The sequence below is a fragment of the Lupinus angustifolius genome, chromosome LG08 (assembly GCF_001865875.1).
Source record: "Lupinus angustifolius cultivar Tanjil chromosome LG08, LupAngTanjil_v1.0, whole genome shotgun sequence".
NCBI lineage: Eukaryota > Viridiplantae > Streptophyta > Magnoliopsida > Fabales > Fabaceae > Lupinus > Lupinus angustifolius.
The window spans coordinates 5,684,879-5,827,164 of record NC_032016.1 but is presented as its reverse complement, the minus strand read 5'-3'; the positions used below and the strand labels follow the sequence as shown (position 1 = coordinate 5,827,164).

The following is a 142,286-nucleotide window of genomic DNA, read 5'->3' as shown; positions in this document are numbered from 1 at the left end:
TAGTAATAATTCTCAATAGATTTGTAAAACTTTGAAACAATTACTTCAAGTAACTCAGAAAAATTCTCTTTTGAAAGTTTAAGAACTTAGTGCAAAAATGCAGAAAAATAGTGAGAGAATTTTTCAGAATAGTATGAGAGTTATATGAAAGTTGTGTCTTTGTGTTGTGAGAGTTAAAGTCTTTATATATTTTTCAAAACACTTATGGTGTCTTTCTGAAAGTGTAGGAGTTGTTTGAAGTGAAGAGATTTCATTTGGAGTGAAAACATTTCGTTTTGAAATCTGAAATCTCATGCAACAGTCTTCAGTGATCGATTACTGATAGTGAGTAATCAATTACCCAAACTCATTGTCCACTATTTATTTAAAAACGAATTAGAGTAATCGATTACACCATTTGGGTAATCGGTTACTCAACTTTTGTAAAACTGGTAATTTGTTACTCAAAGGCAGTAATGGATTACTCTGTACAGTTTTAAGTTTGGATAACTCTTTTTCTCTATCATGTAACTTGTTACTTGAATGAAGTAATCCGTTACACATCATTTCAAAAAATGTTTTAAGTATTTTTAAAGTTTTTCATTATTATTTAAAAATGGTTTGAGCATTACTACTTTGTATAACAAGGAGTTTTAGGATAGAAGTACCTATAGAGACTTAATCTAATTATCTTGAAGCTTTAATCTTCTTTGTCTTCATAAGTATTCTTCATTTTCTTCTTTTTGGTGATGTTGGTGTCTTCATCAAAACTGTGTCAAGGTTAGGAGCAAAGATCTTCGTCACAATTTGAGTATAAAGAAGAAGTAGATGCAATTAAGCAATTTCATAACTCATTTGACTATATTGTTAAAAAGTCTAGGCCAGATAGATGTGTTTGCCATTGCGAATATTTTGGTGCAAGATATGAATGGCGAGTTCATGTATCTTTAAATGTAAAACGTGGTTTTTGGGAAATAATAAAAATAATGGAATAAAATATAAATAAATGTTTTTTGGGAAATAAATATTTTTTCATGACATTCTTTTTTATCTAATTAATATTAATCATATTAGTAGTAATGAAATAAAAATAAAATATGAATAACAAAGGCTAAGTTAATAAACTCATGTAACCCTAAAAACCAATCCAAAATCCCTATCAACACGGACTAAACCCAACTGGACTAGGACAAAAATGTGGAATCGTGGACCAGGAACACAAATTTAGGAGAGAGAAAAAATAATGGCTGAAAATCGTAGACCTCATCCACTATTTTAGGGGAGAGAAGATTGAAAAAATGAAGTTGTGGTTACCATCCACAACTTTAGGGGAGAGAAAATTGAAAAAGTGAAGTTGTGGATACCATCCACAACTTTAGGAGAGAAAAAAAGTGAAATTGTGGATGGTGTCCACAATTTTAAGAGGTGAAAAGTGCACTATGGTAATATTTTAAAAAATTATACCAGAACCGTAATAAAGAAGTCAAAATACACTAGTTGTGTAAATTTTTCGGTAGTAACATGATTTATTTATCGGTCAAAAAAAGTTTTTGCCAGCCAACTAACCTTCCTAAATAATCGGTTTAACTTGTAATTCTATTTAAAGACATTCTTTACCAATTACCAGCTAACCTTTGTAAATAATTGGGTGTTGGTTCAAGTCGTATATGTTTGATTCCCCTTAAACAAGATATCGGGTTCGACTATTATGAGTGGAAAAAATGGCCAAAGTTAACCCCACATACCTGTGGATATTTCCGGCTTGAATATGATTGTTTCCGATATGATGAATATTTGTGGAAACCAAATAAAATTACCATAAAACTTTTAAATAAGTAAACAAACCTATATTTGAATAGAGTTATAGGCTTAGACCTGTAAATATATTAGTATGCCAAGATGTGGAATGGAAGTTTAGTAATGATTTAAAGGTATAAGCCTACTAGTCCTTGGGATGAAGAGGATCCAAGCCCTGGAGCAATATCCATTTTTTAGCTCAAAGGAAGTAAGGTAAGGGGATTGTTGTGTTGTTTAAGTTTATCGGTGTTAGTGAAACTTGGAGATCTCTGTTGTTTGTGGTTTATAAGTGTTGTTTATGCAAGGAAAACTAATAAACCTCAAGATTGGTCAGTTGAAATGAGAAAGAGCTAAAATTATAAACCTTAACTCTAGAGATTAGAAATACCCGAATTTGAGGTGAAATGCCGATAGATTGACATATTTTGGTAATAGCATAGAACATAACAAGCTGCATGAGAATTGGAAGCACCCAACCTCACAGTTAACTTGCCATATTATCACTTCCATCCCATAAACTCAAACATAGCATGATGACATTTTCTTTACTGATAAATTGATCTTATATGGATCATAGACTTTAATGTTTCAATGACTAATATTGCAGACAACGAATGTTTAGGGCCACTTTGGGTGCATTAGTCTTTGAAAATTTAACAAAATGCAGAAAGTACGTAGTGTTAATTTATATATGCTAAATTGTGCTTGTAATAGTCTTCTCAATTATTTATGAGAAAAAAGATGTATACATTCAAAATATAAGAGTTTTTTATATTGTCAATATATAAATATCACACTCATTATTTATTACTTTAAGGAAGTTTTCTCAATTAATTAGATTTTAATGAAATTTGACAAAACATTCATAAATTGAATACTGATATGAAAAAGGTCTACTACGTAAAAAGAAAAAAACCCCACACTAAAAAATATCTTTTATTTTGAGAAATTTTCTTTTTAATTAGGTATATAACTATTTCATTAGACTAAGACAGATGATTAATGTCATTCTTGAATGAATAGGGATCTTGGGTCCTAAAATAATTATGCCATCGTTTTTATAACTAATCAACTTCTTCAAGTAATATAAAAATGTTATTTTTTATTTTTGGAATTTTTGTTTTTAATTAAATAGAACTTTTTCATTAAACCGAGACAGAAAATTGAGACAAGAATGGCGACATTTAATATGTGACTATGTCCCTTTTAAATGAATAGGGATCCAGTTTCCGAAAAATGATTATATAAAAAATGTTGGTTTATGTTTTTAGAATTTTCTTAATTAGTTGGAAGTTTCTCACTAGACCATACATGAAATTGGGGTAAGAATGAGAACATGTGATCCTTATCCTTTTTGAATACATGCTTCTACATGTTGGTTAACAAACAATGATTATATGTCTGAAAAATTTATGTCTACATGTCTCCAGTTAATCACATTCTACCAATTAGTAAAAAAATTATTTCATGTTTTTATGATTTTTATTTTTAATTAGAAGACACTCTTTATTTGGATTGAGACACTATTAGGACACATGAAATGTGGCAGGTGATCTTAGTTCACCCACTTGTAATCAGAGGTAGAACTTAATTGTGGCAGGTGTTAGGTATCAGTGGCCTAGGAACACCTAGAAGGGGTTGAATAGGTGTAGCGGTTAACAATCACCACTTCTCGCACTAAAACCCAGATCTGGAAACAGCCCAGTTAATCGATTAACAGCTTGTCTTAATTGATTAACACACATAACAGAATGATCAGAGTAGCAAATTGTACAGTTATTTATAATCAAATGAGCAGAGATAAAGCATATATTATTAGACAATATTAACAAGTATATGGCAGGGTACAATCATGCAAAATATCAGCAATTAACTTGTATTAAAACAACAAGAAATGTAAAGAAGATTTAAGGAGAGAATATTGTGCAAAAATGGATTTTTATCCTGGTTCATTTGTGGTCCATTGCAAACTACATCCAGGCCTCCCCTTCTGATCTTGGGAGATTTTCTTTTTCACTATATTGAATACAAGTATAATCACATACATCAACTCAATTACAAAACATAGGACGTTTCTTTCTTGAAATCTAGAACATCTAACCCTTGGTTTGACTCTACCTATCGCCTGAGAAAGCCTTTCTCGCGAAACAGCCCTAGCCAAGATTCTTGTTTTCAAATCAAGACCTCCTAGTCTTGGTGAAGAATCCCTATCTCTGTGGTGGTAAGACACCAAGAGATCAATCTAATACACACAAACACAGATTACAAAAGCAAGATATTATAAGCACAATAATGCTTGAAATATTACAATGAAAGACCTTAAGACTATCATATACATGTGAGTTAGTCAAAAATAGTAATCAAGATATCTCTCTAAGAATCTTTACTAATAATGCATGAACATGTGAGCAAGATAAGGATGAGACTGAGCATAAAAAACGATATGCAAATCAAAGAATCAATAAGGCATGTTAATCTCTCTTCCTCACACATGCAATACTCTCTTACAAAAAACGGAATGTAAACACGAAATATGCTCTCTAAATTAATCATATACAATGGAATGCAATGCTAGATTTTTCTGGAAATTGCCTTAACTAATACCAGGCAGTTTTGACAGTTGAAACCGTTGCAATCAGTTAAGCAGTTAAAACATAAATCAGTTATAACCAGTGTTGCCCAATTGCGGCCATGGTGGCGCCACGGCGGATGGTGGTGGCGTTTTTTGGGCTACAGCCATTAGCCATTTGGAAATTCCCGCCATATGGCCATATCCGCCTTTTGTTAAAAAAAGCCGCCATGGCGGTATGGCGGGGATGGTGGAATTTTTCGTTTCTGGAAAATATAAAAAAAAAAAACTAGGCTCGGTTTGTTAACTCATTTTCATTGCTTTTTCTTTTTTCTTATTTTTATTTATCTTTTTTTCTAGTTTTATCATCTCTTTATCTATTTTTTAATTTTGTTTTCTTTTATCTTTATAATACTTTTTTTTTCATTTTTTTTCTTTCTAATTTACATTTTTTTCAGATTACTTTTTTTTGTCTAGATTAGTTTTTTTTTTCAGAATTTTTTTTGCATAATTTTTTTTCGCAGCTTTTTTTTTTTTAATTTTGCTTTATCATATATTCATATTGCAATTCGTCACTTAAATATGTTACTTGCACTTTTGCAGTAACTCTTCACAATGTCTAGCCAAGGTCAATCATCTCCAACTACTACTGGAAAGTTGAGATATGTTGGTTGGAAATATTGCACACCACTAACGGAAAAAGACACAAACGATGTGATATGTAATTTTTGTTCTAATACTTATAGAGGAGGAATTACTAGATTGAAGAATCATTTGATGGGAAGGTCGGGCAATGTTAAGACATGTAATGAGTGTCCCAAGGAAGTTCGAGAAGAGCTTTGGGAAATTTTTCAATGAAAAACAACATAAGGGTGCTGCAACATATCAAAGGGTTGTGCAAGATGCTAAGGATATATTGGGTGATAGTGATGAAGAACACGCACTCAATGAAGGCTTTGAAGAAACAACATAAACAACTAGCAGTGTTGTTGGGAGGAAGAAGAAATGTCATATAGATCTTTTTTATAGAAAGCCAGAGACTGCAAGTAAGAAAGAGAAGTTGCGCCAAGCAAATATAAAAGAGGCTATAAACAAAAAAGTTGTGCGACGAGTTCACCAATTCATAGCTCGATTTTGGTATCAAGCTGGTCTCCCTTTCCATTTGGTAAGATTGGACAGCTTCCGTGAAATGCTTGAAGCTATCAGAAAGTTTGGACCACATTTGCCACCTCCAACCTACTATGCTATGAGAGTCTCACTCCTACAAATTGAGGTAAATTACACAGAAGACTTGATGAATGATCATAAAGTGCAGTGAGAAAGACTTGTTTTGGAGGAGGTTGGAGAAGAAAATATTATGCAAGTTATAATAGACAATGGGAGCAACTATGTTCTAGCTGGTAAGATGTTGGAAATGAAAAGACCAAAAATTTAGTGGACCCCATGTGCAGCATATTGCATAGATTTGATGTTGGAAGATATCGGAAAGCTTCCTATGATCAAAATGACAATCAAAATGGCTATCTCTCTTGTTGGCTTCATTTACAACCATTCAAGTACTTTGAGTTTGATGGGACACTTCACAAAGAAGAGGGAGTTGGTGAAACATGCAGTGACCGCTTTGCAACATCTTTTCTATCTTTGAAAGGCTTTATGAGGATAATTCAAATTTGAGAAAGATGTTTGTCTCAGATGAGTGGACAACAAACAAATTATCCAAAGAAACTAAAGGAAAGGAAGCAACAAAAATTGTGCTCATGCCAAGCTTTTGGAAGAATATAGCATATACAATGAAGGTTATGTGACCTCTTGTGAAAGTGCTTCGGCTCGTGGATAGTGAGAAGATGGCAGCAACGGGTTATGTTTATGAAGCTATGGATAAGGCTAAGGATACCATTATAAAGACATTCAATGAGAAGGAGAATAAATACAAGGGTGTCTTTAAGATCATTGATGAAATATGGAATTGTCAGCTTCATCGCCCATTACATGCGGTTGGTCACATGCTAAATCCGGAATATTATTATGCGAATCGTAGTATGGAATTTGACCCTGAAATTATAGGTGGGTTGCATGCTTGCCTTCATAAGTTTGCACCGAATACACAAACAGAATTCATGATCTTGAAAGAGATGCAAACATATAAAGGTAGTAGTGGAATGTTTGGATCACCCACAGCTATAACCATGAGGACAGAAATGGCACGAGGTAAGAAATGAAATATTTTTGGCCTTACAAAATATGTTGTTATATTTAAGTCAATTGCTTAACAAATTAATTCACCTTTGTAGCTGTATGGTAGAGAACGTTTGGTGCATCATCCCTAAATTTGCAATAATTAGTTATACGAATCTTATCTTTGTGTTGTAGTGCATCAAGATGTGAACGCAATTGGAGTATTTTTGAACAAGTAATTATTTACTTACTTTCCTTTTGGGTTTACCTTAAAAAAATTATAAGTGTCTCATCTTAGTTATTTATTGGAATGTTGCAGATTCATACCAAGAAAAGGAATAAGCTTCATATTAAAAGAATGCATGATTTGGTCTATGTTAAATACAATCAAGCATTGAAGCGGAGATACAATATCAAGGATGAAGTTTATCCAATCTCCCTTAATGACATTGATGAATGTAATGAATGGCTTGTTGGGGAGATGGATAGTGATGATGATGAAGGTGGAAATGAGAGGGTTTTTGAAGATGATGATGATCTACAATGGGATGTTGTTTATAGGGCTTCAGGGATTGGAGAGCCTAGAATGAGTACAAGGCGTCAAAAAATAAAGAACCCTATACTTATACGTTCAAGAGGAAAAGCTAAGAAAGCTAAGGGTGGTTCTTCATCATCTAAAAAAGGTAAAGAGAAAATACTTAGAAGAAGTAGTTGAAGAAGTAGATGAAGAAATGGATGATTGACAAAGTGAATAAGAAGCTATAACTTTTGAATGTAATAACTCAGATGAAGAAGAAATTGAAGGATATGTTGCTGAGTTTGCAGCTGTGGAAGATGATGTTGGGGAGGAGGAGGATATTTAGAAAATTATATCTTTTGACAAGACTTATTAGTATTGTTTATGTTACTTTTTAGTGATCTTTATGAGACATTAATATTTAATGGTTTTAATTAAACTTTATGTTATTGTTTGATTTTTGTATTATTGTATTTATTATTTTATTTTTCCTATTATGTTATATTATATTATTTATTTATTTTTTTCAACCACCATGATGACATCCGTCATTTGCTCGCAACGCCATCCGCAACGACTTCATGGCTGAATTTTGGCAGCCGCCATGGGCAACACTGGTTATAACACAAAACAGACCTGTTAATCGATTAAGGTAACATATTAATCGATTAACCAGTGCAACAATATCTAAACAGAAACCAGTTGTAACAAAAACACTGATATAACAGAAAAACAGTTGAGTTAATCGATTAAGTCATCACGTTAATCGATTAACTAGCATATTAAAATACGTGGTTCAAAAGATAAACTTCTCATATGTTATGCTTAACTCCTGTACATGTTTTAACAATTATATTATGTCTAATATGCACATATAACATGTATGATTAATGCATGAACATACAATTAACTAGATGATATGTCTCATGGATGTGATATGACAATTAAAATGGATTGAGAGACTTGCATCTAGGGTCACCTCACCTATACTCACTTACTAAGGCATACATTCCAGACTATGTAGAACAATGACTCTATTTATATATCATAGTCTATATATGACCAATGAGCTCTATGCATGTTGATTGTTGAGTCATCTTCAAGCTTTAATAAAACATTGTCTTCATTAAAACATAGGCAAAGCATTGCTAGTGTTATCCTTGACACTTTTCACTTTCAGCAGGTGATTGCCCCCTTGAATTTTTTTTTTCAATTTTTTTTAAAATATTCTTTTATCTATTTGAAATATATATTTTTATTTTAAAAATTGTGTAATCCTTCTAAAAATATAGATGATAGACAAAATTCTTTACATGTGTAGATATTGATATTGCTTATAATATACTTTTACTTCATTTGGATTCATAATAATTTTACACTTATGAAATATATTATAGGAGATATTGCATTTGCCAAATTTTGCAGCAAAAATACTAGAATTTTATGAATTTTATATATCATTTAATATTGATAATATATGTATTATTGTGCAAACCTTATACCTTGTGGATTTCAATGCGAGTTTAACAAAAGATTTACTGAAAATGTTAATTTCAATGTTTTATTGTTGATGTCGTTAACTATTCATATTTGAAAAACTTTAAATCATCTATGAATTAAGTGCAACTTTGATGATATGCAAAAAAATGAATGTATATTATTTGTTTGATCAAGTTATTCCTCTTATTTTAACTATTTTGGTTTAGCTACTAGAGGAAAATCATTTTCAACAATGAAGACAATCAAATAAAATTATGTAGTAAAATAAAAGATTAATTTCTATTAGATCACATGGTAATTTATATTGAAAAATAAGTAGCTGGAAATTTTATTCTTAATTCAATCATCAATGAATTGAAACCTTTAACAAAGAGCGACACTTAAATGCATGTATATTTTTCTTTAACGTTTTTAATTGTTAATTATTGTTGTTTAGAATTCATGTTATTTTAAAACTTTAAAATAATTATTTATATTTTTTGTTACTTAATCAAGTTTAATTAAAAATTATAATTAATATTATTACCTATTCTAAACTTTATGTCAAGATCCACCACTGCTTATAATGCTTCTGCATATTGATCCCGTAATGCTTCTAAAAAATCTCAATTTTCGCATATGGAAGTTTTGTGGGAGAACTACAACTGAACCAACTGTAGTTTTGTTTAAATTATTGTATGGTTCAACCAATAAGTAATTAATCTAACCAATAACTTAATTGGCTCCATTTAAAATCCCAGATTACGATTTAAAGATGTTGCCATAATTGGGATCAGGTTGCCTTAAAGATGAGTCGTCACACCAAAAAAGGCAATAGTTTAAAACTAATAAAATAAACAAAAAATGAAACATTAAATTGTAATACCACAATATTGTCATTTTGATAAGGATATGTATCAGTATTTTTATTTAAATGATTCCATTCAAATTGTACTTTAACGTGCATATAATATTCTTAAAGCAATTATGTTGTTGACATATTAGTACAAAAAAAACCATAAATATAACATTAAAGTTATAGAAGCCAGGTCATCCTACTTCCACTATGCGCAAACTCTTCAAAATAGTCATAGTGTTGGTCTGTCTACGTGGAACACATAATCACACATTGTTTTTGGGAGGGGACCCCATCCATTTACTATAGTAAGGGTAAAAAACTTATTCCATGTCTTATCAATAATTGTAGTAAATTTTAATTGTTTGAATTAGTCAATAAATTTAAATTATTAAATTTCCTTAAAATTGACGTCTAAAATAATAAATTTTTTAAAATAACTTATTCTTCTTCGTAATTATGAGTCACATGTTGTATATGACTTTGTATTCTAAATAGCCATGATTGTGTAGTTTTCTTATTTTAGGGATTCTAATTAGCCCTTTGATAACAATAAATAATAATGAAGTTTTGATTTTCTCTTTTATCAACATATGTTTATTTTAGATACACTTATCTTGTTCTTATTGCATGTGATTATGTTGTATCCACTATTGCATGATCATAGATGTGATGTTGGGGGAAATAATTAGAAGATAATTGTAAATTGTAATGTCTAACCTAAATTGAACTTAATTGTAATGTCTAACCTACATAATTGAACTTAAGGTTTTAAATATCTAAGAGTTTGCTTAATTCTTGAGAGAGCTCATTAAATATCATAGATGTTAACAAGTTTAGTATTTTGTAATTATTACTAGAGAGAAATGATACTTTCTTTTGAGATTAGGAATAACATTGAGATAGATTGTGACGGTTTCTTTGATACTCAACCTCGAACTCAAATTCACTTAGAGATGAAAAAAAGGATTAATATCCCATTTTGTTAGGTTTCAGTTATTTACAAACCTGATCAACCTTAACCCAAAACATGTCTTCTTATTATTTAAATAGATCTTTTTACCATTTAGTAATGTACATTTGTCATTTACACATATATGTGTGTGCACACATGTGTATGATAATATTATAATTACACATTTAATATATAAATCAGATTTAGATAGGATTTGAGTATCACTTATATCAAATATGATTCTGAACCCGCCATTTGAAATTATTGAGGAAACTTTATGTCCGATACAAACTCAATCAAAATGTATTTTCCTCATTATTCAAATTGAATTCAAGCAAATATCTACAAATTGGGGTTAGATTTACATCCATATTTGAAATAAAATAATAATTATCTTACGATGTTTCATATCCAATTAAATTTAAGCATTATATTTTTATGAATTTATAATAGTTATTTTTTTGATACATAATGAAAACAAGAAAACAAAGATAAAAACAAAACAAACTACAAGCCTCTACAAACGCCCAAATTGATATTTGAAATAATCTCCCTCTTGAATTAAGTGAATATTATCTTTTATTATCTTATCCTTTTCATTTTCTACTTTATTTATATTTTAAATTCTATGTGATTAACTGTTTATAATTTTAATTCAAAATGATTCTAATTGTGTAAAATAATTAAATAAAGTTATTAAAAATTATTTTCACTACCTCTCAATTCAATATTATTTTGTTACTTAACGATAAAATCACACAGACAAGATATTGCACACATAAATATTGTTTAGAAAATAAATGCTAAATTATTTTTTAGTAGTAGTCTCTATTTCTCTTATAATTAATGGGTACTTGTAAACTTTGTCAAGAAATCATAAATTAGATATTGGTATAAAAGGTCTACATTTGGTCTATATAAGTTGAATATGCTAATTGTCTTTAAATATTTTGATGGTGATAAATTATTTAAAAATACTCATATTTTCCTTCATAGCAGATGTTCACAAGCACATTCAAAAGTACAGTATATATATATATACAGTATATATATATATATACAGTATATATATATATATATATATATATATTTTGTTTATCCCCAACTTAAGTTATACTTATTATATTCAATATGAGTAATTTATTTTCTTAGATCCAATGAATCAAATGGGTGAAACTTTAAAGTTATTTAAGATTTTTTTTATCACTTATTGCACTCACCCATTTGGTCCGTTGGATATAAGAAAATGAATGACTTAGATTGAGTGTAACTAATATAATTTAAATTATGTGTAAATGATCTCTCCTTTTATATTTTTATATATATATATATAAATATATAAACAAAAAGAAAATTACATTAAAAAATCTCATAGTAAAAATTACTTTCTGTAATGTGGATCAAATTACCTCCACCAGTCACCCACACAAAAGGTAACAAGCTTAAAATAACAAAAAAAAATATACGTGGAACAGTTTTTTATATTGTCATTACATAATTTATAATTCATTTCTAATCATTATTACTCTTAAATAAAAGGAATAAAAATGAACATGGATAAAACTCTTTACACTAACCATGTATAGATATTAAACTCTAAGATAAAATAAATAAATTATAATAACAAAACTACCGTATTTCATAAGGATAAGCGCAACACTATATTTTCATTAAATCTTTCCATCCCATTGAATTCATGCACTGCATTATATAATAAAATTAAAATATATTCATTTAATTCTCACACAAAAATATATAATAATATTTTTTAAATATAATAATATTTTTTTAAATATTGAAATTTGTTTTAATGTGCATATATTATTTTATAGGAATTATTTTTTTGACTTATTATTAAAATACCAAAAATAACATTAAAAGAATATACATAATATAGTAATAAAATTAAAGTAGTAAAAGGGAATTATCCTATGCAAAATTGGATAATAAGTTTCTTTGAATGTGCACTCGACATTTTGAATATTATTACATTTTTGAGTTTTGACAGTGAGATAGTGAAAAACTTCATTAAAAAAAGGATAAGATACCAAAAATATTTTACAACAAACGATGTTAATCTTTTAATTTTTGAGTAATGAATAAATCATGTTTAGTATCCAACTACTAATACCAATAATATTATTCATGAGAATCTAACTTTTATTATTGTTCTTATACAATACCTAAGATTTAGCGAAATTTTACATGACTCAATTCCTAAGTAACCCCATAAAATTGTTTAGTATAAAAAATTAAATAAAATTATTAACTAATATTCAACTCCTTCATCTATTATAAGTCAATAAATATTATTTCCATTAACTTCATACCTAATCTCCTATTGTTTACTATATACTCTTTTCTTTTCAAAAATTATGATGGTTAAGATTTTATATACAATTTAAGATGTCAATAAAAGATACTTAAAATAAATATAATTTTATCCAAATATCTCTATTAAATTTTAATATATTTTCGATAAATAATTCACCACCATAAATTTGATTTTAATTTCAATAGAATAATTACTATGAGAAATAGAGTATACATTGGAAAAATAGAGAAAAATGGAGAGGAGTTCTATCCCAATTAGACACGTGTATTAAAAAATATTATTAAGAGAAAGAACATTACATTGATGAGTGGAGAAACATTTGGAAGATAAATTAAGATAGACTATAAAATTAGGTGGAAAAGTGATTAAATAAAATAAGGTTGGGAAAATGTATATAATTTATTTTGAGTTTATAAAAATCAAAAATACGAAATAAGATAAAAAAATAAAAAATAAAAACTTTCGAAATACATACAAATACGTTTTTCATTATTTTTATTACATTTATCTAATAAGTATTTTCTAGAAATTCTAATAAGTATTATATATTATTTCTGGTACAACATAGTGAACATACCATATTAACTAATATTTATTCAGAGCAATTAATTAATATCAAATGTAATGATTATTCTATATTAGAGACAAATTAATATTTAAATATTGTATTTATTTTTTATAAAACTTATCTCGAGATTAATAAAAAATAAAAAAAGTAATTTCGTCAATAAAATATTAGGCTAGTTTAGGAATGGTGAAGGGTACTGGACATACAAATACCTTCTGATAATACTCGTAATGATTGAATATGGGTTCATGTTTTTCGACTTGTGCTTTGTTGATACCAAAGAAATAAAACTCATTGTCATAATTGTGATACCTGACCCACAATTTACAGATATATATATATATTATAATGTTATGTTGATAGAAGGATCTAAGTTTTTAATATGCTATACTCAATTATTTTAAATTATATTTTTAGTAAAAATGTTTATATTTAAGTGACAATTTAAAATTGTGTACTTGCACTTGAGTTATGTTCTGTAAATGTTATTTATCATTTCTTGTCTTTTTTTTGATAATCTAAAATAACACATAATTATAAGAAATATGTGCACAAATCTATAAGTTGTTTATAATTTTTTAAATATTTTTTGAATTTCTAATTACTTGCTGATCTGTTGGGTACCCAATGAGGAGCGGGTACCTACCTGGTTTCAAGTAAAAAAAAAAGAGTGAATCTAATAGTGTACTATCAAGTCTCATCTATACCCATTGTCACCCCTTTGTTGATATACCAATAAAATTATAATGTTGATCATTAACTTTTTGGTATTAACAATTACTTGCATTTATTAAAATTTGTAAGAGTGTTATTGAACTTATTGATTAAATAAAAATAAAAAATATTAACAACAGATAATTATCACATTATCCAGAGTCAAGTTTTGATATTATAGAAATTTTTTTAAATAATAATTATGATGACATTATCATCATAGCATTAAGGAAACTCCATGATTGATTTTAGTTTTAAATGTTAATAATTTATACTAGTAATATTGGTGCAATTTTTTCACGCTATTTATCGCCTACGAATACATTTTCAAGTTGCATCCTATAACTTAATTACAAATTAAATAAAGTAAACAGGTAAAAATAGGACGAAAACAAATTACGTAAACTAATTATTACCCCTTTATTTGTGGATAGGACTCCTAATTTTTTAATTTCTCAAAAATTTATTACCCCTTTATTTATATCAGCCTTTTGAGAGATATTGTCGTGCGTCAATCTGAATTTTTTTTCCAATAAATATAATATTATAAACTAATCATTTCATACATAAAAGTTATGCATAGCTGAAATTTAAAAATGAATTATCTAAAATTATTATAGATTATGCTAATAAATTGAACTTTAGAGTTTAGAGAAGCAGTGGAACATGAGATATATAAATAAAATAGTGATGATAAAATTTGAATATTTAAAATTTGGAGTAAGTGTCTATTTTTGTTCAAAATTTTTATGTGTACTAATTTGGTCTTTCAAAATTGAAAATCCGTAAATGATTTTCAAAAGATATAATATAACTCAAATTAGTTATTTTTAGCATGTTTTATAACATTACACTGCTTTGACTTATATTTACAAACCTTAAATACTAATTTGAATTATTATTTTTTGGGATCAATTAGGTTGACTCTAAAATTTATGCTAGTACAATTACTTTTATTCCACTTAATATTTTCTTTAAGTAGTTAAAATCGGTAGAAAAAAATATCTTTATATAATGTTATAGTCTTATAGAAATGGTATATAAATAAATTTAGGTAGGATATCAATTTAAATAATAGCTCTTAAAAAATATAATTATATAACAAATATAGAAGTTATAATAATTTGCCAAACCTAAAATTTTTATAAGTGGATGATTAATCTATAATTTTTATTTCACAAAAAATTGTTTAAACCTTAGTATTCATGAATTGAATAATTAAAACATATAACATGTTATATATGCATACTATATTAGATTAATTAAATAAAATTCAAATACGACTTTAATATAAAAATATTTATAAAATTCTTTACACAAGTTATGACACCCATATATGAATTTTTTATCTTTTTATATAATATACAATTTAAAACATGGTAAAATATTCAAAACATCTTTGTACCATAAGAGTGTTTATCAATATGCATAAATAAAGATTCAATATAAACCTACAATATCCACTCTCTCGGTAATAAAAGTTATCCATTATGGGTACATCTTGTCTTTGTCGTTTAGTATATTGCTCTTAAAAGTTAAATATTAGTTTTTAATCTTATATGATATACACCATTACACCAACTTGTGGTTAGTGAGTCTATATGGTTTAATTGGTGGTAGGTGAGATTGTTCATTATAAATTTTGCACCTTATAAGACAAATAATGCATACAAATATTCTTATTTCACATTCTCTGTGATTTCAACCATGACTAGGAAAAAGGTGAAGCTTGCCTATATCATCGATGACAATGCAAGGAAAGCAACATTCAAGAAAAGGAAGAAAGGTATTGTGAAGAAGGTTAGTGAACTCACTATTCTTTGTGGGATTGATGCATGTGCCATAATTTCCAACCCTTATGATTCTCAAGCAGAGGTTTGGCCAAACCCAAAAGGAGCAAAGCATATAATTAAGAGGTACTTGAAGACTCCAGTGATTGATGAAACCAAGAACATGAATCAGGAGAGATTCATCATGCAAAAAATCTCTAAGGCCTTGGAAAAGCTTGATAAGCAGCTCAATGAAAATCGTGAGAAGCAAATTGCCCTAGCCATGTTTGAATGTATGGAAAAAAGAAGGCACTTGGAAAACTTGACCATTGGGGATCTAAAAGATATGGACAAGTTGATTGTGAACTATATGAAGGACATCAAAAGTAAGATCCATGAACTTGTTTGATCAGATTTTAATTACATAGTTTATTCTAGTATTGATGTCTTTAAAATATTCTTACTCAATTTGGATATCAAATCTTCGATATTGTCTTTTTCATTTATCTTGATTATCTTTTTCATATGTATTTTTTTCTGAATATATTGTAAACCTCATCTAAAATTAATAAAATTCTTCTTTTTCTTATCAAAAAAAGAATCCAATCTCTATATTTAATAAATAAAATTGAATGTGTTTTAAAATTTTCGCAAGATATATCGTGCTTAAATTCTGCTACTTCTAGAAAAAATGGGAATTTATTATGAGATTAGAATATAATCCTAGTTGGAATAATTCTTACCACAAATTCCAATTCTGCAAGAATTTGATTTGGACTAAAATTACAATTATGATATTTAGATGACATTATAATAATATAATATGGCGGATAATCAAAAGGTTTAACCCATTTTTTTAATGTAAATTCTTCAATATATTCCTTATAAATCACTAATAATCATTCGATAACATTATGTTGACGATGAGAACCATGATGAACTCTCAGAAACCCAATTTCACTCATGGAAAAGTATGTTTAATTTATTTTTATTTTTGGTGAATAGTGGTTGAAGCCCAAGAAAGAAAATTTGCATAAAAATAGTTCTAGATGTAGAGACTTTCTTTACATCAGCTGTATCATTTATGTAAAAGGAAAGAATGTTAAGTTCCTCAAATGTCGAATGCCAACAGCTAATTCCAGACTTTGGAAAGTTGGTATTGAAGGTTTACTATTATATTAATAGTGATTGTCATTCTTAAACCAGAGTTATTTTAGGCCTCATACTCTACTAAATGGAATATTGCTTAATTACTAAATAATATTTAGATGATAAAATCAAATATTTATCATATACATTTTAAATTGTTGAATTACTAACTACGTGTTTAAAAAGGTAATTATGGAATTTTATATATGTGACACGTGTTAATTTTTAATAAATAAAACATTTTTATTGAATTGTTATCATCAAAATATTTACTATTTTAATCGTTTAGAGAAACATCCCAGAATGAAGTAAAAAAGTACACAATATTCTATAACAAAATATTTATTGATTTGTTATCATCAAATTATTTTTTTGATCAACTTTATTTAATCAAGAGATAAAAATATTATTAGAACAAGTGGTACTCCTATCTAATAAATCTCTGTAATTAACATAAAAAGAAAGACAAGTCGATGGATGTCTCACCCAATCAATATAAGAGTAAGAGAATAAAAGAAAACGATCAATAATAAAGTTCAAGGAATACAGAAAAATAAGCTTCATCATCTCCTCTATTTGGAACCTCAAATTCTCAAAGATAATTGTGTTCCTAATGTGCCAAATAATTCAAATTATGAGCCTCTCATAACTATTTTTTCTTGTTCTCCAACCATATCATGTTTTCATGAAATGCAAAAAGTGATTATCATCAAATTATTTACTAATTACAATTAAACTAAAGTACAAAATAACTTAAGTTTAATTAAAGTTGTACTTATATTTTGATAATTTATTATGTCCTCATAAAACATGTGCAATGCACGGGTATTGACTAGTTTCTTTATATATTTATGTAATATTACAATGTAATTATGTTTTTGCCATAAATAAAAAATAAGTAAAATAATAGGAAGGAGGTCATCACATGCGAAATCGAATACATTTCGTCGTATTTTTTTTTTAATTAAATTCACTTAATGGCCACATAAAAAATATGTACAAACATTTTAACAAATTAAATAATAAAATTTCTCTTATCTTATTTTCATACGATGTTTATAATATAATTATTCTTTTTTTACATATAAATTTGATGCCAAAAGAGTAATATATTTTATATTATCAAGTTTTGCATCCTTAATATACAAGTATAATATTTTTATAATCTCTAATATTTACACTGTATTAAGAAATACACTACACATTTTATGGTACACAAATTAAAGTTTTTATTAATATAAAGAGTGAATTACACTGACAACCTCTGAGTTGTTTTAGTGAAATTACATTAACCATCCAGACATTTTTAAAACTTACACAAACCATCCATATTTATACATATATATTACACTGACTACACTTGTAAGAGATATAAGTGTAATTTCTTAAACAAAAATAGTAACGAGTGTCATTAAGTTAAAAAATATATGTTATAGTGTGAAGACAAGTTCAAATAGTATAAGAGTCAGTGTTTATTCTTTATTTTGGTTAGTGACAATGTCAACGTATGATATTTCTAACATATGATTATATGTTTTCTTATTTTATATTATGCATGTTACGTATCTTCTCTCTTCCACTAAAAAGCCCTCCAACTATTTGGTAAGTAGAAAGCCACCACTAAACCCTCTCCTACACGAGATTTAAAAGGTAAAGGATTCTTTAAGGTTTAAAATTCTTCTGTATTTACCTTCGTGATATTCCAATTACAAATATTATTGATCCTATTCTAGTGCAATCCTCTATTGAAGGTTCTAAAAAATATTAGGAGGCAAAAAATTCTTGTCCTAACGATATCCTTGTGGGGGAATTAGAAGAAGTGGATACAAGTGATGGTTATCCGAGAGTTTTAAAAACAACACAAGATTTCATGTGCATTCAAGAAACCAAAATTCAGAATATTGGCAGGAAGTTGTGCTCATCACTGTGGGGGTTGATAATTTTGATTGGGCTTTCAAGACGTCATAAGATAGCTTTGGAGGTATTTTGAGTATTTGGAATAAGGATTCTTTCGTTGCAGATGACATCAGTGTTGGAACAAATTTCGTACTGGTTAGAGGAAAATGGGCAATGCATCATGAGCTTGCTCATATCAAGAATGTTTATTGTCCCTGTGAATTGGATGGAAAGCGTAAGTTTTAGGAGGAAGCTAAGGCAACAAAGTTGGGCCTTTCTAGTAATCTATGGTGTGTAGTAGGTGATTTTAATTCAATACTTCAGCAGGAAGAGAGAAAAGGAATTGGCCTACGACATAATAAAAGAGAATGTGAGGAATTTAATCAATTCGTTCTTTATATGGAATTGTTTGATTTGCCTCTCTCGGGGAAGATATTTACTTGGTTTCTTCCCAATGGAATGGCTATGAGTAGGATCTACAGATTTCTTGTGAATGGTGGTTGGTTGGTCTCATGGGGTAAGTTGGTCCAATTGGGGCTTCTTAGGACTTTTTCAGACCACTGCCCAATTTTACTCAAAATTGATAACTCAGATTGGGGCCCAACCCTTTTCAGCACTAATAATTGTTGGTTTTCAGACCATCATTTCAACCAATTTGTGGTTGAAGAATGGAAGAAATTAGAAATTAATGGAAGAGGTTCTTTCGTGTTGAAGGAGAAGCTAAAGAAACTTAAAGTGGTCTTAAAAAGATGGAATAAAGATCATCTTGGTATGTTGGATAGAAAAATTGAAGATAAGGTGGAAGTTATAAATTATGTTGATGCAAAAGGTAGCTCCAGTTTTATCTCAAAGGAAGATGTTAATTCGAGACGTGAGGCTACTACTAAACTTTGGCGCCTATAGAGACAAGAGGATAACCTTCTATTACAGAAATCTAGACAAAGATGGATTTATGACGGTGACTCTAATTTAAAATTCTTTCATTTGTCGATAAATAAGAATTGGAAATTCAAGAAACTCACTGGTTTATCAATTGATGGGGAGTGGATTGAAGACCCAACAAGACTTAAAAATTACATTAGCTCCTTTTTGAGGCAAAATTTGAAGAGTGCACCGGGTGTAGACCTTTTCGTGATGGTATTGATTTCAATCGATTGTCTGTAGAGGAAAATGCCTTTCTCACGGCTAAATTTGAGGTAGAAGAGATCAATGAAGCAATTTGGAGTTATAATGATGATAAAAGCCCTAGTCTTGATGGTTTCAACTTTTCTTTTCCAAAGAAGTTTTGGGAGTATCTTAAGGATGATTTTATCAGGACGGTGAAAGATTTCTATACTTTTAGGAATTTACATAGAAGGTGTAATGCTTTGTTTATTGTTCTAATCCCAAAAAATAATAGTCTGTAGAGTCTCAGTGAATACAAGCCTATCTCTCTCATTGGGTGCATTCAGAAGATCATCTCCAAGCTTCTTGCTGCTAGACTTAAAAATGTGATTCATTTGGTTATTTGTGATTGTCAGACTGCCTTTATCAAAGGCAGATTCATCATGGACAGGGTGGTAATAGCTAATGAGGTTATTGCCCAAGCTAGAAAGAAGAAAAAAGGAGATTGTTTGATCTTCAAGGTGGATTTTGAAAAAGCCTACAACTCGCTAAACTGAGATTTCCTTCTTTATATGTTGGATAGATTGAGTTTATGTCTTAAGTGGAGGATGTGGATTAAAAATTTACTTCATTCAAACTCAATTTCCATTTTGGTTAATGTAAGTTCAACTAAAGAGTTTTCTATGGCTAGAGGTTTGAAGCAAGAGGACCCAATTGCACCTTTTTTATTTCTAATTGTTGTTGAAGGTCTTAGTGGCATAATGAGAGCATCAATTTCGAAGAACATATTCACTGGGTATACACTATGCCAGATATCGTAATAAATAGCGGTCATTCAACAACGCAATTTTTAACGACGCTGATAAAAATGAGGTGGAAGAACATCAACAACGCATAATAAAGCAAGTGTTGTCAATTTGTGTAACTTCAACAATGCATTCTTGACAATGTGCTGTTGAACATCAGTAACGTTAACGCTGACTTGAATGATTTATTTTTAACAGCGCATTTGATAGTAAGCGATGTTGATGTGAATATATGCAACAATGCATATTTAAGGAAGCGATATTGAAGATGACATAGTAACTGCACTTGCTTAATTATGCGTTGTTGATGTTTTACGACTTTTTAAGCGTCCGAGAAATTAATGGTGGAGTAGTTATGCGTCTCTTTGTTTGTTGAAATATTAATGGTTAAGTGGTTATGCGTTTCTTGGTTGTTGAAATATTAATGGTTGAGTGGTTATACGTCTCTTCGTTTGTTGAAATATTAATGGTTGTTCATCTATAAATATTGTGGTTCACTCAATGTTCTATTTTATCAGTAAGCTAAGAGCCTAAGAGTATGTGTTTCTATAAGAGTATGTTCATGAAGATAGGAGGAAGAAAACACAAAGTAGTAAAAAAAGAGCAATACTACAAAGAGTGAAAAAGAGAAAAAGCACCCATATTTGTATAGAGGAGTCGAGGAAAAAATTGTGTTTCTGTTTCAGAATCATGTCAAGGATGTCTTTAACAATTTTTGATTTTGTAAAAGAACCTAGATTTCAGAAGGAAAGTGGCTGTCATACAAGATTTGTGTGAGATGAATATTTAGTTGATTGATCTCTTTCATTTGCAATCGAAAGCAAATAAAAGGAAAAAGGGGATCAATGAATTATTTTTCTCCATCTTCAATTGATTTAATTTGCAATTGTGGACAAGATTAATTTGTAAAGTAATGAGTTTAGTTCATTGAGCTCTTTCAATTTTCAAAACGGCCCCAAATTTCAGAAGGAAAGTGGTTATTATACAAGATTTGCATGAGATGAAGATTTAGTTCATTGATCTCTTTCAATTGAACCGAAATAAAAGGAAAAAAGGGATCAATGAATTATTTTTCTTCATCATCTGCAACAATTTCTTAAGTTCATTGATTTCCTTCATGGCAAAAGGACCCAAATTTTAAAAGGAAATCAATTAACTATTATACAAGATTTGTATAGAAGAAAAAAGGACCCAGATCAATAAATTATTTAATTCATTTAGCTCTTTCATTTTTCAAAACAGTCTCAGATGAATGAAGTTTTGTATAGAGGAGTTGAGGAAAAAATTATTTCCTTCATTGAAATCATTTTCATTGTATTCTTCATTTGCCAAATCATCTAGTTCATTATATTCACATGTACCAAATCATTTAGTTCATTATAATGTGTTTTGCCTCTCTGAATGAATAATAAAACAATTATTTTGGATGTTAATTTATGTTTTTTGTTAATTATTTAGATGGTTATTCTCTTTAATACTTTTGCACTGTTCCTTATTAATAAACACAATAAACAAATTATCAATACTTAATAAATACAAAAACAAATTCACAAAAGATAATGTTTAATATTTTATTCAGTTTCGTATTAATAAACACAGTTATATAGTAATAATCTACTTCATGACAACTTCATTTTAATTTACGTAAATTCATGTTGTATAAATATTTTCGAGTTATGTAAAATGTTAATTTAACAACACATAACTACGAATACACTGTTAATTTGGAAAATGAGTTTAGTTTAACAGCACATAATTACGACTGTGATGTCAATTAGATTCTATTCAACTATGCATAATTCAGATAGCACTGTCAATTAGATTCTATTCAACAGCGCTACATCTCGGTAGCGTTGTTGATGTGTTAATGAAAATAAGTAGTAAACAACTGGATACGCAACAACAACACAATCCTTAATATGCGCTGTTGAAAATGTTGATACAACAACGCTACATTAAATATGTGCTATGGAAGAGGTCGTGTTCATAAAATGAGTAGTGTACAGTTGAATACACAACAACAGTGCAATCGTTAATATGCATTGTTGAAGATATCAGTACAACAACGCTACCGTTTATATGCAATGTTGAAGAGGTCAATACAACAACGCTATCGTTAATATGCGTTGTTAAATGGTTACTACAGTTTAAATATCAAAAAAATGAATAGTTTCCTCTACACTTTCAAACTTACTCGAAAAGAAATCCTCACACTCTCAGCAAACCTTCATACTCTCATAAACTCTAATACTCTCATAAACTGAAAAACCTTCATCAATGGCTTCCCAAAGGGACAATCATGTATCTCACAGTGGTGACGAAGCTTCACCGACTCCACAAGATAAGCAAATCATTGCTCAAAAACGACTTCCATGTGAAATGACTTCCATGAAGAATGTCATTCGGTCAATAAGTAAGGATGTGAATATAGAAGTTCAATGGAACTCTAAAAGCCAACCATTAAACTCGAAGGATGGCAACGCATTGGTAAGCTACATTGGTGTTGTTGTTGGGCAGAATGTGAAGCTAACCTTCAACAGATGGAGTAATGTAGGGAATGCCATGAAAGAGTGTATTTGGAATGAATAATAGTAAATTTATTTTTTCAGTTTTTGTGTTTTTGTGTTTTCATGCAATGTACGTATATGTGTTACGTTTTCATGCAATGTACGTATATGCATGTGTTTGCATGCAATATATAATGTATATGTGTTTTTATTTCAAACAACTTTTGAGGTTGGTGAAGAGCATAAGGATTATATCCTTAAATCGGCTGGCAAGACTCTCCAACAATTCTAAACTGATGCCGGAAAATTACTAAGAGATGTTGATGGCAATGTCAACCTAAAACCTCCAACTAAATATGCAAATGTCGTTGATGAAGAAGATTGGAAGACTTTTGTCACCCTACGCACACAAGACGAGTCTTTCTTGGTAAAATCATATTATTTGTATTGACTTTTGTATATATACTTTTGTATATGATTGTTGATATTAATGTTGTTTATTGTTTCAGAAATTAAGTAATGAAAACCGCAAGATGACATCCAAACCTTTATATCCATACCGAGCTTCTCGAGCGGGGTATAGAGGAATCGAGGAAAGAATTGTAGGTATTGTTAATTTGTACAGTATTGGTTATGTTTTGTATGCATATATATCTAATTACATTATTATTGGTTATGTTTTGTTAGTTGGAGAGCAAAAGCGATACACCTATGACTCCACATGGAGTAGAACTCGATGTTCTATGGGTGGGTTCTCGTAAGAACAAGGATGGTGTCGTCGACAATGAGGAAGTTCAAGAAGCGGCAAGACGTGTTGTAAGTGCTCATATTTTTTAATCATACATAATTTTCATACTTTATTTATCAAAATGTGATTAATTAACATTATGTTTTTTCTTGATTTGTCAGGTTGCCCTAAAAGAAAAGGAGGCAAACCCGGATAGTCGCATAATACTTGACAATACACTAGGACTACCTATCTACCCTGACCTTATCTGAGGTGCGTGATTTGAGTTAGCCAACGAACATTTGTACCCCATCCAAAGCGTGCAACCAAAGCCCAAATGAGCCAGGTTCAAAATCAACTAGATGGCCTCATGCAACAGTTCAACGAATTTGAGCAATCAATAAAGGCGAAGGAAGCTAAGTGACAACAACTAGCTAGTAATGCTGACACTGTTCCTTCAACCGTCAATGAGAGTTGCACTACACCTGTATCTTACAACATTCCCATTCCGATTCCCATTCCTGAGGTAATTTAGTTAACTTATTTTAATTTAGTCGTTAACTAATTATATGTTTTAACTTACGTACAAGGAATCAGTTCTTGAAAACTTTTCCTATATACCCCAAGCTGAGTAGTGGGTGTTGGGAAAATGCACAAGTTGAACGATGCTATGCTGCATAATGCACGTATCTCACTCCATCATGTGAAGGTCTCGATTGACATTGAAATCGATGATAATGTGTTGCTGCCAATTCCTCTTGATGAGGATATCTTCATAGTTGGAGGGGCTATAGGCACTTTTGTGGCTTGGTCACTAGACCTTCTTCAAGTAATTCCTCTTAAGTATGATTTTTCACCTTATGCCCACTCATATTATATATATATATATTGATCTATAATTTATATGTTTTTATTGAATATTTCAGGAAAATGTACATTCCACCTCCAGTAGCATCCAAAAGTCTAAGCCATCTTCTGGGGATGTGAGCTCAAACCCATCTACTAAGGATGTAAGCTCCAAGAAGACTACCAACTATTGTACTCAGTTGACGGAACATGTAAAGAAGATGGGAGATGATATGATAATTATATCAATTCCTAAGGAAGTCTACGGGGATAATGTTGATGAATATGTTGGCCTGAGTGAAGTCTGAGATGTATATAAACGTAATTGTATAGGTGCAAGTGTTGTATGTATATACATGAGGTAAATTATGTTTTCTTAATTTCTCACTTTTGCATGGCGGTGTGTTATAATTAACTAACATTTGTGTTATGTATTAGGTACTTGTATGCAAATTTTATTAAGGCAAATAAGAAAAGGTGATGTTCATATCCCCACACCTTACCGCTTTGATATCACACGAAAAAATGAGATTGGGGAAAAACAGAATGAATTATAGATAATCTCCTCCATCATAAAGAAGATGCAGATTTATTTCTTGCACCTTTTAATATCGGGTGAACATTTTGTAATTGTCTTTTATATTTCTTTATTTAGTATGTTTGCTATGCTTAACATTTCCTAACCATGTACATATGTTTTATTAGGCAACAATGAGTTTTGGTTGCCATCAACCCCGTCAATGAAGAAATATACTACTTTGACTCATTGACACGTGGTGATATGAACAACTATGCCGCTATGAAAGAGATGTTTTCTAAGTAAGTGAACTACTCATTTAAACTTTTAGTTACACTTTCACTTTCCTAGTTGTTTATTAATTAAGTACATTTTCTATTGTTTAGTATGACGAAAGTTTACAAATTGAATAATCGTGGTAGAAACATGTTACCAAATCCCAACAAAATCAAGTGGACTCATATACATGTGTTGGCACAAATCATCTCAAACAATTATATGTGTAATGACCAACTAATGTTATACTTATATGTTTACTTCATTTTAATTGTAGACCCCTTGCTAAACAAACGAGATAGATTGCGGCTATTACATGCTAAAATTCATGAAGTAGATCATTCAACAGTGACCAACTAATGAAATCAAGTTTGTTGGCAAATCATATACAGATGACCAAGTCAACCAGATTGGAGAACAATGATCAAATTTTGTACGTAGTTTAGTTCGCAAATGATAGGTAATGTTCAATGTAATGTATATGATTTTGTCTATGTAATATATGTTTATGTAAATAGTGTAATTAATGTTCAATATACAATTCAGTTGAAATTCAGTTGTGTTCATATAGTTGTCATTTGGTGTTTCTTTATGCATTCATTTTGTTGTTATGTTTTGTTTCTGTATGCATCACGATATTGTGTGTGGGTTGATAACAACAATGACTTCTGAGTTAGAGTTCATGCAAGTGGATCCTAATAGGTCAGGATATAAAGATGAGTCATTTATTCTAGCATCACAAGTTCAACAAGTATTCTACGTTAGTGACCTAACTGATATGAAATGGTTCATTATTCTTTTAACTAACAAAATAATCGTCAATAATATTGATGACAAAAAATATGAAGATATTGATGAAGATTATCTTTTTTTGGGACATATCAGTTGCATGAGAGCGGACCAACTATGGATGATGATTTATATACAAGAGATGATCACGAAGAATGACTTTGGGTAAATCAATATGCTCCTCCAGACAAGGATGACCCTAAAAGACAAAAACAATCAAAGAAAAGGAAAAAATAGATGTCAGTAGTCTTTGTAATATAATTTTGATTGTTTGTAATTTGTATAATATTATTTCTTTGTAATTTGTGTAATTTTTTTATTTGTAATTATGTACTCTGTCAAAACATAATTGACATAGTATTCATTGTTTGTATTTTGTATTGTACTGATGTTTAATAGAACAAACTTCTGGCCTGTATTAATGTGCTTGTGTTGTTCAGAATGTATAAATATCTGTGTTGTTGAGAATGTCTGTTCTGCTAATAAATATATATATGCAGGTATTAATTAATACAAATCAACAACGAATTCTAGGGGAAGCCCTGACATGCGATGTAGTTACAGGATAACTACAACGATGCTTTTTATAGAAAGCGATGTGGTACATTATCAATACAACAACGCTATGCCTATGATGTGCTGTTGTATTAAGGTGTTGTTTGAGAAAATTTATGAATAATACAACAACGTGTTTATGTTATTGTGCTGTTAAATATATGAACTTCAACAACGCAACAACAAGCAGTGTTATTAAGACATATAAAATGCGCTGTTTATTTAAGACTATATGACAGCGCTTTGTGGACGATGCGTTGTTCTATTGATCCACTATATGATAGCGCTTTGTGGGCGAGGCGTTGTTGTATTGATGTACTATATGACAACGTTTTTTATGTGTTGTGTTGTGGTATATAATCAATACAATAGCGTTTGTGAAACGATGTTAATGATGACCATATACTATTGTGGTCAAACAGAAAGCGCATGAAAGTGTCGTTATACATCTAAAATAAGTGTTGTTGAACGACAACTCTGGCGTAGTGATAAGGTTGACAAAGATGATGTGATTCTTTCTCATTTGCAATATATATGCGGACGACACCCTTCTAATTGGTGTTGAAAATTATTTTGAAATGTTTTGAATTGGCTTCTGAGTTGAAAATTAATTTCCACAAGAGTAACTTCATGGGTCTTAAGTCAAATCAAGACTTTGTTATGAAGGCGGTTGAAATGTTAAATTGTGATGTTGACTCTGTACCTTTCAAATTTCTAGGGATTCCTGTTGGTGTTATTCCTAAAAAGCTCTCCACTTGGTCTCCTATAATTGATATTTTCAAAAAGAAATTATCTCTCTGGAAGTAAAAGCTCATATCCTTCGGTGGTCGGGTAACTATCCTTAAATCGATATTATGCTCCTTACCTATATACTATTTTTCTTTTTTTAAAGCTCCAATTTCTGTTATTAATATGATAGACAAAATACAAAGACATTTTCTTTGGGGAGAGAGGAAGAGAGAAGAGGCATTCATTGAGTAAAGTGGAAGAATGTTTATAGGCCAAAAGAGACTTTTTGTGTGAAAGTCTTAAGATCTATATTTGGGGGTGAATTTTTAAGTAGTAGAGTAGGCGGTGTTTTTGAGTATTTCTGGAGAGGATCTTCTTGGTGTAAGGTGATAATGAGCATCTTGTACTTGTAAGTACTATCCAAAAAGAAAGTTAAAGTTAAAATAAATGTGCTATGTAGAAACTTCAATGGATAACAATTTTCATCCCAAAGTAGTATATTATCACACTCATCATGAAGAAGTGTGTGTGGTCTAAATGAATGTGACATTCATTAATTGATTTTGACATTTTGTTGATTAGTGAAGAAAGTAATTGAAAAATATATGAGTGTAATATTTATACACTATTAGTGTAAAGATTTTACGGTCAATATATTATTCATTATTTATTAGTATTACTTTTTGAAGAGTCAGTGATGATTAAACATGAATGGTGGGTGATAGAATGATATTGTATAAAACTCATACACAATCATTACATACACTTTTTTCAAAATATATTTCCTTCATTTCATATCTTTTTTATGTTTAAGGTTATGCAAATAATTTAAGAAATTATTAAATGATATAAAAATTTAATATCATTTTATTAAAATAATCAAATTTAATGTTGAATTAAGAAGAAATGAAAGAAGAAAAAGACATGGAAAAAGAGGAGAAATAAATATGGATATAATTGAAAAATAAAGTATAAATATGTATTGAGTTTTCAAGACATCAAAATTCTTGTAATAATGTGAAAAAGTTAAAACATCAAAAATATAAAACGAATAAAATAACAAAAGTGTTAAAATTTTCAAAAAATATCATTGTCTCATTATTGAAAATATTAGAAATGATATTTTTTTCATTTTCATAATTTCCATAAATGAAACACATGTTTCCTGAAATATGAAATGAAAACAACAATACAAACATGTTTTCACCATAATTTTCCGACTTCATTGAAAATGAAAATAGATAACAGACAAAGCAAATATACGCTTAAGTTGTTGAAAAATGTAAACAAATATAAAATAATCAGTGAGAATCATTTAAAATGAAAAATGTGTTGCAATATTGTGGATGCTCTAAGTGAAAAGACAATGCTACACTACAGAACGTATATGGGTGAAGAATGGAGGAAATGGAAAAGAGAGTAACATGAACATAATACAATATATTTATGTTGTTTCTTTGAAAAATCGAGGTCTTTACTGGCAGGCTTGAACTCAAGGCAAAAGTTTATTCCCAGGATAACATTCCACATGATTCCTATATAGTAAAAGGGTAAGATCAAAATTCATTTTCTTCTTGGTCACCGTCAAAAGTCATTATATTTGAAAAGATCAAAAGCAATGTTCCTTATTGACCACAAATATTAATTAGAGAAAAAACATATAACATTATACCTTATTATCCATAATTCATATTTACATTTACAGTAACACGAATATGTACCACATATATTTATACTAACCGTGAATAACTATTATATTGTTCCAGTATGTTATACTCAACAACCAAAGATATGCTATGTTATAACCAAAAAAAAGATATGTTATGTTAGAAAAATAGTTTAGTAAGTCTTTTGTTTACTCAAAGTCACGTTCCCAAAAAAAAAAGAAGTCACGTTCCCAATAAAATGTATCTAGTTCCTTAAACCTATTAGCCCAAAAAATTTAGAACAACAAAGCACTTAATTGCTGATATTCTTGCATCAATCCCCTTTACATTTTTGCACTTATACGTTAGTGCTTGTAAAATACGGTCACGTCCTTGCCTTCTACTTGATTAGTTTATTCTTCTTCAGCATTGACTGCCTGCAGTTCTGGCATTACCTCTAGATATGAATGGAATATACGAAAAGATATCAAAATAGATGTATACAATCTTATCTCGTAATCAGTATTTCCAAGCATCATACAAAAGGTTAGTTAAGATAACATAATCTGAAAAGGAAGGCTTAGCCTTTGAACAATTATGACTTTTACAAATGTTAACAGCAGCTAGCAATCTCAGATTTCCAGTGATCTTCTAACTTTTAAGATGATTTTTTTTTAGATTACATTAATTTTGCAATTCTAAATAACATTTTCACTGACTGTTTTATATGTAAGCATTAAGCATAGCTTCAAACTCCTTGTTCAAATATTCCTTGTTCAAATCCCCTCATCTTAATTTGGCTGCAGCTTATTTCTTGATTAAAATGAATGGAATTTAGAAAAACAGAAGCTAGGTCTAAAATAGTGTTTTAATATGCAAAGCAAATAAATTTTCTACCAATTAATGTTTACAGAGAAGTTCTAAAGAATTTAAATAAATTCATGCATAATATATTTTTAAAGCATGACTGCACCAAAAATATCTCTCAAATGATTTTATTTTGTCATTGTTATGACACTTTGTGAATATTTAATACAATCAATTCTCTTTTTTAGGACAAAAAGCAACAGTAACAGAAGTTCTAATTAAAACACAGTGACAAGGTTTGATGCAACTTAACCAATATTTGAAGGAAGAATTTTGTCATTTATTATGGTTTTATCCTACTCAAGCAAGATAGTGTTCATGAAAGATAACTTGGTTAATTTCGAATAAAAAATAATGCACAGTGAAGTGGAAAAGGTGCATTGGAGGGTCTAAAAAGTAAAATCCATATGCATGGGCAACTCAAGATAACCATCGAAAGAAACTCCTATGGTATCTTAGAAAAGTAGAACCTTCACAAATATAGATGGCTACCATTCCATCTTCTAAACATGTAACTAAAAGGGTGCTCAACAATCCATGTATTAGGAACTTTTAGCCTGGCATCATTACCAACTTGTTTAGCATCACTATCATAAAAAGAAAGAACCAAAGAAAAAGAAGACAAGACAAGGGAATTAAGAATCTCCCAAAACTATTGGTTGGTTAGTACATGGGATTATATTCTTTAATTTATGCTTTGTAATTCTTTGATGTTTACTTCACTTTGCTTACTTAGGAGGGTACATGGAACATGAAATGCCGTGAAGGTTGATGTGTGATGATTGAGGAAGCAATGGAAGGTAGCCAAAGTGAGAGGTTAAACACCTCATATGTAAAGGGGGGTTATTAGTGCATGCAGAATGTTTATGCTAAAGCCACTATTTCTCATTCATTCAACAATGTTCCTTGTCAATCGCTATAGTACTAATCTTCATTGGTTGATGTTGAACTCCCTGTTGAAGAATTTTCAATGTAAAAAAGTTTATACTAATTATACATTTAGTCCTTATCTTATGTATGTGATGGTTAGATTTTACTCCTTCCATTTTTCGTAATGATTTTTTAGTCCTTCCATTTTTTGTTATGATTTTTTAGTCCTCCAACTTGTGCATTATTAGTCCCCTCATTCATCTTCTCTCTTAGGTATGTGGCCAACCAATGGCCAATTTAACATTATTGAATGAGTAAAAAATTGAGTGGCTTTAGCATAATCTAATGCGAAAAGTATATGACTTATTTTTTGTTTTTAGTTTAGTCCTGATATTGTTATGTTTTATTTTGGTTATGTATACACCCAAAAGTAGTGAGAAAAACTGGTAGATCATATAAGAAGGAATAAAGAGGGGCTAAAAGATTAAGGGCTTTTTTTGGAAGTCTAACTCGGAAAAGGGTGTGAAAGAGAACCATGTACGACGGACAATATTTTTACCTGAGAAAACAAAACCCCCTCCCCATGGACACATGAATGATTCCACCAGAGCTACCGTGAGAATGTTTCCGGTAAGGCTTATCTCTTACTCGATTCTAAATGTTGTTAGAGTCATTTTTTTTAATTTGAATCTAGACCTGAAGTTAACTCGACCCAAAATATCAACTGGGGCAACCTTTGAATCCGACCATAAACTTGATTAAATATAATGCATACATATTTTACGTAAAGTCTTCTCAATATTTTACTAATTAGTATGAATATGTAATTTGACATATGAAATGATATATATATATATATATAGTATATATTGTTACTCATGTATATATGATAAAAATTTAGAAAATCAATGATACTTTTGACCAAATAGATATCATTATTCTATACACAATTAAATAGAAACACATACAAACATAATAATTGAATGACCATAATACAGGTCGGGTTCAATCGGGGAATATTTGTCCCATACCTGACTCTAAATATTGTATGAGTCATTTTTTAACCCGAACTTAAACCCAATAAAGCCTAATCATATTTGGGTCCGATCATGGTCGAGACACATTGAGTGAGCAGGTAGGATCGTATCCTACTCACTCATGCCTCCATCTAGGAATGGCAATGGGGCGGCTCGGGTTTGCACATACCCAAACCCGAACCCGAAATTTAAAACTCGAACACAAACTCAAACTCAACGGGGTTGAAAATAAAAATATCATCCCCGAACCCGTCGGGTTTTGGGTAACCCGAACCCAAGAAAACCCAAAAATGATAAAGTATTAAGGAAAATATGATATTATTTTCGTGTAATTTTACTCTAACATTTCTATTTTCTCTTGTATTATTTCATTTTTTTTATGTTTGAAGATCCAATAATATATAAAGTAAAATTAGAAATTGAAAATAATTGATAGAAATTTCAATTTAAAATTGAATTACCTTACTTCGGGACGGGTTCGGGTTAAGGTCTTTGCTATACCAAACCCGAACCCAAAATTTAAACTTGGGTAAAATCCAAACCCGAATCCAATTACATCGAATTTTCCTCGTTAAATTCGGGTTCGGTTCGGGTGGGTACCCACGAGTTCGGTTTTTATTGTCATCCCTACCTCCAGCTAATACTCAGTTAACTCTTCCCTAATTATCTCTTATAAAGTTTTCCTTTTAACGATCCTTTTGCCATTTATTTTGGAAACGAATGTTTGAAATCCATAAATATAGTTGTGAGATGAATTTGTAATACATTTCTCTTTAAAACTTAGTTCACAAACAAATTATAAAAGAAACTATAAAACAAATTGGGATTCTTTTTAGGCCAAGAAGAGATAGCTACATGTGACATAATAACTAAACCTATTACAATTTAGGTTTGAAATTATTTTTTAAAATAATAATTTAAAATTACCAGATCTTTCATTTTTTCTGGTATTAAATTCTAAAAATGATGTAAACTCCTATCAAACTTTTACATTTCTACATCACTTATAACATACATGTCTCATGTAGTACTAGTTGCTTCGGATTGAATAGGTTGTTGATGAATTGTTCATGTAGTGAACTACTATCTCCATTTTATGAAAATGGTAAGATTTTTAAAAGTAAAACAAAACAAAAAATCAATATCAAGATAATAATTTAATATATTTATCATTAATTATTCAATCATACATAATTATCATAAATTTAATTTGTGACAATATTTTATTAGAAATTTATAATTTCTAATTAAGGTGGACATCATATATTTAATACAATGATATCAGCTATTTATTTTTGGGTTACATTGTAAGTGATCTAATTACTGGCTCCCCTAAGATTTCTAGAAGCTGATAACAAATATGGGCTTAATGGATGGATACCTATCAGGTTAACTCATAGGGGATAATGAGAACCCTATAAGTTAACGCATAAGGAAGGTTATGGTCCCCAACACACCAAATCAAATTCAATTTTCTAGAGTGAAAAAGCAAGTCCCAAGAGAAATCAGAGATTTGGTTGAGAAAAGTCATCATACCACAAAATCTCTTTCAGAAACGTAGATCAAAGGAGCACATCCAGGAACATGCATTCAAGTATGACACTGCACCATTTGTTTCATATATGTGTGTGAGAATCATGGGATTCAAGATGTTATGATTGATATTTTACCAATCATAAGGAATTCTCATAAAGTGGTATCAAAGTATAGGTTCTGAATTTTATGATTCTCCATAAAGAGTGTTTTTTCAGAATTTCTATGAACCCTAATTTTTAATTTGGGGATTTTATGTTTCTGTTACCATGGTATCAAGATTGAAAATTTTGAATTGTGCTTTATTTTTCTTCCGCTGCAATGTTTTATTTGTGTATGTCACTATTCTCCACACTTAATGTAATCATGTCGGTTAGATTGCATATTTATTATAGACTCATGTTTCTTCTTTGATAGGAACTCTTGGTTGTGCAACACAATTTTTTGGATGATTAAACAATCATATTTGTTCTATGATATGCCTTCTTTCTCATAATGTAAAATAGGTGGTGAATTGTTGTTCATTGTTTTATTTATTAACATTTGTTTATTCAAACATATGATTGTGCTAAGAATTTTGCATATATGTTGTTCACTGTTTTACTACATTATGCATATATGATGTTCAAGAATTTTGGAACTGCATTATGAACATATGATGTTAAAGAATTTTGGACGAGTCATTTCATATTAACCTTTTTGTGGGATTAGATTTGGTAATCATAAAAGATGTAAAATCTGAAAGTTTTAATTTCAATATTATATGTAATTATTTTGAATTTATTGATGCAATATGTTGCCAAAGTAACCTCTATTATGGAAATTAATTGAAATTACACAGATGAATATGAGATTATTTATGCAAATTGTGTTCGGCCCAAAGGAATACACAATTTGGCTAAATAATAACATATATGTGATGATAAATATGTAACAATTATAAAGTTTTTTTCCATGTGAATAATAGTCGCTCCAAAGAAAGGCTATTGTTTGATAGAACTAATTGTTAATATTTGATTATTATATTGAGAGTATCACTTACAAATTAATTTCTCTGTCCAAAGACTAGAAATTGATGTTGTGCTACGTATATTGTGATGAGTCTATTATGTGAACACGTCTTGTTTTTTTATATATATTATATGATTAGTTTGTTTAGATTTGAACATGTTATTAATTCTTTGTTATGTGGATTCAGTGTCTTTTACCAATGCTACAAATTTTTCTACTCAAATCATTAACATCCTATTGCTGAATGGGACAAACTTTAAAGTCTAGAAGGAAGCCGTAGAAATTATTCTCGGCTGTATGGATTTGGATCTGGCACTTTGTGTGGAGAAACCCATTTCCACTCCGGAAAACCTCGATGAGACTAAAATTGAGAAATGAGAACGCTCTAACCGAATGTGTGTGATGATAATGAAACGCTTTATTCCATATGCGCTTCAGGGCTCTATATCTGAGGGTAAAAGTGCAAGGAAGTTCCTTGAAGAAATAGAATAATTCTTTGCCAAGAATGAAAAGGCAGAGACGAGTAGCCTTTTGGCTAACCTCATCTCCATGAGGTATAAAGGCAAAGGAAACATAAGGGAGTACACTATGGAGATGTCTAATCTCGTATCAAAACTCAAGTCACTTAAGTTAGATCTTGGTGATGACCTGCTCGTGCACTTGGTTTTGATCTCTCTTCCTGCACATTTTGGACAATTCAAAGTGAGTTATAACACTCAGAAAGACAAATGGTCCCTTAATGAGCTTACATCTCACTGTGTGCAAGAGGAAGAGAGGTTGTAGAAAGACAAGGCTGAAAGTACTCACTTGGCTATGACCCCTCAAAATAAGAAAAGAAAGAGCAATAAGGGTACTCACTTGCATAGATGAAGAGTAATGAGGAATTTATCTGTTACTTCTGTAAGAAGAAAGGACACATGAAGAAAAAGTGTCTTAAATATGCCTCATGGCATGTAAATAAGGGTAAATTTCTAACTCTTGTTTGTTTTGAAATTAATTTGGTTTTTGTACCCAATGATACTTGGTGGGTAGATTCTGGTGCTACTACTTACATCAGTATCACTATGTAGGGTTGCATGTGGAGTCGACAACCAAGTGGTGATGAAAGATTCATCTTTGTGGGCAATGACAAAAGGGTTGCAGTTGAGGCTATTGGAACATTTATATTATGTTTAAGAACTGGTTTTCATTTGGATTTATTTGAGACATTTGTTGTACCGTCTTTTAGGCGAAATTTAATTAGTGTTTCCACCTTGGATAAATTTGGTTTTTCTTGTTCTTTTGTAAATAATAAAGTTAGTCTCTATAAAAATTCAAATGTTTTTGGTTCTAGTTCTTTAATTGATAGTCTGTATATGCTTGATGTTTCCAGTTCCACTAATGAAATACTGCAAACAAATTCACGTGGCACAAAATGAAAATTAAAAGAGAATTCAACCACCTTATGGTACAAGCGTTTAGGTCATATATCTAAACAAAGAATTCAAAGACTTGTGTCAGGTGAAATTCTTGACCCTTTAGATTTATCAGACTTTAAGGTCCGTGTTGAGTGCATAAAGGGAAAACAAACAAACAAAAGGAAGTTAGGTGTCGAAAGATTAGAACTAATACATACGATTATATGTGTTCATTTCCCTATGGCTTCCTGGAATGGACAACATTATTTTATTACGTTCATAGACGATTACTCTAGGTGGCTACCTATATCTTATACATGAGAAGACCCAATCCTTGGATGTTTTCAAGTCTTTCAATGCTGAAGTTGAACTTCAACTTGGAAATAAAATTAAGGCTATCAAATCTGACCGTGGTGGTGAATACTATGGCAGATATGATGGATCAGAAGAAAACGTCCAGGGCCATTTGCGCTTTTCCTCAAAGAGTGTGGAATTGTTCTGCAATACACTATGCTAGGTAAACCTAGCATGAATGGTGTTGCTGAGCGACGAAACCGAACTCTTAAGGATATGGTGAGAAGTATGATTAGTCATTCTTCCTTATCAGAGTCTCTTTGGGGGAAAACTTTAAAGACCGCAGTTTACATCCCTAATAGGGTGCCAAGTAAAGCAGTTAACAAAACCCCATATGAGCTTTGGACTAATAAAAGACCAAGCTTGAAACACTTGCACATTTGGGGTTGTCCAGCTAAGGTGCGGCCTTATAGATCGTATGAAAGAAAACTGGACTCTAGAACTATTAGTTTTTATTTTGTTGGCTATGCTAAACGCTCTCGGGACTATAAATTTTATGATCCCACTTCAAGACTCTTTTTTGAGACAGGAAATGCAAGATTTCTTGAGAAAGTTGATTTTGAGAAGGAAGAGAACATAAAGAATGTTGTCTTTGAGGAAGATCCTGTCACTGATAGTGAACAAGTTCTTGTGCCTATTACCATTTAAGGAATAAAGATAATATTCAGAACATTGTCCCAGACAATATTTCAGAACAAGACAACAATGAGGTTCTCCCTCAAGTACATATAGAACAAATTCAACAACCTCAAGAAGTAGAAGTGTCATTAAGGAGATCCACTAGAGAGGGGAGAAGTGGAATTCCTGATGATTATATCGTATTTCTTCCAGAACATGAGGATGGCATTGGGTTAACAGAAGATGGTCCATTGAACTTCTGTGAAGCCATGAAAAGTTCTAACTCTCAAAAGTGGATTGATGCAATGAAGGATGAGATGAAGTCTATGCATGATATTGGTGCGAAACATATTAGTTGCAAATGGATATTTAAAACTAAGAGGGATTCGAAGGATAATATTGACAGATATAAAGCTCGTCTAGTAGCTAAAAACTTCACTCAGAAAGAAGACATTGATTATAAAGAAACCTTCTCTCTAGTATCTTCAAAGGATTCTTTTAGAATAATATTTGCACAAGTTGCTCAGTTTGATTTAGAGCTGCATCAGATGGATGTTAAGACTGTGTTTCTTAATGGTGACATTAAGGAAACGATCCATATGGTGCAACCAGAAAACTTTGTGTCAGATGGCTCAAAGTCTATGGTATGCAAATTAAAGAAATCCATCTATGGACTTAAACAAGCTTCTCGTCACTGGAATCACAAGTTTTATCAAGTTATTACCTCGTATGGTTTTGAGGCAAATAAAGTTGAAGATTGTGTATACCATAAGTTCAGTGGGATTAAATTTATCTTCTTGGTATTATATGTCGATGATATATTGCTTGCTAGCAGTGCTATGAGACTATTGCATGAAACCAATAGATTTCTAACGAAGAATTTTGAAATGAAAGATCTTGGGGAAACTTCTTTTGTATTAGGTATTCGGATACTAAGAGATCCTCTCAAGGTATCCTAAGGTTATCACAAGAAAGTTATATAGATAAAATCCTAGATAAATTTGGCATGAAAAATAGTAAATCAGGGGATACCCCTATAGCTAAGGGAGACAAGTTTAGTCTCGAACAATGCCCCAACAGTGACCTTGAAAGATACGTGATGCAAAAGATTCCTTATGCATCTGTAGTATGAAGTCTAATGTATGCTCAAGTTTGCACACATCCCGACATAGCATTTGTTGTGAGAGTTTTGGGCAGATATTTGAGTAATCTTGGAATGCATCATTGGAAGGCAGTCAAACATGTTATGCGTTACTTGAAGAGAACAAAAGAGTACATGCTCATTTATCGGAGGTCTGAGAATTTAGAGATTATTGGGTACTCTGACTCCGATTTTTCTGGATGTCTAGACAGTAGATACTCCACCTCTGGATATGTGTTTGTATTGACTGGAGGTGCTATCTCTTGGAAGTCTAAGAAACAGACGTTTATAGCTCCTTCAACCATGGCTGTGGAGTTCATGGCTTATTTTGAAACATCAGACCATGGCATATGGTTGTGGAATTTTGTCACTGGCTTACGTGTGGTCGATGGTATTGAAAGACCATTGAGGATTTATTGTGACAACAAGTCTATGATTCTTTACTCCAACAACAATAAGAGTTCTACAAAGTCAAAATTCATTGACATAAAGTTTCTGGTTGTTAAAGAAAGTGTTCAAAATGGACAAGTTTCCAAAGAACATATAGGAACAAATTTTATGCTAGTTGATCCAGTGACTAAGGATTTGGTGTTAGGTATTAGTGGCGGAATACACCTGGAAGGGGGGTTGAATAGGTGTGGCGGAGCTCAAGTTCCACTTTTCTGGTTTTAACACACTTGCTGAAAAATGCCCAGTTAATCGATTAACAACTAGTCTTAATCGATTAACCAGTAACAGAAATAGAATGATACGTTCAACAACTTGCATATTTATTAACCAACACACAAATAGATATACAACAGATACTTTTATGCAAGATTAACAAGAACATAGCAAGGAGCAAGTATGCAAAATATTAGTTCCAGATTCGCATTAAAACAACTTGAAACATAAAAGAGAAAATGATAGAAAAGATTGCACAGAGATTTTATCCTGATTCGTTTTGTTGTCCACTGCAAAACTACATCCAGTCATCCCCTCTAATTTAGGAGATTTTTCTTCTTCACTATGAAACGCAATGTGTGTTGCATACACGCTTCCAAATACAAAACTTGAACGATCCCTTCTTGGAACCCAAAGAACTTCGTTACCCTTGGTTTGACCTTTCCCAAACCACCTCCCAAGAAAACCTTTCTTACGCGATTCGGCCCCAGCCAAGGTATCGCTCTTTATCCCAAGACCTCCAAGTCTTTGTGTGAAGAACACCTTACCTAACCGCAGCTAGGATTTTCCCAATCCTTTTACAACAATTCTTTGAGTTATGAATGAGTACTTAATACTCGGATATTACAATCAGAAACAAAACCTAAAACCTAAGCAAGAACTTCACCAGACGTCCTAGTCTAATATTAATGTTCATGAATGAGGTTTCTGAAAATATGCAATCAAAAAGATCTATATCTTTTTCTTTCAAGAAAACACAAGAATATGCAAGAAAGCTTTTCAAAGAAACATGCAATATGAATATGAAATCTAAAGCCTTGGCATGATCCAAACTTTCTCCTAATTCAACACTTTCTTAATAGATTCTAACAATGATGATCTATATCTTTTTCTCTAAGTTTTTCTCTCTCTTTCTACATAGCCGTTTTTGCAATTAAGCCAGTATTTATACAAAAAAGAATTTGGCTCTCAAAAATGGTTTTTCAATTATGCTATTGAAACAGCAGAAATACATACATGTTAATCGATTAAGCCATGAGGTTAATTGATTAACCAGTATATTTTTAATACATGATTAAATGGTAAACTTCTTATATGATATATGCTCATGCAATACATGATTTCCAAAATATAATACCTTTAATGCATAAAATCAATGTATAAAATGCATGAACCTAATTATCATATGCTTCTATATGATGTCTCATTTTAGTGGATTAATTACTTTATTAAGTCTTCTGAGACTCACATCTAGGTTTACCTAACTTAGACTCAATATCTATGGCAAGCATTTTAGACTTCTAAAAAGATAAGAATTATAACATAAGTCTAATAAGCCTTGAGCCTTCGACATATTGATTGTTGAGTCATTTTCAAGCTTTAGCTAATTCCTTGGCTTCATCAAAACATAGGCAAACGTTGCTAATGCAACCCTTGACGTTTTGCACTCTCATTTGGTACCTAAAGTCTGTCATGAGCATGTTGCTCATATGGGTGTTGTTCCTTAGGGTACCTTAGTTCAGTGAGAGTCTATATATTTTATGTTTTGCTTTGCATATTATATACAGTTTTTATGCATAATAAAGTTGATGGTTTATTGTTTCATTTTGAAATTGTGCATTAGAATTATTATGTTGCAATTAAAGACTTTGGATTGATCTCACTAAGGAATAAAGAAGGATCAGTTGGAAATAGACATGTTTGATATCACATTGCATGAAATTTCCATGTCACTCATCCATATTTGATCTATGTCATTGAGTATATTAATATGGTGATCATCGTGGTCGTGTCACACTTAAATGTGATGAAAGTTGTGGTAGTTCCATAGTTGATATATGACATGGACTATATTGTATTAAAGAGAAGTCTAAATGTAAATAGCATACGGATGCGTGCCTAAAGAACTTGTGATATAATTATTCAGGAAGATATGAAGCCCAAGTGGGAGATTGTTAGAAATTTATAATTTCTAATTAAGGTGAGTCTCATATATTTAATACAATGATATCAGCTATTTATTTCTGAGGTTACATTATAAGTGATCTAATTACTGGCTCCCCTTAGATTTCTAAAAGCTGATAACGGATATGAGCTTAATGAGTGGATACCCATCAGGTTAACCCATAGGAGATAGTGAGAAACCTATACATTAACGCATAAGGAAGGTTATGGTCCTCAACACACCAAATCAAATTCAGTTTTCTCTTCTCCCCCTCGGAGTGAAAACGCAAGTCCAAAGAGGAATCAGGGATTTGGTTGAGGAAGACCATTATACCACAAAACCTCTTTCAGAAACATAGATCAAAGAAGCACATCCAGGAACATGGATTCAGGTAGGACACTGTACTCTTTATTTCATATATGTGTATAAATCATAAGATTCAAGATCCTAGGGTTGATATTTCACCAAGGAATTCTCATCATATTTTTCTTTACAAAATTTTAATTATTCTATATGGGCTGATGAACATAGCACGAGAAGAAATTATAGCATGCTAGACCAATAATACAAAACACATTCAAATTTTCAAATAGTTGAATTTGAATATTTTCTCTTACAACAGACTCACAAATCAATATTTAACATAAAAAATTTCAAAACCATACTATCAGTACTTAATTTTACAGTCATATTTTTAGGAACTAAACAATATAATGGGCAGACTTTCCTTATAATAACGAAGTGTGCCTTAATGCTAGAGAAATGGATGTAACATTTCTTACCAGTTCTAATGTTCAAACCATAAGTGTTTCTGATAAATCAATATCTATCTATTTACTCAATTGAAATCATAGAGAAATAAACCCAGAATTTTTTAATTCATCCTTAACTTTAATGTACTCTTAACTCTTCGTATTTAATTACTTTCTCCATATGCTGTTTGTTATTTTCATAAATTATACACAAAACAACCATCCCAATGCTCTCTAGAGATCTTGTACGTGTTGTTTTTTCATGCAATGAGGCCAAGCTAATGAAAATAAACTGTGTACTGGTAATAATCAAAAGCATATGTTACATAAAGTAGGATTTAAGAGTAAAATGCAAGTAAGAGAAATATATAATTGGTGATCAGTAGAAAAATAAAACAAGCACTTCAACGTAACTAATTATGAAGCTATTTATATATATTAACATTCATAAAGCTAGTACATAGTATAAGCAATATTAATATATAAATGACATACTAGAGAAGTAAAAGAAACAAATATACATAGAAATGGTTTCATATTCATATTATGCAGCAGGATCAAGTTGAAAGCGTTCAGATTCTGAGACACGTCTCTTGTAGTTAAGAATAAAAGCTTCAGCTTTCTTATCAATATCAGGTTCTGCAGCACCCCATTGATCTCTATCATAATCACTTGGCCAGACCTTGCGGCCAGAATCATAGGTATCATATTTCACTGCTCTAGACTTCTTAGATGAGAAGAAGTTGAAAATAGAGAAGAAACTAGAAGAAGATTTCCTTTGCTTATTACCTCCCATGATTGCTCAAAACACCAGATGTTTTTGTGTTTCTGGTTAACAATGACAATGAACTTAGGATTGTCTTGGTTTTCAATTGACATGGCAATATCTGAATTTATAGCTAAGTTGGCTTCAATTGTATGGTTGATGAATAGTGTAAGAATCTTTTTTGCATACTTAAATCTAGGGAACTCATCGGACATTATAAGAAAAAGTGTACTTAGTTTAGAGACTATATTCATAGAGTTACTAGTAAATCAGAAATACACATATATATTGGAGAAAATTAATAAAATTTTGTTAATATCTTAAAAAATTTATTCTAATTAAAATTTACTTATAAATGATAGTACCAAAAAATATAAATATATTTATCTCTAAATATGATATGCTATATGTGCATTGATGATACTATGTAGATTGTAGGGTGTGCAAATATGCGCATGCTGCATATTTTTTTTTTAAAATATGTATATTATTTATAGATAAAAGTGTATGTAATGACATTGTATGAGTTTTGTATATGGTTCTTATATTATCCACCAGTCATATTTAATTATTATCAACTCTTCAAAAAAGGAATCCAAATAAATTGTGGATAGTACAGTGACTGTGTATAAATCTTTACACTAACAATACATATATATTACAGTTTTATTTATAACTCCACTAGTCCAAAATTTATTTATTTTGTAAATTACATGTTTCATGAAAAATAAAATAATTATTATTGTGTTGAATATTTTATAACATTATGGATATGTAACTTAAATGAATTTGATGATCGCTTTTCTAAGACAAATATTCAGCTGATTCTTCGAATATCTTTGTTTGAGTCTAGCCGATTTATTCTCTAGTTTTGATATGACAAAACTGATTGAATTTACAAAGTTTTATCTGATCTACCTGATTTTTGTTCAACAACATTTGTGTTATTTGATAATTAACTTCAGACTTATATCATTGATATACATAGCAATATTGAATTTGCTTATTTGAAAGGAATCAACAATCTTTATGGTAAGTTGGTTGAAAGTATAAGACACGTTATTTATCTATTAGTTTATCTTATTTTGAAGTTAGCAATACAACCATAGAAAGTTTCTCTTTTCAACTATGAAAATTGTAAAAAATAGGTTGTATAATCGAATGAAATATAAGTGTATGAATGATTGTCTAGCGACTTATATTTAGTGAATATTGCTCAACAACATTGACAATGAATTGATCATTCAAAGATTTCAAAATGTCAAGTCACATAAAATTAATTATTTTAATTTTGACATATATTGCACATCTTGACCCTGGGTCCTAGATCTATCAATGTGTACATGTCTCCATGCAAGTTTTTTTCAAGACCAATTTACCTAACGCTTGGATTGGATACTTGAAATATATTATTATATGATGTCTTATATCCCCTGATATTAGAATGGATGAGAGATCATTGTTATATATTTGACTCAAATTTCTTGTTATAATGTGCATCAATTATAAACATCAATTATAAATACTTCACATGAGCATTTAGGCTTATAAGTGTACTAGAGTTTATAATTTTTATTCTCTAATAATATATTTTTAGTTGTTCAATACTCTCAAAGACGTAAGCATAATTAGTTGAACTCGTTAACAAATTTTTTATCTTCTTCTCTTTTGTTTATTTTATGCCTTCTACTTAATTACTTGTAATTAGTGTTTCATAACGATCGTACCAACAATAAACACACATTCTCATAAAACATAAATCAAAATTCTTGCCAACTACACCAACTTTCTCTAGATTGAATAGTGCAAGAATATGAAAAGAAGGGTAAGACTAACATAAATGGTTCAAATATTGGTGACTTGGCAGGGCAATAAGCAACACTTTGTATGTACCTACTTTGGTCTAGGCACATTTGTTGTGGTCCGCTAGTTTCCTACTTGACTTAAACATACTTTGAAAGGAAGGAAATTCTTTCAAAATACTCAATAACCCACGATTGTTGGCTCTGCTTTTGTACTTTCTTCTCTTCAGGAGATTCACGTTATTATTTTTATTGGCACTTTCCCACTTGTAATCTGAACACCTAGCTTGCTGTGCGATTATACTTTAATTTCCATTAATCTACTTGATCTGTTCTAATATAACAGATACAATTATGCAAGCAATTTCCCCAATGCTAATCTAATCATACCCTTCAAATAATGTCCAAAGTTAGTCTAAACGTATACTGCATTTCTTAAAGTTAATGTTACCGATACTTTTATGAAGAGAAAAATAAGTATGCATTGTATCATCTGCACTTCATATTTAATTATTATTAATTCTTCAAAAAATTAAGTTGAATAAATGGTGAATGATATAATAACTTTGTATAAATGTTTACACTGAAATTAGGTAGAAAATTCACTCTTATATTAAATTAAAGTACTAAACGTATGTGTTGTTTTATTGGTCTTTTGTGGTGTTGTAACTAATGATAATACAACATGTATCACACTTTACAAATAAAAATATACATGTTTAACAAGTATGAAATGAATTGTTTTAATTTCATTGGAAAACATCACGAGTATATATATGGAGAAAAAAATACCAAAGTTTTATCTTAAATTAAATTAGACTCTGCACTCTTCACCTAAGTTTTTGTATTAATCTATGTTAACCATTTGTAATATATTTTTAAAGCATAATTTGTGATTGACATGCACCCCGAATTATACTAATAGTGTTAAACTCTGCATTAACAGTGTAATGATGTATATACTGTTAATGTATCATGTTTGAATTACTTTTTATTTTTGAAAAATCAATAATAATTAAAAATAAATAATAGATGATGCAATAACAATATAAAAAACTCTAACATCATCAATGTATACATCTTCTTCTCTTATACTAATTCTTTATTCATGGGTGAAAAAATACCTTATGCCAAAAAAATAAAGTAAAAGATTAACCAAAAAACATACATCAATTGGATTAAATATTAAACTATATAATTTATTATATTTATTTGAAGTTAGACTTTTTTTTTTCCAATAAGTATTCTCGCACTAGAGGCAATCTTGTCCGAGCCGGGAACATCCACAAGTACGTGGGCTAACTCTCCTAGTGGACATTTTCTCTATCTACAAAACTTAAACTCCAGACATTGCTTAAGGAGAATCAAACATGTATCACTTGAATCAACACACATTGGTTCGAAGTTAGACTATAAATAATAGTTTTGGATATATTGTTAAATTATATTTAAATTGACTGTTTATATAACAATTGTAAATCACATATATGAACTAGCAGCAATCTTATAAAAACTTACTCATAGGTTGGTCCGACTAATTCAATCATAAATCTGACATCTAACCAATTTGAATATATCGTCTAACCGATTTTGGATCAAAATCATGATTATTCACTTCAACTTGGTCACTTTAATCTTAAAATTAGTGACTCAGATGATTGGATTGGTTGTGTTAATTACAAAATATTTATAGTCAAATGATTTCAACATATTTGTAGTCATTTTTCTCATTTGTTAGCTTATATTCTAGTAAAAGTTTAATTTTTTAATTAAATTTTAAATTTGTTTGCGTGCTTTTGTTGCAATTAATGTATTAAACATTTACTGTTTGATAATATTTTCAACTTATTGGTCACATATTATGGTAGTGGTTGATTGATTAATTAGATAGAATTGTTTTTAGATTTAAAGTATAAAGTTATTAAATAAAGTTAGTTAATATTATGAATTTTTTATAATTTTTAAAAATGTAAACTGAGTTGATTAGTTAAATAGTCAATAGTGTATAACCAGTGATTTATTAACCAAACAACTTAGCTGAATAATTGATTGGTCTGCATTTAATAACACTAACGCTAGGACTTCTCAGATTAGAACCATTATTACGAGAAACTTATTTTTATCCTTTCAATTTATAATTTATTATATTATTAGATAATTTTTTAGTCACGGTTGAATCTATTAAGTGTTAAGTTATTAACCAGACAACCAAAAGAAAAAAATAAAATTAAAATCAATTTTAAATATTTACTAATGATGTCCTTGGCTATGAGCCTATGAGGTGGTACAATTGTGATGTGGAGTGCAGTTATTAGTCATATCCCGTGTATATATCATACCATATTTGTGTCGGGTTATGTCCATGCTTCCTTGCTCCCTAATCAACCTGAGAAGTTTTTCTATTTGAAACTAGGAGCAGCTCTTAACCTTCACAAATTATTGAGAAAAATCATGTAATGTTTAACCAAACTCTATAACTTCCAAAAGCTCTTATGTTGTTGGAAGGAGAAAAAAACAAGCAGAGTAAACTTGAAAGACTTTACTAGTTAATCTGTTCCACTTCAACAACAAAGACAAAAACTTTGAACTCACAAAGGTGAAAGGTTATTCATATTACCATTACTTACTAAGGTTCACATGTATTGATAACCAATAACTAATTACAATACAGGCACAAGCAAATTAAAGACCCATAATACAAAAAAAGTTCTCTATTGCTGAGGTTGAGGTTGAGCTTGGCAGTGAATTTCAGACTCTGAAACCCTTTTCTTGTATTGAGCAATGAAAGCAGTAGCTTTCATATCAATGACAGGATCAGCAACCCCCCATCGACCTTTGTCTTCATCACTAGGCCACACTTTGGTCCATGCCTTTGATCCTTCATCATAAGCATCATTATACCCTCTTCCTCTATGCTTATTGTTAGATTTGAAAATGTTGAAAATAGACCTGAAAGATGATTTCTTTCCCATGGTGAGTAAAGAGTAGTGAGTAGAGAGTGGTGAGTTTATTACTAAGAAAGGGATTGATTGAATTGTCTTGTGTTATAAAAGAATGCTAGGGGCTCTATTTATATAGTGCTGCCCTTTGTTATTAAAATGAGACAAAAGGAATCTGATTCAGACTAAGGGTAAGTGCATTATTCATGGTCCAAATAAGCTTACACAGAACAGTAAACAATTATTCAACTTTAGAGCAGGGCACATTTTCTATGGTCCGATTATTTCATGCTTGACTTGATTACTCATAACTCATGTGGTTGGTTTTGGTTTATTTATGTTTTTAGGTTCTAATTATTCGAATGAGTGCCCTCATTGTCCTGTACAGGTTAGAAATGTTGACATGTGACACTAAAATTATATTAAGGTTTAGATTTTTAATTACTTTTTAAATTAAATAATTTTATAACTTTTAAAATTATCTCATCCTCGGATTTAAGAATTGGAGAGTATCTCATTTCTATTGGAAGGAGCATTTTGATTTTGTGTACAGATTGAACTAGACATATACCAACAGATTTGGTTTGTAGCAAATAGGGGCAAACAACTTTTGTTTTGTTTTGTTTTTTCTTTTTCTTTCTGTCCAGTCCTTTACCAATTGAGTATTGGTATCTGTTGAAAGTGTTAATTTTTTACTTGGATTTACAAAAGTAATCATACCTGTGGTCATTTTAACTTTAACTAGCCCACAAATTGTAGAACTAAAATATGTGGTAAGATCTAGAATTCTAGACCAATCTTGCAAAGCATAGCACTATACTAGTGTAGATTAGGATTAATTATAATCTCAGAAGAACATTCTGACAGCTAGGTGTGAAAGCATATTATATATATAATTTTTATACCAATAAAATAAGATCATAGGAACCTGCTTATGTTACATATGGCATTCTACATATGTCAGTGCCAGGATAAAATGAACAGCAACACTGAAAGACATTTATTTAAGTGAATTATCTGTTTCAATAATATACACATGCCAGAACAGAAATATTAATTTAGTGGGAAAAATAAGAAAGAATAAGATTAATGGGCTATTAACTGAAAGGTGATCAAAAAGCTTTATGGATTTGGTTCATGCATATCACAGGAGAGTGGTTTATGAGTTTTTAAAAGAAAAAAAGCAAGGTTTAGATACTTAGAATTTTTTGTAAAAACAGAAGTTGATTCTCATTTTCTTATAAGTTATTCTCTTCCTCTGGAAAGTCCTTAGTGGCTATAAATCAGTGGCATATTTATAATTTTATATGCATAATGAATTAACAAATACCCACGGGGAGAGTTAGCCTCATATAATTGCAGATGTTCGCTGCTCGGACATGATTGTCTTTAGTGCAAGGATACCTATTGGAAACAAACAAAAAAACCCACCATTACAAGTTCACTTAAAAGGAGTATTAATGTGATTAATAGTAAACGAGGGTATTGTTCTGCATGGGAATGAACTTTCCCTATTCTTCTATCATTGCAAGTTTGGGGAATCTGGAAAATATCTTCACTTAGATTTTTCTAAAGACCAGAGTTTGGCATACCCAACTTGCAGTCTTAGACAGGAACCTTGATTAACTATTATATTATTTCTTTGAATTAGAAATTATATTTGATACGTTTAAAGGGAAAAGAATATTTTTTGAGTGAAAAAAAAAAGATTAAGAAAATCTACACTTTAGATCATTTAGTGTATATTTTGCAACAATGTGTTGGTTTTATAAATCAAGTAGTCTTATTTGATAAAGCTGCAATATATAAAATATATATGTGCATACGAATTCAAATTCACCATTACTATGCTCTTCCCTTTTGAAAAAATGTCTATAAAAATTGAGTAACTTATAACTCATAAATACCTTTTAGCTGGTTATCTTTTACTAAACACTTTCAACTTAGTCAACTAGCTTATCAAGCATCACCTTTCAGTTCCATATTTTTTTCCAACTTTCAACTTATTTTCTAGCTACTTATGTATATTAGATAGAAATTTGTATACATTTTGTAAATAAAGAAAGAATACATCCTTACTTATTATATTAAAAGAAAACTCATTTTAGAGAAATTGTGGGTATGCTTCTTTGCTGTATTCACATTTCAGCATTAAAGTAGTATGTTGAAATGAAGAATACATGTGAATTTTGAGTTGGATACTTAAATTACTGCTTTGCATAATTCTAGAACAATAATATCATAGTCTCCATAAATGGTTACAAGGCAATATAAGTTTAGAAAATATGTGTCACCTAATTCGGGTTGGGTGGAATATAACTACATATATCTATATACTGAAAATTTCTGTAGTGCAACTATATATTATTGTTTACATACTAGAAGCCAATGATGAAAGCAAGATTCTGTGAAAGCAGTGTGTTATAAGTTAGGCTCTTTCTTTTATATGATGGTTACATGTTGTACTATATTCTCTGCTCTTTAACCTTCCACCATCGACACAAAAAAAACACTCATTCTACCATATTTGTACTAGCTTTCAGCTTGATCAACAAGGATTTGAAACATTAGGTGTAATTAAAGGTTACTTTCAATGGTTTTGCAATATAATACCCACCTAACTAAAGAAAGGTGCAAATAGAGTGCAATTCACTTCAATCAACTGATCTAGCTAGTGTTCTAATGGTTACACTTTTTATTATAAAAAGAACAAAGGAAAAAAACTTCTAATTGAGATTGATTTCAGTGTGGTAATTTATTAGGATGGTTTTGGACAAATTTCAGGTGCCAAGAATTGTAAATTGTAGTACAACTTTATATTTTTATGGAATATTCTGTATTCTATATGTCACTTTAAGAAGACAATAACAAGTATGTAACAGAGTTAAGATAAACATATGATTTGTCAATAACAAGTTATCAACTACATAAATATAAATTGAAGTATCTGTTAATATATTTTTATGCGAAAAAATGTGTTTGATATCCTTTTCTCTAAACGGAATTTTGAACCCTTCATTGTTATCCTTTTCTGGTAAGAGATGTTTGGAAGCTGCAATAAGGCATTTTGATGTGTACATATTGTTTTGAGACTACTTTGAGGTGTGTCAGTAGAAGATGGAGGGGAACTAGGACAATTTAGTATATTATGTATTTGAGATGCTTATAAAAAAATGTAATGGAGATAAGGGTAAAACCTACACCACCTGAAGAAGATGTTGAACAGAAAGGAGCCTCTGTCAATTGTGAGTGATAAGCAAGGCAGATTCATCTTAGAATTTATTGGGAAGTAAGTCTCACACCGCCTATCTCATTGTCTTGAGAATGATTTGGAAATGGTTTAAATATTTGTTGGACTCATCTCATTGTCAAATGGTTTTAAGATAGAACTTTAACATTGTATCACAACCGAGCCCAATTTCTTTTCAGTTGTCATAGACGAAAAAATATCTTTTAATCATGGGTCAAGGGTAACTATTTGCCTAGTCCTGTAGGCTCTATCGAGGAGACATGTTAGGGAAGTAAATTTATACTAATCAAAATCATGTGTAATGTAATGATAACATTTGAAGCTTAAATTTTGAGCTACATGTTTACTCGTTATCTTGTTTTTTCTCTCATTTGTTATCCAACAATTATCAAGTTTGTTGTGCAACTTGGCTGTACAAAGTAACATCTTTCTTATAACATGATTAAGAGGGGTAAAAGTCTGTCTAACAAAAATCAGATCCTATACTCAGGAAACAGTTTAAAAACTATGTTGCCATCCTTTTAGTATAGCACATAAAAAAATAAGAATCTATATTATGGTTCAACAAAGCATGAGATAAAAAGGTCCCTTCATTTAAAAGTATTCAATACTTCAACGGTTCAACGTGCATATTTTGTTTCAATGAGTATATTTATTAATCCACAAAATGAGCCTGCACCCTAGTAGTTATAGAATTGCTTATTTACAATGCATTAACAAGCTCATTGATAAATTCCGAGCTATATGATCTCCTAGAAGTCTCATCATGCAGCCTTAGCAAAGCCAAGTCGAAGATTCCCGTAGTCAAAGACAGTGTGATATACCCTCATGAAGATATCACCAAGAATCCTGCAGGCACATATAATGTGATAGCAGTAGTAGAAAAAAGGACAAAGCTTAGAACATGTTATATAATTCATATCATATATTATATGTGCTTATCATAGGCAAGTGCATGCGTGTAGAACAAAATTGTTGATCATTGATGAATGTTATAAGAGTAAAATACCAGATAGGACCACGAGGAGGAGGAATATCGAAAGCAATGAACCCACTAAGGCAGACTTCTGCAACGCCTTCTCCAGTTTTCAAAATATACTGAAAGTACAGAGCATTTTCAGAAGCACAATGAAAAACTCAAGAGTCGCCCTTAAAATAGAGTTGTGCTATTATAACACCATTGGTCGGTTTCGCATAATTGTAGTTCAATCTCTTTCCTGTTCATTCATGTTCCCACATCTTTTGGAAAGTAAGGAAATTTACTACCATATTCACAAATTTAAGTAGTAGAAACTTCCCGACATCAATGTTCCTTTGGCAATGTAATTTAACTGATTAAAAGTTCATAACCTAACCTGCTCTGGAGTGAGGATATAAGGTTTATCTCCAATAGTAAATGTAATGTTTGGCAATGCAGAAATGCTATCACAGCTTACTACTGACTCTCCATTTGGACTTGGCAAGCTCTCACACAGCTGCAATGATCAAAAGGAAGTGTCACAACCCCATATAATACATAAATCTAAAGGCACAACTGTGGTTTTTTTATGTAGAAATTTATGATGGTAAAGATCGGTCAAACTCAAATATGATAAAATAATAAACTCAAATAATAACTAACAAAATAAACATAAATTATAGAAAAGATTCAGATAAAATGAAACTAACTTAATCCTAAATAAGATAATGCTCTATAAGCAGCGCACCTCATTAACATATTTGAATACTATTTCCTTGGTGGACTTTTGTTTAAGCTCATTCTGGATCCAAACCACAAGCATCTGACAGGAAGAGCACAAAACACTATCTTTAGCTGATAACTCTCTTCGTTCCTTTTCAGTCACCATCTCAATCCCAACGCTGCACGGTATTAGGATTCAAATTAAAATTAGGAGTCTGTTTCAGAAAAAAACCTGACAGCGTTGTAAGCTACAATAGAATCTAATGTATCCCTACGATAGAGATGAAAGTAGTAAACTAGGAATTGTAACCAACGAAGGGTATCAAGGCCTAATTGGTCGGTAATGGAGGTTCCTTGACATTTCTTTTTCTGCATAAAACTCAAGCTTCAAATTGATTTTTGAGCTCATTATCAGAGTTATCAAGCATCCATCCAATATCTTCAAATTATTAATTAATTGAAAAGAAATGAATCAAGTATGATTAAAAAGGCATACAAACATCCATATACAAAAAATGCTCATCGAACAAACAGAACGTACCTCTTATTAGATTGATCGTTCTTGAAAAAACATAAACCAACTTGTGAACACACGTCACCAGGATGTACCTGCACATTAAGATCAAACTCGTTTAGGTCCAAGTGGAGAAAATGCATATGTGAAAAGATCAGGGACTGCGAGTTTAGGTCAAAACAAAAACTTCAAAGAGTGGGCAAGGGAACTTACCCCTGATACCAAGAGATCCCATAATAACTCTCCAAATTCAGAAACAACTTGCTTACATTCTACACTTAGAACTCCTTCAGCTCCAATAGCATGGTTGATTTGAGTTACAACAGTCTGAAATTAATTACCAGTGAAGAAAAGGCATAAATGAAAAGTCGTGAGCATGAAATTTCAAGAAGACAGAAGCACGTACAGTTGGACCAGCAAGCAAAGATGTTCCCGAATCCACAATCGCAGCACATCCACCCTCACAAACACCTAAAAGTAATATTGATATATTCCACAATTAGATACACTTTATAACCAGAGGTTATGTTAACGTAGAAAAATAGGCGTGAAGACACTTTGTAGGTGGATCAGGTTTCTTATGGTTGAGCAACGGTAAACTCACCTGTTGAGATGCCTCCAATGGAAAAATCACCCATTTCAATCTGGAAAAGAAATTTTTCATGTTAACTTTTTCCAGACTAATATGTAGTTAAAAAGATTTCCTGATAGAACTAAACTTTGTTTTGCTAACCTGCCAGTAGCCTTTTTTCGTAACTGGAACATAAGAATGGTTTCCTTTGAAGTGTTTTGGATCAACACCTCCAAAAACTAATTCACCACCGTCCTTCGCGTTTGGATCCCCATTGAGCCAGAAAGAGAAGACCTGCTCCTTTACAAGATGTTGCTGCACCATATTGTACCTGTGATCTATGATGTGTCAGTAAATTGAAGGACAAAAAGGATTCACTGTACCTCCATCATTGAAATCAGAGCCAAGTGAAACATCAAATGACAGGCTTAAACATACCACACTGGCACGGCATTTTCCACCGAGATCTCTTGAAACCCAAGCCCAAACAATCCATCAAATTTTGCTAGCACAAAAGAAAGACTTCCTTCTCGGGTAGCCTCAATGAAATCCTACAGTGTAAAGGATATCATTACAGTGAAATCTGAAAGTATTGCTGCAAAACTGCACAGTCTATCACGACGAATAAGATCATGAATAAAGAAGCACTCACTTGATTCTTGACAACAACATTACCAACTTTAACATTATCCTGACTGAAAAAACCAGATATTGCTCCTGATCCATAACTTATTTTACATGAAGTTCCTGATTGACAAATAGAAAAGAAAATTAAACCCTATATTTAATAGCATATACACAGCCTACAGAATCATGCAACATGCTGCTTAGCATCTGCGACTAGCCGACTACAATGAACTTGAATAATGAATAGACAGTGTTACCATTTTTGGTATATGTTTTGGATTTCTTTGCCTTGTACCAGTGATGGATATAGCAAGCAAGCTGCAAGGGGCCATTAGATAATAAGAGAAGCTGACATGTAACAAAGTTAAGAATAGTGAAGGCACAGGAGTTAGTTGAAACTCACAGAAAAATAACACTTTGACGATGGAACCCAGAGGTTGGAACTACCAGTATCAAATATGACATTAAAGGTTTGCGGGGGTGTTCCAATTCCAATCTCTCCATAATATTGTGCATCCAAAAAGTTCTTCAAAGGTACTATACCATCATCTTGTGGCTCACCAATATACCGATCATATGCACCGATCATTGGTCTTCCTAATCTTAGCTCTTCTCGTGCTAATCTAGCAGCTCTAATACTTTGAAGATCTAGAGACCTCTTCTTCAAACCAATTCTCATAAGTCCATATGAGAAAGAAGGGAGAAGGGAGCATGTTAAAGCCCACAAACAGAAACCCATCCACAAATGCTTGTTCCCCATAGTCAGGGAAACTCTGTAAAATGAATAGATAAGAAACTAAGTTCTTGCAGTCTATTTTCCGCATTAACGGAATTACAAATAACTTAACATTTAATCAAACAAACAAAAAGATGATGTTATAGAAATGTTCTCTGCACATGTTCAATCAATAGGCAGTAATTACTTCTGGGATAACATCTTTTCAAGGAGTTCACCAAACAGTAAAATTATTTTCTACTATTAACTCTTGATTTGTCTCCTGAGATAGAAAATTGGTCTCTTTCTAACAATAAGCTTACTATACAAACATAAAAAAAATCCAGAAATGTTCTTACTAAGGTTATTTGTAGAATCTTCACTGGGAAGCACTGAAAGCTACTTTGTCTTGTCCATCTTTATTCTTTTTTATTTTCAGTAGAATTATTTCTTTCTCCCATAAATATGAAGAGAATGGAAAACAATCAAAAAAGAGAATTATCTTTTTTTCTGCCAACATGACTTTTCAATACCATACAGTTACAGATCCTTGATATCCATATGCAGAATATTCAAAATAGAGAAAATATATTAACTGAACATGATTGGCATAAAATAAAATATAGAAAATACAGAAAATCAAAACTGAACCAAAGCAAGAATATGACAGGTTAAGCCTAGTGAAAATTAGAAGAAACAAGGGAAATCAACTGGGTTTGATTCACTATGATGATTATATGATGAAAGTCTTCATTATATTTTTCTTAACATATATGAATAGAGATTAAAAAGTAGAAAAATGTAACCTTACTTAGCTTAAAGCTACTACAGATGCTGGTGCAGCTAGTAGGCTAGTAGAAAGTAGAGAGCTCAGTTGCTTGTAAGAACTAAGAGCACTTACCCATTAAAGTAGGAAGTGCCAAAAGTCAAGCTATTGGTTCATCAAATTTAATTTTGGTTTCTCTCCAACCATAATTTCAATGGAATTTAATATTTGTGGGTCAATTTAAAGTACCAAATCATTTACAACAATGTAATAATTTACTACAAGAACATGTACAATGTGACAATGTAAATGTCATAGTTACTATATTATTTATTATTCAATTTTTAATTATTATTTATTTTTAAATCTTTATATAATATAAATGAATGATAGATAATATGTTGATAATAATAAATAAATTTTTACAATGTGAGTACATAAATATAACAATCATAATTTAGTCTATACATATTAAATTTATTTAAATTAGATTAAACATCAAAACAATAATTATCAAAATAACGTTGGTCCAGTAATATAAAGTTTCATTATATCTTTAACTAAACCAAAAAGTTAATGTTTGATTTAAGTAAACAATATTTATCTAGAGAACACATTGGAAATGATTTTGAGGGATATCAGTAGTATTAAATATTTTTTATTCACGAGTTACTCTTATGACGTGAATCACGACGCATTTCTTATTGGGCCCATCAATGATAGGTTTGTTATAGGCCCAGCCCGTAAAAAAAAGAAGTTTCAGCAACATAGCCATACAACATAACATAGTTCATCCTGTTATATGTTTCTCCAGCTAGCGACATTAACAGCATCGTGGTATATTTTGTTCCTCACTTGATTCGACCCTACGGACCAACCAGGTATGAATTTGATGTTATATACTTACTATATATAATTCTTTATTTTTCCTTTAGTATCCCTTTTGCATCAACCATTTATAGTTTTAAAATTGCCATTTCTTACTGTGCCTTCCAATTGTTCGATGAAATGTCCCATTTACAATCATGCTCTTTTCGATTCCTTGCTTGCATTATAATGACTACAGTATTGATTCAAAGTGAATGTGTGACGTGCTTATTGTTATACTGACAATAATTTGACTCAGAAAGATACAAGTAGAGTCATTCAAGTCTAACAATCTTCATTTTTCTAACTGATAACTACCTTTGATTTTGACAAAAACTATGAATCTGTGTCAGGTAAACTAATACAATGTCGCTGAGGCGTTATCTAGGCTATTCCGATGGCGATCTTATGAGGTCTGATTGCAAGCCTTGTTCAAGGCTTATGCGACACACAGCTGGGATCTATACTGTTGGTGGAGCATTAGGATTTTGGATCCTTTGCAGGCTGCACTATGGTTTGTTCTATATTTTACACATGCTTTTTTCCTGTTCTATTTGCATGTATGCAAACTGCAATTTTTTTAAGTTCAGTTATATTTTATGTTTTAGGAGTTTTATCCTCTATTCTATGGTATGCATATCCTATATACCTATTGATGCTATACATGTTTTATGTTATCAATTTCTTGTTTGCATAAGATCACAACTTAACTTTTCAACCTTGGTTATTGTTTTGGCCGCTTATTCAAACCTAACATAGTCACTAAATTACTGATACATGGCCCGGCTGTGGATGATGGTTAAAGTAAATTCGGCATTTACGGATATGAAGCTTGCCTTTGTACTTAGTGAATTAACTGCAACTTAATTGAATGAGTAACTGTTGCTCATCTCTTCCTCCTAAACACTAGGTGATAGACCCCTGGAGATTAGAAGCTTCTTCAACTATTCACTCTTTCCTATTTTTTGTTTTATGAAGGATAGAGGATAGTAACAGAATTAAAGGGTAGGGAGAAAATTTTACTATCATTTCTTCTTTAGAACATAATTATGTGTTTGTCATGGGATGGGGCTTCACCCCAAAAACAGTTCAGGTTTTAAATTGCATTTAGCTGTTCCCCTATTTTGTCCCTTCTAACCTTGTCTTTGCTACATGCCAAAAATGCTGTAAGATTGTAATTTCTCCTTTTGCATGAACACTTGTAATGAGCTCATATTTACATTTTTACTTTCTTTATAATAATAAAAACTCATATTGACGCATAATTCATCAAAGGCTTTCCTTGCTGGTTATTCAGGTCCTCGAGTTACGATTCCTAGGAGTCTTCGTTGGGCAGCTTGTGGAGCTGTAACTACAAGCTCAAGTACTGCTTTGCTGGTTCGTTTATTTAGTCCTGAATGTGAGCCACAGAACATAGCTGCTTATGACAAGAAAAAGTAGCACTCATATTGCTACCCTTTTCCTGTTTATCTCCCTCACATGAAATGAGGAATGTGATTAATTATGAGATAGCAATAGTAACTTTTTTCTCCCGGGGACATAGCCCAGGGAGATTGAATCATATCACTCTAATATTGCCAAGGAATGTGCTCAAAACTACTTATTCAGCTAGCAGATATTTTGCATCTGTAATTTTTATGGTATGCATCCCAGCAAATTAGGCTATTTACTAATTATCCTCAAGCTATTGCAAACAGGCATCCTGATCTAAATTTTTGAACAATTGTATGATTAGAGATGCTCTTGCAACTAAAATATCTCAATATTTGTTTATTAATAAGCTTCATTTGTGTAATGTTCTTTCTTTTTACTCTATGCAACCCCCAAGCTATTCTCCATTTTAATTATGCAATTCTTAAATGCGCATCAAATAAGAAATATAAGTTATCCTATATTTTTTATACTTTATTAAGTTTACATTTATTTTAAATTTGAGGGTCATATAAAAACATGGAACATTAATTGACTATGTAATGGTATACACTTTAATCTCCCAAGTAGGATGGAAGTATGTGAGTTTGCCTATGTAATGGTATACACTTTAATCTCCCAAGTATGATATGTAGTAGTCTAAGCCTAACGTATTTAATTATTTAAATTAAATTAAGGTCGGAAGTACATATGATGTCCCACTTTATGTATTATTTCATGTACTATCAGCTTTGATTGATTGAAAAAATTATTCCAGTTAAAATATAATTATTAAATATTATTCTGACCAATCATATTTCCTGCCACATGGAGTGACACAAAAGAGTGAGAGAGATGTGTAGATGTGTATATTTAAAGGTGCATTATGTTATAACATATTTAAATGGATTGAGATGCCATCTTTAAATTGGTCAACACTTTGCTTTTAGATATTCATATATAACAATAACAATTAATATATTTTATATTCAAATATATTTTATATTTTATATTCAAATTTAACCTGTAATAATTTTAATCAATAATCACATGGATCAACTAACGTTTAAACTTAATCAAATGTTTCAAGTTAGAATATATGATGTGCCCAAAAAAGTTAGGATATATGAGAATTCCATTGTGTTTGGGGTACACATCTGTTGTCCCACAAGTTGTGTCATTGCATGTGCCATCAACTGTGATTGGTCTAAAAAATTATTAACTATTAATTTTTTAACTTAAATAGATTTTTTCAACCAATAACAAATTAGTGGCACAACTTGTGGGACAGCAGATGTGTTCCATTGTGTTTGGTAGGAAGAATTCAGTGTCCATAATGCTCCTGGTTCAAATATGATTGCTTGTGTTTGATGGGGATGCATGGAAATTAAATAGAAGAAAAGGAAAGGGATGGAAAAATAGGTGTGCCTTGAGGCTTGAATCTTGATGCATTGACTTGTTTCCTAATGAATTATGCTCTTGTACATTCAATGCAAGCGTGTAATGGGTTGGAGCTAATAAGCCCAATTATCAAGCCTGATACAGTTTCTTCTGACTTGGATTTTCATTTCAATAAACAGTAATAAACAAATAGAATAATAAAAATTGCAAACAAACCCAATCCAATTTTGGTTTTGGTTCCCTATCCCTATTCTGACTCTGATTTTGCACCAAAAAACAAATGTCACCGGACGTTCTCCGCCGATGATTTTCGGAACCTAACAACCGCGTTTTCGTAATTTACTACCTCTCTTCCTTTCTCTCATAATCAATCAACCAGGTAAATATCTTCACTATTTTTTTATATTGTATCTACTCTTATTTCTTAGGTTTAAGCTCTTTTCTAAACCAAAGAAAACTACTTTCTCTCCTATTTGGTCCCTAAATTTCATTTTTTTATTGTATGCTACTTTTTTTGTACATGGTCATGGTAAACTTTATTTTATGATTTTGCCCCAGTTTTATGACTTTTTGTTTATATGTTTTACCAAATAAACCTGCTTAATGAAAAGAATCGATTTTTATTGAAAAACCCCTGTGGGGATTATATGTATCAAGTGTTGGGTTTCTTTCTCACTTGATGTTTTTAAGCTTGTATGAATTTGTTGATAATTTACTGCCAAACATGTCATTGGGCATTGCCATAGAAAACTAAGGATGAAAATGGGTGTTTTAGCCTTTATGGTGTTTTAGTTTTTGAGGTATATAGAATGCAACATGAGGCTAAGTTGAACATTTGAATCATTCATGAAAGTTCTTAATGATTGAATTTTTCTTTATGTTCTTGTGCTTAGAGTTTGGAAATTTCTTAAGGTTTTATGCATTTCACCTATTTTTTGTTGTAATTTGTTTCCAGAACATTCTTTTCCTTTGGAATTTTAGTGATAAAGATTCTATTGTGCTGTGGCAGGCCATGGCTGCCGAGAAGGTAATTGCAATATGTCAATATGGAGGTGAGTTTAAAACTGAGAAAGATGGATGTTTATCATATAAAGGTGGTGATGCTCATGCTATCGACATTGATGATAATATGAAATTTAATGAGTTCAAGGCCGAAGTAGCGGAAATGTTTAGTTTAACTCTTGATAGCATGTGTATCAAATATTTCCTTCCTGGGAACAGTAAAACCCTCATTACAATTTCCAATGACAAGGATCTACAACGAATGGTTAAATTTCATATGAGTTCAAGTACTGTTGATATCTATGTCTTTATTGAAGAACTAGTTGCCCCTGAGGTGTCAAACAGGCCTGCGAGTAGGTAGTTTTCTTTGTTCCTATCGTAACATCTTATTGTTACTCATGGGTCTTCTTAGTTTAATTTTGGAATTCTTGTTCACATAGGTCAAGCAGAACAACCTTGTCTGAAACAGTGGCACCAGTGCATATCACTCAGAATCTTGATTTTGTGGATAATGTCATAGAGGACACCAAACAGTCAATAGTTCCAATTTATGCTCTGCCTGATGTTGACGATTCCAATCAAGTTGATACACATATGGAAATTCCTATTGAAGTTTCCCCCCTTTTACAAGTTGCTTCATCGAGTGATGATAAGCATGCTAAGGGGGCTCAGCAATGGGAGAATACTATCACTGGTGTGGGTCAAAGATTCAACAATGTGGATGAATTTCGGAAATCTTTGCGTAAATATGCCATTGCTCATAAGTTTGCCTTTAAATATAAGAAAAATGATAGTCACCGTGTAACTGTTAAATGCAAAGCAGAAGGCTGCCCTTGGAGAATCCATGCATCAAGGTTGTCAACTACTCAGTTGATATGCATCAAGAAAATGGATTCAACTCATACATGTGATGGGGCTTCTCGGCCGACAGGGCATCAAGCAAATAGGAATTGGGTGGCCGATATGATAAAGGAGAAATTGAAAGTTTTTCCGAATTACAAGCCCAAGGACATTGTCAATGACATCCGTGAGGAATATGGAGTTGAGATTAACTATTTTCAGGCATGGCGTGGGAAAGAGATTGCCAAGGAGCAGCTTCAGGGTTCTTATAAAGAGGCATATGGTCTGCTACCTTTCTTCTGTGAAAATTTAATGGAGGCTAATCCTGGAAGTCTAGCTATGTACACTACAAAGGAAGACTCAAGCTTCCACCGTCTCTTTGTCTCATTTCATGCTTCCTTACATGGCTTCCAACAAGGTTGCCGACCATTGATTTTCCTTGATAGCATTCCATTGAAGTCAAAATACCAAGGAACATTGTTAGCAGCAACAGCTGCTGATGCAGATGATGGTGTGTTTCCTGTTGCCTTTGCCATTGTTGATACCGAAACTGATGATAATTGGCATTGGTTCTTACTTCAACTCAAGTCAGTGTTGTCAACATCTTGTCCTATAACATTTGTAGCAGACAGAGAGAATGGATTGAAGAATTCGATCACAGAGATATTTAAAGATTCGTTTCATGGATACTGCCTACGATACTTAATTGAGCAACTTTTTAGAGATTTGAATGGACAGTTTTCTCACGAGATAAAGCGACTTATGATTGAGGATCTATATGCTGCTGCTTATGCATCCAAACCAGAAGACTTTCAAAACTGTATGGACCGAATTAAAATCATTTCTATGGATGCTTACAATTGGATTATGCAAAGTGAACCCCGGAACTGGGCGAATTCATTTTTTCAGGGTGCTAGGTATAATCATATGGCATCGAACTTTGGGGAGCTTTTCTATAGTTGGGCATCAGACGCAGATGAATTGCCAATAACGCATATGGTTGATGTAATAAGGGGTAAGATTATGGAGTTGATTGTTACCAGAAGGGCAGAATCTGATCAATGGCTGACTAGGCTGACTCCATCCATGGAGGAGAAGCTTAAAAGGGAAACCCAAAAAACTCATTCACTAGAAATTCTGTCATCGGATGGTACGACAGTTGAGGTTCGTGGTGACACAACTGAGATGGTTGATCTTGATCGATGGGAATGCAGTTGCAAAGCCTGGCAGCTGACTGGTGTGCCATGCTGTCATGCCATTGTTGTCATAGCTGGCACAGGCCGGAGTGTTTATGATTATTGCTCCAGATATTTCACAACTGAGTGCTACAGATTGACTTACTCAGAGTTTGTAAATCCCATTCCAAATGTAGATGTGTCTGCTCCTAAAGATTCTCAGCTTGTGGTAGCAGTAACACCACCTCCTACGCGGCGACCACCAGGTCGACCAACAACGAAGCGATATGCTTCTCAAGACATAATCAAGCGCCAACTCCAATGTAGCCGATGCAAGGGACTAGGGCACAACAAGTCCACTTGCAAGGACAAGGAGTTACCATTGTGTTAGACACAGTAAGTGTCATCTTTTTTCGCATTTACCTTCACACCTCACCCCTATTTTATTTTTTACAAATAAGACAATTTTGATTGCTTTTCAAAATCTTCAATTTGCCATTGAGTCTTAGAAGATTATCTAATTCGCCATCCCTAATGTAGTTCAGGAGCAGTGTTTGATTGACAACTAATTAGTTTATTTCCCTTCTGATTTCATTGACAGAGTTTCATCAAAGGGTTGGTGGCACATGGATCTGTACAATACATCTAACAGCTCTTGTGAAGGACCAGAAAATAATAAGAAGGATAATAATAATAATAAATAAATAAATAGAGCTACTATTTAGTTATGAAATAATGAGAGCTTGGTAGTTTTGTAGTATTTATTATTCTTTTGGAGTCGTTTTGCTAACATAAATTCATGCTGTAAGCACCTTTAGTTATGTTTGAAATTTATACCAGTTTGATCCCCCTTGGGGGGATCTACTTTGTTTGTTATTTAGTTTAATAAGTCGGTGTCACATATGGGATTCGGCATGAAGCATGGCAGGCTTGTGGCCATGGATACATGAAAATGGAGGGGTTGCAAGTTACTGCTGAATTGCTTATTAACACTGATGGCAGGCACAATTCATAGCTATTTGGTGAACTAGATCCATGCAGTTGCAAAATTAACTAAAGCATTTACTATGGTTTAAAATCTATAAGGGGCACAGATTCAATTTTCAATTTGATCACATGTTGAATGTGTTGATCATCCTGTAACTTATAAACTAGTTAACTAGTTTATTTGACCAAAAAATAAGCTATCCAATAGTGTTTATAAATGAGCTTATTTGACAAGTTATTTGAGGATGTCAATTTTGTTAAGAATTGTCTTGAGTTTTAGACCATATCACTTTGTAATGTTACTTATAAGGTGGTTACTGGAACTCTGGATAATAGATTCTGTCATTGATCCCCTCACCTTCCTCCCTCATCTTTCCTCTGCCCTCCATGCTCCACTCTTGAGTTTAAATTCATCAACCCCAGTAATGCCCACCATGTGCTTGATCAAAAGCATGCCATTGTGTTCCTCTGTGCCGTGAAGATCGCTTCGGCTTCGGTAACCAGGGCTCTGGCTGCTGCCAGAGTGAAAGCTGATAGGAGTGTTCGCGAGTCTGCCGCGGCCAGGAAGAGGGCCAGGGAGGCACTGGTGCGTGTCGATACGTTGCAGCGTCTCCGGGGTTCTATTGAGGTTTCTAGGTCAAGGAATTTGGGGAGTAATAATCAGAAGGTTCAGGTGAATCATAGTATTGTCTGTAAAAAAGAGAACTTGAATGGGCAAAATAATAAGATTGGGGTTTCGTTGGTGGTGTCTCTGGCGCCATTGTCCCAATGTGGATCCTCTGTGACTGTAAACAATAATGGGGGTTCTCATTTTGTTGTTAGAGGTAATGGTAATGGGAATGCTATTGTTAAAGATAACAACCATGGTAATGGTGAAGATTTGAAGTGTGTAAAGGGTGTTAATGGTAGGATAGTTGATGTTAGTTAGTGGCTGTGGAAAAATTTCAGATTTTTCGAGAGTAGGAGAGTTTTGTATCTCTTTAATTTGTTGTTTTCATGGATGGTACTAGTTTTTACTTAATTGCTGAATCATGTGGTTTAACTGCAGATATACAAAGCCAATAACTGTTTGTAGAGTTAGTGCTGGGGAAATTTGAGTAAGAACACATTTGACTTGTTTTTCTGGGTGCTCCTCAGAAAACAGTTTTCGGGTATATCTAATACATTGATTTCATGTATCCATTCAATCCCATTGTAAAGGCTCTGTACTGATGGGATTCTGATTATCAAATTCTATTGTATTTTAAGTTACCCAGCTGTAATTATTGCTACTTCTCTGTTGATGAGTTATAAGATGTTACTATATTCTTTGTCCACTTTCTTCAATATAGCATTGGTTATTTTGGAACATGGTAACTGTAATAAAGTAATTTTGCAATCGGCTTTTTATTAGTTGGTGTTAGCCTGTTAGGAATGCTTTTTCATTGGAAAGATTTTAGGCTTGTGCCTTAGCTGATCTAATATTTGAATAACCATGTGTTTCATGTTTGAAAACTTATTAATTTGGTGGATCTTCTGTATTCTGCACAGGAAATATAAACTTACTTTGCGTTGTGTAATGTGAGGTTTATGCTTGTGCTTATCCAGCAGTCTATCTATTGGGTTTATTAGTTATTACTTGTAGTTGGTCATATCCTAAATAGTGTAATATCTACTTACTATTAGTATAAAAATTTATACATATCATCCATAATTTATTTGTAATGCTTTTTTGAAGAGTCAGATATTATAGCATAAATGATGAAGATATAGTAACAGTGTATCAAACTCATATATTGTCAACCAAGGGGCGTTGGTTCAAGTGGTACATGCTTGATTCCCCTTAAGCAAGAACCCGGGTTCGAGTCTTGTGGATGGAAAAAATGCTCGTTGGGAGAGTTAGCCCCACTTACCTGTCTGTGGATGTGCCCGACTCGGATAGGATTGCCTCCAGTGCGAGGATACCTGTGGGAAACCAAAAAAATATATATTTTTCTTCTCTGTACTAAATCAACTGTTGAAAACTAGATCCTCCACTCTCTGTCTATGATGTTAACCATGGAAACACTCTTGTCTAAGACAATAAAAATTAGGATATATGTTGCAGATATGAGTTAAATTTCTTCCTAATCTTAATTATTGTTAAATCTCCGCTTACAACAAAATATAGACAAATATCAAGGCAAAAATACAACAATGCAAAAGTAAGCACTATGATAATAAGTAATTAGATTAAATATTTACTCTATAAAAGCAAATATTTACTCCTGATTTTGATTTTAATTAAAACTTTCATAAAAACGCATTTCTATACAATTATAAAAAAATCAATAATTATATTAAAACGTAATATTCAATTTGTTTAAAAAAATATTATATATTGTCAATAAATGAATTGTATTACATTTAAAAAAAAAGTTAGTAAATAAGTAATAACTAATACATTACACCAGTTAAAAACTTCACATTACAAAATTTTCTAAATCTTGCCTTGTGAAAAATACTTGTTGGGTATCTTCCTTCATTTGTGTAAAAAGTTAACAATATAAGTGATTGTATTTGCAAAATACAATTTTCAACTAAATTAAAAAATTCTATAAAATATAAATTGTGCTTAGGAGCAAGATTTGTTATATTTTTTAAATATAAAAAAATTAAAAACTAAATGAACAAGTAAATCATCTCTTCCAGCTGTAATTTCTTAGAAAGTGAATTAGTTAGGTAAAATTTGAAAAAGTTGCCCCATAAATAAATAGTCAATCTATACTAATTGCATAAATTCCACTTTAAATAACTTAGTGAAATTCTTTAAGAATTAATTTTTTTTTCATTTTTTGGCACATGGTGACAAGCATGAAAGTGAAAATGGAGATGTTATACCGTACTGGCACATCTATCCAATTATACTAGTTGGAAGGTTCCCCAACTACAATATAATAATTATTCTATACGTATATAAAAAACTATTCACAAAATGGAAAATATTGGTCGATCCATATCCTACATTATTGGTCAAAAATTATTCTTTGTTAAATTAGTAAATAATTGGTTTTACTATTATATCAATACTCTAACTCATCTACTAACCAATACAATATAATATAGTGAATTGCATAGTATAATCATAGTCTATTGGAATGTAATTAATACGAAGATATAATATCATATCAACTTATTTATTAATTGAAAATTTTATATACATTAAAATATAATTTTTTTTAAGAAGTCATAAGAATTTAAGAAAAACATATCATACATATTTTTATGGGGGAAATGGAGATATTTTTTTGGTGAGAAAAAGGGAAATATTTTAAAATTTAAATGAAGGTGCTCACACATTATGATTTATGACTCATTGGCCATTAAAGTTATCTCTTAGAAAGAATATCATATATTACTGGAGTTTCTCAATATAATAAAATAATTAGTGATTTCTTGTTGATTTTTAGATTTATAGCAAATCAAAGCCAGCTTCAGCATTAAAAAAATACACATTTTACTCTTCTTAGATTTTGGATATCTAAACAGAACTTTTTCTAACTGCATTTTACTATATTTTTACACACATATCTAAAATCTTGTCTAGAATTATATCCTTAACTAAACTAAGTTTAGTTGACTTGAATCAACACACATCAGTAAAATGAAAAATATTTAAAAAAATAAACTTTGCAATGAAAAAATAATCCCTGGCTAAGAAAATAAACCTACAATATCCTTAAAAAGGAAAAGAAAATATTCTTGGGATGATAACATCAAATTCAAATTTCAAAATCCTACTTGATACTTTGATGCTTCCAAGTACAGTTAAACTTCCCGTAGATATCCACGTGTTAGAAAACTATACGTCAAGGTCAAAAAATTTATTTGCCGCGCTCACTATTTTGGGGTCAAAAGTCAAAACCCAATGAATCCTACATCGCATGTAGCTTTGGTATATGTCATGTCGGCGAGCCCGAGGTTAGGACATTCCGAACCTATGTTTTCGGTGTTATTTAAAATTGTCTACCTCTTTTTATAAGTCACAAATTATTTTTTAAATAAAGAAGTTGTTCTATAATATTTGAACACAACTTAAATCTAATATATGGACAATGTTTATATTTTATATTTACCAGTGTGTATAGTATCTGTTGACGAATATTGTGTGTTACTACATATTCAATTTTTATATATTTCATTTTTTTGAATTAAAATGTATTTGTTGTGTTCGGTGTACTTTATATTATATTTCTGTGTGTTTATGATAATGTTTAATTTAAAGTGAGATATGTGGTTAATTGATGTATTGATGATAGTTGCTTAGGATTATATAGTTTTTTTATAAAAATTAAATAATGTTAAGGACAATATAGGAAATAAAAATTACCCCATGAAAGAAGTTATTTCAAGTTTTGGCTTTATATATTGTATAAATAAAATTTATTTACTCAGTTAATATTATACTCATAATTTATAAGTATTAATTTTTTAATGTACCTATATAAAAAATATATTAAGAATTGACATATTTGACTACTAGGGTGTTGACATGCACTCTTGTGCCTGTCAACCCACTTTCCTATCATTTGTAATGTATAGTTTGTATCTTATAAATTCAAATATAATTTTTTGCGCTAAATTTGCGGTAGAACTTATTTAATTAGTCTAATATTCAATTTTTTAAATACACTTTTAAAATAAGAAGATAATAAGGATAAAATAAGAAAATAATATTATATGATTTTTTGGTAGAAATAAAAAGATATTGAGGGCAAAATAGGAAAACACAAATTACACAATGATGACTGGTTATTTTGTGTTTTCTCTTTATTAATAGTATAGATAGTTTTTTGTATTACAATAAATATATATATATATATATATATATATATATTTTTTGATAATATAAGAATTTTTTATATTGTAGTATTTATGATTCATATTTAATTATCATTAATTTTAAAATACAAATAAATGATGAACAATATCATGACTATGTATATTTATTTACACTAATAATACATAGATTATACAGTGAAATATTTATATTTTTCTATCAAATAAACTAAGTTAGTGAAATGATAATTAAAGTAGAGAGAAATGAATAAAGTTAGTAAACTTTTAAAAGAAGATAGTTTGGGGTTCAAGATAAAAAGTTTGAAATAATTACTGTGTATTAAAAAATATATGATCTACTACTTTAAGAACAAATAGATTTAATTTTTTACAAACACTTACTTAAAGTAAACTTTGTCCTAAGGCTAATTTTAAAATGTTTTCTTATTTTTCCATATACTTCACAATAATGACTACTTTTATTTAATTTTCTTAATTAATAGATATTAGTCAAAATGACTTGTAAACAGAAATAATGGAAACGTTTGCACTTTTTTTATATTTGTTTTACGTGTGTAGTATCATATATGATTGATTGTAATAACTTTATTTTAATAGATATATAATATATCATTCCAAAAGCTTTTTGTAATAATACATATTCTATCATTTATTTTTTTATTTTTATTTTTAATATTAAAATAGTGAAAACCTTTATTCAGATTATGAGTCAACCTATATTATTTTCTATTCCTATAAGATATAGTTGTCAGAGGAAATGCCATTCCAAAAGTGAAGGATTCATTATCATTAGGATAAGAAATAAGAAAATACAATTGATTAAAAAATGCACTCATATTACTTACTAATATACTAAAATATGAAATTCTATTTTAATAAATAAAAACACTTATTTATCAAAATATAATTAATTATAGTAAAATTAATATTAATGTACATACTCATTCAACCCTGTTTATAAGTACATTGCAAATCAATTCTAAAAATTAGTAAAAATTAATTATTACATGTTTTAAAATCTTGAAAAACAATTGTTATAGAAAAATAATTAACAAATTAGTATTCTGCAAAGACCTACCGAACCTTTTTACACACAAAAAGTAGAAAATAATAACCTCAGTCAAAGCCAAAATCCGAACCTAACAACTCAGGAGTGTAAGACATGTCGCGTTGAACTCAATCACTCACACATGAGACAAGAAAAACAAATTAAATAAAGAGAAAAAAATATGTATAAGTTACATACATAATAGTTTTTTATATTATTATAATTGTCTATGTATAATCTACTATTCATTTTAATTATTATTGAATATAATAATTATGTATAAATATTTAAACGCACCATATATTACCCTCAGAGATTAAAAACAACAAAATAGCTGAAATTGCGGCATCAACATATGATTCTCATTTCTCATTACACTTGTCATTTCATTTCATTCTATTCTTCTACTACCCTTCTCTTCACATAACTTCTGATTCAACTACCGCCATCTGATTCTGTGTTACTCTACCTTCAACATCATATATATACAGAACCACAGTTTCAGTTCAATGAATATGAAGATCGAAAGAAGAGACTGGTATGTAATATGTATGCTTATGCTACCTCCATGCTTTCATGCTTTATTCTATTCCATCTGTGTTTGAAATCTCTATTTAATGTTTAATTTGATGGAGTTGTGTTTTCCAAGGAGATGGGTATCTGGGATTTTGGTTAAAGTTTGAATTTTTGGTTCAAAATAATTTGAAACTTACGAAGACAATGACCTATTAATTTAAATCACGTCTTCACTTGACCCTCTATATTAATATTTGTTGTAGTATTTATATGAGAAAAAAGATGTATGCACTGAAACGTCTAAGAGTTTTTTACACCGTTACTGTTACTGTATCTACCTTCCTTTGTTGACTCTTAAATAAAAGTAATACAGATGAATGCTGACTTCCCGACTATAAATCTTTAAGATTTTACCCTATTTTTTATTTGACAATGACAGATAGATTATAGAGCCATGATGTGTGTTCATTCTCTCTCCTCTCAATTATGGTGGAACTAGATGGCTGGTGCATTTTGTACCAGACAAAAATAGGCTAAATTTCATTGTACTGTGAATTTTTATGCAAATTGATAATATTTAGTTGAGAAAAATATGTTTGAGACATAAGTTATTATGAAACCGACTAATTTAATTTGAGTCTATCTAGTGACATCAGAGTGCAAAATTTTCAGTATCTAATTTTGAGTTCATTAAGATATTGCAAAATTTTCTGTGTGAATTCACTAGAAAAATTAGCTTGAATAGAAAATTTGTAACCTTTTTCCTGCACACAAGTTCTAGTACTTACTAAGCTATTTCTAATTTTTTTAACTAACTAATTGACTTTTTTTTCTTCCTTGAATAGAACTCTAATTATAATTATATTAAATGCACAACTGTCATGTTCACATGCAGCATTGAAGCAGAGTTTCTTTCATCACAAGGATCCTGAGCTGCTGAAACTGATCCATATTGTTCATAGGATCTGATCCAGTGTATACAACATACTTCATATTCATTACCAATAATATCGAATTCCCATGTCAAATTCTGATAAATCATCAATCAGTTCTCTGCCTTTGACACCATCAATAGCTGCTAGAGATGTTGATCCTATGTTAAAGGATTTAAATGAAAAAAAGCAGAGCTTTAGGCGCAACGTAGTTACATTAGCCTCAGAATTGAAGGAGCTTCGAACTCGCCTTGCTACACAGGAGCAGTCTTATGTTAAAGAAACATTAACAAGACAGGTACTAAATTGGTTTTCTTATGTTTTTGGGTTGATTCTGTCTCTTTTTGTAGTAATACAACATTTTTCTTGTCTTCTCCTTTTGGACTTACTAATAAAAAATACGTTTATGCATGATATTAATCATTTCTGCTTTTTGAGTCTTTGGGGTTGTGGGGTAGGGAAAAAATCATTTTTTTTGTTCAGCAAATTTTTGTATTGATATTTTTTCACAGGAAGCAGAGTCAAAAGCCAAGAGCATGGAATTGGAAATTGGAAGATTGCAAAAGAATTTGGAAGAAAGAAACGAGCAGCTTCAGGCTTCAGCCTCTTCTGCTGAGAAGGTTTGAATTATGTTTACTATTTTATAGTGTATTTTTAGAACTAATTTCTTGATCTTATATTGCTTTTTGATTAGAAGTGTTTTAACTTTTATTTATTTTCATTTTTAAATTATTATACAATTTGCTTATTACCTTTTTGCTGTTCAACTGAATTGGTGTGGATAATCATAATCACATATATTCAAATTCAAGTGACTCTTCTGGTGATGGAGCAGTTTAGCATTGTATTGCCTATTGTAATTTGATATATGTCAATAGCTAAATAAAGCCAAGGAGTTGTTGTTGCGGTTCTATGTAATGACAATTTGTCTGTATATGCACCAAACTTCCCAAGATGCTGCCACATAAACCAACTCAGTATCATTTTTGTTTATTCCATCAATGATATATGATAGAGTAGGCATATCTTATGATGGTAACAAATAGACTTTAATTTAGTGGGTAGGTCATGTTTTTTAAGGTAGTGGGTAGATCAAAATTATTTTCTCCTTTTGCTGATATGTGAAAGAAATAAATGAATACATTTAGCTACTTATTGTGCACTAGGATACCTTGCATGAAAGCAACAATACTAGAATAAGGAATGAATATTATATGGTTATTGAATATAGTGAAGGGTGCATAATTGCTCCAAGACTTGAGTGAACATTGGCATGATAACTTCTCTAGCCAATAAATATAGAGCTGCCCAATGTAGAAGACCCCACCTATCATGTTAACATTTTTATTGTAAATATTAAATGCTTGTGTATCATGAATTCCTGAATTAGATGAGCATCTTCTATAATAATTTAACACTGGTGTACTCCAAATTATAATGAAGTAAATCCATTTTGGGAAGATCAAGTATACATCTAACAAGTCTCCAAAAGTCGTTTCAATTGATATCTGGTAGAGTTGCGAGACATTAAGTGTGAGCACCTGGGTTCAAACACCCTAGTACGCACTCCCATCCTCCTTAAAATTTTTTTTGCCTATCATGAAATAAAAAAACATTTGACCTTTAAATAGGTTGTAATCTTGGAAGAGTGAATAGTTTGTAACTAATTGTAACAATGGGTATCATTAATGAAGGAAAATATGTCAATTAAATTTTATACAAACTGAAGCATTAAATTCTGATTATGTTTTGGGTTTTCTAATGAAAAGCATGGCGTTATGGTGCAAAGTAACTTCAACATTGTAAGCACAACCTTTGTGGTTGTACCATCTCCTATTAATTTTTTTCGCTTAATGACTCATTTTTCTGATTTAGCCGACCTTACCTAGTGGGACTAAGGTTTAGTTATTGTTATTGTTGTATCATGTATCTGATTATTTAGCTAGTTTTTTGTTGCGTAATAAGTGTACTCCTTTGGAATCCATTATATTCTGAGAGACCGCTCCCATATTGTATCACTTGATATCTCTTGCAAGTTGCAACGTTAATTCAAAAGTAAAACAAGCATTTAATCATGTCTAATTATCCCAGGCAGTAGTCGCAGTATCATTTACTCATAACAATTTATGTAATCTTGATACAGTATCTGAAGGAGTTGGATGATCTAAGAACACAACTTGTAGCAACTAGAGCAACTGCAGATGCAAGTGCTGCATCGGCTCAATCAGCACAGCTCCAATGTGTAGAACTTTTAAAAGAATTAGATGAGAAAAAAAGTTCACTGAGAGAGCACGAGGATCGCGTGAGTAGAATGGGGGAGCAACTAGATGATCTACAAAAGGATCTTCAGTCAAGGGAATCCTCACAAAAACAATTGAAAGATGAAGTCCTGAGAATTGAGCACGATATTATAGAGGCTCTTGCAAAGGCAGGAGAAAACAAGGATTGTGAACTTCGGAAAATATTAGACGAGGTTTCTCCTAGGAATTTTGACAAGATGAATAAGTTTCTGGTTGTTAAGGATGAAGAAATATTAAAACTTAAGGATGAAATTAGGATTATGTCTGCTCATTGGAAGCTTAAGACTAAGGAATTAGAGTCACAGGTAAAGCAATCTGGGTTTGCCTGTTTTATTACACACATTCATTTATTTTGTGCTTTCTTGTCATTGTCTTTATCTAGTTTGTTGAAAATGTTTTAAACACAGTTGGAGAAGCAGCGGCGTGCTGATCAAGAGCTCAAGAAGAGGGTGTTGAAGTTGGAATTCTGTTTGCAGGAAGCTCGTTCTCAGACACGAAAACTCCAGAGGGTAAGTTTAGCTCTTCCTCACATATTTTCGGAAACTTATTTAAACACCTAAAATAGGACACTTGTATAGACACGTTCGACTATTGTGAGTGTGAGTGAATATCAATGTATGATATATCTTGTATTTTAAGGTGGAATTACTCATCTGCTAATTTGAGTGAGTGTAGTCTAAGTGTCAATTTTAGTTGTACAAGTGATGGAGTTACATATTTGTTGTCATTTATACGATACTTACAGTTAATTGGGCTCTTCCATTTCTGATTTTTAGATTTGAAGCATTTGATCAATTGCTTCGACAGTTATTCGATCAGAATTTGCATTATATTATGAAAACTATGTCAACTAGATTTTTTTTTTCATCCAGTAGTGGCTACCAGGCCCTTATTCATGTGCTATTACCTTCATGATCTCAATTCTCAACTCTCTTGCTTAGGCAACTTATTGAAGTTTATGTCCTTCGTTTATCAATCTCCCGTGTTCATCGTATGTGTTTGCGAACAGATGGGAGAGCGAAGGGAGAAAGCAATTAAAGAACTGAGAGATCAATTAGCATCAAAACAACGAGGAGGATCCGTAGCTGAAGAAAAGCAGAATTTTTGGGACACCTCTGGATTCAAAATTGTGATCTCCGTCTCTATGCTTGTCTTGGTGGTATTTACAAAGCGGTAAAACCATTCCTGAATCCAAAATGGTTCTTGTATATATACTATAGAGTAGTATAATACCATCTTCAAGTTTATTCAACTAGTCTAGACTCTAGAGAAGTTGTTGTTGTTGTAGAAACCGTTTTACAATGTAGAAATACAGCCTTAGAGATAATGTAGCTTTAGCTTTAGCTTTTGCAGCATCAGGATTACAAAGATTTTTTGTTGTGTTCTATGATACTGCAATACAGTAGTTGCAGTTATACATTTAAGCTCTTTTATTAGTTTATATGATATGATAGCTCTTAAGGTTAGGAGGCAATTTAATTTACCATATTTGATTATGGCTAGAATCTGTGGTAGACCCTTTTCACTCAATACTTAAAATATCATGAAATGTTGGTTTTTTCATTTCAATGTTTACTCTGATTCGGATCTTAGAAAAGTATATCACCTGTCACATGTGTCGGTTATAAAAGTAAAGGCATATATATGGTACACTTGGCTTATGGCTGTTAGTGATTTTTCATTATTTTCTTTGACAATTGAGTATTATAATAATGTTAGAATTGGAATCCAATGCTTTCAGAGTAAGATGCAAAGAGGTGTCCAATTTTTATATGGTGTGCATATAAAAGCACCAACCTATGTTTGAAACTTGTTTGATGTTGAAATTTTCATTGCGTCACTTTTTTCCCTTTGGGTCCCTGCACCTACCGACATGTTTTGTAAAGAAAGGAATTTCTCTATCAGAAAAAGAAAGGGAATTGTATCTAAGGACATTGATTAAAAAAATAAATTGTGTCCTATCAAGTTAGTCTTGAATCATAATCCTCAATGATTTAGGTTGTTGCCTTATACATGAGAACTTGTTATTAACTAAATTTTAATTGTAATTGTACTTGTTTTTTAAGAGTGTAATATCTATACCCTATTAGTATAAAGATTTATATATGGTCAATATATATATATTTTTCTATTTTTTTAATGGGGGATGATAACTGGTATCCTATGAGCATTATCTTAAAAGCATTGACTAAAAAGCAGATAAAATGTGTCCTTTCAAATTTCTTCCTAAGCCATGGTTGTTGCCTTACCTATGAACTGTGACACATTATTTATCCTTCAAAATCTTATCAAAGCCTCATAATGGACTCTTTTAAATCATGGAATGGACTATTTTGATGAATAACATTCCCCATTTATGCAAACCACTCTCCAAAACTCCTTCATAAATTATAAAAACTACTAATTAAATCTCTCAAAATATACAACATGAAAGGAAAAAGAAAAAAAGCTCTCAAATTTTATGTACATGAGTACATGACCATAGTTGCACAGCCTAGAAACCAGAAGCAGCATTTAATACCACAGTATAAATTCCCTGACCATCACCTAAGCTTAAGTTAGCACATGGATGAACATAAATTCAAGTGCAATAAGTCTGCGTACACCTACCCTTCATAGAGTCCGAGAGATCGAAGCCACGTGCACTTGGACTCAACTCCAACTCAATTGTCTCCCTGCACCTAATGATTTCTACACTGCATCTTCTGCTTGTAATGTTACAGTACAACTTATTCATGTGGTAACTTGTTTCTCTATGGTAGCATAGTGACTCTTGCAGTGACAAATGATATCATCAGAGCCATGGAGCTAAAATAAGGTCTTAGAGGACCAACTGAATGAGAGGTTGATGCCGCGGGATTTTCAGCAGGAGGGAAACCTGACAATGCACCTGATATTGGGTTGCTTGAATTTAACACTGAAGGTGGAGTACCATAGCTGCAAAAGTTGGTGTTATAATATACAGGACTGTTATGAGTATCTTCAAGATTCATCATAGTTGACATAGAATCATTGAAAAATTTGTTATTCACTTACCCGAAAGTGCTAGTTCCTGAAGATGAGGGTGGTTTTAGTGGTGCTGTTGGGATCGATTGTGTGGGTGTTGCTGGTGGTGTAGTTGGAATTGATGATGGAGGTGTTATAGTACTTGGTGGTGGTATTGTATTTGATGGTGTATTTGTTGTTGGGGGTGATGAAATTGGCGTCGTTGTCGATGATGATGATGATGGGAGAATGCAAGAACCCGAACCTAATCAAAATTCACATGTAAACAAAAATTGGACTAAAAAAGGTAGCTTTCGAGCACAATCTTTGGAACTTATGCTCAGAAATATGCTTAAGAATGTAAAAAAGGTTCTCAGGTAAGGTATTGTTTGATTGTAAAAACATTCCCACCTTAAAAAGAATGTAAAAACATCATGTGAACCAAAGTACCAAACACTACCTAAGACCATAAAATGTTTATCAATTTTGTGTAGCATAATATAACTTGTAAGAAAAATAATTGAGTTATTAGACTATTAAGATCTTACTTGGATTGGTGTTAACTAAGGTGGCAGTCCCTCCAAAGTCACAGCTTGTTGGTGCTGGATGCTTTTGGTAGTAACTGTTGAAGGCATAAGAAGCATGATTCTGCAAAGTAACTGGACTGTAACAACTTCCACCCTGCTGTATCTGAGAACAATCTGCACCATTTCCACAAGCATAGTCCAGTGCTGATTGAAGAGAACTTTGTGTAGCTCCAATCTTTGCCACACACCAACTCTGCCCCTGAGTGGCAGGAGGAATATTTGTGTTTGCAGGAGGTGGTTGATGGTTTATGACCGGAACGCTTGCTGATGGCGGCGGATAAGATACCGCAGGGTTTGTTACTGGTTGCACTGGTGTTGCCCCTGGAACTATTGTTGGAGTTGTAGCAGGTGGATTGCTGACCGGTACAACTGGTGAATTATTGGTTGAATTTGTAGGAGTTAAGGGCACAGGTGTGGTGTTAGGAACTGTTACTGGCATTGCAGCTGGATTGTTAGGGGGAATTGTTACAGGATTTGTAGAAGGGACTGTGATGATTGCTGGTGTATCTGGTGGTATATTAACTGGTGTAGGAGCTGGTTTAGGATTTGTAGGGAAAACTGTGTTTGGTGGGTTGGTTGTGGTGTCATCTAGAGTTCTTCTCATGTGAGGAAATAATTCTAACTCTTCCCTTTTAAGCTGGTTTTGTGCAAAATCTTTTGTTGTGTGTACTTCAGCATATAATGCAACTATTCTCTTTGTGACCATAGGTCTTGGTTCTAGATATTTGGATACCCTTTCACTAAATTGAGCTATTTCTTTTGAACTTGGGATAACGTTGCTCTTGATTGTGAGAATCACAGGAACATCTTTTAAAGGAAGAATAGAAGCAGCAAGAGTGACTCTTTTGATAATAGACTGAACAAAGTGTTCCCCTATGCTTAATTCCCCATCAATGCTGTCTTCTATCAAGACAAAGGATTTTGTTTCCTTTATAAATGAAAGAATCCTAACAAGTTCTCTTTCATTTGATGCATTTAACTTCTCTAAGAATGATAGTGGAAATGCTACTGAGACTTTTACTTCCTTGCCTACATGAAACTTGTTGAGAACTGAATGGACTGATTTAAGAGCAGACAAAAGTGAAGGCTGTATCTTATTTTGTGCTAAGTACTCACCACTACCACAGCAAACAATAACACTTTTGATGTTTATTTGTGAAAGAAAGTTCATTACATGAGTTTTTAGACATGAAACTCCAAATGGTGTTGAAGCAATGAAAGTTTCAACCATGCTTTTGTTTAAGTAGAAATCAACTGACAAGTTGTTGTAGTTGGTGAAAGTGCTTAAAATCCTAGGATCTGTGACAAAAAATCTAATTTGCAATGAAGAAACCTTGCTTTGTTGGAGGAATGATATTGTTTCAGAAGATGTTGAAGAAAGTCCCACAAGAGCTCCTGAAAGAGCAAAAGAACACAATTAGAATCTTAAAAGCTCCAAAATAATTAACTAAAGACAACATTTTGAACATCATTGATAAGATGAAAAGGACTACAATAAAACCAAGTAGGTGTTGCAATTTCAGTAAGCAAAAAACTAAAAAAAATGAAACTTTGGCCTTTTGCCTAGAATATTGACTAGAACAAAGATGATTAAATTACTCAGTGATATCATATCAGTGTCTTAGATACTCACCAGAACTGAAGGTGATGAGAAAAGAGAGAAACAAGAAGCACAAAGAAGCTTCTTTAGCCATCATCAGAGAGTGTTTAGTCACTGGAATATAAATGACTAGTTTGTAATAATTTCAATGTGATTAATGTCATGCAGTGGTAGTGCTTTTAAGTTTAAAGACATATCATGTAACATGAGTAAAAGCCAAGAAGACCGGAAGTGTTGATGATAAAGGTAAAGGGTGAGGGAAAAAGGTGCCAAAAAGAAAGATGATCAAGTTTGAATGATAAGAAAAATATGTTAGATGTTACTTTGCCACTAAGGATTTGGTTGGATGGACATGTTTTTGGTCTGATAAACAGTATGGAGAATCAAACATGCTTTTTTTAACATGTTTTTAGATTATGCACATGTGACTGTGTTATTTGCTCTTTGAAGTTAAAAAATGTTTGTGACTTTTTTTTTGTTATTTACCAAATCAGTGAAATCAATGACCAAATGAAAATTTTACTTAAACAAGACTTGATTTAGTGGTCTAAAGTTTATTAGACTTCCAAAAAGACCAAAATTTGAGGTTTCAATTATTGTGAGGAACACTTGTTGGGAGTGTTACACATCCTGAAAGATATTAGTTCTTTACCTATCTATCATAAGTGACTAATACGGAATACTGTTGATAGTAGTAGAATTGATATATTTTAGTAGAAAATCAACAAAGGTTGTGCTTTTTAGATTACATGACTCCCCATTGTACAAACCAATCACATGTTTTGAGGCAGAGGTTATATAATTCACCTTAGGAAAATCAGGCAAGAAAATTATAATCTGAAAGAGTTAACTTTGCAATGAAAAAAATTAATTAAGAAATTAATTTGGATCACTTTTTACAATGAACAAACATTTTAAATATATCAAGGAAAAAGGGTGGAGGGGCATAAAAAGAAATGACTTTGCTTTAATTCGGATGAGATGAGGCGTTAAAGTGGATTACTATAACTTTACAATATGTGCAAACGATCTAAAGTTAGTGGGTGGTGTTTAATATTATCTCAAATTCAATTTTAGCTCAGCAAAAAGCCAATACTAATAATTGATTGATATTTAAGTAAAGTATAGAAGATGAAATTCAAAGATGTTATTTAGTTGGGTAGGACCAAAAAGTCTATTATGGTTGTTGGCTGTTTCTTTTCTACTGATACTAGTCATATGCAACCCTTGTTAAATTTAAGATGTTAACGGTAACATTGGTGGGACAACCCATGTGGAATAATCTTACTTTGCCTTTCCCCCTTTCAATTTCATCTTCCTCAAAACTACCATGTCATTCATATGCTTGTTTATTATTGACTCATTCTTATTTTTAGGAACATTACATTCTTATTTCTCAATGGAACAATAACTAAGGTATACATGACCATGAATTTCTGTTGAGGATCAGTGGTATTTTATAAAGTGAGGGTAATTAATTTCAATTTTTAAGTCATTTGATTCTTGGATATGCATGCCTAATATGGGCATGGAAGAGGGGTTGGCTTAGCAGAGAATGGTAATTTTATATGATAAATCATTCTGTTTATCTTTCAGAGCATTTAGTAGAAGAGATCCGAAGCGTTCCCTTATTGGGTATTGCACAATAGTAATTCAGTTTTACTTGTTATTATATAGTTTTAAATCATTTCATGTGTTGCTTTGTGAATGACACATAGTTACATACTACAATGGATTTAGTCAGTGAAGTTTTTTTATGCTTGTGTAAATGACTGTTATTTACAATCACTGTTATATAGTCCTTGTTATTCAGTTAATAGTTAATTGCCTCTGTGAATTGTGATGTCTGAACAAATAGCTGAAGGTCCAGTTTTAAAGGATGGGAAACTCTGGATTCATTAGAATAGAAATCAGATCACAATATTTTATTTTCAATCTTAGTGTTCAACAGTACATAACATTGATGCTGGTATGCAGCTAGTCCCTTGTATCCTTCATATACTCAGCTCAATGTATATTTTTCTCAGTACAAGTGAGAAAGACCTATCAAACACTGGAGACTGAGAAAAAAGACACAACAAAAAGACAAAAAAACATACCAAGGAGTTATAGAAGGAACATATTATCAGTTTATTATTGAGGCTTCTCCCACTTGAGAGGTTTTACCACCTCCCATGTGAAGTCAGCATCATCTCTTCCAAAGTGTCCATAAGCAGCAGTTTTCAAGAACCTGCCATTTCCACCCCTCTTTAGGTCCAAATTTATGGAAATCATTCCTGGCCTGAAATCAAAAGTTTCCTTCACAAGCTTCAGAATTTCCTTGTCTGGAATCTTTCCAGTCCCACAAGTGTCGATAAACACGGACAATGGCTCAGGAACACCAATTGCATATGATATTTGCACAATGCACCTTCTAGCAAGTCCACTAGCCACAATACTCTTAGCAGCTTGTCTAGCAATATAGGCTCCACTTCTGTCCACCTTGGTGGGGTCCTTTCCAGAGAAAGCACCGCCACCATGAGCACCCCAACCACCATATGTGTCGATGATGATTTTGCGCCCTGTGAGGCCGGCATCACCATGAGGGCCACCGATGACAAATCGGCCTGATGGATTGAGGTGGAAAATGGTCTTCTCATCCAAGTACTTCTCAGGTATAACAGGCTTAATAACATGCTCTTTGAGGTCAACAGCAATTTCATCATTGGTAACAGTTTCATCATGCTGAGTAGAAATGAGAACAGTATGGACACGTATCGGAACCATAGCACCATTTTCATTTAAGTACTCTACAGTGACTTGAGTTTTGCCATCAGGTCTCAACCAAGGGCAGGTTCCATTCTTGCGAACTTCAGTGAGGCGGGCACCGAGTTTTGTTGCAAGCACATGGCTGAGAGGCATAAGCTCAGGTGTTTCATCTGTGGCATAGCCAAACATGTGACCTTGATCACCTGCACCTATCTCCTCAGGTCCCTTAGTGAGATGGCCATGGACTCCCTGAGCAATATCAGGGCTTTGTTGTTCCAAGTAAACTAAGACCTTGCAATTGTCAGCATCAAGGCCAACATCACTCGACACAAAACCTATAGTTCGGCACGTGTCGCGCACAATCTTCTCATAGTCTACATTGGCTTTTGTGGTGATCTCTCCAAAGACCATGACCAAGTTAGTCTTGGTGCAGGTCTCACAGGCAACCTTGCTTTCTGGATCTTGCTCTAGGCAGGCATCGAGCACTGCATCGGAAATTTGATCACAGAGCTTGTCAGGGTGACCCTCATTCACTGACTCAGAAGTGAACAGGAAGGTGTCCATTCTCCTCAAATGTCTAAAGCTACAAGAGGCAATTCAGAACCAAAGTCCACCATCATCATCAGTGAATGAAATACAGATTAAAAATATGATTTTGATGCATAATTGACTCATAAAATTAAGATTAGAATTTGGGATCAAGTTCAATCTTCCAATAAAGGATACTTAACATGTAATGAAAAGTTTAGAATAGAATCATGCAATCCGCTAAGAATGACTGAAGTGGATAATCTTTGTCATGCAGGCGCCCATGATAAAAGTAAAAGTGAAATTCCATTTAGATGAGAATATTGGAGCAAGTTGATTAAGAAACTCATGCCATTGATCTTAAAAGCATAAAGAGATTGTCACCAAAAAAGAGAAAAAAAAGAAAGCATAAGGAGATATGCTTCACATTCAAGCAATCAAAAAGGCGTCTAAATATCTTCATGAAAGACAAAAGATATAGAACCGATAGATGCTACAAAAAAGATGATCTATCCTTAATACCAATACTCTGTATTTATATTTTTGGCGTAGTCTTATATTTGTTTAATACTCACTAGTTACCTCTCTCAGTATATACTCTCATCCTTCTTGCCTTCCTAAAATTATCATATTTCCGATACTTATATCCATACCCGTGAAACATAGGATATAGATACTAAAATTTATGAAGATCATTAGAGAGCACCCAAAAAAAATGGCAGAACACTAAGGATGTTTAACTTGCTGAAAAAATTTCAACTTTACAAAGATGGAGAATGTTCAGTACAGGAAAATGAAGCATGGCATCACAAACATTATTGGGTTTGTCATTTTCAGTTATGACTATAATAATTTAACATATATAAAGACACAACCAAGGCCAGTTAAATCACATGTCACATACAAATTCGTCAAGTTTGTTTTGCTTTCTTGCCTGAGAAACATAATACAAAACGTTCCAAACAGAGTTTCATGCTGTAAAACAAATAAACAGTCCAAGGTGCATGATTAATTTAGCCAAGATCATTGAAGCAAAAGAGTAAAAACATAGTTTTATTATAAAAAGAAAATGAGATGACACATAGCATGCTTAAGCAAGAGCATATATATAATAAAGGTTTTTTTAATGTATGGTCTACTTCACGTTTTAATTAAGAATAAGTAAGTTGAAATTGATAATTATCTATTTTTGAGATTCATGTGCATCAATAAATATGTGTTTGCTGACTTCCAATCTAGTTTTATCCTATAATAAATCGTTTGAAATTGCAATCATCGTTGTCATGAAGGCCAAAATTGCAAAAAAAAATAAACAAACAAAAAAGTATAATTGATGAAACAAGGTCTATCCCAAAAATAATTATGTCTATATGTCTCAAGTCAATCAAATCTCATCAAATAATATAAAAAAATTATTTTTTGTTTTTATGAATTTTCTTTTTAAGTATATAACAAGTTCTTAAGACAATTGAAGTTACTATTGCATCAAATTTACTTTCATGCAATTATAAAGACATATGCTCCTAAATTTATAATATCGTGAGGAATTTAAAAGGTATGTAAGAATTATATGATGAAGCATGATGAAACAAGAGAAACAAATTACAAACCTGAGTTAGAAGAGGGTCTCAACACAACAAATGCCTTGAGGCTGTGCAACTCTTATACAAAGAAGTAGGAACTGGAGTTGGTTTTTATAGGCAGAAACCAATTCAGTTGAGTAGTAGTGGGCTTAAAAAGAAAGAAAAGGTAAAGCGTAACTATTTGTGTCCATTACACTTTTATCCTTTAAACTAAAAGAACTACTCTATTGAGTATCTAGTAATAAAGAGGGAACCAAATCAATTTGTCAAAAAATTAAAAATAATATTTTATTTTAACTTTATTTTATTAAAATAATATATTATATCCACATGTATAAATATAAATGGAATATAGGAATGAAGATACTAAATTGAGACAGATAATCCATATTAATAAAAGAGTCTTGTTCTAGGTTGAGTGAGACTTCTCTCATGTGTGCAATAATGCAACGTGTTATGAAAAGTACAACGCCAAATACAGGCTTATCTTGACCATTGGATGAAATTGAGCGGACAGTTGATATGTAACACCAAACCAATCCTTAGCCCTACATTTGCGTCAACTTTTGTGTGCCATTTTCATATTCCGTGTTTTACAACCCCATCTTATTCTTTGGTCTTAGCCATCAGCAATATATTTTTCTTCCTTAAAATTGATGGAATTTTTATTTTAGACCTCTGATTTTACTTTTTCAATTATTATGTTTTAGTTTTTGATTAAAATTCGTATATAATATAGGATAATTTTTTTTCTATTATTAAAGATATCTCACATTTTATAGATAAAGAATTAATTTTTTTTTACTAATTGTTAACCTGATTGATTATGCTATTGAAACATGGTAGAGAATGACTAAAACATAAAAATGTAAGATATACAATGAACAAAAGGTTATGGTGAAAATAAAAACGCACTAAAATTCTAGAAACAAAAAATATGTTTAAGCCGAACAAATATTATAAATTAATTAATAGTTGACTTTTTTATTAATTAATTCTAATTTTAAATTGTTTGATTTTATAAATTTAGTTCATTAAATGAGAAAGACTTGTATGAAGACATATGTATGTGGAGACAACCAACAAAACCTTGCCAACACATTAAAAATCTAATTCCAATTAAAATTTAGTCCTAAATGATAACACCAAACAATATAAAATACACTTGTCTCTAAATATAAGGTGTTGTATAAGTCTGCAAGTTTTTCTCTCATTAAATATGAATATGAATAAAGAATTGGATTGTCACATCATACCATACTATTATTATGGGTCTTCACTATATCTCACTAAATCCTAGGATGATCAAGAGTTTAAAAGTTTAATTTCGGTAAACGAGTTGGGGTGAATAACTACACATCCCAAAAAAAATTAGTTACTTACCCAAATAGGGTGAAGGAATACCCTTAGTAGTATAAAAACACCATTTTGTTTTGACAATTAATTTTTCATATTAATTATCATGATTTTATATGTTGACTGTTATGTGATAATTTTATTCCATATGTTTATTAGTGAAGTTACTTTAAAATTGTAGAAAAGGGTATAACTTTCATATTTATTTCTATGTTCTACGTGATTTTTATACATAAAAAATCATATAATTCATTCGAGTTGTTGCTAAAAACATTATGAGGGTTGATGATCTTGGTGCTTGGTGACAGTGACAAGCACAAGTGACAAAGTAGGTTAGATTAGCTTTAATTGAAGGGCCAACTCTGATAATTATAGAATTATAAGACGCGGTATGGAGACGAAAAGTAAAATTAGAAGTGGGAGGAGTATTCTCTACTTCTACTTAAAGTTTGACATGTTAAACTAAATAGATTTTTTTAAAAAGTTTGAATATAATATGTTCACGAAAAAACATTATCAAACCTAACTTATTATATACGAGATAATATGTGTTAATTAAATAAACCCAAACACATATAATCATGTCATGAAGCATGCTGGAACTTGAGTAAGCGCAAGGTGGCCATTCCCATGCAATTCTAAGTTTCTAGTTTCTAGGTAGAGTGTTGGAGTCCACGTTGTTTCCAAATAATGGTGATGCATAGTGTCAACGTATTTCTTTGTTGTTTTTTTAATGTAAAAAGTTATCCATGGATGACGCAAAAGATTCACTAGACAATGTCACCCCAAGTGTTGTAGATTTTTTGTTATTTTATAAATTTATTTGACTTTAATTGCTGACATGTTGGAACTTTGAGGGATGGAAGAGGCATACAACTACTGTTAAAAAAGAAAAGGAAAAGGCAAATAGTTTTTTCTAACATAATGTTAACCAAAGTTAATCAATGGTGTAATTCTTAAGAGCGGGGCAGTGTGCATGTTTTGTGTTCTGCATGCATGTTAGCATTGTTGGAGAGGTTTTTGTGAATTTGATATGTAATTAGAGTTTAAAATCTATACATTGTCAGAGTAAGATTTTTTATATTGTTGACGCATCATCTACTATTGATTTGTATTATATTATTAATAGTGTAAAAAATACTTACAATATTAGTGTATACATATTAAATCCATGAATGTATAGTTGTATAAGGGTTGTAATTATTTAGTATTATTTGGGCTTGTTTATAACGAGCATGTATTAATTGTAAATGGATAGAAGTACCTCTAATCATAAACAAATAGATATATTAATAGTGTATAAGTTTTATATATTATCATTGTATCATTTATTATTTATTTTACATTATCAACATATTATATGATGATTAATGATATTACTAATGATAGATAATTTCCTAACAGTATAAAAAACACTTACACATTACTGTGTACATATTAAATTGTTGAAATGTAAATAATAACAAACGGTGCATATATATATATAAGTAATTAATTTAGTTTTGTAAGGTATAACAAGGGTATCGGTTAAGCAAAATAGTTATTTCCTATCTTGTCAATTTTGAGCACATTAGTATGGTAGAATTCGTATATTTTGTGCTTCAAATAAAGGATATATCACTCCTCGTAAAAGAGTTTTCATTTTTTTGTTTATTTAACCATTATTAATTATATTGTCCTAAGTACTAGTGATTAAATAAGTGAGTGACTTTATGTAGTTGGGATGGGATCACATGAACCCATTTTTATCTAACGTTGTATCATCCACTAATTAGAAAGTTTCATTTACTTAAAAAAAAATTATAAAAAAGAATTAATATTTTTATACTATTTTATAAAGTTTGATTGGAAAGGGACATAAAAGTAAAATTTTCTTGAGAATGAGAATCCTAGATAGTCCCAAGTCGTCATAAGAGAGTACAAAGAAGAAGAAAAATCATAAACAACCAACTTAAACTCATGAAAAAAAGATTACTTGCAGAACAGCAAAAACTAGCCAGGTAGAAACTGCAACTCAAAAGACATGATATCACACCCATACTTAGACAAGAATTAACAAACAGCTAAATACACACACATAGACATATAAAAATAAATGAAAGGCAAACTAAAGCTTAATAAGTTCCACTCTACTTTACTAGGTAATTCAACTAAAGACTTCATAATCTCAACTTTGAACTTTAAATATCCGTTTCCAAATTGTATTTTGAAGAAGAAAATGAAATAGAAGACTTCAGAGTTATACGATAAGTATATCTCATAATTTTAAAAATCTTTTTTTTTTATTCATTTCCCTCTGAATCAAATTCAACTCGCTTCTAGCCTCTCTCTATGCATGTGGTGGGGACCCTCCAGCACTTGGGATAAAGGGTAGGGTTGGAGTTTGGGTGCAGCCACCCGGGTAAGTGCAAAAGATGGATGGACCAAAACCCACTCCAGTGAAACCAGGTCCTGGAAATGTTCCAGTCCCACCAATGCCTCCAATGAAATTCTGGGGATGATCAACATTCTTATCCTCCTTGAGTTTTCTTCCAGTTCCTTCAACATCTGAAGCAAGGACCAAAACCATAATGGCCAGGATCAGGAACAGCTTAGAGACTCTCTCCATTTTGAAATCTTTTCCCTCAAACTCTTACACTCTTAGAGAAGTGTTTTGATAACTAGAATATGAAAGAGATTATATGCTATTGGACATTCCATGCATCCCTTTTTATAGTACTTGCCTATTCTCCAGGATTTTGTTTCAATGCTTGGTGTGGTCCTACATGTTAATCTGTTAACACTTCTCTATTCTTGCATTAGTTATTCCTCATGTAATTTCAAATTTGGAGTCAATAATATTTAAGTAAGAATAAAGGAGAAAAAAATGAAGACCTTAACTGGTCTGTAAAGAAAAATTAATATTTGGATAATTCATTTTGGTTCCTAGAAAAATTAATTTCACTTGGTCATTTAAAATAACAAAAATGAGACATTTTTCTATTTTGACAGGTAAAAATCAAAATCAAGAGAAAAAGATATAAACTGTCTCAAAGATTAATAAAGATGATGATTTTAAAGTTATGGCCTACAGATAATAACCTTAAATCTCTAATATTATTGATGAAGTTTACTTGACATTGCAGTTTACCTTCACTTCAACTAATCACTATTGTTATGCTAACCAAACATGAAACAACAAGCGACAAGATATATAATGAAGTTCCCTTCTTGTCCTTAGTTAAGAAATATATAAGGGCAATATTGTACTACCGTACATTGTCAAAATCATCGTTGCTGCTGAAGCACAGCACATATGTATTTACTTTTAAAGTGGATTTACAATTACAGTTGAGGAATTTATGAATGATCCAACTAACCAAAAGATGAGATTCATTGTGGGAACCTAAAAATCTATGGACACTGACAGAGAAAATAACTACATCTCCAAGTTCTTGTGATGTGTCTTACAAAGTTGTACATCTACCCAACTGATAGATTTCCATAAGAATGGGAGGGAGACAGGTTCTGTCCCAAAAAATATTATTTTATGTGTTATCACTTTTGATTAGTTAGAAAAATATTTAATTATTAAAATTTTAATTTAAATATATTTTTTCATCCAATCATAAATAAATAACATATTAAGTGATATATTTTTAAGATAGAAAATCTAATTCTAGTAATAAATGTCATTGACACAGTAAGTTAATGAAATTGTGTTGTAGAGTTCCAGTCCAATATAATAACAATTTGAATTTATACCATTGTCTACTTCTACTTTGAATGTGATTTATGTAGGCCATAACTTTATGACAGGCATAGCAACTCAGATAGTTCAGTGGAGTACATCTTCCATTTTCGAGTAATTAAAGGATATTATTTGGACAGCTATGTCTAGCTGTTTTTTTTCCCAGAATTTATCCTCATATATATTTTTCATTTATTCGCCTTTATAAGTATAATAAGCATGTATATAATATAACATGTTAATTCATAATTTATAATGTAAATGGAGAATCACATAAATAAGTTTTACACCACATATTGATCAACAGTTAAGGTTTGAGTTTTGTCACCTACGTACACTTCAACTTTTCTAGTATATACAAATGTGAGACTTCTTTTCCTCACAATTCTTATGCATACTGAATCATTTGATATTGGAATATGAACGAAAATAAAATTTTATAATTTATTAAATTAAAAAATGATTAAAAATGTAGATCCTTAACATTTTGTTTTTGTTAGTAGTCAACATTTCTCTGTTTAGTTTTGGATTCTCTTGTGCTAGAGAAAATTTGAGCCAAATTCTTGAGTCTGGATCCTCTCCTGTAATGGAGAGGCCAGTACTAACCTAAGATTATGACACGTGGCAGTTCAGTTTTTGTTGGGTGTAAAACCGTGGCGACCTTATTATTTTTTGGAGTTTGAATCTTATTTTTGTCATTGTCTATTCTTATAATCTCAATAAAATTCTCTCTTTTTTGAGAAAATAATAGTAACATTATGCATGAAAAGTCAGGGGGACAAAGCATCCCACAATACAACCAACAAAAACATAACCACAATCTTTATTCTTTTGAAACCAACACATAATTATGTAAGCAACATCTACAAATATTGTGTAACGTATAAATAAATAATCTAATTGAGAAAACATAACCATCAAGGTCCCGTAGCTCAGTTGGTTAGAGCGTTGGTCTTATGAGCCGAAGGTCGCGGGTTCGAGCCCCGCCGGGACCAGTTTACTGTTTTTATTCAAAATTGAAAGCCTTTGTAATAACAAAGGAAAAAAGAGTTTGAGAAACTAGCACTGAGTTCTAATCTTATTCCTGACATCACCAATTCACCACCTTATCATTCATATTGCGATTCCTGTTTAATAATTGTTTTGTTTTGTTCTGATCTGATTCCTATGTCAGTTTATGGAAATAATGCGATTAGACGTTTGTTTTGTTGTAAAGTGCAATCTATGGTAAGTGATCACCCTGGTCATCCAAGTCCAATTTCTTGTAACTTATCCATGGAACAAGACAAAATAAAGTTGCTAAGCTAAACATGATGTTGGTATTAGAAGAATTTTAATTGGTATTTGATAAAATTTGCTGCATGGTCAATCTGCTAAGAAACTCGCGCAAAATCGTGATTTTTCTTAATTATTTTGCAGAAGGTCAACATATTACCATGGTCAATCTGCACAAGAAATTCCAGAGGGCAAGGAAGTAGTTGGTTTTATGAATAATAGCACTCAACTATAGATGCTTTTATCAGACTTGTAAATAGCTTCATTGATTTATTGAGCATCCAACCAGAAGGACACTTTACTCGGACAAGCTATTGGACATACTTCATCCAGAAGTAACAACCAAGTTTTAATCACACAATGTGAGATTGATTACATGGATCATACGACACCATAATATTCTATTATAAATTATGTTTATGTTTACTGACAAAATATATTACAAAATATATTACACTGAAGATGTTAACATTTAAATACACATTTACTTGTGTAAGCATAGGCCTCTGCTGCATATGAAATTTTCATCAAAACATTTCCATTTCAAATCAATAACTTATTATTATGACTTTGCAGTCAAGGTACACTCATCCACTTTCATAAGCATATGGCAACACCAGAACAAGTACATGAGCTAGGTAGTGCTAACATACAGAAGCAAGTACCTCTAACAAGGAACCAGCGAATTGCATTTGGGTCTCTTCCTCAATTACAAAGAAGAGTGGCACATGAACAAAAAGAGATTTGGTCCCGTTCTGCTCGGAAAATCGAAGGGAATGGTAGTAAACGTAATTGCATACAAACCTGCCCGCATCATCAGATGTCATTACATCATAACCTTTCTTTGCCAAGGCCTTAGTTATATCCTCCACAGGAAGGGTAGTCTGCACAAAGTTGTAGGACATATTACAGGAAATCACATGACAGATGAATACAGGAAGAAACATTAGTCCAAACTCCAAAATTTTGATGCGTCAATTTTGAAGTCACTTGCTTTGTGTTGTCTTTGCATCAATTTTGACATAATGAAGAACATAATATCTGTATATGCCATGGCTCCAAAAGCAATTGAAAAATCTACTAAGTGAGACATGTAACAGTACAAGAGAAGTGACTATGGTGTAAGCTTTCAGGCTTCAAAACTATTAAAAGTATTAAACAAACAAGAGTGCACCTTAGAATACTTGCAAGGATACAAAATAAATGATCTTCCATATAGAAAAACCTTAACTTTACTATATAAGGACTAAAATCAAGCCTGAGTGCATATTGTTTGATTTAGGAAGACTAATGTAGGAGAAAAATCAAATCAGTGGTCCAATTTACCTCTCGTACTCGTGAAATTGCACCATCTGAAGGAACAATTGAGACTTTCTGCAACATAAAATTGAATTTCAGTGAATGAGAGCAGTGTCCTTAGAGATCAGGGCTAATAGTTTGATGAAAGCAGGCTTAAAATGCATTCAAATTTCCATTCTAACCTGCGGCTTCCATCCCATTTCATCAGGGCAACGGAAAGTAGCCTCGTTAAAAGCTTGATTCTCTATAGCAAACCTTGTGGCACCACTATTAACTCCAAAATGCAGCTGAAAGTACACATTCAGAAAAAATCGGAACGTAAGATGCAGGGATGTAGAAACAAAAAGTATAATCAAATGACTACATATTTAATATTGCTGAATCCAGCCAAGGAAAAGTCCCAACAAACAAGGCACCTTCTCCTTATTCTTTCTCAGGGTTATTATGCCTAAGACATACATGATCTTTAAGACCCTCGAGGCCTCGACCTTTAACGGAATCGCTGTTGTCTTTTTTAGGGTCAGCACTTCAGCTTAGCATTACCTTTAGGAGCTAAAAAGAAAGTAGGTTTCATTTCAGTTCTATACTAACTTTTTTATAGAATTTTCAGTTCAGAGTCCAATGCTCTTTAATCACAGTTAATTCATCACTATATAATTAGTAAAACACCACTATATATGCTTTTAATACGATGACTTTGATAGAGTTCTAGAGCACTAGTTATATAAAGTACACACTGATCAACATTCAAGATTGCTTACTTAGACAATAAAGAGTTAGCCTGCATTTACTGCAAACTTATTAGTATATGCAGGCGCAGAAGGAAAATGACTGAATAGTGTTGGATTGAGTGGCCTACAGTGTTAGATTATATTAACAGTTTTATTTCTAACTTTAATTGTTTCCGTCTAGACAAAATGAATAGAGGAGTAAATCTTGATCTGCTTACAGTAATGGCAACTTTAGAGGGATCTGATCTATAAAAGAACCTAATCTATGAAACTACATATCAAATATATGTGCAACTCACCCAGATAATTTTGTTTGAACTTGAAGATTCAGATTCCTTGGTACTAATTGCAGATTGCAATGTCTGGTAAAGGGGAACAAGTGCATCTTGACCAGCAGTCTCAAGAATGTGGCAGCTCCCAATAACTATACCCTTTGGCAAGCCTTTCTTATTCATATACTCCATCAAATTATTGACAATTGTCTCCGTTGGATTCTCCGAAACTCCGAGGAATTTCTTGAAACCTGTTACATGAACTGTTGTTACTGCTGCTGGAGGACATTCAGACCCCATTTAGCTATGATTGCAAAGCTGTAATATTTAGGCTCCAATGAGAAAGTACCTTCTAAATACCTGCATAAAATTATGGTCAAATTTGAGTACTTGAGGGTAAAAAAATGAACTATTTTCCTACATGGTGATCATATCCACATAAATTACATCATAGTCCTAAATCATTACCACTTAATAAACTAGGACTCATTTTAACTCAGCGAAAGGGTCAATACAATTATTTTTCTGAATTGCATAGAGTGCTACAAGTATACTCCATCAAATTTCAAAGCTTTACATGAAAAACAAATCTAGGATTTCAAGCAAAGGACACACACATCTAATGATTTTTCAAGAGAAATCATAGTCTTTGAGGAAGTAGAGAACATGGTTAGTTATAGTTATACCCAGAAATATTAGCTTGAAACAGAGAACAACATAATTAAGATTGACAGAATAAAGAAAGGTAGAGAAAGAAAGAGAGTTATCCTTACCAGGAATAATAACAAATTTTTAAGCTTTTTTTTATAAGTGACAAATTTTTATCTACTCAAAGTTGATTAACTGGATTAGATTTAAGAGAAGAGAGAAGAAGAATGCAAAGAGTATAAGAAATAGTACAAAAATAATAGAAGAGGATGGTGCGTGAAGGTCACTTTCAATTTCAAACAACAAACCACAACGTCATATATATAATGTTTGGTTTTGGTTTATAATAAGATCAAACCACGTTCTTTTACTTGCTTTATCATCATAGTATTATTCACTAAAATATAAATATATGTTCATTGTTTAGTCAATACTTATTGAATAAACTATACCATTAATTAGTGAATTTAGCACCCGGCGAGAAAATGGACTGCTCCATGAGAAAAATACACATACAAATAAAAAATAAAAAAATATTAATTTGATAAAAAAATAAGCTACAGATACATTTATTAAGTATACTATGACTTTTAAAACACTTAAGATCGAAAGAACATAATAGAAAATGAACCTGTAAACTGAACGTGCCCTTGATGGATCATCATTATCATATTCATCCATTCATGTGATATTAACTACAGCTATTATAAATGTATCATTTCATTTAAAGAAACTTTAAGATTTAATTTTTTAAAGCTACACTAATCACATATTTCGAAAATCTTAGGTTATTAAGCATAGGATGAGGTGATATCATTTCTTACATAAAAAACACAGTAACAAACTTTCTTAAATCAATTAATTAGAAATTCTCAATAAGAAATTTGAGTAGGTGAGATAGAGGAATACACGTTTTCCCCTTCCCCAACAACCTCATGGCTCATCGTCATTAGGAGCTGAGCCACCATGTGGCATGAGGTAAGAAAAAATTTGAGAGAGAATAAAGAGACCAATATTTCAAAATGAAGAGAAAGAAGGATGAAGTCTATTGCTAAACAAAGGTACTAAGTTCTAGCATGTGCAACATGCATGTCATCATATTTTGGCTTTGGAATATAGAAGACAAAGTTGAAACTAGTAAGAGCTCTTTTGGGAGGAGGAACTTTTAGAGTAGTTCATTTCTTCTTGGTGAGTGGAGCTATAAGAGAAGAAGTTAGGCTAACCACTACCATAGAAATAGTAGGAAAATAATCTAAGGAAAAGCCACAATTAGGGTTGTCATGAAGATGTTTCTTAGATTTTTTTTATTGCTATAAGTATCCTCACATTTGAGGCAATTTTGTCCGAATTAACAACATCATAGGTATGTGGGACTAACTCTCCTAGTGAATATTTTTTCCAAACACAAGACTCGAATCTGAGACATTGTGTAAGAAGAATCAAACATGTATCACTTTGAACCAACGTCGTTTCTTAGAGTTTCTTTAAATGAAATGATACATTTATAAATTCTATTTAAGTATGAAGAATTTTATAAATGTTTAATTTTATTTTTGAATAAAAATTTAAACACTATTTTATCATTACTAATTTTACGGTCTTTTTATATATAGTTTAACCAATCTTCCATATATTACAATAAGAGTAGAAAATACAAATTAATAAAGAAGAAAAGGAAGGAAAAACATACAGTCTTTTCATTCATTATAATTTTTTTCCTAACCTACTTGTCAAAATCTATATATAGAGTAAGTGACAACTGAAAATGAAGCATTGGTTTAGGTACACAGTTATCTTGGCACTTTCGTAGTAGATACAAAATTCAACTGCATTTTCATCATCCACCTGCGTTGTAGCTTTTCATCATACAAATATAAATATATATATATATATATATATATATGAATTAAGTAAAAGTAACATTGGTGTGTGTATATAAAAGAAATTAGATCGGTGTGTAACATATATACAAGTTGGAGTTACTTTTAGTAATCTTAGTTTTGATCATTCTTTTTTATCAAATGACGGTCTTGAGAGAGCATATTTATTTAATTTTTCATTTTAGAAAATCAAGACTACATTATTAACTATGTTTACGATTTTACTGTTATAAGTGAGAGATAATTAACGATAAAATGATTATTGTTGGGTCGTCTGGACCTACACTCACTAAGAAATATATTATTATCAGGGCTAAAAGAGATATAAAACTTCCTCCAAAATTTAAAGACTATCTTATATAACTAGGAGAAGATTATATTTATATTTTAAATTTACTTTTCAAATAAATATATTAGGAAAAAATTATATTTACCTTTTAGAGTTACTTTTCAAATAAATAGATTAAGATTAGAATTATCAATCCATAGATTGATAATTTAGATTACTATTTATATTTAGATTAGAATTATCAATCCATAATTTAGATTACTATTTATATTTAGATTAGAATTATCAATATATAGATTGATTGATTTACACTACTATTTAAGTGATGTTGACCATCATTCAAGGGTATGAATAAAATTATTATATCTTTATTTTCATACTTTAGCTTTTTAGAATTCTAATATTATTCTTTGCTAAGTTCACACACTAACAACTATACTTATATATAAATTGGATACTCCCTAGTTACTAAATGGTAAGCATTTTTTAGGAAAATAAATTTATTTCCATTTATCTGTTTTAATAATAAATTAAGACAGTATCAATGATTGTTTTTATAATTATATTCATACTTAATTGATAAAAAAGATGATAATGATTATAAACTATACAATTGTGTTAAAATTTCGTGAGCAGAAACCATAATGAGAATTGAAATGGTCCCTCTCATAGTTGCTTATATATATATATGCATGGCTGAAAGTTAACAAACTTGGTTCTTTCAAAACTCAATGCAGCTAAAACTTTCAAGGCTAAGACAAAAAAACTGAAACCGAAATGATATATTCTCTCACGTAAGTTATCAGAAGTTGATCACAACAACCTCTTTACTTGTCGTCCCTTTCTTTTTTTGTTTGAAATTTTTATGTACAAACAAACAAAAGTAATGTAACCAACACGGGTATCACATGTAAATGAGACTTTCATTCCACTTAGCTTGAACTTGGTTATTAGGTTTGTCATGTTTGTAGATAATATATAAATTTTATCCTAAATTCTTGCTGGTAAATTAATTTTCTGGACTAAGATTATTTGACATGAATATGACTAAATATCATGTATGCCATATACCATGACCAACTACCGAGTGAAAGTGAGAATAATTCTAATGTAAAAAACTTGAGAACAATAAATATTAGTCTTACAATTATATATAGATGAATGATTAAGATTAAAAGTTAGATATTAACAATATGATAACTTATTTTAATCTTCATCATACAAATAAAATCTAATGAACTATATTAATTATTATCTTTTCTTACAATAAAATTATTCTCACCTGAGTTACTATGATTTCACTAATTTTTTTGTCTTTGTGAGTAATATGTTATTTGCACAACTTAAATGTATAACTTAAATAATCCCAAACCTAGACTTATCACTTGAAAAAATACTTCATATTAAATGGGAGAAACATATCTTAACTTTCAGTACTTATTAATTTTTTTCTTTGTTTTTTACAAAATAGAAAATGTTTAGGTTTGAGGTACATTTAATTGCTTACATGTGTATATTTAATTAGGATCCTCTCAGTAGGTAGTAAATACATAAAAACAGAAAGATATAATACTTTTATTTATAATATAACAATTTTATTCTTCAATATAAGTGTAAAAATAATAATTTATCTCTTGCCTTATATTTTTTTCCGGTTAAAATACACCCTCTTACTCTAATTTGCATATAATAATTAAAAAAAATACATTTAAGTGCTACATATAACATTTCTTTATTACCTTTACAAAAAACAATTCTCTCTTTAATCCTAACAAAAAAAACTCACGTTAAAAAAGATAAAAAGAACTGAGGAAATAGTTTCATGCACGATTACGTACACTTAACCGTTCCTCATCCTTTTATATATACACATAAATATATACATAGCTCTCTCACATTTCATTTTCCACTACAAAAAAGATTCACTCTGTTCAAATTCTAAAGACGGAGCAGTGAATAAGAGAGTTCGGAGAGAGAACTATGGCGAGTGGTTTCATTCCATTCTTGGCCATGGTTCTTGTGCAATTAGGCTATTCAGGGATGAATATTACTTCAAAACTTGCAATGCAATCTGGCACCAACCCTCTTGTTCTTGTTGCTTATCGCCAAATCTTTGGGACTCTATCCCTTGCTCCTTTCGCTTATTGGTTAGAACGGTAATATATATTTATTATATGCACTTTCTATTAAAATATTACAAGTTTTCTTGGCCTGATTTGTTATAATATTACATTATACTATATTATAACTATAATAATATTAATAATGATAATATTCAAAATCAACTACTCACCAACAAGTGTTGATCTACCAGTGTAAGGCCTATTAGATCTCAGGAGTTCGATTCTTGAGCAACACTTGTTGGGAGGGCAGACCACAAGAAAAAACTACTCATTATTTTCGTTTTTTTAACTTCACTTGACCCTAGGAATCATATAGCTCTTCCATATTTTCCAATGGTTAAGAGAAGTTAGTTAATTCATGAATGATGCAGCTTGCTTCTCAAAATATACACTAAGGAAGATTGAATTGATAATGAATATTAATGATATTATGGTTAATATCCAATGAAAATTGAAAAGGGGGAAGAATACAATAACTAACCCAACTCCAAGTAATGCATTACCTATACGTAGTTTCAGAGTTTCTGAAACTGAAAAGCAGAGTCATAGACGCACTGGCCACTCTGCATAGAGTTGTATACAACTTGTACTTTGGTTGGCTTGTAGTTATGTACGAGTACCCCAAAAAAACAAGTTTAGTGGAAATTGTGAGTTTTGTCTTTCTTCTTTTCTTATTTTTTCCCTAGCATTAGCCATTAGCTTATTATTTTATGATGTGTCAAAAGAAGTGAAGGTAAACAAATGAAAATAAAAAACATATCAATGATTAATTGCATCATCATTTTTATTTTTTTGTCTTTTCAAACTTGTCATAGGAAGTATATTTTAATTTTTGTATCCTTTCCACAGGAATACTGCTCCCCGATTGACAATGCGCACTGGATTTATGATATTTTTATCATCTTTAACAGGGTAAGTTTCATTTTTTTGTTTCTACCTTTTTAGCATTGTTTCTACCTTTTAATTTGGTCAAGGTGCATTTTCGTTTTTAGCTTACTGCTAATAACGCAAGTTTATGTTACAGTTAGGAATTGTGACATTATAATTCAGCTGAGAATGATAAGGAAAATAATAAATATGGCCACCCGGCTCACACTTAATGTGGTCTTAGGAAAGTAGAGATGACTATATTGTTTATAGGATTTGAAGTGGAGAAAAATGTCCAATAGAAATATTCTTTTGTTTTACTTAATTTCTGAACCTAAATTTAGAATTTTGAACGTTATTACTTATTTAATAAGCACTCCAATAGTAAAACTGAATTCATGCTTTCTACATTTTTTTATAAAATACCGAAGATTAGCTATGTTGGTATTTCCATATTGATATTTTGTTCCACTAAGATTACCATTTTAATTACTCATTTGAGGTTGAATATGTGCAGAGTTACAGGAAATCAAGTTTTGTACTACATGGGGCTAAAATATTCGACCCCCACAATTGCATGTGCACTGACCAATTTGCTCCCAGCTTTCACTTTTATCCTTGCAGTCCTCTTCAGGTATAAGAAGCACATAAACATAGTAATTCATATAGGAAAAAAAATGTATACATTGACGGTATACGAGTTTTATACACTGTCATTGTCACTGCATCATCCACTTAACAAAGGCTGAGATCTCCCTTAATACAATAGCAATTGATACAATTTAAATTTTGCTAGACAAGAGTATTTGAGAATCAAGACTATTGCCGGGGTAGCCAAGGTGATAGGGACATGTCTAAGTGTGGGTGGAGCCCTCCTTCTATCATTTTACCATGGACATCTCATTGGTATAAAAGAATCAAGTATTCATTGGAGATATGCAGAGAGAATGGAAGGATCAAGCCCCTCCCCTACTGGAATATCCTTGTTTCTAGGCCCTCTTGCCTTAATTGCTAGTGCACTTGTTTGGTCAGTGTGGTTCATAATCCAAGTAAGCATATTCATCAAAAGTAATTTTAATTAGTACTTATTATATTTATTAACATTGTTATGACTTTGTTAAATGTATAACTGTTTTTGATTTTTCAGGCAGATTTAAGCAAGACCTATCCAGCTCCTTATACAAGCAGCCTCTACATGTGTTTCATGGCTAGCATTCAGTGTGTGGTTATTGCCTTATGTGATGAACACAAGGCTTCAGCTTGGTCACTCCACAATCAAATGAGACTTATCTCTTCACTTTATGCTGTATATTACGTTTCTCCAAATTGCTTCACTTGTCTTTTACTTTTATTCATTTTTTTAGAAAATGATATATGCTCTTACAAATTCTCTGACATCATAAGATAAATAACATGTATCACAAAATTTATGAATAATTGATTTACTAGTGACATGTATCATTTTGTTATGGTGCAAGAGAATTTATAAAAGAATTAACCCACAAAGCAAAACATTTTATGTGACACATATATTTCTTTTTTGCTTTTCATATTTACAATAACTACCCATCACAAATTTTACTAGTTCTGCCTATTCCATCTATAAGCTATAACATTGATGAATTAATTAATTGATTTTCCTTAGCAAAAAAAAGTGATTTTCTTATTAGTGCTGATAATTGAATGATAATGTTTGTTTCAGGGAATTGTTTGCACCGGTTTAGCATATAGTCTACTATCTTGGACTATTGCAAAGAAAGGTCCTCTCTATGCTTCTGTTTTCACCCCTTTGCTGCTTATCATCACTGCTGTTATCAGCTGGGCCCTACTTGAGGAGAAATTATATGTTGGAACGTATGAATTTTTTATATACATTTTACTTAATATAACTAAATATTTTATGTATAAATTATATACAATGTTTTTAATTCCATATCTTGGTTTTTTGGTTCAGTGCCATAGGGTCTATTGTAATAGTTATGGGGCTGTATTCTGTTTTGTGGGGCAAGACTAAAGAGATGAATGATAATGACATCATTATTGAAGAAACAGTGACAGAAGTAATGAATGATAAGGAGAAAGACGAGTTGAAAGATCTGGAATTGCAACTCTATAATCCTTCCAATGGAAATAACTATCATGTTTCTGCATAATGTGAAAGAAGGAAGTGGCAATGCATATGAAGCTACTATAGGCAGAAGAGTTTTATACTTTCTATTGTATGGTACAGTTTGTAATATTATGTTACATTGAATTAAAGTATATCATATATTACTATGAGTTATAATATTTGTTTCCTTTTATGGGAAAATGTTTAGTTTTACCTCTAGCAACAAAGTTTTTTCCATATACATATTAGGAATCAAACCCATGTATATATAAATCGGAGTATGATTATGTAAAAGTCTTAATTATAAATTATAATTATCCAAAACTATTAGAATAATGTTTTTACTAATGATTAACATACTTGTTGGGAAGCATCAAAGTTTGAACCCCACCAAATTAGCCCACACTCTTTTAGATTCCCTTCTCTCCTCGTTTCGTTATAAAAGTGTCCTATGATTCTTTCTTTAACCTCCCACAATTCTCATTTATATTTAGATTTAATATGTATACACCGAAAAATAACTATTTTTGCATTGTTAACCTATCATTCATTATTTATAGGTTAATTATTATTAATTCTCGTATAAAAATAATATAAATTAATGATAAATGATAATGACATATTATTAATTCTCGTATTATATTTATACTTAATTATTTACAATCATAAAATTACATCATACAATTACAAACCAAGGGTACAAAGTTTGATATCCTCATATTTTTGTTGTAAAAAAAGTATTTGTTGTTATTATGTTCAAGTGTTGAAGTTCTGAATGGAGATAGCATGTCTCAAATTGTTGGGAATAAGCGAACAATCTAATCAAATAATAAAAGAGTATAGAGAAAAAAGAATAACACACAGATCTATTATGTCTACGTTTCCGGGAGTGTTGAGATGCTAATTTAACTATTCTTCTCAGTATTACATTAAGTATACATAACATAAATATATAGTTCTCTACTCCAACTCATCTATTCAAACCCATAACTTATAGTGATTGTTATCTAATATAAGTGATTGCCCAACATAAAGTCATGTGATAATCATCATGTCCAATAAAATAAAACATTGATATATAATTTTAATTCTGTTTTTCATTAGTTAATTTGTGGTAATAAATCAAAATTTTATTGGATGAGTTTGACAACATGATTTTGGCATAAGTGATTTATATTCTCAGGTTCTACCAAAAGATTCAAACCCAAATAGTTGAGGCCCAATCGTAACTTAAGGATTCGGCAACCACGTTACTGAAAATTTTCTTTAATGTCAAGTTGGCAAATCTGACTGTTGTGGTTCACTTTATTCTTCTTCTCCTTTGGAAGTTTTTCTTCCACTTCTTTTTTTTCATGTGTGCTTGATTTTTTGCTTTAGTCTAGATTTGATTATTTATTAACTCTAGTTCTGGTTTAAAGTGTTGTCTTTACAAAATCTTAGTTGAAAATCCTTGTGATTTTATTACCTGTTCTGGCACCAATGAATCTGTTGCGATTTCCATTTAATCTCTTTCTCAGTTTTTAAATAGTATATCAAACATTTAATTGCTTTCTAATAAATAAAAAATTAAACAGAGTGACTCTAATTCTGTATAAAGAGGTGGAATCACTTTGTTTTCAGAGTTTTGAGATTTTTTTATAATTTTATTGAACACGTCTTTTCTCTGTTATAATTTAATGAGCTTCATTTAGATTTTAGCTGGTATGTAATTTATTGTAGTTGTCTGATGGATTTTATGGTAACTTGTGAAAGAAGTTAACATTGCATTTTCAATTCTAAAGACAAACAGTGTGATGCTGCTTCTGGAGCCAAAGAAATAACGAGTTTTTAAATCCAAGACATTATTGCTGAGTTACTATCAATATATTATTCAAATTTCAGCAGCGAGGGGTTTTTTAAAAAAATTATGATTTTTAAGGTTCTTCTGGTTTCATGTGCTTCTGCAAAACAGAAGGAATGTGTAAAGCAAATTAAGAAATTAGGGTGAGATCATGAGAATGATTGTCTGATATCATGATTCTTAAAACATGAGATTCGATCAATGGAGAATTGACCAATTCTGTGATTTAAATTTAAAGACATGTGCATACTCGTTAAGTCATTATGACTTTTCTGCATACAGTTGAAATAAGAGATGGGTTTGTCTTTCACCAAACTCTTTAGCCGGCTGTTTGCCAAGAAAGAGATGCGAATTCTTATGGTAGGTCTTGACGCTGCCGGTAAGACAACAATCTTGTACAAGCTCAAGCTTGGAGAAATTGTGACAACCATTCCCACAATTGGTATGTTCCATAATTTATTGCTTACATGTTTGCTTATGTTCCAACTTCTTTTGTTCTTTTAAATTTTGAACTTTTAGTGCCTTATGATGTGATTTCACTAACCATTCAACTTCTCTTGCATAGTTAATGCTTATACTTGTTAATTTATCATACAGGATTTAATGTAGACACTGTGGAATATAAAAATATTAGCTTCACTGTTTGGGATGTGGGTGGCCAAGATAAGGTTTGTAGATTGTATAATTTCCATATTCTGTGAGATCTGTTAAAACTTTTGGAAGAATCTTATATTAAGGTATATACAATGAATCTTAGTATATTTTCCATGCCTTTTGTTAGTTGATAGGGTACTTTGAACCTGAAATAAAGTATGTGAACATATGTGATAGTAACTAATAACTAAGTTTCCATTTCAAAATTACCTTCCACATGAACTACACTACATTTGTCAGATACATCTTTGATTTTTTTCCTTCAACTATATAAGTGAAGGTTATCACTGCTGCGGCTCACTTTAAAAAAGAATTACTACAAATATATGTGGTATTTTAGGTTTGCTTTAAAGAAACATGTAAACATATGAAATATTCAGCAATTTATTTTTTATTTACTTTCTGTTGATGTTGTTGCTTGAATAATTTTTTTTGGCAATTATAGGTTCTCTCATTGGCACACAATACAAACATAAGCTACATATTGAGCCATCTTCATGTTTTCCAAGTTTTCTGCATAGTGATAAAAGGCTATGAGTGCCGTGGCTAACTAAATTGTTTCTTGATCCTGTTTACTTTGCATTTTTTTGGATGGTTGCTATAGATTTTGCACCCAGGTTAGAGTATGTGCAACATCTTTTAGGTTAACTTCTAGTCTTGTCTTGCCACCCATGCCCACTTTTGCATGCTAAACAGATTATAAAGTTTCCCTGTTAATTGTATTTGTTGAATTCACAGATACGTCCTCTATGGAGACACTACTTCCAAAATACACAGGGGCTTATCTTTGTCGTGGATAGCAATGATCGTGATCGTGTTGTTGAGGCTAGAGATGAGCTGCACCGGATGTTGAATGAGGTAAATAGAAGACCCTCAATGCATTAGTGAGCTAGCATGTCTGATGAGTCTCAAAAGATGTGTTGGTTTGAATAAATGACATTGGTTTTAAAATTTTAGTACTTACTTTTACCCTGCCAAGTACAAAACATCTTGCGATATTTATATGCATTGCTTATTTATCATTTTCTAACAGTAGCGTTCCTTGTGTGTCAACACTATGAAAAATGATGGTGAAATTGTTGCATATAAGAACTATTTCACTTTATGGAGAGAAAACAAAATTAGTTACCTACATGGTTGATGTGTAGGATGAGTTGAGAGATGCAGTTCTCCTTGTATTTGCCAACAAAAAGATCTTCCAAATGCCATGAATGCTGCCGAAATCACGGACAAGCTTGGTCTTCATTCTCTTCGTCAACGCCACTGGTATTCCAATGCATTTATGATATTTGCTTGCTTTCATCTTTATTGTGTATTCTGATAAACGGATTTCACGGTTGCCTTTTTTTATCACAGGTATATCCAGAGCACATGTGCCACCTCTGGGGAAGGACTCTATGAAGGACTGGACTGGCTCTCCAACAATATAGCCAACAAGGTAAGCTTAAATTCTGCTTGCCTTCATCTCATTTTGTCACAAAATAAGAATAATAAGCTCTGCATCTCGTGTATTAGTATGACAGTATCGGTATCGATGTTTCTCTTGTATGATTATCTGGTTAATGTTTGTTTACTTTCTGGATCAGCCTTAAAGACAGCCATTTCTCTTGTATGATTATCTGTTTGTCTTTGCGCTTGTATTATGTGGTTGATTGGGTGTTAGTTTTGTTATATGCATAAAAATTATATAAGGTTAACCCTGTATTTAGTTAACTGTTACTATATATGATAGCAATCGGAGTGTGTTCTTGTAGATTTAATTTATGAATTACATGTTATATCTGTTGCTGTAGAATTTATGAATTACTGTGATCTCCTTTGTTTGGTCATTGATGAATAATTTCAAAACAGTTTTGTCATTTGAAGCTCTGTTTTATTACTTGTTCGGGTTGAGTACTTAATACATGCACTTTATGTGTATAAACTACTATCTCCAATGAATTCCAATTTCCACCTTTTTTTTTCCTTCAACCCATTTTTATTCAAACCAAACAAAGATTACATGTTTCTAGGTTTTTTTTACCCTGTTGTTTTTGGAACGAAAGAAAGCTTTGAACCAATGATCAAAAAGTCAACTTTTCGATCCATTAAAACAATATTTGTTAGAAAAGGTAGTTATGTATTTAATAAAGATTAATTCTTTATTTATAAGATAAGATGATACTCGTCGTAGTATCAAAAAAAACTTTGAGATTAGACAGATGTGGATAGATTATACTCGTTAAATTTAACTTGTTACACTTCAAAATAATGTCGGATGTGAGTGAGAAAATAACACAAATATAAATGTGCTGAATTTTTCAGTTTTTTATATGTTATTCAATCATGTTTAGGGGGAATAAATTCAAAGCATCTATTTTACAAGGAAAACGAGCATCTCTTAATTCTTCACAGAAATTTAACAAACTTGTCATTTCTTATCAATAAACAAAAATTAAATAAGATAAAAACAATAAATGTTATGCAGAAAATATAAAAAAGCTAAAAGAAACTAATAGAAAGTAATATATAACTATATAAGAAAACAAGGTTCCTTTATGCCACGTGTCAAGTTCTAAGAAAAAAAATTTCTTCCTAAAAGCTCTACTTCCTACCATACACCCTCCCATACATGATCAAAGTCAATCCATACCTATTTGATATTTCCTATCCTTTGCTTAATTAATGAATAATAATAACACCACTATATATGACTTTTACATAAATTGATATTATCAATAATAACTCATCATCATTTTAAAACGTGCACAATTACCTATTATATATGATTGATGTTAACTCTTCATTTACCAAAGCATTTTTGCTTCATGATATAATTTACATCTCTTCATATTTTTTATTCTATTATATATTTGAATCTATTTCATTTTTGTTGTATTGTGTTATTGGTTTCACTTTCATTACCAACCATGATAATTGTTTTTTAATGGAGCTATAATCTATTTGTTTTTGTTTTTAATTTTACAGCAATCCTGGTCGAGTTTGTTCGACTAAGGAGCACTTTCGCATGCTTAGACCATATTTTTTTGCTACCATGGCCCCTTTACACATGTTACAAACATGTATTTATTTTGTTAATTTTTGGTTTTTTGGAGTTGTAAACGGTGTACATTTACAATACATATCATTGTTTAATTAGAGGTAATTAATATCAAAACTTTTTGTTATTATAATTGTTTATTTTATAGTTGTTTATTTATCAATTTCAGTTTAATATTTTTGAAACATCTGTTTCAAATATGCATGAAACCAACAATAGTTTAGGAAATATGTGTTTTTGTCCAGTCGAATGCACGATAAATATATATGTTATTAATCATACGGTAAAAAATACTACCCCGTGCAAATGCACGGGTAACTTGCTAGTGTAACTTATAAGAACCTCTGTTCTCAAAATTCTCCATCCACATGTCTCAAACTAATCACATGCTATCAAATAATATAAAAATGTTATTGTATATTTTTTTATTTATTTTTCATATAGGTATCAATATTCAATTAGTTCGAGATACAATGTGACATGAAAAAATAATAATATGATCGCCATCCAACTTACAAATAGAGTGAAATATAGTATTTTTTGTGTTAATCAATAATATTAGATCAGATAATTGTCACTCATAAATAAATATCCATAGTCTTTAATGGTATGTAATACCTGAACGTCCAATAAATATTTAAATCACAAATATTTATTTTCTGGATCAATAAACTTATAATAATGTTTTAAAAGAAATGAAAAGGAAATAAACATGAAAATTTAATGAACCGTTAACCAGAAATGCTAAAAATCTTCCCACAAAAGAAAAAGAAAACTGTGTTATGTTCTTCCTCCTCAATAACACACAAACATAAGAAAATACTCGGCAACACAAACCTAACACAAAATTTGCTGTTCCCTGTTGGATGCAGCACCGCCACAATATAAAAACATCATTTACAATTCTCATTTTTATTTGTGTTACTTCCTAAATTTGGCAATTCATTCATTCCAAATCGGTATTAATTATTAACCATTTTTTACATAAATATTTCACTCTCAGATTGAAAACTCTTTGTTCCATCATGAACATAATTTCCCTCATTCGCAATACCGCAACCAAATCCTCACGTAGAATTCTCATTGTTTCTACCAATTCATCGTTTTCTGGGTCCCCACATGCAAAATGTCACCATACTCTTACCACTTCGCTTCAACCTCGACCCTTGTGGTTTCAGCGCATAATGGGTGGTGCCCAGAAATTTTTTGGCATACCCTCTTCAAGAAAAACCATAAAGGTTCAAAATTTATCAACTTCTATTGAGACCCATGTCAACAATGACAATAATTTTGAGAGTATTTTCGTTCATGGTGGTGTGAACGTGAAGAAGCCGTTGGTGGTGGAAAGAGTTGATATTGATGATAAGGATGAAAATGTTGTTAGTGCAGAGAATTCAGATTCAGGTGGCCGTGTGAGTAATGATGTTACAGCGGTTATGAACAAAGATGAAGAGCACACAAATGTGGAGAAAGAAGCATGGAAGTTGTTGGAAAGTGCGGTTGTGAGTTATTGTGGGAATCCAGTGGGGACAATGGCAGCAAATGATCCAGGTGATAAGTTACCTTTGAATTATGATCAGGTTTTCATTCGGGATTTTATCCCTTCAGCTCTTGCTTTTTTGCTTAGAGGTCAAAATGAGATTGTCAAGAATTTCCTTCTTCACACCTTGCAATTGCAGGTACTTTACCCCTTATGATATGATTCATTTTTCCCCCTTGATGTGTAATTAAGGGTGTATTTGATATACAATTTAATTAAACACTTGTTTGATAAGTTTTTCAAATAAGCTAAAAGAAACTTATTTTAATGTTATTAAAACCGGTTCGGACCGGCAGGTTCGACCGGAGAACCGGTCAACCGGTCCCATAACCGGTACGAAACAAATGTTGTGCCGGCTAAGCATCAAAAACGGTGTAAACCGGAGAAAAAAACCAGTGAACTGTGTCAAAACCGGTGAACCGGCCGGAATTTGATTGAACCGGCCGGTTCATACATATAATTTTAATGAACCCCACATAGGCACATACCACATAGAATTAGAAACCCCTTTTCTTCATTCACACGCACCTCAATTAGAAACCTCAATTTGAAGACAACGTTAGTCAAGCTTTGCACTTAAATAGTGAAGAAATGAAACCTCGATATGAAACAACTTTGACTCCTTGGTGTTAAAGTTTTAAATAATATATAATATGTTTTGTAGACTGAGTTATGAACTTGCGTCATATGTTTCGAGTTTGTTAAGTAAGACAAGTACTTGTGAATTACTATTTGTATTTGTAATTTAGACTTTGAATTTATTAAAGTTGTTTGTTTATGAGAATTCTTACTTTGACTATAAATATGGATTATAAATTTGAGTATCTACATATTAGATAATTTTTGTTACAGGTTTACACACATATATATAAGCATGTATGTCCGGTTTAACCGGTTTAATCACATGCGGTTTAATTAATGAACCATTGGTTGAATCACTGAACCACTAAACCAGTACCCTCACCGGTTTGATGACCGGTCTGGTTTTAATAAGTTATTTCCACAAGGTTGTTGAATTAAGCCAAAAAAGAGCATATAAGAAAGTTATAACTCATACTATTTTTATAAGTTTATAAGCTCTTTTCATTATCTATTCTCGTAATCCCATGGGACATTGGAATCAAAATGTTGCACTTTTTAATCTCAGTTCTGTTCTATTTATAAAAATATAACCAAACATATAATAGAACTCATGACGTGTACTAAATACCAAATGTGTAACAGTTTCAGTAGATACTGATAATTACATGATTTAAAGTAAACCCATGGATTAATTGCTAATTTCACAATTCTGTCTGTTTTTTTTATTTATCTCAAGGGAAAGTATATTTATCATTATTAAGATAAGTGTTTCAGAGTTTTGTTGTTTATTTATTGTTAACATTATGCTTTGTTTTTTTCCCATCCTTATTTAATTGCAAAGAGTTGGGAGAAAACGGTGGACTGCTATAGTCCAGGGCAGGGCTTGATGCCTGCTAGTTTCAAAGTTAGAACTGTACCTCTTGATGGAAATAACCATGAAGAAGTTTTAGATCCCGATTTTGGGGAATCCGCTATTGGTCGTGTTGCACCTGTAGACTCAGGTCAGTATTTATAGTTTCTTATTATTAGCATGTAGATGTTGTAAAATGTAAACAATGGACATTCTCAAAATATTGTCTGAGTAACATTATAAAATGACTTTCCTCCATGGTGTTTCTATTTTGTTTCTTTGATAGGATTGTGGTGGATAATCCTGTTGCGGGCTTACGGGAAGCTCACTGGAGACTACAGCTTGCAAGAAAGGGTGGATTTTCAAATAGGCTTAAAAATGATCCTTAACTTGTGTTTAACCGATGGTTTTGATATGTTCCCTTCTCTGCTAGTCACCGACGGGTCTTGCATGATAGACAGGCGGATGGGCATTCATGGTCACCCCCTTGAGATCCAAGTGAACATAACTGATCTATGTTTTCCATTCTTCTGTGTTTTGTATTAGGTTCTATGTCGGTTTGGAATGTATGATTTTTCTGCTTAAAATAGAATGGTGCTCTATTTTAATCATTAAAATAGAATAGTCCTGTTTTTGTTTGACATAGTTTCATGTATATTATACAAGTGAAGTAATCATTATCTTTGCTAAACATGAGATGAAACTCTTAATTCAAGTTACATGGTTTCTGGATTATAATTATTGTTTGTTATTATCCCTCCATTTGTTTTTTTCTTCTTATATCTGGTAAGTTTTACTTGACAGGCGTTGTTTTACTCGGCTCTTCGCTGCTCCCGTGAGATGGTTGCTGTAAATGATGGAACCAATGATCTAATTAGAGCCATTAACAACAGACTCAGTGCACTGTCATTCCACATTAGACAATATTACTGGATTGATATGAAAAAGATAAACGAAATATACAGGTATAAAACAGAAGAGTACTCCATGGATGCCACTAACAAGTTCAACATCTATCCAGAACAAATTCCTCTGTGGCTAATGGATTGGATTCCAGAGGAAGGTGGATATCTGATTGGGAATCTGCAGCCAGCTCACATGGATTTCAGGTTTTTCACGCTTGGAAATCTTTGGTCTATTGTTTCATCTTTAGGTACCCCAAGACAGAACACAGCTACCTTAAATCTTATAGAAGCAAAATGGGATGATCTTGTGGGCCATATGCCTCTTAAGATATGTTATCCTGCTGTGGATAACGAAGAGTGGCGCATAATTACTGGCAGTGACCCAAAGAATACGTAAGTTCTTTCTTTAGTTTTCGTTCTGGCGTTTGCATATCTTTGATTACTTTTTTTATTAGAGGCTTTTGACTCTGGATAATTGTCTTTGTAGTCAGAATAGCTTCTTTCGTATACATCTTAACTGAAGCAGTATGCTTAACTTTTGCAGCCCCTGGTCTTATCACAATGGTGGATCTTGGCCAACCCTTCTGTGGCAGGTAACTTTTCTCTGATTGACTTATATGTGTCTTTAGGAAATCTCAGATATGTTGGTCAATTACTTGGTTGCGCGTCTTTGTACCTTTGCTCTCACTATCGGATAAAGGATGCATGCTACTGGCATTTACCAGGCCACATTATAGATATCAACCACTCCCTTCCAAGGTGTATTATCATGGAAGTTAAATGGTGCCAAGCTTGTTTATTTGTTGAAATGTCATCTTCATTCACTTTTAGGACTTGGTGTACCCTATCATGAATTTTTTTGCCGTTTGCTAAAAACATATTTTAGGTAAGAGAAACAACGTAGCTTATTTTTCTTTGGTTGTTAAATGCGAGAAGAAACCTCTGAACATAATTAAACTCGTTTGGTTTTGTACCAAAAAAGGGCAAGCCTTAGCGCAATGGTAAGGTTGTTGCTTCGGTTCAAGTTCTGAAAACATCCTCCCACCTCGTGTATTGGGCCATACTTTTTGTTTTTAGTTTTTGGGTACAGTGTTTTCTTTTATTAAGTGCTAATTTTGTTCTAGGTCCTTGCATATCAAGGGATGAAGTGTTGCTATAATTTCTGTTATATTTCCTTATGCATGATCTTCAGTTCACTCTGGCATGCATCAAAATGGGGAGAATTGAACTAGCCGAGAAAGCAGTTGCTTTAGCTGAGGAAAGGCTGCCAGTTGATTCTTGGCCGGAATACTATGACACACGTACTGGAAAATTTATCGGAAAACAATCGCGACTCTACCAGACATGGACAATAGCCGGATTCCTTACATCCAAGATGCTTTTGAAGAATACTGAAAAGGCATCCTTGTTATTCTGGGAGGAGGATTATGAGCTTCTTGAGATATGTGTTTGTTCACTTAACAAGAGTGGCAGGAAAAAATGTTCCCGTGGTGCTGCCAAGTCTCAGATTCTTGTGTGATGATTCCTCATGCATCATTTGGCAGCAGAAACATTCACAAGTTTAGGATATAGTATGAGTTTCATACAGTAAAAATTAAAATGGAAATTTAACATGTTTCACATTGCTATACTAATGGTTAGGAAAGGTTTTTTTTTGGCAGGGGAATTTGGCTTTTTTTATTATTTGTTAGCATAGAGGTTTAAACTTCAGACCTCTTGCACATTAATCAAATTCCCCATAACTAGCCTAAGGTACATAGAATTATTGTGGCTTAGGATTTCATTTACTTATATGTATATTAAGAGAGGGTGACCTTGGTGCAACAAAAATATTGTTGCTTAATAACCATGGGATCATATGACCAAATCTCGGAAACATTCTTTCAGTTTTATATGTATATTAACAGATATTCATACTGATTTTTTTAATGAGTTTATATGCAAGCGAAAATAAATTATGTGACCTATTTCTACCTTTTCTTTACAACCTTATTACTTCACTATCTTGTTTGCTGATGATGATAGAAATAGGATCAGAATGTCCAACTTTGCTTGCAGGCACTAACATGCTTTACTCAATAGCTACTAGCTAGTAAAAACTTCTGAAAAATATTTATATTTGCCTATTGTTATATCCTTGCAGCTAATAATTGAGAAGTTAGCTTTTTGAAGATGAAGTTTGTAGTAATTCATTTAAAAGACTTTTTGGGACTTTTTGCTTTCTTATTATAATATAAAGATTTCAGAAGTCAATAGTTCAGCAAAATCAATTATTTGCTTGCTTTCATTTACCTTTGTCTTATAAAAAAACTTTAATTTTTTTACCAAAGGTACCAAGTGTTAATTTTTGAGTAAATGAATATTAGTATATAGTCTATTGTTTAATTTTTGTAATATTAATCAATTTTGTTCGTTAGTATTTATATGATAAAGTAATACAGAGAAATAGTCTGTAAAAAATATTTGAATTAGAAATCTTAAAATGATTTGAATAAAGATATTGAAGCGCATGTAAATTTTTGTATTTGACTTGTCCATTTTAAAATTTTGTAATCTTTGATCTTCATTTCTTGTTTATAAGATCAAATTTTCTTAATATTTGGAGCATATCTATGTTATTGTTAATGTTTCCGATTTCATTTTAACCTTGTTATATTGTAATTAGTTAAAAATAATTAATCTAATTTGTTGTAAATTAAATATTTCATAATAAAATAAAACAAATCCTGGAGATCAGTCTTCTTAATATTATGAGTTGATTTTGCTTTTATCACATTGTTATTATTGATGTGTATGTTTTGATAGATTGTTATTAATCTTCACGTTTTATCCCTCGATATTTTCACATATTTTGGTAATTTATTAGTAGGAGTGAGATAAGTTTCACGTTCATGAGGAATATATAAACGAATGTGAGCATAAACTTCATATTTTAAGGTTTTAAGTTAAGATATATAAGACATACTTCGCTGGTTTTTTGTTTGACTCACTGATTGCAGATTTCCTAAAGTATTGGCCTCCATAGTCAAAACAATTGGTATAGAGTTTATGGTTATACAAGATTGAGTAAAGTGGATTAGAATCACATGTCTCCATTTCTGTTATACTTGGTGTCCCTATCAAATTAGAAAATCTTATTTAATTAAAAAGAAATTTTTTAATAATATAAATATAAATTAATATTTGTATATTATTCTATAATTTTTTTATTAATTTAGTATATGGAACAAGATTTTTTGTACAGAAAATCCTTGTCCCTGCCAAAAGAAAAAAAAGCTCGTTGCATGTATCTGCCTATTTGTAACATTTATGATTAGTGATTCTAAGTTTTAGTTGTCCTACTGTGATACGTGAATAAAGATCTTCTTTATTAGTAAAGAATAAGGGTTTATTTTTCTTTTATTTTCAATAATCAAAAATATATTTTTACCATAATTAAAAAGATAAATATATCATTAAAAGTTATATTTTTCTTAATTTTTGAAATAATTAACAGAGTATTATTGCTCTTGATATGTGTCTGATGTATTGCTCCCTGTTGTCGTGTTACAATTATTGAATTGGGCATGGGCCTTGGAACCCGCATTGTCGCCAAAAAAGTCTCTTATGCAAAATGATACTATACATATGTTCTGTCCCAAAAAAATGTGTTACTCCATATGTCATTTTCACTAATTGTTTAAAAAAATATTTTATTATTAAATTTTAAATTTAAATATATGTTTTTCAACCGACCAAAGTAAATGACATATAGATTGGCGTACTTTTATGATACTGTTGACCCATTACTTACATAATATATAAAATGGAGAAATGGATTAAATGATTAATGGCGAACGACTCTAATCAATGCCATGCTTTTTGTTTTGAAATAATTAATTAATTGCAATTAGCAAGTGATTAAAAATAAGGGGAGAAAAAGAAGAAAGATATAATATTTCTACTTCACAATTTGAAAAAAAATGCAATAATGGTTCTCTGCCTGTGAAGAAAATGAACGTAACCATTTTTCATTCCAACCAAACACACTTTATAAGCCACTCACTCACTTTCAAATTTCACTGCACTCTCTCCTATGCTCTTTGATTAGCTTCTCTAATCACAAATTTCACAAGAAACCCTAACTCTTCTTCAATCAATGGCGCCAAAATCCAAAGCCGCGAAAACTTCCGCCGCTTCATCTCCGGCCACAGCCCCCTTCAAGGCGGGCTTCGCTGTCGAGATCAGCTCCGACGACCATGGTTTCCGCGGTTCATGGTTCACCGGCAAGATCATCCGCCGCGTCGCCAATAACCGGTTCTTAATCGAGTACGACAACCTCATGGAAGATGATAGCGGTTCGAAGCGGTTGAGAGAGGTTCTTAACCTCCACCAGCTACGGCCGATTCTCCCGACGGAGACCGGTCGGGAATTCAAGTTCGGCGATGAGGTTGACGCGTACCATAACGACGGGTGGTGGGAGGGTCACATTACCGAAGAGTGTGGGGATGGAAGGTTCGCTGTGTATTTCAGAGTTTCGAGGGAGCAGATCGTGTTCCAGAAAGAAGAACTTAGACTCCACCGTGAGTGGTTCCATGAGGTTTGGGTTCCACCATTCGAACAACAACAACAGCAGCAGCAAGAACCAGAGGTATGCATTTTCTTATTACTTTGATTATTATCTAAATTATGTTGTAAACATGCAATTAACTTTCAGTGTTTATTTGTTTGGTGTTTGTTGATATTTGTTGCATTAGAGAGCACTCTAATCTAGGGCTAAATTGATACCATTCGTGATAACAATAGTGAAGGGGCATTACTCCACTATCCATTAAGCATTTCGTTTTTATATCTGGAATTTAAAGATTGCTATGAAATCAATGTTCAATAAATTATTGATAACTCACCCTGGATAGCATCTCCATTCTCCACTATGTACTACTGCCATCATGATACTGAGATAAGGGGAATGTTTTGAAGACTTTTTTGTAAAACTGGGCTGTACACCCTTTATAGATCTTGTATATTGATGTGAGTGTGAGTCGTTATCGAGGTGTCTTGTATTTGGAAGTGAAATAGACTTGTTGTATGCGAATGTAAGATGAGTGAGGCTATTGGCACTCCCAAGTGCGTATTCACACTCATCATTGACAATTTGTATGACTGGTTAGTAGGTATGTGAGCAAGCAATTTGGAATGTCAACAGCTCCACCCTGTAAGATATATGTCAACTGGGGTATATTAATGGCATGTGTTAGTATATTAATGTTAGTGTGATTAAAATTATATTGTTGTATTGTATGATTGTGATGTTGAGATAATGAATTGCAGGAAGTGTTGACACCAGCTCTGAAGTCTGCTGAAACTGTGACACCAGCTGTGAAGTCTGCTGAAACTGTGACTCCAGCTGTGAAGTCTGCGGAAACTGTGACACGAGCTGTGAAGTCTGCTCAAACTGTGACACCAAATGTGAAGTCTGTTAAAATTGTGACAGAGGAGAGATTTAGTGTAGGGACCCCAGTTGAGGTTAGCAGTGATGAAGAAGGTTTCCAAGGAGCTTGGTTTTCTGCTACTGTTGTTCAAGTGATAGGAAAGGGAAAGTTCCTTGTTGAGTACCAGAGCCTACTAGCTGATGATGGTTCCCAGCTTTTGAGAGAGGAGGTTGATACCCACCACATAAGGCCTCACCCGCCACAAACTGTTGATGGTCACTTTAGTCTTCTTGAAGAAGTCGATGCTTTTCACAATGATGGCTGGTGGGTTGGCATGGTTTCTAAATTTCATGACAACTCAAGGTATGTAGTTTACTTCAGGAACAGCAGTGAAGAGCTAGAGTTTCAGCACTCCCAGTTGAGGAAACACCAGGACTGGATTGATGGCAAATGGACTGTGGCTTCGAAGGTATGACACTATTATGACTGCACCTTGTGCTAGCTAATTCATATTGTCATAAGTTTCTTGCTTTGATGTTTTCATGCCTTGTTTGGAGACTCATAACTGGCCTGAGAATGTGTACATTATCCAAAAGGCTATAATCCTAATACTACTCAAGGATCATCTCTGGTGCAGCTTGTGCATAGCCAAAGGGTTTTTAGTTTTAGTCTTCCTTGTCCATTAATGGATACCGTCCTAATAGAACTTTACTTACTCATTTTAAATTTATTATTTTTGGGAGATGGATAGTTGCATCTAGTGTTTCAGTATGTACATTGGAACTGTCTTTTAAAACTTTATCTTTCTTTCAAAATCAGTTGTTACCCTGCTGGGTTTGCCTTCAATTGTGTTGCGGGTATTGAGGAATATGTTGAAAAGGGGGGATTTGTGAATTTTTACGGAGTCATATTATGAGGTAGACACATGGTAGATATTATTAAATTATGGCTTCTCACAAAAAAAGTACACTTCAGAACACAACCTCCCCCTCTCATCCCTCCACTGTCACCCTAACCTCATCACTGAAACCCTAACCACCATGGCCTTATCTTCTCCGACCAGCCACAACCCATCTTCACCCTCCACCTAGCTACCTACACCTCAAAATACAAAAGGGATGTCCATATTAAGTATTAAGCGGAAAGCACATAAGAAGAATTGAATTGAGTGGGGTTGAAACTTCCATAGACTTTTCTAGCCAGCCATGAAATTTGAGAATAACGAGCCTGTCAGAATACAATTTTGGGTTGACACTACTTGGGAATGAGGCACCAACAGGCAACAATAGTTTAAGGTCGTATATAACATATGTTGAATTAGATTATTATATACAGTTACTAGTTTTGTAATTTGTTTGTCTGATGTTAATGATAGTTTAGTAACATTAATGTTGACATGTTAGCCTTTTTCATAAAGATTGGTGATAGTAATAAAAGAAACCATTTACTTGCAATAATGGCACCAACTGTATTGTTGACCCAAGGTTTTGCCTGAGTTGAATTACAAATTTGATAGGAATTCAATAACTCTTTTTAAGGGGAAGTACAAATTTGTTTAAGTTATTGCTCTTGAGCTTTCTAAATATATCGGGTGTTGGAGATCTTGACTTGCAATGGTTTTTGGCATAAACTTTTTTCAGGTGTTGGAGTTGTGAACCCTGCAGGTGTTGGATCCAGGCACGTTCCACGGTTCCTAGTAACTGCAATGTCAAGAACAAAAATCCTGTATATTTAAGTACATGCTATATGAATCACCGACCAAAGTAAATGACATATAGATTGGCGTACTTTTATGATACTGTTGACCCATTACTTACATAATATATAAAATGGAGAAATGGATTAAATGATTAATGGCGAACGACTCTAATCAATGCCATGCTTTTTGTTTTGAAATAATTAATTAATTGCAATTAGCAAGTGATTAAAAATAAGGGGAGAAAAAGAAGAAAGATATAATATTTCTACTTCACAATTTGAAAAAAAATGCAATAATGGTTCTCTGCCTGTGAAGAAAATGAACGTAACCATTTTTCATTCCAACCAAACACACTTTATAAGCCACTCACTCACTTTCAAATTTCACTGCACTCTCTCCTATGCTCTTTGATTAGCTTCTCTAATCACAAATTTCACAAGAAACCCTAACTCTTCTTCAATCAATGGCGCCAAAATCCAAAGCCGCGAAAACTTCCGCCGCTTCATCTCCGGCCACAGCCCCCTTCAAGGCGGGCTTCGCTGTCGAGATCAGCTCCGACGACCATGGTTTCCGCGGTTCATGGTTCACCGGCAAGATCATCCGCCGCGTCGCCAATAACCGGTTCTTAATCGAGTACGACAACCTCATGGAAGATGATAGCGGTTCGAAGCGGTTGAGAGAGGTTCTTAACCTCCACCAGCTACGGCCGATTCTCCCGACGGAGACCGGTCGGGAATTCAAGTTCGGCGATGAGGTTGACGCGTACCATAACGACGGGTGGTGGGAGGGTCACATTACCGAAGAGTGTGGGGATGGAAGGTTCGCTGTGTATTTCAGAGTTTCGAGGGAGCAGATCGTGTTCCAGAAAGAAGAACTTAGACTCCACCGTGAGTGGTTCCATGAGGTTTGGGTTCCACCATTCGAACAACAACAACAGCAGCAGCAAGAACCAGAGGTATGCATTTTCTTATTACTTTGATTATTATCTAAATTATGTTGTAAACATGCAATTAACTTTCAGTGTTTATTTGTTTGGTGTTTGTTGATATTTGTTGCATTAGAGAGCACTCTAATCTAGGGCTAAATTGATACCATTCGTGATAACAATAGTGAAGGGGCATTACTCCACTATCCATTAAGCATTTCGTTTTTATATCTGGAATTTAAAGATTGCTATGAAATCAATGTTCAATAAATTATTGATAACTCACCCTGGATAGCATCTCCATTCTCCACTATGTACTACTGCCATCATGATACTGAGATAAGGGGAATGTTTTGAAGACTTTTTTGTAAAACTGGGCTGTACACCCTTTATAGATCTTGTATATTGATGTGAGTGTGAGTCGTTATCGAGGTGTCTTGTATTTGGAAGTGAAATAGACTTGTTGTATGCGAATGTAAGATGAGTGAGGCTATTGGCACTCCCAAGTGCGTATTCACACTCATCATTGACAATTTGTATGACTGGTTAGTAGGTATGTGAGCAAGCAATTTGGAATGTCAACAGCTCCACCCTGTAAGATATATGTCAACTGGGGTATATTAATGGCATGTGTTAGTATATTAATGTTAGTGTGATTAAAATTATATTGTTGTATTGTATGATTGTGATGTTGAGATAATGAATTGCAGGAAGTGTTGACACCAGCTCTGAAGTCTGCTGAAACTGTGACACCAGCTGTGAAGTCTGCTGAAACTGTGACTCCAGCTGTGAAGTCTGCGGAAACTGTGACACGAGCTGTGAAGTCTGCTCAAACTGTGACACCAAATGTGAAGTCTGTTAAAATTGTGACAGAGGAGAGATTTAGTGTAGGGACCCCAGTTGAGGTTAGCAGTGATGAAGAAGGTTTCCAAGGAGCTTGGTTTTCTGCTACTGTTGTTCAAGTGATAGGAAAGGGAAAGTTCCTTGTTGAGTACCAGAGCCTACTAGCTGATGATGGTTCCCAGCTTTTGAGAGAGGAGGTTGATACCCACCACATAAGGCCTCACCCGCCACAAACTGTTGATGGTCACTTTAGTCTTCTTGAAGAAGTCGATGCTTTTCACAATGATGGCTGGTGGGTTGGCATGGTTTCTAAATTTCATGACAACTCAAGGTATGTAGTTTACTTCAGGAACAGCAGTGAAGAGCTAGAGTTTCAGCACTCCCAGTTGAGGAAACACCAGGACTGGATTGATGGCAAATGGACTGTGGCTTCGAAGGTATGACACTATTATGACTGCACCTTGTGCTAGCTAATTCATATTGTCATAAGTTTCTTGCTTTGATGTTTTCATGCCTTGTTTGGAGACTCATAACTGGCCTGAGAATGTGTACATTATCCAAAAGGCTATAATCCTAATACTACTCAAGGATCATCTCTGGTGCAGCTTGTGCATAGCCAAAGGGTTTTTAGTTTTAGTCTTCCTTGTCCATTAATGGATACCGTCCTAATAGAACTTTACTTACTCATTTTAAATTTATTATTTTTGGGAGATGGATAGTTGCATCTAGTGTTTCAGTATGTACATTGGAACTGTCTTTTAAAACTTTATCTTTCTTTCAAAATCAGTTGTTACCCTGCTGGGTTTGCCTTCAATTGTGTTGCGGGTATTGAGGAATATGTTGAAAAGGGGGGATTTGTGAATTTTTACGGAGTCATATTATGAGGTAGACACATGGTAGATATTATTAAATTATGGCTTCTCACAAAAAAAGTACACTTCAGAACACAACCTCCCCCTCTCATCCCTCCACTGTCACCCTAACCTCATCACTGAAACCCTAACCACCATGGCCTTATCTTCTCCGACCAGCCACAACCCATCTTCACCCTCCACCTAGCTACCTACACCTCAAAATACAAAAGGGATGTCCATATTAAGTATTAAGCGGAAAGCACATAAGAAGAATTGAATTGAGTGGGGTTGAAACTTCCATAGACTTTTCTAGCCAGCCATGAAATTTGAGAATAACGAGCCTGTCAGAATACAATTTTGGGTTGACACTACTTGGGAATGAGGCACCAACAGGCAACAATAGTTTAAGGTCGTATATAACATATGTTGAATTAGATTATTATATACAGTTACTAGTTTTGTAATTTGTTTGTCTGATGTTAATGATAGTTTAGTAACATTAATGTTGACATGTTAGCCTTTTTCATAAAGATTGGTGATAGTAATAAAAGAAACCATTTACTTGCAATAATGGCACCAACTGTATTGTTGACCCAAGGTTTTGCCTGAGTTGAATTACAAATTTGATAGGAATTCAATAACTCTTTTTAAGGGGAAGTACAAATTTGTTTAAGTTATTGCTCTTGAGCTTTCTAAATATATCGGGTGTTGGAGATCTTGACTTGCAATGGTTTTTGGCATAAACTTTTTTCAGGTGTTGGAGTTGTGAACCCTGCAGGTGTTGGATCCAGGCACGTTCCACGGTTCCTAGTAACTGCAATGTCAAGAACAAAAATCCTGTATATTTAAGTACATGCTATATGAATCAAATTTGAACTCATCTTGCCAGATATCCTGATGACAAATTTTGGTTCCACAATTATGTAGTTTGGTATCAGAGGTTGACCTTGTGATCAGGGATTGAGTCTGCAAGTGCATTTCAAATTAGTTTACCCGCTACTACTTAAGAAACGTTTTGCATGACATGGTGACCTCTTCTTATTAGTAATTTATTATTTCACTAAGCGAAAAGTCCAGGAACTTTCTATCTACCGGAGTGTTCTATTTTTACACCACATCTTAAATCAAAATTTTAAGACAATAGTTCTATGTGTCTTTTTTATTTATAAATTCTTTTCTCATCTTCATATCCAATGTGAGACTTCATATTTGAATAAATTTAACAATTTCCCCGTCAAGTGTGGGTACTAGACATTTATCAGTTTGCCCCCTTAAGTCTTGCTTATTTTCAACTCCCCGAAGCATTTCGTCGCTTACTACGCCCTTCCTCGTCTCTGGGTGCCTAGGTATCCACCATAAGCCTTTCCTCGTTTGAACCTCGCCCTTAACTTGAACTTGAAGGCTATGCCATCTTAAGGTGCTGCTAGATGGAAGGATCTTATCAACGTCCATGAATGATAAATCATAGCATAGATCAAACTGCCGAATCGGAAAAATTGGGTGCTATCATATAGCTTTGTATCGGCTAAGTTCACGAGTTAAGGATTTATTCAATCACATAGTTTTGGACTCCTAAAACATGGCGCCCTTGGGGCTTTCTATTTGATTGTATCGAAAGGCCCAATGAATTGGGATTTCCCTATTGGGTTGGGTCATTTTGGGGTAAACAGATCATTTATGATGAAGAGGATGAGTTTCAAGAGAATGAGTGAACTCATTGTCTTCATGCATAAGGATACTAGATTATCCAGTATAAAAGGTTGAAAAACATCGCAAACCGAACCTCTCTTTTTCTTTTCTATTGGACTTTATAGGCTATGATATCAATTTCTGGAATAGGATATCCATTTTTGGACTATTCTATTATATTTCTGGACTATTCTATTATATAATGATTTTTAAACTTTCCATATATATAGAAATAGAAAGAGATAAACTAGAATCGACATCTCTTATCTCAATGACACCAAAGAGATTGATATTAAATGAATGGAATTAGTATATGGGTGGAATATAATGAAATAGAGCCACTTTGAGGTTCCCTATGAAATGAGGCATGGAACGGAGCCACTGTGAAGAAGTTCTAGGAGTTACGAAGGAAACTTCGAGCTCATATTGGTCATGGGTTGAGAACGGGAATTGAACTCTATGAGCTCGAATTTCCCGTTGTTCCTCAGTAGCTCAGTGGTAGAGCGGTCGGCTGTTAACTGACTGGTCGTAGGTTCGAATCCTACTTGGGGAGATTTGATTAATTCCGAATTATATAATTTGGAATGAAAGGGTTCGCTTTGACCATTAAGAGTAGGTAACTTGTTCCTCCTGTCTTTGTTTCTATTGCATTCTATCTCATTGTATCCCATTCTGTTCTGCGATATTTGAGAATCGTCGTCAATACCTCAGTGTAGGTTCGGGATACTCATTTGTTCCACAGTCTCGGGCTATTTAATTTAAATTAACCAATTAAGAATTATCAGATGTACCAGGACTAGCAAATAGCGAGTGCATCTTTGATGTAGTCATCAATTCTCCCGAGAGGCCACAATTACCGCGAGCAAAAATATTAATGACAAGGAACACATTTTATTTTTGCTATGCTACTAATTTACTTGCTTTTCTATTCTTCCCAAGCCTGACCGAGGAAGAATTACGAGGCGTAAAACAAAAAGATATGCGAATTCAAAGATTAGGGTATACTATATTTATTTTAAAATATCCACCATTTACGAAAATTTGTGTTTTACTTTTTAAATAAAACAGTAAATCATGATTTTCCTACCCTTAGAGGGAAGGGAAATTCCCTTTTTGGCCGGTTGTGGGCGAGGAGGGATTTGAACCCCCGACACCGTGGTTCGTAGCCACGTGCTCTAATCCTCTGAGCTACAGGCCCCACCCCGTCTCCACTGGATCTCTTCCCCGGAGTACCCTAAAAAAGGGAACCTTTTCTCTCCCCAGCCAATTTCGACTTAAGAAGATGTGAAAGCGCTTCTCTCTATAAGAACGGTGCGTTCCGAGGTGTGAAGTGGGATAGAAGGGATTTAGGCCTTCTACCTCCATGCGGCATTGTTCCGTCAAGCTTTCGCCCATTGCATAAAATTCCCCACTGCTGCCTCTCGTAGGAGTCTGGGTTGTGTCTCAGTCCTAGTGTGGCTGATCATCCTCTCGGACCAGCTACTGATCATCGCCTTGGGAAGCTATTGCCCCCCCAACTAGCTAATCAGACGCGAGCCCCTCCTCGGGCGGATTCCTCCTTTTGCTCCTCAACCTATGGGGTATTAGTACCCGTTTCCAGCTGTTGTTCCCCTCCCAAGGGCAGGTTCTTACGCGTTACTCACCCGTCTGCCGCTAAAAACACCACTTCCTGTCCGACTTGCATGTGTAAGGCATGCCGCCAGCGTTCATCCTGAGCCAAGATCGAACTCTCCATGAGATTCCTGCAGTTCCGTTCGATGACAAATAAAAATGATCTATCACTATCGGATAAAATTGAAAATGTCTAAACTTAGTGGAAGCATTGGCCAACACAATACTCTATGTAACATTTCTCTCTTTTCATTTACACTTAGCAACTTCAACTCTCTTTCGAGAAGAGATTGCCCCTAATTTATATTCAGATTGAAGTCATTGCGTGTTTCTTTAAAATGAATAACTTACTGTTGACTAATATCTTGTATTGATGATCATGTATACAACTTAAAATTACAAAATAAACTACCTAATTATCATTTCATATATCCATTATGTTTGTAATAATGTTTCAATTTATGTAGTATTTGACTTGATGAAATCTTCTAATAAAGGATTTGTAAAGACTATTATTATACTTATATGAAGTTTAGGGTTTGGAGGACGCATGGATGGGATTTTAATGGCTTATTAACTACCACACTTTCTCAAAACCTGAAATCTGTAACAAAAAGAGCCAATTACCGAGTTAACCCACGAGTTGAAGATCTGTTTGTTTGGGAGGGTTCTTTAGATGATAGTATTTATACCCATACAGTTAAACCAGGTTATTGTGGCTTTTGATGATGAAGTTTTTTTTTTGTACTACTAAGGGTATTTCTCTACGTTCGGTAAGTAACTAATCTTTTATGGGGTGTATGACTGTCCCTTCCAACAAATGTCGTTCACATGAATTGAACATGTGATCTTTTGGTCATCCTGGAGATCTAGCAGTATGTACACCATTAGATCAACGCCTTGTTGGTTGATGATGGGGTTTTGACTAATCTAAAAATATAAGGTTTCTCATCAATAATGTTATTTTAACATTAGATAAAAAATTAAAAAAGAAATATAGATAATTAATGCTAATTGTTAAGATTACTCTTTCACATCTAACTCACTTGTGGGACATGAGGAAGTGGTTGCCGCTTCACATGCATTCATCATAATTAACTTTTAATTACGTGATTGCCATGCATGCAGCTCGCGTTATTTGGGTTCAAATCATCGTAAGGATGTGGTCTCCTGTTTTAATTAATGTATCATAAAGATAAAGAGTAGATATAAAGAACATGTTGCAGTAACAACAGTTCGGTGATGCAACAATAAAGTTTGTATAAAATATTAAATATTACACTACAACTTTGAACAATTTATTTTGATAATGCCAACCAAGTACACCACAAACCTCCACTGCATATCAGTGGATGATTGAAAATGACAAAAGACAAAGGAAGCAACAACAATAATTTAAACAAACAACACTCACACCTCATCATAAATTCAACATAAATGTTATTTGTACCCCAACTTCTACATTAAACTTTGACAATTTCATTTTCCAAACAGAAAGTTTTAGAAAACGAAGTAGTCAGATATTAATGTATGAAATTGTTGTCCAAATAACAAGGCTGTAAATTTAATAATCAAACATTGAGACTCATTTGACTTCAATAGCTTCAGGTGCATCTTCCACTTCCACATTTTCCTCCTCCACACCCTCAGCCACATAGTTCTCATCAATCTCAAAAGCTGACACAGGGAATGTCCTAGAAACCCCTGCAAAGGACTTAAATGTGATCTTATCACTGTTTTTCTCGTTCAGAAAGATTTCATTCAGTGTGAGCCAAACCAACATTTCCCTGACCTTAACACCAGTGAGTTTCTTGATCTTACCAAACTCAACATTTGCTGTAACATAAGGTGCATATGTGGCAAGCCTATCAATCTTTTGAAACTTGTGAGTTGAACTCTTTTTCTGAATAAGCCACACAAATCCACTCTCTCTATCATACCCACATTCTTCAATGTCTTTCAATGGCAAAAGTCCATTGGGTAACCCCACTTCTATGAGAAGTTCCTTAGACTTTACTTGCCCAAGTTCATCTCCATGGTATATCTCTGCTTTAGCTCTAACCTCATCTGGGATCACTAGAGACATTTTTGGTGTGATGTTGTTTTTCTTTCCTTTTCTAATGCTTTGATTAAGCTAAAAAGGTAATGGGTTGTGAACAATACGGGAGATAGATGAGCTATATATAGTTCTGAATTCATCACAATGCACGGATGACAAATGTTATTGATTTCTTATAAAAACCGGTTTGTGCCTGAGGGTATAATAATTAATACCGGTCATCCAATTAAATCGGTTAAAACTGATCAAAACCGATCATACTAGCCAATTTTCAATTAAACTGTACCGGTCATACTGACCGACTTTTATTTAAAATTGTTTTTTAATCAAAATAAAAAAATTATTTGTCTTTTATTGATTTTTCAACATTAATATTAATATTATATATATATATATATAATTTCGCCGGTATGCGATTTAATTAATGAGTCACCGATTGAACCGCTATACCACTATATCAATCTCTTGTCTGGTATTATATTAATAACACTGGTCTAAAACATGAATTACATTCCATCAAATAATATAGATTTTTTTTTAATTAAGTGACATTTTTTATTAAATTGTGATATAAATAAAACATAAAAAGTGAGACAGGTATGTTTGCATATGCCTCATGCTACTTACCAAGGAATTAAGAAGAAATAAAATTTATAATTTTTTTTTAAAAAATGAATTTTATTAGAAAGATGTACATTAAATATATTGATTTTGCTAACGCGATTACCTTAATGTTTATGTTTAAGAAACTTGAAAATATAAAGCCTTTGCAGAATAGTATATTTAATAAATTAAAAGATTATCTTTTAATTTTTTCGAACGAAGACTTTTTTTGCCTCAGACCTCAATCATTAGAAGATGATAATAAATAACGAAATGATAATGGAACATAAGATGGACGCAGGAACTCATTACTTTTAGCCATGTTAATAGGGAAATGGAATCGTAGGATGATACTTTAAATATTTGTATGGTGCAAGGTATTCCTATTATAAATAGTTATTAATTTGATCTTCTTATTAAAAAAAGGCAATATTTAGCAAAATTGTAAATATATTTAGAAGTTATATATCATGGGCTTTTTTGACTTAGAAAACGTTTTATTGTTTTTTTTATTAATTATAATAATCTGACTTTGTTTTGATTTTGTTTTTAATTTTCAAATATTTATATAAGAGATGGCGATGAAAATAATAAAATGTTAGCTTATACTATTTTCTATTCACAACTTAAAATCTTTGAAAATAGGTAAAGAAGTGGGGAAAATTAACATTCATACACGATACACATCAATACTATTGTCATTAGAGTTAATCCAAAATTGTAGGGAAGAAATCTTAAGAAATTATTTGGTGACTTTTGCTTCATTAACTACATTATTATGCACCTCATCCAGGCTGATGTACCTCCTTTTGCTGCATAATAAAAGTCCCATCCTTCAAAAAAAAATCAAATTGTTCTGCTTTAATTTAAGAGAAAAAAAGGATCAAAATTTTTTTTTCATGGAAAAAATTGTACCATTATTCTGCCAATTTTTTGGGTTGAAACTTAGAGCACTCCATGATAGGTTGAAAATGCAATGCATAACACTGGGAAAGTTGGAGAAAGAAGCTAATAGGCAGCACCAAATAATTTTATTTAGGTTTTACACCTTGTTTTATAATTTATTATAATTTCCATTGAAATAAAAAAATATATTATTTTTATTTTTATTTGAGTCCCACAATATCTATTTTTTTCCCACAATATTTACTTCTCTACTCACTTTCCATTGGCTAAAAATAACCAATAATTATTTTTATTTAAGAACAAAAGTTAGAAAATAAAAATAGAACTATATATAACAAATTAAAAATATTTTTATTCTATTAAAAATTTCTGTTCATAATGGTTGAGGTGTAATGTAGTTGGGAAGGTAACATTTGTGATGAAAATGGGCAGCCATCATCTACCTGTCTCCCAGGACCTATACTCCTCATATCATACTTAACTTTTCCCTTTCACATGCTTAAAATATTGTACTTGAGAGTTAAGGGTTCATATTATGATATATAGCACACAAAAATTTAAGGATTTAGATTTAGTAACATTATTAAATTAAATAAATTAAAAAAGTAAAAACTTTACCACTCTCATCACATTCAAGTATTAAAGGATCCAGTATTGGAGAGATTTCATTTTATCACAAATATTAGTATTATTCACAGTTGTGCTTATTATGATAAATCCCTCTTCCAATAATGTACAACAATAAAATATATGAACAAAGTAATGTGAAGGTATTGCTGTGATCGGTTTAATTGGTATTTTCTTTTATGGTTCATATTCCGGATTGGGCTCATCCCTGTAGTAATTGGATGAATTGAGTTTTCGAAATGAAAGTGTAAGAACTCAACAGGGATCCACCCTTTCTTTGACAAATTCGCGGGGGTCTTGTTGAGTTCTTAATAATTAAAATATTTTTTGTTCGTACAAATGACTCACTAGATACTAGATTGCTTTTTGCGATTAAAAAAAAACTCCATTTATTTCATTGTTTTTGATGGATTGAGTATGAACAAATTTTACACTAAAAATTAATCAAATTCTTTTTGTACAAACCAAATTAAAATTGTTTACTTTGTGCCATATATTTTACAGCAATGAATTATACCAGGCAGGAAATGAATAACATCACAAATGTTATTATTATCAATAGACAGTGGCTAAAAAATCAAAGAGAAAGGAAGCAATAGCCATAAAGTGAACCAACCTCACACCACCCCTTTCCCTTTCTTATATTTTGCCCCCACATGTCCTAACTTATTCCAGAGGAATGCAACAATTGAACTACCACTTTTACATGTAGGACATTGGCATGCACATGCACATGCAAAAGAATCACTGCCCCGGTTCTTGAATGTGTGTAGGTACTAGGTAGCTAGATGTAGCTAGTAAGTTATTTTGGTTATCAACCCTGTTCTCAGCCACATGTTTTTTTTATAAGCAAATGTTAATATTTATAATTGGTTAGACTCGAATTTTCAACATATTTATTACTTTATTCTTTAAATTATATACCCTAACTACCTGATAACTTTAAGACTCCCACAGTGTCTTACTCTCTCTGTCTTATCTCTCTTATTAGTCAAAAACATATCATGCTATTGGGTATTTAATTAAGATTTTTACCAATCAAAGGGAGTGAGATAATATGTGTTATCTCATTGAAATTAAGGATTCATGTTTGTCATAAGAATACAGATACTTTGTACCCAATTCCTGTATCATTCTCTGTCTCACATGTCTAACATGGATCCACTCTTTAGCCTTACTCATACCCACTTTAATAACTTTGGACCCAAACTTCCTAATTTTACAAATATGCAGAAGCAAAGTGGGCGAAAAAGTGAGATGGGAGGTTTTGATGAAGGGTTGGGTAACTTCTAAAGTTTTGTTATGAAATTTATAAAAAAAATGTAAAAATTTATATGCATCATTCATGATACAATGAAATTATAAAAGCTCTCATATTGTTTGTATATACATTTTTTTCTCTTTATAAAAAAGGTGTAACATATGCATGGGTACAAATAGAATTGTCCTACATAAAAATATGCAGCTTAATACGCAAGGCATATGCCAATATTAAGCCACTGGAAAGGTAAAACACTCGAATAAATAATTAAATAATGATCATCAACAAAATTCAATTTTAAGCACGGCTTATTACATCATCTCGTGTACAAACTATATAAAGCGGACATATTTCATGTGGCCATCATCAGAGGCTGTAAGAATCACATTCTTTTGGGCAGTGAAAATTAATGAACACGTTTTTATAACATTTTAATCTAAGCAAAAAACATGACCATTAACTGAACCTACCATTCCAGTTGAATGAGTAGAGACCTGATCACAATTATTGTACAATTTTGTAAGGTTCTATTTACAAGTTGAATTTTAGAGGAAAGTGAAGGAAAAAGAAAGCTTGTAAAATACACTTATAAAATAACTCTAAAGTCTTCTTTTTCCCTATCCCTCGGAAACCTAACTAGCAAACAAACCCTAAAATGCATATTGAGCAACATTGTAAATTTTGCATATCAATCTGTTATTTCAAACATCTAAAACCGACACCCTCCCAAATTACAATTACTTCTACATTTCGTTCTAAGTTTATATAGGAGATACCTTGTTATAAAACACAGACAGTGGGGATAAAATTCAGAAGTACAAAAACATTTTCCTTTTAAATAAAATCCAAAACTTGAGACTACAGTTCGACCTCTTACAGAAAACGCCCAAGGAAATCCTTGATCTCATCAATATAAGGGGAACGAGTAGGAATTATATGACCAGAATCATGTTCAACGATCACCGAACAACCTCCATCATATCGAGAAGCGAGTTCCTTGCTTGCTTGGTTATCTATCTGCCTGTCTTTACCATGCTCATTACCAAAAATATGAAGAGAAGGGCACTTGATAAAGCCACATTCCATCTCCTTCACATTGAGAGCAAAGCCTGAGCACAAGATTACAAATTTAAAGTCCATTTTACCTTTCAGCTTTTCTTGTTGTGCAGATATTAGAGCAGTCATTGCTGCTCCTTGCGAAAATCCTAAGATTCCATCAAATGGGCCTTGTTGGGAAAACACAGTCTCCAAATGTGATATTGAAATAGCATATCCATCAGTTTGGTGTTGGTATTGAAGTGGATCAAACGGACTATCTGTTACCTTCCAATCAACACCGCAACCTCCATCAAAATTGGGTGCCACAAACCATGCAAACTTCTTCCTGCAATTCTCCGAAGGTGGAGGAGGACTTGAAGGCAATGAAGACATTACACAACTGCCCTGGGGAACAGGCGTGGGGGTTTGATAAATGAATGGCAACTCATGAGGGGCATCTATGAAAACAAATTCAGCAATTTTCTTGAGTTTTTTGGTTAATGATGCTGTTCGTCCCTTAAAACTGGACGCATTCTGCCGAAACCCATGCAAGCATAAGATTCTCAGTTTTCTTGAGGTCTTAACATCTGAAACATTATTTGTCAGGATATCAGAAATAGCACAGTTTTTGTGAATTATAGATGGCTTTTTAAATTGCCAACGCTAATGATAATAGGAGAAATAAAAAATTTCAGTACACCGCAATAACTGCAGGTTAACTCAGTTAATTTAAAATTCGACAATTAATGTAAAAATCAAGACTAGTAAGAGATATGGATCACAGACCTTACCGTCTCCCCTAGGCATTTGAGGCAATAATATAGTATCTGAAGAAAAATCTTGGAAATCAACACCTGGCAATGATGTTTTTGATTCACCATTTTCAATTAATTGCATCGACCTAACAGCCTTGCCCTGTTTTTGGCATAGCTCACAAACATATAGTGCAGCTTCATTCTGGTAGACCATAATAATATCAGAAGTAGAAAACAAAAAAACCGAGAAAAAATCGAAAAATAATTAAGCTTAAATTTGCAGAGTACAAATTCAGGAGTGCTATGCAAGTTTAAGAAGCCATGGCTTCAACCGTGTAAATGTAACACAAATGCATGATTCAAGACCAATGTGTGGCTTAATTACAACAACAATAAATAGGGGCTTACAGAATCAGCACATGAATCAAATGTGAGAAAAATCCAACCTCTTGCCCAAAAACAAACTTAAATTTTCGATCAAAAGTAAGTCAGATTATTAATACTATCTAGGACCAGTTACAAGTAAACGATCTCAAAAGCAACATACAAGTCAGGATCACTTAGTAAACAAACATAACCAGAACGATACTCTTGTTTAGAAGCTCATTAGCACTTACTTGTGCATATAACAAAGTCACAAACCCAAAACAACTCTTAGTTTAATTCTCAAAAACAGCAGTATATTTTAGAACACTGTATCCAGTAAATTTCATGGTATATAAATGGATTCCTTCTCTCTCCTTTTACTTTTCTCTCCTTTCTAACTCATTTAGAATGTTGAAGTTCGGAGACAGGCAAAACAAAGATGCCGGTGACAATAAGGTATAATTATAAATCATGATATCATACCTGGCAACTATGACAAACCAAGACAAGCATTCTGCAATTAGTACAGCGGCAGCGAGAAGAATAATCATCAAATGAACAGTGACAAATAAGGCAGGTACCAATAATATTAGCATCTGAACTTCCAACTGATATCCTACAGCAACAGAAGAAATGAAATGAGGATTCAATTCATTCAATTGTTGCAACACTGCCCATATTATTTTGACGAGCTCTCTTTAGCGAATAATCTTAATCATGTATGATGTATATAGACAAAGAAGTCATCATTGCAAGGAAACTTAAATGCTGGCATGTGCCATATGAACAATAGATCTAAATAGTGAAAGCAATAAACCACAATGGTAAGGATCATTAAATAAATATTCCAGAGCAGAAGCTGCAATTCAGAGGGAGTATACCAGGAATAATGAAAGTAAGTTTTGTTCATTGTAACATTTTGCCTTTTATTGCATGCATGTATATGTGGAATTAGCACGTCTAAAATATCTAGAATTAGTTATTCAATTAAATATATTTGTTTTAAGATGAGCATACAACATAAGTTGTCTGTAAGCTCTGAACCATAAAATAATGTACAAAAAACTGAAATATATAACTGAGAAAGGAACCAATGTAATAACTAAGAAAAGGAGAGCATTATTGTGAAGAGCTGGAGTGGTTATTTAGATTAAAAGTCAGTCATTTTAATTATATTTAGCATAAAGGACCAAGATGAGTAACAATCCATAAATGCAACCTAATCATATAAGGTTAACCATATCTTCAATCAGAAAATAAGCTGTTTTGGTTCTAGAGTCAGCCTAAATAATTTCATTTGCAGGTCTTCGTCTAATAAGTAATCTACCACTATCACTCCAATGTCTAATTAACAGGTAATGACTAATGAGTAATGACAATAAAAAATTGATGTAACGTCAATATTCAAATCTAGACAGGACTACAAGTTCTTCATGCAAATTCACATCTACAAGTAATGTAACAAATAAAAAATTACCGGTGATCAAATACAAAATTCTTTCCTTTGAAAAAGCCACCGTCTGGGAATTGCTCCAAATACCGTTGTATCCCACCATATAACTGCAATCAATCAAAATTTACACGAAATACTGGTCATTAGCATTGAGACACCCTTTACTATGTTTCATAACAAATTCTTATAGGACATTCTCCAAGAGGGTTTTCAGTTTTGCACACTGCATGGTTTAGCAGGCTCTTTTCTTAGGTTGTCAATATGAACATAGTCCAAAGTACACATCTTGATAACAAAAATTTCTTCATATTTGCAAAAGGGGGTGGGTAGATAGATGAGCTTGGCGAAAAGGGAAATTCAGGAGTTCACCTGAAACACATTCTCAAACCCAGCACCCTTTGACTTGATATATGCTGATGCCATTTCACACCTTATTCCACCAGTGCAATACCTGTAACCAACATGTTAAATTGCCCACCATAAGTAATTATAAGCTACTTGATAGCTAGATGGAAAGTACTACCCCAAAATCATTGATTTGACATTCACTACAATACTAGCTCATAATACAATGCTACAAGAGAACCAAGAATTGTTCCCAAAAGGTTTCAATAGGGGAACTTACATGAGGATATTTTTCCCTTTCAACTGGTCACTCTTATCATCTATCCACGAGGACAAATCACTATACTGCCTAACTTGGGGATCCAAAGTTTCAACATTTGGTACATCAAATTTCCCAATTCTTGTCTCATACAGATTCCTTGCATCAAGCAAAACAAGACTATTTTCCGGACTCTCCTTATCTGCAACCAAACCATGAATATAAAAAAGATTCAGGTATCAAGTTACAATCTCAATTATCAAAATATAAACAAATGAAGTAAGAATAAAATGGAATAAACATGCAAACAAGGTAAAATTGGCAGATGAAATTGAACTAAAAATAAAGGCACACGGAAAAGGACATGCATCAAAATTAGCAAGTTATGAAAACTTACCAGCTTTGTGAAGAGAAGAATGGAACTCCACTGCAGAGAGATGTTTTCCGGCATTCGAAATTTCCGGTGACTTTAACAGTGGGTGGGAACTGAGAGTAACAAGTTCCTAGGGACACAGAAGCAATATATCATCTAAAAGACCAATAACTGAGAGTAACAACTGTGGGTTCATAATTTCTGAAGACAGTAAATAAATAAAGTGGAAATTGTACTGAGAGTAACTTAATTACATTCAACATGTTTCTGTCTTTAAAGGATATACTGAGTCATGGAAGGTAAGTGAAATTTGAATCACCTGATAAAGCTAATCCTCAATAAAAATCAGTGCAATTAAGCTAGACTTGTCTCAAGTTAAATGAGTATAACTTTCGAAATGCCGAGTATAATTAAGCTAATCCTCAATACAAGTTAGTGTAACTTTCCCACGAATAAATAAACAAAACCATGGGACTAGGAGTACATAATTTAAAACTAAACAAAATATGCAACAAAAAAGTGAATAACCTTGACGATCCGAATAGATAGTGAAGTGAAACCAGATTCTTGAGCAACTTGATCATTTAAAGGATGATGACAAGTTGCAAGCTTGAAATCAGTGGATTGAAACAATCCATTATGAATTGACTTAACAGCATCAATGTGGCTCTCCAAACATGATAACTTTCCTCCAACCTTTAATTATTCAAATAAGATGAATTTAGTTTCTATCACAAGATATTACAAAGTATAAGGGAAGGGATGAATATTACAGTGACATTGACGCCGTGTGGAGAAATGCGAACACGACCTAGAAGACCGAGGGAGGAGCAATTGGAGTTGTAGAATGTGACCATGTCATTGAGGTCGGGGATATCAACGTAATTGTAATAGAGGAGAACGCCATATTCGTCTGTTTCTTCCTTCTCCGGTGACATGGTTTTAGGGTTAATGCTCGATCGCTTCTGTTGCACTTTCACTGGCACTGTGCTTTCATCTTCTGTAATTGTATAATCCAGTTACACGATGGGTCTGGACCTGGGCCTATTTTCATGTGGCATCGGTTTTTTCATATCCATTAAGGCTACTGTATTTTCATCACGTTTATTAGTTTGAAAGAATGGAAGATTTTACTATATTATCAAATAAATCAAAATATCGATGATTTGATTCTTGTGAACGACAATTGTTAATATGGACAGCCACATATTTAAAAGGATTAGTTCATTATCAAATTATTGCTAACTATAGTGTAACGTTAACAAACGCAAACATCAAATGAGTATGAATTAAAAGAAATCCATGATAACCCCAATTTATTAGAAATGTTAAAATTAATTAGAAGTTTAAGCAGATAATTGAACCAGATTGGATGGTCCGACCGGTTTGACCACTGACCGAACTTGAAAACGGCTCTGGTTTGTAGTTTTAACCAAGTTAGGAGTTGAACCGCTTTGAACCATACAAATTCCGGTCCGACTATGTTAAATTCGGTTGAACTTCAATAACCCGGGAAGTGAACCGGACGATTCACTTAAAGTTTAAAAAACAGAACAATATTCTAATATTTTGTTTTACTTCAGTCCAAAAAAAGATGTTAAGATGTTTTTTCAATATAATCATATAAAATTTTGTATTTTTATATAATTATATATAGATAAAAATGATAAATTATATATAAAATCAATCTGTCTGACCTGACAGTTTAACTGTTCAAACTGATTAAACCTAATACGAAACCTCTTTCGATTTGATGTTCGGTTCAGGTTTATCACATTGGGTTTAAGGCATTGTAATAATCAGTTAAATCATCTACTTAGTATGATGTATAATTTTATAGTAAGGGATACATGAAGTAATATTATTCCATAATAGATAATTGAGAAATATAGGGTAAATATTAAATAAATAAAATTTATGGGATACCTAATAAAATATATTATATAATCCTAATGTGTGTTTTTGGATTTTTCAGTGAGAATATGTACTTTTTTTAAGCCAGATTAATATGTTAAGACTTAAGAGAATAAAAACTCATTTAGATTAAAAATATATGGTCCAGTATCTTTCATAATATGTAAGTTGTGCATATTTTTTGGCTTATATATGTTTGTTGGGTCATGGATGTCTCCTCAGCGTTATGTCCAAGAACACTTGGCATGTTGAAAATGAAAAGTACAAGACAAGAAGGGGACCGTCAATTACAGCGTCGATTAATCCTCCCACAAACACGCAACATGGCAATATATGACCCCACGAGGGTGCACAAAAGTCCCACTACTCTACAATACTATACTACAAAACCTTCCACCCTAAGAACGGTTAACAGCTGTAAATTTTCAAATATTTCCGATAGCTTCTATTTGGTGGGAGAGAATTAGTAAAGAAACAGAAAGGAAAATGAGAGTTGTAGGAATCTTTCTCTCATTCGGGAGGAGAAAAAGAAAATAAAAATAGTGGGATCCACCAAATTTTAGTTTCTTTTCTAATGCGAGAAAAAATGATAAATGAAAAAGGTTTTTTTGGCATTTACAATAATACTCTTAACTTTATCAAATACACATTATTATTTAAAGGGTAGAATTATCCTTTTTGTAAAAATACATTTTCTTTCTTTTTTAATCCTTTCATATTTCTTTCCTACTAAACAACCCTTACAATCAACTCATTTTCTCATTTCTTTCTTTCTACTCATGCTCTTTCTTTTTATCTTCTCTCATCTCATTTTATTCTCTAAACCAAACAAAGCCATAGTTCAACTACCGATGGAAGTGGACCCCACTCAGACTTTTTGATTTCTTTCTAATTTGTGTCAATCTCATACCTTGTCTAGGAACGGAAAATATTTTGCCCTATATTTAAGGGGAGAGATTCATTTACTTTAAGAAACTTACTCATCATCATAACCATCAATTTTAAGAAAATTCAATGATTTAAATTATTGATTAGATCTAAACTATTAGATACCTATAGAATTGATGGATATGATGAAAAATAAATTTAAAAAACTTATTCTTGCAGTAAGTGAATTTCTCCTCTATATTTAATGATTTATTAGAGTGGTTCAATAAATAAAAATTGAAGTTAACGTGTAGTTTTTAGAAAAAAAAATTTAACGTTTGGAAGTTAATTTTGAGAGAGCTAATTGAAGGACATTTCTCTTACTATAAAGGATATCTTCTTATCTTTTAAAAAATAAATTAATTATTTTCGAGTTTTGTGGTTGTTCGATAAGTATTGCTTTCATTAATAGAATTTTTAGACTTTTAATCTTTCTTAGAATTTAACGAAGTCTTACACAATTAAACTAATATTTTATTGGCATTAAAGTGACATACATAAAATCAAAGAAATTTTCAATAAACCATCTCTCAATTTTACTTTTCAAAAACTTTTAAAATTACATTAACTATAAGTATAAAACATATTATCACATTTTAGATATTTCTTCAAATTTCAGCTATTTTTTAAAAACTACTTTTACACAAACAATTCTATTTAATAAGTTATTTACATAACACTAAGTTTTTAGTCATTTTCATAACTACAACAAAGTTATAAGCTAGTTATGTGAAAGAGATGTATACTACCAATAGTGGTTTCATGTATTTGACAGACTTGCAATAATCAAAATAATATATAAAGTTCGGACATATGGCAATGAACTAAGATTTAGTGGGAACACATTCTATCGTGTGTCATTCCATGTATCATGTTATTAATTAAAAATATATATTTAAGTTAAAAAATTAATAATTAATTATTTTTCTAACAGATTACAACTGATGACATATGTAGTGACATAACTTATAAGACAATAGATGTACACCATTATCGGGAGCACATTTGATGTACCTTTGTGCCACTATATGTATCACTAATATGTGATTTATTAAAAAATATATTTAAGTAAAGTCATGATTAATTATTTTTTGACCAATCACAATTGATGACATACATAGTGACACAATTTATGAGACAACAGCTGTGTAACCTTGTGATGAGCACATCTAGTATCGCTATATTTAAGTTAAAAAATTAATAATTAATTATTTTTCTGACCAATTATAACTGATGACACAACAAATGTATACCTTTGTAAGGAGCACATATGTTGTACCTTAAATTGTGTGAGTGCATGTATCACTAATCCATAATTCATTAAAAAAAAATATTTAAGTTAAAAAATTAATAATTAATTATTTTTCTCACCAATCTTAACTTATGGCACATGTAGTGACATAACTTATGAGATATCAGATGTGTACCCTTATTTAATGTATCATAAATAGTGTCACTATATGTATTACTAACTTGTGATGAGTGGTTAAAAGATATATTTAAGTTAAAAAAAATTAATTATTTTTCTGACCAATCACAAATAATTATACATATAGTGACACAACTTATTTAACAACAAATGTGTACTATTGTAATATCTACCTTTTTGCGCATGCAAGGTACGGGATATATTTTTTATTTTTAATATTTACTTGACTAATTAAATTATTATTAATTAGTTAAAGAACAATATCATTTTTTAAATTCGAAATTTTGTATTTGTAAATCAAATCTGATGTATAATTTTTTATGGTTAATGGACTATGACAATTGTATGATGAAAAGATAAGTAACTTTTATTAATATAATTTATAATTTATTTTGCTTTGTAAAATAACTAGAGTATAATATGGGTGAATACACTGCTCCCTCTGATCTTGTTATAAATTGTTTTCTATAAAATTTAGTAATCATTCTATAAGGTAACTTATGTTTTCTCTGCTACATTCACTATTTTTTCTATCTCCATTTTTCTCTAATAATTTTCTACTATCTTTATATCTGTTATGGTTATCAAGTGAGGCTATTAATTGATTAACTTAAATAAGGTAGTCATGTTAGCTCATCAATTTTACCATTTTTATCTTAGGATAGGGTAAAAGGTAATTATCACACACAAATAAATATCCCATATCCCACATCCCACTCTTATTTGCATCATTTTTTCAAATTCTACTAGATACTGCGAGAGAAAGGAACATTATTTTATCTTTATTTGAAACAGAGTATAATCTGATGGCATCGACATTCCGGTGGTTGATGTTGGAATTCTCAGGCGGTTCTTCGATGACACGGTGGCCTGGGATGGTGGCATCGTACATAACTCCGAGGTGGTCTCCACGGAGGTTGTTAAGGTGGTCGGGGCTCATGAGTATTTCCATTGTGGATGAGTTAGTGTGGAGTATCGTAACGGCGTTCGAATCCGTCGCTCTGGTTTCTATGCTCTGCTTCTTCTTTTTGTTCTGTGGCTGCACAATCTGATTATCAAGAAGACTTATGCGACTGAAACGTTGCTATCATTTTTTTGTTTGTTTATGTATCTGTGTAGTTTTTTCTTCTTCTTTTGGGTTTTGTTCTGAAGCTTTTGAACTTCAGCTGTAATAGAAATTTTCCGTAATAGTATTGGAAATGTATATGGTCTCATTCTCAGGTCTCAACGATCAGTTTGAAATCTGGTTTCTTACCCTTGTTAATGATTCCCAAACTAGGTTGAAATGAAACTTTCCCTCCCAAAGATAGCATAAACATAATAGAAGGTTATAATACAATGGTTGTGTAGAGGCCGATGTAATAAAAGAGAATACAGGGCAAATGCAGAACAATGGAACTCAATGGATATCCCATAATAATATTAAGAAAATCTGATACTGAACCGTCACTAGAATGTAAGGTTGAGAAAATTTTAGAAGTTTTTAAATTTTTTAATTTAAAAAGTAACTATCTGAATCCTAAGAAAAAAAATATAGTATTATATGTTAGTATGTTAATATTTTTATCTAGTATTGGACTCTCTACATAAGATTTGCACTCAATATTAAGATATTTATAATGTGTAAAATAATTCATCTTGCTCACTACTAGCTTAAATAGTTTTAAAATAGTTCTTATTGAAAAATTACGAACAATGCTTTTAATTTGTTAAAGATATTATTAGTTAACCACTGTCAAGAAGGAAAAAGCCATTTATGTTCCCAAATGTTTCTTACAATCATAAATTTGCAAAATAAAAATAAAAGTTGTGATTAATTAACAAAAATATAGATAGAAAATATAAAATTGCAAACAATCTCATCATAATAGTATTATTCATCCCAAATTAATTACTCTGGTACTCATCTAATTTTTTTTGATGCCTAGCAGACAGCATCATAGCACCCAGGGTTGAGATATTAAAGTTAGGCCCAGTTACTTTGATTATATCGCCAACTATTTGATCTGTTTCGTCAAAGTAATTAAAGACACTCATCATTATACCATGCACTCATGCCACTCTATAGGTAGCAAGAAAGTTGAGGAGGCCATCCATTCCCATACACGTTAGGTTCATCAGTAATACTACTGATCTGTAAAGTTGATAATATTTGGTGAATTAAATTCTTCATTGTTGGGGTAGCATGGACTCACCGTTATGGGAGCATTTAATTACAAGTTTATATTCTTTAGTTTTATAGGAGAATTAAGAAAAAATGAATAAGATTATATTTCTTAGCTCTAAATTCTTCTATACATCACTTATTTCTCAAAAACACCCATGATTACAAGTTACAAGAGGCTGTGTGCATGTAAGTCAACCCAATACATGGGCTTAAGAGGGGTAATTTAGTCTCTACAGTAACAATTCCTCATTCTAGGTTCTTCTCAAGATCAAATCCTTACATTGGTAACTTAGGATATGAGCATTTTTAAATTTTGATTCAGAGAATTTGTATTTGTTTAGGTGAATGGAAACATGTAATCGATACTTACTATTTACTCTTTCTCTAGTCTATAAAAATAATATCGAAAAAGTTTTATGTTGGTTGTCGCATTTTCCTCTATTACATTATATTAATTTACAATTGCTTATTCGTTCTTTAAGGTGTCTACAATTTGCCAGTGTTTTCACATGCACTATGTTAGCATGGTGTGAGTTTTTCATGTTTTAGACTCAGTCTTAGAAATATATATCTTCTTGGTTTTTCTGTTTTTATGCGGTTTGAGCATGGAGAAAACTTATAGAAATCCCAGTAAAAGAGATTGGAAGTTAGCCCAATCACTAGATAGAAGTGTGACCAAGAAAAACTCTAGGGAAAGCAAAATTATTAAGAAGGAACTAGATGCCAAATTGCCAATGGTTTGTGTACATAGACATAATTTGCGATAAAACATAGAATATTATGACGTTGTTTGGTCATTTAGCTGACTTCGTGAAATGGATCCGTTGATCTTGCTATTCTGTATGTACAGACTGCCCATGTACCGAAAAGTCTTGCCATGTCCTGGCCTCGTGAATAAGGTAATATCAGTTTGTCTAGCAGTCTTTGTAATATTTTTGGCATTGAAAATTTGAAAGTTTTTTTGCCTATAAACCACATAAAGAACTTGGCAATTGTCCACAAGTTGGATGACCTGTAATGCAAGAGTATATTACCACTGATTCAGCATGCAAAAGCATCAAATAAAAAATGCTTATCCAACTGAACCCAATAAAGTCGTTGGATTGACTAATAAACTGTTCTTAGTTTAAACTGTGTTGAATTGTTACCTATTGTCTTCCTTAACTCAGCAGGTGAAGTTGTGTTTTAGCTTTGAGATCAATAGAGAATCTTTTGACTAGAATTTTAGGAGTCATAGTCATTGTGCACTTCATTCTTATAAATAAAAGTTGAATTTCAATGCACTGTAAAAATGAGCTTGTAGAACTTGTACATATCCAATGTCAAGCCCAAAGAGCTCTGGCATGAGACTGAGAGATATATTAGAGATCTATTACAGTAATCCATGAGTCTTCGATTGATACTTTAAGCATTTAGGAGAGTTGGCTCTTGACATATATTACATTATTTACATATCTTTAAAATCCATAATGCTTTTGAACCTGAAAACTTCTCTGTCCTATTCAATTTCCCCCTTTCAGTGCCTAAATGCATACTGCCTTTTGCCTCATTCTATAAATTCCCTTGCATCATAAATTATTGAACGAACAATAACATTCTAATGCGGAAAACATGCACATTCACCCATAGTTAGAGATTAAGTGGTTCAGTTTTCTACATATGTCTGTGTAGACCAAAGTGCTTGGTTTACTGTTATATTCATCCAGGCATATACCTCGATCCATATCATATCGTTGATCTCATAGAGGTCCGACAAGCATATATCTGCATATATAATCATATTACCAGCATCTAAGATAAGGGCAGGGCTTTATCATCTTAAATTGATATTAATTAAAAATCATTTTTATACCATAAATGGGGGTGTGTAGAGAAAACCCTTGGAAGCCCTGGTAAGCATAGTAGATCGAATGGAGGGTAGGAAGTCCAATCGCCAGGTGTAGAGGGAGACCAAGCAGAAAAACTGCATGTGAAATCTATTTTGAAGGATTTAGATGTCAATGGTTTGTTTATGGACATGATTTATGAAGAATATTATGACATCGTTTTATCCATGTAGCTAATCCCACCTAATGAGAGAATGTTTGGGTTTTGCTAGACACGAGTGAATCTTTTCTTACACTCATTTATCCAAGAACAAGGCACATGTGCACTAGATAAATCCCTGTTATGGTAATCACTTCTGGTGATAAAATTCTTGTTTTGCCGGTCCCAGGAATCGTTGATATGCACTAAAATTATCTGTTTTACTTTTTGTGGGATTGGAGGTTTATAACTTACCTTGATTCTAAGAGGAGATTGATTTTATTATTTCTTTACAAGACATACAATTGTGTAATCCACATGCAAACTCTTTCTAATATCTAGTTTCTGCTTTTGCAGAGGAAGTTAATATTGAAATATGCACACAAGTACAGGCTGGGATTGTGGAAGCCACGTGCTGAGCCCATCGAAGCTTGATTAGTTTTCAAGTAGTAAGTAGCCTTTCTTTGCAAGACCAAATCATAAATGTTTAACTACCAGACGAAGATAATGCTGAACTTTGCATGAAGAGATCAAGTCATTGGCTCTGAATACCAGTCATCACTTCAATCTCTTGTGGACAACTTTTGGTATTTACATCAGTTATGTAGAATGTTTCTTTATTGTAGGTATGTGTTTGTTCTTTCATAATAGCTTCAGTGATATCCCTGCATTTTTCTGCTATCAAATCAAAACCATACCCTTGCAGTGTTTTACACCACTTAATAATTGTTTCATGATTGATCATATAATCTGTTATGAATGCTTTGACTAGACACTATCCAATGTTTGATAGTGTTGTGCAATGACTCATATATCTAGATAACAGTAATACTAGTTATGGGTTTGGGTTGATGTAAAGTGTTGAGGTAAATGGCTATATATACTGATGTTATATAAACTTAATGTAACAGGGAGAAGAATAGTAAAATACTAATCATCATTCTCTAATAATATATAGTGGTAGCCGCTCAACGCTCCCGGGGACGTAGGCACAATTGGCCGAACCTCGTTATCAAATCTCTTGTGTTATTCTTTTGTCTCTATACTCTTTACTATTTGATTGTTCGTTTGTTCCAAACAATTGGTATCAGATGGCTCTTAACCTAGGTGCCAAATTCGAAGTGGGGAAGTTCAATGAAATTGGTAATTTCGGATTGTGGCAAAGGAGAGTTAAGGATGTGTTGGTTCAACAAGGTCTATCAAAGGCGTTGCGTGAGAATAAACCAGAGGGTATGGATCAACTAGATTGGGAAGAGATGAAGGAGAAGGCTGGAGGAACCATACAACTCTGTCTATCAGATGAGGTGATGTATCATGTTATGGATCTGACATCATCAACAGAGGTATGAGATACATTAGAGAAGCGGTTCATGTCCAAATGTCTAATATAACACCTATGTTTTTTCTAATCTGAATTATGATTTTGCTTAGTGTATTAAATTGATTTTTATTATATAATTGAGAATATGTGTATCTAAAACATGGTACTAAAGTGTAATGATTTTTTAAATCTATTCAAATAATTTTAGAAAATTAGTAGGAGATTTTGAATGAGTATGATATAATATATTAAGAGTAGTAGCATAGTTAGATTGATTTTTTTTATATTATATGCTTGTTATTAATTTATCAATCCCACTTGTCATATCAATCCAAATTGCCTTATGACTAATATAAATTATTAGAATAATAATAATAGAGAATATCTTTATTAATTGATTAAAATAAAAATGTAGCACTATTTTATTAATACTCTTACGCCATAAGCATATTTGACTATTTCAATGGATATAAAAATAAAATATTCCATTTTTCCCCCTTTTCTCTACAAAGCAACCAGAACGGGAGGAGGAGAAGAATAAAAGTGGTGAGTCATTATCTTCTTTCTCCTTGTTTTTCTTTTCCTTTCTCTCATTCTCTTTCTTTCTCTCTTTCTTTCTCTACTCCTCTCTACCTTCTATTAAGTGAAGGTGTAGCAAAAAGGTGAATTCCTTTTGTTGGTATTTGTTTTCTTCTCCCAGTTTTAGGATGCATGTTTACATTAGCATCAACAATAGAACATATGATGATCACTATATGTTAATCTATCATTTATAGATACTATTTCACATGATTATAGTGACTTTATGTTGATTAGAGTTAGTTTTTCCCCATTCTGTTTAGTTTCTAATAATACATTGATTTTATATGTGAAATTGGTGTATATATATATATATATATAATTTTACATATTCATACGGATTAGATTAAATTACAATGTTACATTAGTTTATGTGCAAAAATGGGTTATCAAGATAACTTATTGTTTGGGTGTAGCTACTGGCCAAGTTTTTATGAGGTTTTTGATGTT

At 32.0% G+C, this 142,286-nt stretch overlaps 16 protein-coding genes, 3 non-coding genes and 1 pseudogene across 33 annotated transcripts; 12 read left to right on the top strand and 8 right to left on the bottom strand.

The window, feature by feature from the left end:
- Positions 6,190 to 7,257, top strand: LOC109353851. The gene is made up of 4 exons (XM_019596212.1): positions 6,190 to 6,553; positions 6,637 to 6,643; positions 6,716 to 6,755; positions 6,840 to 7,257. Exons 1-4 carry the CDS (start codon positions 6,190 to 6,192, stop codon positions 7,233 to 7,235), a joined length of 807 nt encoding a protein of 268 aa, XP_019451757.1. The 3' UTR covers positions 7,236 to 7,257.
- On the top strand, positions 15,616 to 16,124 carry LOC109354104 (agamous-like MADS-box protein AGL80). The gene has a single exon (XM_019596460.1). It carries the CDS (start codon positions 15,652 to 15,654, stop codon positions 16,120 to 16,122), a length of 471 nt encoding a protein of 156 aa, XP_019452005.1. The 5' UTR covers positions 15,616 to 15,651; the 3' UTR covers positions 16,123 to 16,124.
- LOC109354153 lies at positions 41,859 to 42,339 on the bottom strand. Its single transcript, XM_019596504.1, has one exon. The coding sequence runs from the start codon at positions 42,242 to 42,244 to the stop codon at positions 41,993 to 41,995; it is 252 nt and encodes an 83-aa protein (XP_019452049.1). The 5' UTR covers positions 42,245 to 42,339; the 3' UTR covers positions 41,859 to 41,992.
- On the bottom strand, positions 50,780 to 77,265 carry LOC109354330 (aspartic proteinase-like). Of its 5 annotated transcripts, XM_019596749.1 has the most exons (15): positions 77,254 to 77,265; positions 60,892 to 60,898; positions 54,002 to 54,371; positions 53,856 to 53,916; positions 53,624 to 53,718; positions 53,410 to 53,522; positions 53,134 to 53,302; positions 53,005 to 53,044; positions 52,807 to 52,871; positions 52,614 to 52,727; positions 52,428 to 52,495; positions 51,912 to 52,065; positions 51,561 to 51,680; positions 51,215 to 51,303; positions 50,780 to 51,054 (listed from the first exon to the last, which is right to left on the bottom strand). In XM_019596749.1, the coding sequence occupies exons 3-15, from the start codon at positions 54,356 to 54,358 to the stop codon at positions 50,970 to 50,972; spliced, it is 1,530 nt and encodes a 509-aa protein (XP_019452294.1). In that variant the 5' UTR covers positions 54,359 to 54,371; positions 60,892 to 60,898; positions 77,254 to 77,265; the 3' UTR covers positions 50,780 to 50,969. The 5 variants fall into 5 exon arrangements, with proteins under 5 accessions (XP_019452294.1, XP_019452291.1, XP_019452292.1 ...); XM_019596746.1 differs by lacking the exons at positions 60,892 to 60,898; positions 77,254 to 77,265 and adding an exon at positions 55,120 to 55,207; XM_019596747.1 differs by lacking the exons at positions 60,892 to 60,898; positions 77,254 to 77,265 and adding an exon at positions 55,125 to 55,207.
- On the top strand, positions 55,851 to 57,586 carry LOC109354336. 2 transcript variants are annotated; one of them, XM_019596764.1, is made up of 3 exons: positions 55,851 to 55,916; positions 56,300 to 56,460; positions 57,244 to 57,586. In XM_019596764.1, exons 2-3 carry the CDS (start codon positions 56,313 to 56,315, stop codon positions 57,384 to 57,386), a joined length of 291 nt encoding a protein of 96 aa, XP_019452309.1. In that variant the 5' UTR covers positions 55,851 to 55,916; positions 56,300 to 56,312; the 3' UTR covers positions 57,387 to 57,586. The 2 variants fall into 2 exon arrangements, with proteins under 2 accessions (XP_019452309.1, XP_019452308.1); XM_019596763.1 differs by having other exon boundaries at positions 55,878 to 55,960.
- Positions 58,950 to 62,650, top strand: LOC109354328. Its single transcript, XM_019596744.1, has 4 exons — positions 58,950 to 59,136; positions 59,767 to 60,116; positions 60,200 to 62,170; positions 62,376 to 62,650. The coding sequence occupies exons 2-3, from the start codon at positions 59,770 to 59,772 to the stop codon at positions 62,163 to 62,165; spliced, it is 2,313 nt and encodes a 770-aa protein (XP_019452289.1). The 5' UTR covers positions 58,950 to 59,136; positions 59,767 to 59,769; the 3' UTR covers positions 62,166 to 62,170; positions 62,376 to 62,650.
- On the top strand, positions 68,981 to 73,818 carry LOC109354333 (myosin heavy chain, cardiac muscle isoform-like). Of its 4 annotated transcripts, XM_019596758.1 has the most exons (7): positions 68,981 to 69,165; positions 70,039 to 70,180; positions 70,211 to 70,373; positions 70,588 to 70,695; positions 72,219 to 72,680; positions 72,783 to 72,884; positions 73,385 to 73,818. In XM_019596758.1, the coding sequence occupies exons 2-7, from the start codon at positions 70,164 to 70,166 to the stop codon at positions 73,550 to 73,552; spliced, it is 1,020 nt and encodes a 339-aa protein (XP_019452303.1). In that variant the 5' UTR covers positions 68,981 to 69,165; positions 70,039 to 70,163; the 3' UTR covers positions 73,553 to 73,818. The 4 variants fall into 4 exon arrangements, with proteins under 4 accessions (XP_019452303.1, XP_019452302.1, XP_019452300.1 ...); XM_019596757.1 differs by having other exon boundaries at positions 70,106 to 70,373; XM_019596755.1 differs by having other exon boundaries at positions 70,039 to 70,373.
- LOC109354329 (proteoglycan 4-like) lies at positions 74,983 to 77,906 on the bottom strand. Its single transcript, XM_019596745.1, has 4 exons — positions 77,581 to 77,906; positions 75,909 to 77,342; positions 75,412 to 75,625; positions 74,983 to 75,312 (listed from the first exon to the last, which is right to left on the bottom strand). The coding sequence occupies exons 1-4, from the start codon at positions 77,642 to 77,644 to the stop codon at positions 75,129 to 75,131; spliced, it is 1,896 nt and encodes a 631-aa protein (XP_019452290.1). The 5' UTR covers positions 77,645 to 77,906; the 3' UTR covers positions 74,983 to 75,128.
- LOC109354331 (S-adenosylmethionine synthase 1) lies at positions 79,442 to 82,535 on the bottom strand. 2 transcript variants are annotated; one of them, XM_019596753.1, is made up of 3 exons: positions 82,434 to 82,535; positions 79,649 to 80,878; positions 79,442 to 79,537 (listed from the first exon to the last, which is right to left on the bottom strand). In XM_019596753.1, the coding sequence occupies exon 2, from the start codon at positions 80,857 to 80,859 to the stop codon at positions 79,681 to 79,683; it is 1,179 nt and encodes a 392-aa protein (XP_019452298.1). In that variant the 5' UTR covers positions 80,860 to 80,878; positions 82,434 to 82,535; the 3' UTR covers positions 79,442 to 79,537; positions 79,649 to 79,680. The 2 variants fall into 2 exon arrangements, with proteins under 2 accessions (XP_019452298.1, XP_019452297.1); XM_019596752.1 differs by having other exon boundaries at positions 79,442 to 80,878.
- TRNAI-UAU lies at positions 88,414 to 88,487 on the top strand. The gene has a single exon. It is a non-coding gene; the product is annotated as a tRNA-Ile (tRNA).
- LOC109354335 (pyrrolidone-carboxylate peptidase-like) lies at positions 89,346 to 91,987 on the bottom strand. 3 transcript variants are annotated; one of them, XM_019596761.1, is made up of 5 exons: positions 91,970 to 91,987; positions 91,097 to 91,429; positions 90,249 to 90,353; positions 90,094 to 90,141; positions 89,346 to 89,651 (listed from the first exon to the last, which is right to left on the bottom strand). In XM_019596761.1, the coding sequence occupies exons 2-5, from the start codon at positions 91,367 to 91,369 to the stop codon at positions 89,412 to 89,414; spliced, it is 666 nt and encodes a 221-aa protein (XP_019452306.1). In that variant the 5' UTR covers positions 91,370 to 91,429; positions 91,970 to 91,987; the 3' UTR covers positions 89,346 to 89,411. The 3 variants fall into 3 exon arrangements, with proteins under 3 accessions (XP_019452306.1, XP_019452304.1, XP_019452305.1); XM_019596759.1 differs by lacking the exon at positions 91,970 to 91,987 and adding an exon at positions 91,843 to 91,940; XM_019596760.1 differs by lacking the exon at positions 91,970 to 91,987 and adding an exon at positions 91,685 to 91,702.
- Positions 95,841 to 99,151, top strand: LOC109354332 (WAT1-related protein At1g09380-like). Its single transcript, XM_019596754.1, has 7 exons — positions 95,841 to 96,042; positions 96,859 to 96,921; positions 97,394 to 97,510; positions 97,673 to 97,925; positions 98,024 to 98,182; positions 98,579 to 98,730; positions 98,831 to 99,151. The coding sequence occupies exons 1-7, from the start codon at positions 95,867 to 95,869 to the stop codon at positions 99,027 to 99,029; spliced, it is 1,119 nt and encodes a 372-aa protein (XP_019452299.1). The 5' UTR covers positions 95,841 to 95,866; the 3' UTR covers positions 99,030 to 99,151.
- On the top strand, positions 100,206 to 103,255 carry LOC109354325 (annotated as a pseudogene).
- On the top strand, positions 105,230 to 110,059 carry LOC109354322 (alkaline/neutral invertase A, mitochondrial-like). Of its 2 annotated transcripts, none has more exons than XM_019596738.1 (6): positions 105,230 to 106,199; positions 107,484 to 107,643; positions 107,779 to 107,990; positions 108,297 to 108,601; positions 108,942 to 108,990; positions 109,590 to 110,059. In XM_019596738.1, the coding sequence occupies exons 1-6, from the start codon at positions 105,546 to 105,548 to the stop codon at positions 109,914 to 109,916; spliced, it is 1,707 nt and encodes a 568-aa protein (XP_019452283.1). In that variant the 5' UTR covers positions 105,230 to 105,545; the 3' UTR covers positions 109,917 to 110,059. The 2 variants fall into 2 exon arrangements, with proteins under 2 accessions (XP_019452283.1, XP_019452282.1); XM_019596737.1 differs by having other exon boundaries at positions 105,231 to 106,199; positions 108,297 to 108,790.
- Positions 112,350 to 115,547, top strand: LOC109354324 (DUF724 domain-containing protein 6-like). 2 transcript variants are annotated; one of them, XM_019596741.1, is made up of 4 exons: positions 112,350 to 113,027; positions 113,708 to 114,277; positions 115,400 to 115,408; positions 115,440 to 115,547. In XM_019596741.1, exons 1-4 carry the CDS (start codon positions 112,536 to 112,538, stop codon positions 115,461 to 115,463), a joined length of 1,095 nt encoding a protein of 364 aa, XP_019452286.1. In that variant the 5' UTR covers positions 112,350 to 112,535; the 3' UTR covers positions 115,464 to 115,547. The 2 variants fall into 2 exon arrangements, with proteins under 2 accessions (XP_019452286.1, XP_019452287.1); XM_019596742.1 differs by lacking the exon at positions 115,400 to 115,408 and having other exon boundaries at positions 115,449 to 115,547.
- LOC109354323 (DUF724 domain-containing protein 6-like) lies at positions 115,785 to 119,190 on the top strand. Of its 2 annotated transcripts, XM_019596739.1 has the most exons (4): positions 115,785 to 116,462; positions 117,143 to 117,712; positions 118,835 to 118,843; positions 118,875 to 119,190. In XM_019596739.1, the coding sequence occupies exons 1-4, from the start codon at positions 115,971 to 115,973 to the stop codon at positions 118,896 to 118,898; spliced, it is 1,095 nt and encodes a 364-aa protein (XP_019452284.1). In that variant the 5' UTR covers positions 115,785 to 115,970; the 3' UTR covers positions 118,899 to 119,190. The 2 variants fall into 2 exon arrangements, with proteins under 2 accessions (XP_019452284.1, XP_019452285.1); XM_019596740.1 differs by lacking the exon at positions 118,835 to 118,843 and having other exon boundaries at positions 118,884 to 119,190.
- Positions 120,300 to 120,371, top strand: TRNAN-GUU. Its single transcript has one exon. It is a non-coding gene; the product is annotated as a tRNA-Asn (tRNA).
- TRNAR-ACG lies at positions 120,943 to 121,016 on the bottom strand. Its single transcript has one exon. It is a non-coding gene; the product is annotated as a tRNA-Arg (tRNA).
- On the bottom strand, positions 122,752 to 123,598 carry LOC109354326. Its single transcript, XM_019596743.1, has one exon. It carries the CDS (start codon positions 123,513 to 123,515, stop codon positions 123,015 to 123,017), a length of 501 nt encoding a protein of 166 aa, XP_019452288.1. The 5' UTR covers positions 123,516 to 123,598; the 3' UTR covers positions 122,752 to 123,014.
- Positions 127,697 to 132,468, bottom strand: LOC109354834 (rhodanese-like domain-containing protein 6). Its single transcript, XM_019597590.1, has 9 exons — positions 132,248 to 132,468; positions 132,003 to 132,170; positions 131,499 to 131,604; positions 131,123 to 131,303; positions 130,867 to 130,948; positions 130,522 to 130,604; positions 129,528 to 129,660; positions 128,715 to 128,880; positions 127,697 to 128,510 (listed from the first exon to the last, which is right to left on the bottom strand). The coding sequence occupies exons 1-9, from the start codon at positions 132,410 to 132,412 to the stop codon at positions 127,759 to 127,761; spliced, it is 1,836 nt and encodes a 611-aa protein (XP_019453135.1). The 5' UTR covers positions 132,413 to 132,468; the 3' UTR covers positions 127,697 to 127,758.

What these genes read in the sequence shown, in the direction of transcription:
- LOC109354104 (XM_019596460.1), top strand. Translation starts at nt 15,652, where the DNA reads ATGACTAGGAAAAAGGTGAAGCTTGCCTATATCATCGATGACAATGCA.
- LOC109354333 (XM_019596757.1), top strand. Translation starts at nt 70,164, where the DNA reads ATGTCAAATTCTGATAAATCATCAATCAGTTCTCTGCCTTTGACACCA. An exon ending in CTAAGGAATTAGAGTCACAG is followed by an intron (nt 72,681 to 72,782) that starts GTAAAGCAATCT and finishes TTTTAAACACAG; the next exon opens with TTGGAGAAGCAGCGGCGTGC. An exon ending in AGACACGAAAACTCCAGAGG is followed by an intron (nt 72,885 to 73,384) that starts GTAAGTTTAGCT and finishes GTTTGCGAACAG; the next exon opens with ATGGGAGAGCGAAGGGAGAA.
- LOC109353851 (XM_019596212.1), top strand. Translation starts at nt 6,190, where the DNA reads ATGGCAGCAACGGGTTATGTTTATGAAGCTATGGATAAGGCTAAGGAT. An exon ending in ATTGGAGTATTTTTGAACAA is followed by an intron (nt 6,756 to 6,839) that starts GTAATTATTTAC and finishes GGAATGTTGCAG; the next exon opens with ATTCATACCAAGAAAAGGAA.
- LOC109354331 (XM_019596752.1), bottom strand. Translation starts at nt 80,859, where the DNA reads ATGGACACCTTCCTGTTCACTTCTGAGTCAGTGAATGAGGGTCACCCT.
- LOC109354326 (XM_019596743.1), bottom strand. Translation starts at nt 123,515, where the DNA reads ATGTCTCTAGTGATCCCAGATGAGGTTAGAGCTAAAGCAGAGATATAC.
- LOC109354328 (XM_019596744.1), top strand. Translation starts at nt 59,770, where the DNA reads ATGGCTGCCGAGAAGGTAATTGCAATATGTCAATATGGAGGTGAGTTT. An exon ending in TCAAACAGGCCTGCGAGTAG is followed by an intron (nt 60,117 to 60,199) that starts GTAGTTTTCTTT and finishes TTGTTCACATAG; the next exon opens with GTCAAGCAGAACAACCTTGT.
- LOC109354324 (XM_019596741.1), top strand. Translation starts at nt 112,536, where the DNA reads ATGGCGCCAAAATCCAAAGCCGCGAAAACTTCCGCCGCTTCATCTCCG. An exon ending in AGCAGCAGCAAGAACCAGAG is followed by an intron (nt 113,028 to 113,707) that starts GTATGCATTTTC and finishes AATGAATTGCAG; the next exon opens with GAAGTGTTGACACCAGCTCT.
- LOC109354323 (XM_019596739.1), top strand. Translation starts at nt 115,971, where the DNA reads ATGGCGCCAAAATCCAAAGCCGCGAAAACTTCCGCCGCTTCATCTCCG. An exon ending in AGCAGCAGCAAGAACCAGAG is followed by an intron (nt 116,463 to 117,142) that starts GTATGCATTTTC and finishes AATGAATTGCAG; the next exon opens with GAAGTGTTGACACCAGCTCT.
- LOC109354332 (XM_019596754.1), top strand. Translation starts at nt 95,867, where the DNA reads ATGGCGAGTGGTTTCATTCCATTCTTGGCCATGGTTCTTGTGCAATTA. An exon ending in TTTTTATCATCTTTAACAGG is followed by an intron (nt 96,922 to 97,393) that starts GTAAGTTTCATT and finishes GAATATGTGCAG; the next exon opens with AGTTACAGGAAATCAAGTTT. An exon ending in CAGTGTGGTTCATAATCCAA is followed by an intron (nt 97,926 to 98,023) that starts GTAAGCATATTC and finishes TTGATTTTTCAG; the next exon opens with GCAGATTTAAGCAAGACCTA.
- LOC109354322 (XM_019596737.1), top strand. Translation starts at nt 105,546, where the DNA reads ATGAACATAATTTCCCTCATTCGCAATACCGCAACCAAATCCTCACGT. An exon ending in TTCACACCTTGCAATTGCAG is followed by an intron (nt 106,200 to 107,483) that starts GTACTTTACCCC and finishes TTAATTGCAAAG; the next exon opens with AGTTGGGAGAAAACGGTGGA. An exon ending in GTCACCCCCTTGAGATCCAA is followed by an intron (nt 107,991 to 108,296) that starts GTGAACATAACT and finishes TTTACTTGACAG; the next exon opens with GCGTTGTTTTACTCGGCTCT.
- LOC109354336 (XM_019596764.1), top strand. Translation starts at nt 56,313, where the DNA reads ATGTCGCTGAGGCGTTATCTAGGCTATTCCGATGGCGATCTTATGAGG. An exon ending in CCTTTGCAGGCTGCACTATG is followed by an intron (nt 56,461 to 57,243) that starts GTTTGTTCTATA and finishes CTGGTTATTCAG; the next exon opens with GTCCTCGAGTTACGATTCCT.
- LOC109354329 (XM_019596745.1), bottom strand. Translation starts at nt 77,644, where the DNA reads ATGATGGCTAAAGAAGCTTCTTTGTGCTTCTTGTTTCTCTCTTTTCTC. An exon ending in TCTCATCACCTTCAGTTCTG is followed by an intron (nt 77,343 to 77,580) that starts GTGAGTATCTAA and finishes TTGCTCTTTCAG; the next exon opens with GAGCTCTTGTGGGACTTTCT. An exon ending in TCAGGAACTAGCACTTTCGG is followed by an intron (nt 75,313 to 75,411) that starts GTAAGTGAATAA and finishes CAACTTTTGCAG; the next exon opens with CTATGGTACTCCACCTTCAG.
- LOC109354153 (XM_019596504.1), bottom strand. Translation starts at nt 42,244, where the DNA reads ATGGGAGGTAATAAGCAAAGGAAATCTTCTTCTAGTTTCTTCTCTATT.
- LOC109354335 (XM_019596761.1), bottom strand. Translation starts at nt 91,369, where the DNA reads ATGGGGTCTGAATGTCCTCCAGCAGCAGTAACAACAGTTCATGTAACA. An exon ending in GTTCAAACAAAATTATCTGG is followed by an intron (nt 90,354 to 91,096) that starts GTGAGTTGCACA and finishes GTGTACTTTCAG; the next exon opens with CTGCATTTTGGAGTTAATAG. An exon ending in AAATGGGATGGAAGCCGCAG is followed by an intron (nt 90,142 to 90,248) that starts GTTAGAATGGAA and finishes TTTATGTTGCAG; the next exon opens with AAAGTCTCAATTGTTCCTTC.
- LOC109354330 (XM_019596749.1), bottom strand. Translation starts at nt 54,358, where the DNA reads ATGGGGAACAAGCATTTGTGGATGGGTTTCTGTTTGTGGGCTTTAACA. An exon ending in CGTCAAAGTGTTATTTTTCT is followed by an intron (nt 53,917 to 54,001) that starts GTGAGTTTCAAC and finishes GGCCCCTTGCAG; the next exon opens with CTTGCTTGCTATATCCATCA. An exon ending in GAAAATGCCGTGCCAGTGTG is followed by an intron (nt 53,303 to 53,409) that starts GTATGTTTAAGC and finishes CATAGATCACAG; the next exon opens with GTACAATATGGTGCAGCAAC.
- LOC109354834 (XM_019597590.1), bottom strand. Translation starts at nt 132,412, where the DNA reads ATGTCACCGGAGAAGGAAGAAACAGACGAATATGGCGTTCTCCTCTAT. An exon ending in GGTTTGAGAATGTGTTTCAG is followed by an intron (nt 130,605 to 130,866) that starts GTGAACTCCTGA and finishes GATTGATTGCAG; the next exon opens with TTATATGGTGGGATACAACG. An exon ending in TGGTTTGTCATAGTTGCCAG is followed by an intron (nt 128,881 to 129,527) that starts GTATGATATCAT and finishes ATGGTCTACCAG; the next exon opens with AATGAAGCTGCACTATATGT.